The 144179-nt window shown below is 39.6% G+C and overlaps 1 protein-coding gene across 4 annotated transcripts; it reads right to left on the minus strand.

Annotated features, from left to right (window-relative positions):
* Positions 1 to 54642: 54642 nt before the first annotated feature.
* BASP1 (brain abundant membrane attached signal protein 1) lies at positions 54643 to 105364 on the minus strand. Of its 4 annotated transcripts, none has more exons than XM_058833342.1 (2): positions 105154 to 105364; positions 54643 to 56259 (listed from the first exon to the last, which is right to left on the minus strand). In XM_058833342.1, the coding sequence occupies exon 2, from the start codon at positions 56248 to 56250 to the stop codon at positions 55519 to 55521; it is 732 nt and encodes a 243-aa protein (XP_058689325.1). In that variant the 5' UTR covers positions 56251 to 56259; positions 105154 to 105364; the 3' UTR covers positions 54643 to 55518. The 4 variants fall into 4 exon arrangements, with proteins under 4 accessions (XP_058689325.1, XP_058689328.1, XP_058689329.1 ...); XM_058833345.1 differs by lacking the exon at positions 105154 to 105364 and adding an exon at positions 104889 to 104951; XM_058833346.1 differs by lacking the exon at positions 105154 to 105364 and adding an exon at positions 103995 to 104055.
* Between the last annotated feature and the right edge of the window lie 38815 nt (positions 105365 to 144179).

Raw genomic sequence — 144179 nt, forward strand, 5'->3', positions numbered from 1 at the left:
TCAGAACAGGCTTAGCTCTGAATGTACAGCAAATAAAGGGCATTGAACACTGAAGGCTAGTGATAAAGGAAAAAAAAAATATGGCCACTTCCTCCCCTCTCATGCATTGAGGCACAAGGAGCAAAATACCAAGTGATTAATAATTGAAAGATCTGCTACATCATATATGTGCGTGGGTAAATTCTCCACTGAATATAGACTATGTTCTTTAAATTATTTTCTGGGTTTTTTTCTTAAATTATCTTCCTTCCACAGTATATACATTTTGCAAATGTTGCTTCAAATGCAATGCAAATAATACTTGCCAAATATATTTTGCAAATTCAATTACTTACTAATGGCGTATGATATATTTCACCACCCTTACTGTCAACCAGTAGTCCAAAACTTGCAGACACCCTTTTGCAGGAAACTCTTACAAGTGCAAGATAGTCATATTCCATTTCCTACATTTGCACAGTTAAGGCTGAACAACCATTCAATAATTTCAATAAATATAGAAGTGCTCAATGAAGAAGAGAAACAGCAAGAAAATGCCAAGTGTCTGACTGAGAGATTAGGGGAGAACACTGCAGTAGGATGGGGGATACAAAGCAAGCAAACAAACCAGAAAGTCAGTTTTTTTCTTGTCTTCTGCCAGCTGCATGCCAGCTCTAATGAGAGCAGCAGCTGAGTAGTCCTGCCAGCGCTCCAGGTTGGAGACGGCTATGATGACAAGGAATGTGAGGAATGAAGCACTGCTGCTGCTGTTACATCTGTTTTAAAATCTGACATCAGCCTCCCTTCAAAGCTAACTAACCCAGAAATTTTTGCAGCTATTAATAGAACACACTTGGTATTATTGAACTCAAGGTGCAGGAAGAAGCAGACCAAAATCCATCCAGTCTCACAGCTGGATTGTTGCTGTTTTACCCTTTAAGATTTTGCTGTCCATACCTTTTTTGTTTGTTTGTTTGTTTTAAATTTAAGTCCAGATCATTAAAAAGGGTAGAAAACAACAGCTGTGAGCATGGTCTCCAAAACTGTCAGAAAATTTTAAAAATTTGGCCTCCGTAAAAAATATCAAAAAGTAAAAAGGATGAAGACAAAAAGTGGGAAATTAGTGGCTTCAACTGGGTTTCCCCAGCTCAGTATGCCTATCACTAGTAGTACATTATGCCATAACAAAAAAATCAGCAAACAGGAAATTCCTCCTGCTGTGCACAAATGAAGCCAGAAATTACTGTCCCTGCTGCCTATACAGAAAACATACAAGTACATTATACATAGTACACATGCAACTTCTGTGTGATGCTTCACAAGCTGGGTATGTTTGGGTATCTCTAGACAACAGAGAATGAGCAGTAATTTTCATGATTTAGACAGCACACTAAGGCACAAGGTAGTTTCATTTTCATTCTGATGCGGATCCTGTTAAAAGATCTTTTTGCAAGAACAGAGGATCTAAGATAGCCAAGGTGAAAATAATAACAATAATTTTTTGAAGTTCCAGACAGAAAAGGACGAATGCCACTCCCTGATTTAGTGCAAAATACAAAGGCAAATTACCATTTTTATAATACTCTCTTCCTCACCAGTTCGTGTTTTAGCCAGGGCTTTTCAGAGGCAGAATACTGCCTTTCTGGTCAGAAATTCTACAACTTCCTAATCTGTACATTTGTGTGAACAACTGTTATTGACATAACTGCAAAATATCACAGTCTCTTATGATGTAATTAGGCATTAAGCATGATAAGAGTATTATTAATGAAAATTTATTGCCTTCCAATGCAGTTCTTCCAATACATACAGAATGGCTGACTGTAGGAACAAATTGAGACATTGCCACCTTTTTTAAGCAAGTTAGAGAGAATTTCTTAAGTAAGGGACAACAGGAGAAGCTTAAACAGAGCAAACCAAAAAATAAACAGTTATAAATGATTAGGATTAAGATGATATTAACCCCAAAATTATAAGGAACTTGAGCAAACTGCTGGAAAACAAAATAACAGTTTGTAATCTTTCTTCTATTAGTCCTTTAATCGCAGGAGAGGTAGAAAACAGGATGTCAATTTTTTAAAAATTTTCATGGAGTTGCAGACTTCTAACTCTGGCCATAACTATGGTGGGAAAATTAGTAGAAATTAAAGTAGGTAACAAAATTAGTGAATAAAGATTATATATTTGGGGGGAAAATAGCAAGAGCTTTCACATGGTTTTGCCTAGCAAATTTATGGGAGTTCTTCACAGGGTCAACAAGTACATTCAGCCTATCTGTCTTTCTAAAGGTAAGCTTTTTAACAGTGTCCCTCCAGCACATTTTCAGAAAACTAGTTAGTTGGGGCATTGCATGGTGAATACCTCATTAAAAGTCAGAAAACATAAAACAGAATAAAAATAGAACAGAAGAAGATCATTAAAATTGAGAAAAATCTTATGTTGATGCTGCTCCATACAGTGATGATCGACCAGAAAGGATATGAGCAACAAGTTGAAAACATCTGCTGATGATATGGACTGATTCTGTACAAATGTACAAAGCACCCTGCATAATGAAAATACAGTTTTAATTCAGTAGAGATAAATGTAAAGGAGTGTAAAGAAGTGCACAAACTTGTATACAAAATCATGGGCTCTGAGCTGATTATTAAGAACAAAACTGAGAACAAAACATTCCACTGTAAGGAATCAATGTTCTCTACATATTAAGCTCTGTAATTCTGTCTCTGCATTTTAAAAAGGACACAGCAGAACCAGAAGAAATGATGAAAAAGCATGAAAAAGATAATTAGGAAGGTGGAAGGGCTTCAGTAGCGGTGATGACTAAGTAGAGTAAGACTCTCATCTGGCTCAGAGGGAATCCTGGGGAATTAAGGGTCTCTAAAACCATAGGCAGCAGGAAGAAGAAACATAAGGATCAACCATTCATATTTTCTTTTAACTTAAGTCATAAATGTCATTGAAAACATTGAAGGAGCACACTTCAAAAACAGAGGTAATGTTTCGCTTAGGTGTCGTTAACTATTGAACAGCTTGTGGACCCAGAGTATACCTGTCTTGAAGAAAATATTAGTCAAATTCATATGAGGGAAATCCCTCAAGAATTACCATCTGTCCAGAAACCACATCTAGCTCATGTCTTTTTCAGGTTATTCAAGGGGGAAAGTCCCTTTCCCCTGTCACCTGGTCAGATAACCTGGAAGTTTATAATAAACAGATTTGTCTGAAAAGTCTCTCCAGAGACCAGCACCAGCCAAAAAAAAAAAAAAAAAAAAGTCTTTGGAGAACAGCAGAAGAGTAGAAGGATTTTGAGATACATAATACTCTATGACTGAGGCCAGGATATTAGAAATCTGGGTTTATGACAGAATAAGATGAAAAAATTAATGTACTCTGGCAATACTAGAATTTTTTATGAAATCAAGGGAAAATCAGACAAGTCCCTGAAGAAACATCACTACATGCTTGTTCTGTCCTTATATGCTTAGCAGTAGATATCTATCAGTGGATATAACAAATGGAGCTAGACACAAGTTTGGTGTGACCTGCTAAAGGTGTTTTGTTTGATCTGGACTCTTTTTATGGCATCACGCAAGCAGGCAGTGACATGGCTTAAAGCACATCCCCCTACTCCTGCGGCTTTGACTGCTGGGCTCAGGGCCAGCTTAGAGAGAGCACAGCTGCTGACTTGGAAAGCTGCTGTGAAGAAAACTAGAAGAAGCTCCAGCAGACTCTGCCTCTCCTTCCCTTGGGAACTGCTTTTAGCTCTGTTGCCCTTTGCCTCTGCCTGAGCTACATTGCAGCTGCATCATGGCCACATCTGCACGTGGCCTTGTACCCCACTGACCAGAGTTCCTGCTCTTGGCCCACAGGCTGACTGCCCACTGCACCCCAGGACCTGCATTTTCACCGTGGCTTCACCTGGTGACCAGTGGCCCCCAGCTCTCCCAGCCCTTCTCCACTTGGCTTGCTGGGCATGGTGGATCTGCACCCAGTCAGGGATGGCACAGCCTCTGCAGCCTGGGGACACCTACCATGCCCTGCCCTGAGCCCAAGGCCCCTGCTGTGCCCCAACACAGAGCAGCAGTTTGATCAGCATCAATATCTTTTAATATCTACCCTGGATCAGAAGAACACATCAATAAAATATGAAAAATCTGAACAGCAGGAAAACTGCTACAGCATCTTTCATCCTTAAAAGAAGTATCTCCTTGCACACTGTCACAGTTCAGATGAGCTTCATTTATGTAAAGATATCTACTGTGAAATTCCATTGATTGCATAATACAACATCTCTTTTTGGAACTGGCAGCTAAAATATATAAAGTCCTTTATTGTAGGAGACTTGTGTCCAAAGTTAGTGTAGAGGAAAAGTGGAAAGAAGAATTACAGGCTGTTCTCTTTTTCTTTGCAGTGTTTTTAGAATAATGTTCCTCATTCCTGTGCACTTCTTCCTCCAGAAGTACTGCAAGAAATAATGAACTGCTTGCTCTAGTAGGATAGCAAAATTACAAAGCTCTGGCTCTGAACACAAGTGTAAAAGTACATTGAAAGCCAAGGAAAAAAGAGGGAAAGGGGAAAAAACCTTCAACTGACTTTTTCTTTTTTGCTTGGTTCATGGCAGTACATATTCCACTAACTAATATAATGCATTACATTTTAAAATACTACAATTTTCAAAATGTTGGATCCTTCCGTGTGGTTTGCATACCAGTGAAGTTCATTTATTTGATTTTTTCCTTACTTAGGAAAATTTGAATTTTCCTTTTTAGTTTTATCGTGGGGATCTTAACTCGTTTAGTCAGCTGATTCCAGGAACTGAGGTTTTAAAACTAGAACATTAAACATTGACCAATTAGCAAGAAAGCTCTAAAAGTTGGCAATAGTTACAATAGCAAGGACTTTTGGTTTTAGCTCTTAAAGTTCTACAGTTTGCAATCAGTACAGTTCTATCATCCATTGTATAATGGAAACAGTAGAAGGCTTTTGATATTGTCTCCCAAAACCTCTCATTTTCAAACTAGGATTCCTATAAAATGGTGCCAAAAAGTAAAACAAAAACTTTTATGCAAAATGCCTGTTACATACACATGTACTTTAATCCTGACCAGACATTTCACATTTCTTGCTTTCCCCACCCCTTTTGCTCATTTGTTTAATTGTCTGTTACCACTAGGTTTTTTCATGCCTTGGTAAAACATGTTGCTAGCATTCAGCCAGTGGATGCTGTTCAAGAAGAATTTTCCTGTACAGACAATTTAAAGCATCAATTCTGTGAAGTCAGGTCTGCACATATTATAAGGATTAGAAGTTAAAAATAGACATGAACAGTTTCCACTTCCTCAATTTATATTTTTTTTTTGTGTTCAAAAAAGAAAAAGAAAAAAAGGAAAAACAAAAAGTGACTATTTGGAAGAGAAAGAAAAAGGCAAAGTTCAGAATAGGCTTCATTTTAATACCTGGAATCACTAGAATTAATTCCACCGGAATCCTATCAAAACCAGAATGAGATTTCAGGTAAAGCTTTCTGAAATAAAGTTATGTATGTAATTATGAGAAATTACACAAAAGGAAAAACCAAGGTTTATATGAGTAAACCTTGCTCTCCTTCAGGCATTTCTGAAGATCAGAAGTAAGACATGTCTGGGCTCAGGAAAAGCTGCTGCTGCTAACTCACATGAGGAACACAGGTTCTTTTCCAGTTACATTTAGATGAGAGTTCACCTGTAGTAGCAACTTTCTGGTTTTGCCTTTTGTCCTCTGTTGCTAAGTGGTATTTGGCTCTTTCCTTCATCCTGCCTCTTGAGTTCAAATGAGAAAGGCTCAGCCTCTCATGAGCATAGCTGTGAAAAGTGTTTAGCAACTAAGGTTTCCTTGTCATTGCCCTGCAAGGAGAAATTCAGATACCTGATTTTCCATTTACAATGCCAAAACCTAAACATTATGCCCTCATATAGTCTCTCTCACTCACTATCTTTTAAACCATGTATTAACAAGACTAAAAGTTTATTTCCAAAAAGCCTTGGAGCATTTTGGCTGTCTCACATAGGGGCTGATTTCTTCACATGTAACAGAAATACCATAGTAATCAATCCACTAAGGGAGAAAAATTAAATATTCCCCCAGCTACTCAACTTCTAAAGGATTCCAGCAGTTTCTGAATTTAATTACTGACAAGTTTAGATATGCTAGGAGATTCCAGGGCTGATTTTGTGCACTTTCCCTTGAACCTCTCTTGTCAGACTTTCTCACAGTTCTTCATAAATGAAGGCCCCAATTGTTTAGAATAAATTGGAACACTATGTTTTTGTCCATACAACATAATACTAAACATAAACAAATTCACATGAAAATTCTTGGTATGAGAAAAGAAGATATATCTCCAGTGCAGCTGTTTTATCAAAGAGCACATAATTTATCTTAACATCCAGAAAACAATATTGCTATTTAAATCCAAACAAATTATACTGCAATGCAAAAGAATATACAGATTTATTCTCAGTAAAGCAATTGGGCACTGATTTTTTTTCCACCAAGTATTCAGACAAGTTACTGTGGTACAAATATGTTCAACACTAACCCAAACTTCAAGACCACTGCTGAGGTTCAATTGCACATAGCAAAGGCCATTGAGCAAATTTGAACAAAGTCAGCTATACCAGTGCATGTATTTTCCAAGCTGGGGGATGTTTGTGTGTACACAGGACCTTTGAATTTGAAATCAGAGTTCCCAGCTACACAGAGCTGGCAGCTCTTGGCTTATGACTGCTGTAGCCTGAAGTCAAATAAATTGTTCAAAGACAATGTAGCTGCACATTCATGCTCAGCTACAAAGGTCACATGCTTCATATGCGGAGATCCAAGAAAAAGAGTGAACAAGAGTTTGTGGTTGGAAGGAAAGTTCTTGAAAATATTTTGTCCTTACATTCATAACAGAATACTCTGAGTAGAGCCATTTTTTCCCTTTTATTGCTATTAAAAATACTTTGTAGTGAAACACTTCATGTTTCTTAAAATTAAAAAGTAAGATTACTAAAATATTCTCTTTACCAGAAAAAACTTACATTTCACTCTTTCCAATATCATTATAAAGCAGTCCTCTTTATTCTTTTTCTTGTACTTAAGTAAAATATGCTGAGCAGAGGAAGATCACAACTAAACAGATACTCAACTGTAAAAAACTACGAAAATCCAAGACTGATTTCCTGATCCCTTCTCCATTCATCCTTCCATTCTTACTAAAGCTGTGGTCCACACACCACCAGTAATTACATTCGTGGTCCACTGGTGTTTGAAACTTCAACAAGTGGCAATGACCTGGGAATCATAGAAAGGTTGGGGTTGAATGTGTTTGTCTTAGATACTTGTTAACCTGCTCTGTCTGGTTAATAAATTGCCAGCTATCACATTATTAGCAGTGAGTTACTGAAAATACTAGGAATAAGTGCAAAATTTTTTGTTGCTTAAACGCAGGAGGTTTAAAGGGTTTACCCTTTGCTAATGCCTATAGTGACATTTCCATTACCAAGGACAAGAGATCTAAATGGATGTCTCTCAATGTCACTTGTGACTTGAACCAAACCGTAATTAAACCAGCACTTTCCACTCTGAAGAATCAATGAAGCATGCAGACACAAGAGAGAAACCAAACTATGTCTGTATTTTGGGGTATTTTTACAAGATGCTGGACATACCTACTATGGGATTATTACAAGGAAACAACTGAACACAAAAGGATTTTTTTGCTGCAAGAGTAAAACTCAAATTCTTTGCACTTCCTACATTCCCATGCATGAGAACTCATAAATCATTGCTATACTTCCAAAGACCTACATTTTCAGCCTGTGTCTTGCCCTCAGTACACAAATACACCCATGAATCTATTTGGAGGCATTGGAAACACGCTTATGCATGTGTAAGCATGTTTCAGATTTAATGAGCAGTGAAATATTAAGTGCCAATGATAACACTTCAACACAGTTTATAAACTGGTATTCAGGAATGTACATGCACTGTAAAGGCAGTGTTGTACTATTAATTGAAACAAAAATAAACAGCTTCAGTATATACTTCCCCACACAAAAATACCTCATTGACAGCCTTACTTAATGTTGTGTAAGAGCACCATATTTAGAAAACAGCAAGCAGCAGAGAACTATTCTCCAGAGGCAGGTCCTCTCAGGAACTAAATGAGATGCTAAAGGAAATTATTTTAGCTAGATCTTACCTTGCACCAGAACTCATTCTCTGTTGATGGGAAACAAAGATTAAGTTTCAGTTTCTTTGTGAAGCTAAACTGCCTTCAGCATGAAGACCTGAGCAGGAGAGCTGACTCAAATTGGATGGAAAATCATGATTTCACCAGTAACTGCTAGCTAGCTGGATTCTCAGGCACATCCTAAGATAAGTTTAATTTTTCAACAGCATTAAAATTCAACCAGTACATGGCATGACCTTTCTTCACTGCGCTGTGCTAATGAGGCAAGAAAGAGTAGGAGCTTCTCCCCACAGACCCTCATCACACAGTTTCCTTGGCTTGGTTTGAGGCCACCAGGTGCCCTCTCATAAAACAGACTTTAAACAGGTGTTATCATCATGAGGATAGAGCCAGACTAGAAGATGAAGTAACTTAACTTGAAATACATTAATTTTGTATAAAGGAAGTGTAAAATTGAGAGAACCAGAGTTGATACAGGTCAGTGAGGTGAAAGTGGAAAAATACGGTAAGATAAAATAAATCCATTTGTTAAAGTTAAGAGCTGGTGAATGGAAGGAAAACATACTGTGCAGATGAAAAAAATCACAGTCAAATGAAAGAGTTAACAAAAGATTTGAAATAGGGAACTACAAAAGTATTTCCTACTGGCAATAGCTGGGGAGGATATTATTCTAATTAAGAGAAACATGATTATGTTATCTTCTTCCTTTTTTTTCAACCCAGCATAAAACAAACACTTTGCATTGTCCTTGTATGTAACTAGAGAAAACCCCAATGAAATATAAGGGAACCATCTAGTATATTCTTCAGGGGGATTCCAAATTACCAAGTTTAGGTGGTTCAGCATATATAGCAAAGAACAGGTAAGGTAGAATAGTTTCCTTAAACAAAGGGGTTTGGAACTCTGCAGGATCCCAGTTTTGAAGCTGTAACTAGGAAACATAATCTAGCATTTTAACTACACTCAGCAGCTATTTTCTTTAGTAGGTGGCTTCTCTTGGCCTGTGACACAGAGGGAACCAGATAAAAACTGAGCACAATACAGCTTAAGAGATAGCACATTGGGATTTTATTGTAAAACCTCTAAACCCAAGCTTACAGCAATAAAAGAAAATTATAAAGGTGTTGGATGAAAATGAGGTGGAACTCTCCAGTAGGCACGTACTACAGGAAGTACTACTACTTCATCTTGGCTGAAGAAATGGGAATGGGCATTTCCAAAACTACAGAAAGAGGTGTTTGTGCACACACCAACTAAGGTTTCCTTTTACAAAACAAAAGCAAGAAACAGAGACAGGAAGGAAATCACAGGGAATAGCTTGAGTAATAGCCAAAATGCATTTTCAGATCTGTATAAATGTCAAGGCAGACGAAAGAAAGCGGGGAGATCTCATAAGGGGGGCTAAAATATAAATTCTCCAATCAAAAAAATTATGTGAGAAAGAGGGGAAAAGAGTGAGAAAGGAACAACCACTTTGAATAAGAGCTTTTCTCCCAAAAATTTTTCTTACCACCTGTACAAATAAAACCCAGAATCCTAACAGTGCCAGTAGATATGAAAACATTAGCTGAAAGAGCAAAAGTGTAATATGATAACTAAAATACAAGGAACAGGAAGAAGAATACTCAGAGTAAAAAGCCATCAGATGGAGAAAACTTCCAGATTAAAATTTTGTAATCTTTTTATCTTTCAGTTCCCAGATAAAAAAAGTTGACCAAAACATTAGAACAAAGAAAGAGGAAGAAACACCGCTCTTCCTTCCATTTTCACTGAAAGTAATGAAGACTAAAGAAAATTAAATGACTGCCAAAGGCAGGAATTAATGCAAACAGGAGAATTATTTTTAAAGGAACATAAATAGTATTACAAAGAAGCACACAGTGTGAAGCCTCTCAGGTGTCAGAGACAGGGAGTGCAGTAGAATCATTAATTTCCTCTGTTCCTTTTATCTATGCTTATAAAACTCTATTTTAAAACTTCACTGGCTAACTTTTCCAATTCTGAACTTTTTTCATATAGAATTTGTCAGATGCCAGGAAAAAAAACTAGCCTTAAAAATCATAGCACCATCTCTCACAAGAAACTTTTATTTTCCCACAACCAGAAAAATGAAGCCTTACTGCAAGGTGAGAGAAAGAGAAATTGGAAATTATAAAGTGAATATGTATCACATGACTGTGGTGGCTCTGGTGCTACCTTCAGTAAAAAACAAGACACATGGAAACAGCTGTTTCTAAAACATCAGCCTACATATGTTGCACAGAAACATCATCCAGGGAAATTCTTGCAGAGTGCTGACATGGGAGTGCTGTGCTTAATGTATCTTTATGATTCTGCACCCTTGTCCAATATATAGCTCCTGGCATGCTGAGGAAAAATCTAAATATGGAAAAGAGTTAAAGAAGAAGTACTGGAAATAAGATGTAAAATGGAGGCAAAAGACCTGTGTACTAGATCTGCCTTTTAGACTTTCAGGGTTTAGCTTTCAGCACAGCTCAGAAGCTGAAGCACACTGGAAAATCCTTCTCAGGTTAACTCAAACTATAATCAACAAATATACTCATGAAGAATATGATGCCAATTTATGTTGCTTATCAGCAACCATGGCTGATATCAGAGCCAGACTACATAAATTGCTTTGAAGTCTAATTTGAGAAATAGATTTTTGACAATGAACTCTTTGGATTAACAGTGAATGTTTAGGTATTCACTCAGTATGCCTAAGGTTTTGTCATTCTTACGTAGGAGTATGTCGAATATAACCTTTTGTTCCCTTAATTGTCATTTCACTATGTGATCCAAATGGTTTCCTTGCAGTGATCCACTGGGTGATCCACTAGGTTTCCAAATGATACAGAAAGATTTAGAAAATGAGAGTGAGTTTTGACACTCCTTCAGAACTAAGAGGTTGACAACTTGAACATTTGGGCAAACTACACATTTGACCTAAATTAGGAGCTCTTTCTGACAGCTGGAAGAAAGTCTGTCAAGAAGCTGAAACCTTTTCATTTCAAAACATTTGAAATATAAGTAGGAAAGAAACCTATGTTTTCTTGAATAGAAATTTACATATGTATTCTTTTCTTTACAAGTATAGACTTAGAAATTGCCCAAGAACTAGAAACACAGGAGATATTTACAAGAAATTTCACAAGAAATTTCAAATTCCTGCTGTGAAGTTCAGATGGTACGCGGGCAGATTCACAAGCTTGTTTACTTACAGATTTCCTCAGTGAAGAAACCAGATTGAGGCCCACTATAGGTTTCCTAACATGATGCATTTCTGTGATTTGAGAAGGCTGACCCTGACACCACTGGAATGGCTGAATTGCAGAAACAAGCCATGCCCAATTAAAGGTCCAGGCCTGGCAATTTTTAAGGCAAAAGATAAAAGGATGCAATGCTTTCCTGGAAAAAAGGGGTACAAGCTCTTTTGTCAATTAATGCAAGGAACAATTGACCTTAAAAGCCTAAATATGAGTTATAGAGCCACTGACTGCCAAATTTAGTTACAGGTGGAACAAACATTATGTGGTGGGAAAGAGGAGTTTCCTTTTCTGTTGCCTCTCTTTACGTACATGCACCAATAAATGAAATCAGAATACGATGCACAGTTTTTTTACATTTGCTTTTTTGTCAGTAAAAAGCAAGATATTCATAGATCATGTAAGACAAACATAGGGTAGAGATTTTCCACTCTAAACAAAAAAAAACCCCAAAACTTAAATCTTTTGTAAGCATGTACAAAAGTTAAAATAAAGATACTCTGAGGGGTTCTTTTCCCAGGAAGGGCACACAGTGGTTACCGCTGCTACCATCCAGTGAAAGGCTGAATAGTGTCTCCCATGTGAAACTGCTCCTTGCACACTGCATCTCTTCCCCTGCTTCTCCTCAGCAAGAGAAAGAATGTATTACACTTTCTCAAACACCTCTGATGAAGTATGCTCATTTATGTGCAGGTGTCCCATCCTGATCTATTTACCTGACCTTGCTGTCCTAGCACGGGTTATTCCAATGCCTAAAACTGTAGCACCTTGGAAATTCTGGTGATGGCTGAAATGGGATATAATAAGGAAAGAAATTATCAATGAGTCATGTATGTCTGAGCATAATTTGATATTATACAGATAGGAAGATGAACATTTATGGTACTGTTTTGGCATTCATAACAATTGAGCATCCCCAGGAAAATGCAACCTACTATGGGAAAGTAAGGATCACAGGACTTCAGTTTCTTTTTCATCTCTGGCTGATGTGTTCCAAGTCATATGGCTTTATAAATTCTTACTGATCTCCATCAACACATCTCTTTGATGTTTAAAGTCTCAGCTGGAGTCACATTTGTAAGCCAATAGCTCCTTTCAAAATATTTGTGTCCTTTGACTCAAAGTTCAAAACAGGGCAAGATCCACTTTGCATAATCACTTTGAGCAAGCACAGTATTTATTTTACAACAGTTTGAGGGACAGGCAAGTTGTGTGTTTTAAGACACTATACCTCATGCAAATTTTGGCACTGGTGCCAGAGAACTGTAACTTTTTAGTGAAAGATAACAGTGTGCTCAGTTCTTTGCACAGTAAGCCAGTTTTGGCTACTGAAATCAGCTTCAGTGACATGTAAGTTTTCCCTGACAAGAATCAAACTATAACAACATTCTGAAAATGGTAATCATGTACATACTTCACTGTGGCTCCAATCTATACAAAAATTACCTATGAAAAAAATACAGTGTAAAGAGATGGTGATTAAGTCAATAGGTTCAATAGGCCTTAATCTCACAGAATTTAATAAATAGTGACATCCTTTCTCCAGAATTTTTTAAGCCATATGTACTTTCTCTAACAGGAAACAAAATGGTGGATTTCAGTTTATAGAGCTCTCTGCGGAATATAGATTTTCCGTATATCACCACAGGATTTGCTTTGCGAGACTTTTACATTTATGTTTCCAGTGCCCTTCTGCTTCCTAGGTATTCTTGGCAAGATGCTGAAGCCCCCAACAGGATGTCAGTACTTTGGCTAGATGATCCAGAGAGGGTGTGAGACAGATAGAGAGGAGGAGTAGTTCCTTCATTCCTCATCTATTTGCATAGCTCATTCTTTCTGGGCTGCAGGGCTCAAACCAGCTGCTACACAAGAGAAGGCAACTGCCACATGGAAAGACACACTCCATTCCATAACCCACATTCCAGATACCCCTGCTCTCAAAGCCAGAGTCAAATAGAGGATTATATTAAACATAGGTGTCAGTTTCAACCTCTTTGCAGCTGAGCCCGAGAGGTGCTGCTGTCTTCTCTCTCTCATTTGCATTCTCCCATCTGTTCTTGCTTCATTTCCTGACACCCTTCACAAATTATTACACTCCTTTCTCAGTCCTCCTCCATCTCCTTCCTTCTCCCATTACAGCCTCTCTCACTGCCTTCTTACTTGTCCTTGCCTTTCCAGACTGTCACAATCTTTCCTCCTTCCCCATCTTCAACCACCACAAACTCTGCCTTGCCTGTCCCCATCAGCAGCTGTGCCAGGCCCCAAAGCTTCCTGAACCTGCTGACTTCATGACTTTCTGACAAATATGTACTAATACAAATCTGTACAAATACAGCAAAAAAATGTGGTAGTCTATAAGCCTTTTGAGACAGTACATTGCAGTTTCATCTCTCACCAAGCATACATATAACATTGAAAATAGTGGTATAGATAAAAGATGTGTCATTTAAATGAGATGTATTTTTTTCTTTATATTTCAGTTATTTCACTGAAAAATGAGAGAAATATTTGGGTATTCTCCCAGCCCCAGAAATTTTGAAGAAAATTCTGGTGAATTTCTGGCTAGGCTATTTGAGGAATATGGGAAATTGCCAATTATCTTTCAATATTTTCAGTTTTTTTTAATCTGAGAACAGTCTGCCACGCACAAAAAAAATAATGGAACGTGGCTGCTTCATAAAAATAAATAATTCCACATTGCCCTTCCTATATGAAATCCATTAAAAGGCAAGCAGAAAATGCCTAGGCATTTTAGATGATCCAGCAGAGAATATCATGAACGCTGAGGTTCCAGAGAATGTCCAGATGTACTGCAAGGACTGCTTTACATTGAAACCATCAACTACTCTTACAAGGGGTTACCTTAGAAGACTTCCCAGGTTACTGAGGATTTACCCTGCCATACTACAAGACAGAGCTTTTAACCACAGGGAAAACTGACAGGGCAACTACAATGCTGTGGTTCTTACATCCTGTATACTTTCATCTAACTGCAGCAATCCACAAAGAAATCCACTTTTCAGGACCTGCTTCTGTTTCTTTCCTGTTGCATCCACATTCGTAATGTTCCTAAAGAAATGGAATGATACAAACCCACTGTGAAGCCAATGGGCAATTTTGTCCATAAGGCAATGTAGCAGAAGAGAATTTCATGAAGATGTACGAGATCTACTTGACCTACACATCTCTCTGTCATTCTCTAGCAAAGACACGTCAATTCTGTGAGGAAAATTAAAATTCAGAGGGAATTTTTGTCATGCAAATTGCCCCTGCTTTATTTCAGGAAGGTTTGTTTTTATCTTGTGAGTGATCATATGAGTAGAGCCAGTGGATTGATGCTCTGAGGAGCAGGTTGCAAAAATACACAAAAGAAATGTCTCTACTTAAGGAATTTCTTCCCTCTGTGATCTGAAGCATTATCCCTGGTCTGCAGGGGCCCAAATATTATTAAGAAAAGTTAATCAGCTTATGATATAGCGGTCTACCCATACCAGGATTTTTACTGCTCACTGAAGAAGGTTGAAGATCACTGCTCTGGATCCTTTACAAGCAGGTTTTGCCTGCATGGTTGATTCTTCCAGAACAGCTACATAAGAGGAATTAATTACATTTTAACAGCTTGTTTCTCTGTACTGCCCTATATCTATGTATAGTCACTATTCTTACTTAATTTTACCGCTAGCAAATCCTGGCTTCAGAGAGGGCCCAATGAGAGTGTGCAGAACCCACCCACACAGAACTCCAGAAAGTTTGCTGGGATTTCCCACACTGAATCAGGAACAGAAAATGTATGTGATGTGCACAGCTGGTTGTATTTATACTCCTCTGACCAGTCACACATTTGGGGATTTTGGTGGTGTTACAGAAGTTACTCAACTCTGTTTGCTTTATATTAGGTGTCAAGGAAGAAAGCTGTATTGCGTTGTAGAAATAAGATGGCATAAGCATCTGAACTAAAAGCACAAAAACAGATCCATTGTCATAGGGTGACCTTGAATTAGGCCTTTAAAATATAATTCTATTCTGACATCTTGAATTTCTGCTTTGATTCCAAGTGAGGAAAAGGGGACTAATATGCATGACGTAATTTGACTATGAATGCCCAAAAAATAATTTCTTCTGGCTATTTACTTTGCATGCAGTCTTGCATAGGTTTATTTTTATATCTGTGACATCTTTGTTTGCTGCTGCCTCTTCCTAAAAACAATAAGTCCTTCCTGTGCTTCTGCAAACCATTGTAAGTAAACAATTCTCCTTTTGGTTTTAAAATTATCTTTTGCACAAGAAACATTTGTCCTACATAGCAGCCAGTAAATTAAAGAGGATGTTGAGTGGGAGATACATCTGTGTACAATATACTACAGAAAAGTTTATGAGTTCCTACATAGGGACTTCTCAACCATTTTACTGTTCTGAGCCACAAGCCATTGAGATAGAGTGATTGAGAAGTCAGAAACTTCTCAAGTACCATATCGTTGAAGAAAATTACAGCATGCATCTGATGTTGTATGTAAATCTGGGCTTTCCCCACTTCCCAGTCTCTTCTTCCACATTGTTTTATGGACAGATTTTCAAAAGACCTCAAACGTGGTATTAGACCATCTTGAAGACCTCACCCAAAACCTATAAAAATCTTGGAAGCTTAAAAAACTAAACATCAGAAACCTGAAAATTCTGTCTGTATCTAGTACCTGAACTAATATTCTATGCTATCTCTGCTTTGGAAGTTTTCAAAATCACTTGCAAAATCTTGAAAGGAAAATGTTTCTGCACAAGTCTAACTATATGGAATCCTTATAATAGTTGGAGAAAATCAAATAGATTCAGCTAAATTTTTAACCAAAAAGCTGTTAATGAATTATTGCTCTTTAGAGTATTTGTCTGTCCTGCATGCCCACCACCACCCACCCAGTTTCATCGTTCTATTCTTCTACTTGCATCCTTTCTCATATAAACTACATACTGATCCCTCTCGTTTTCAACCCACATTTCAGTAAGTATAAGTCCTGTACTCATGTATTCTCTCAGATTTTAACAACTATCATTACAGTCTTTAATTTCCATCAGGCATGAAAGGGACAATTCTGCCTGGTTGAATAAGGTGAGAAAGAACGATTTGCTCTTCATCTTCCATTCTCCTTTCTGCCCATGTGGAAGTGGATAGACATCTCTGATCCATGCTTTGTGCTTGTTACAAATGCTGTCCCAGTTTTTCCAGTTTGAATACCTGCAGGTTTTCTGTGCAGGAAGAGACATGAAGGCAGCCCTGTGCTTAGAAGAGAGACAGAGGGTTATGAGACCACTGGAGATCAGTTTTGTTCTGAATTAGGAAAGCCTGATAGAGAGACAGCCTGTGAGCAGAGACAAGGAAAAGATAGGCTTAGAGAGCCAAGCAGGTTGTTGATCTACAGAAACAATTATCAGAATTACATTGTGAAGCACTTAGAGCAAACAGAACTTGCAGGACTGGGAACAGAGAAATCAGGCAGTGAGCCTGGATGAGAAGACAAGATGCTCTCTAGTGAATTCCACAGCTTGTGCTCAGGGGTTGTCAGTACAGATACAGACCAGAAATGACAACACAGATACTAGCCATGGAAACCTGACCTTCTAGTGCTGCTAACAAAATCACAGTGGGTTTTTGCTGACTACTGGAAAGTAGCTTCTGAAAGAACCATGCCTTCTCATGCCAGCCAGCCTGAACAGGGGATGAGTCCTGTCAACATATCAGGAATTCAAACTTTCTGTTTTATAACCATCTGTAACTTTTCAGCACAAAAATCCAGCTTAATATATCAGTCATGGCTTGTCACAACATACTCTGTGAAAACATACCAGCAGAAAAACAATAGTCAGCACTGGTATTTTATAAAGAACCTCTTTCAAACTTTTCTTAGGTGAGAAAAGGGAGAGGAGAGCTGCAAAAAACCTGATACATTTGAAAATTTTATTTTATTTTTGCTGTCCTGAAATACATTCATCAGTTTTCCAGTTTTGTCCTTAAGTGCAACTTCCCTGGTACAAGTTATCACACACTGTGGTATGGAGTCTTAAAGCTTTTGCAGAATTAGAAAAATTAGAATTTTTCAGAACAGAGCAAACACATGCAAGCCCAGAGCACACAAGTTAAAACTGGAGGGTTGCATGGGGAAAAGAAATGGAAAATGAAGAGATATGTAAGAAGGAAAGAACAGTAAGAACTGTTTAAACATAGTTTCTGAAGGTTTCTGAAGGTCCACCAAACTGCATGTGGTTTCCTGACATAAAAGTAGAACATCTACGTCCATGTCACAGCTTAAAGAAAATAATGGTCCAGCTTCAAGTCTGTTGAAGCCAACTCGATTTCTCCATAGAAGCCAACAGACTGACAAGAGGAACAAGCCCTTGCCCAGATCAGTTAGCTGATCTATTTAGACTTCTCCTATATAAGTAACTCAGACCAGAGCTTAGCCTCTGGCACTGAGATGGCAAGTGGCACAATGTGACTCACCTTCAAATGTCTAGTCTTTCCCTTCCCAACACACAGCTGAATACCCTCATCCATACTATTTGTCAGGAAAAGATCTCAGCATATTGTCCTCCCCAAACCATGCCATGGGTCAAACACGGACATGGACGCAGTTATGCATTACCAAAGGCCAGTGCCTGGTCTCAGCACTGTTTGGGGAACTGGTACTCCTTTTACAGAAGAGCAGCAGGAGCCCAGCTGAAATGTGACGCAAGGGAGGCAATACAAGAATTGGTAGAAACTGATTTGGCTCAAATTAAAAAAAAAATAAAAATCTGTGAGACCAGGGATGTTATTTCCATTATTTCTTCCTGTGACAGGCTGCTGTCCTCATCCTACCACATGTACCAAGTTTCCAAAATAGAAAAAAAACAAACCAGTCATAAATGCAAAAAGTGTCACATATAATGATGCAAAAATGCAGTGAGTGCATTTTTTCTATAAAAAGTATTTTTCCCAATTCAACAAACTTCTTTCCTCAAAGTGCTTCTGTTGCCTTTCCCCTGTCAAATACATTCAATGAAAGTAAAATGGAGCCAAATGGAAGAAAAGGGAAGAAACAAGCAAACAAAAAAATAATAAAAAACCCGTTCTGGTCATTTATCCTTCAGACTTCTACAAAGTGCAAAATAAAGTTTTTATTTATCATTGAATATCTGCATGCAGTAGGCCACTTACTTTCACATAGCATGGGGCTCTTACATGTTGAAAGAAACAATCCCCAAAACTTTCCCCATTAATTTCATCTGACAAAAAGGAGTTTGAAGTTGTGGATGTCCCATCTCTGGAAATATTCAAGACCACATTGAATGGGGCTCTGAGCAACCTGGTCTAGAGGAAGGCAACCCCGTCCATGGCAAGGAAGTGGAAACTACACAATCTTAAAAAGCCCCTTCCAATCCAAACCATTATTTCATTCTATTCTTTGACTGTACCAAATGGGCCCTACATCAAGGAGAGCAAACCACTCTGGGGTAAGTCTGGAATGAACTTGTAAAGCCTGCACACTAGTGTAAAATCTAGGTAATCTATATCATGATGTTATCTAAGAGATAATCTGTTTGCTTTAAACAGCTGAAGATTTCAAGGGCAACAGAACAGAGGGAGTGGTGTAGGGGACCAAGTTTCAAGATTTTTCCTGGTTTAGGCAGCACCTTTTTATCTGCAACTTCTCAGTCAGAGTCAATGCTCATATTCTCATGTTCATCAAAATGTTCTCATCTTCTCACTCCATTTCAAACACAGTGAACTTAGCTTCAATTTGTATTTTCTCATAGGTTTAGGCAGTAGCGTGACTAAACAAAAGAGTAATCTTTAAAAGTTCCATTTAGGAGCAGAAACTATGAAAGGACAAAGTAATGGCCTTTGTATCAGGAAAATGTGCTCTGCAAATTTGCATTTAAAATTGTGCTACAAGCCTTCTGGTGCTAGGAGAGCTATCCTATTTTCTATATGTATAGTAGAGGTTACCTAGGGCTCAACAAGTAAAACTATTGTTTCACTTTTTCCAGGTATAAAGCAACACCTTCTTTGCCACACCAACTTCATCATAGGTGCCAGATCCCAAGGAAGGAACAGGAATCGATCTGAGTCCTACACTAAAGAACAAAATATAAGTAGAACTGGCAAAAAGAGGTGCCAGGAAGATAAGCAAAAAGGTGGCTAAAAGCAGCAAACCTGGAAACCAGCAGAAAGACGTCCTAAGACACAGGTGATAGAGATTTGATAAGTGTGGGGCATGGAGCTGGTGGAGCAAAGATATCACAATACAAAGCAGTGAGAGATTCAGAACACAGCAGAGTTGGGGGACAAGGAGCAAGTTACTAGAGGCCAGACACAGAGTGAAGAGACGGAGAAGACAGAAAGGTGAGAGTAATATTGTGAGAACAATGTAGAGTTCTTCTTCAGGATAAAATGCTCAACTTTGTGAGAGTGTTGAAGGCCTCACACATGAAGGAAGGAAAAACAAAATGTGAATGTGGACCTGTTTTAACTATCTTTGCTTGTGCTTATGGACAATTACAGGAAATTCAAAGTCATCTTACAGACAACAGAAATAATAATAATAAGCTGATATAGTCCCTCATACACATAGATATTTAAAGAGAGAATACATAGAACTACTCACACAAAAAAGGAAAACAACAGGTTTTGTCATGACTCTAGAAAATAGGGAAAGGAAAAAAAAACCACAAGAGCAGACTGGTACAGTTGTTATGGGTGAAGGATGTCTTACACTTTGGTGACATCCCACTACATCAGCAGCAGGCAGGGATAAATCTTAATGCTCCTGAGCATTTTAATTCATTAAAAATTCCTGTCACATGAAAGACCCCTCTTTGCATAAATCAAGAAACATCAGTGCAGAACAGTGGGTCAGAGCTTTGGCAAACTACGCAAAGATGAGTGATTCATGCAATTACCAAACTGTACAGGCTGAACTAATTGGTGATAGAATAATGACAGGACAAAAATCCAGGCACTCAAATATGAATGCTTAGAGATCCCATTAACTCTAGAGAGAACCAGAGACATGCACAACTAGTGAATAAACTCACATCCAAAAAGAGAACACAAACAAAGCAGTCACAAAGGTATTTAAGAAGGCAGAGAAAGGAAAGTATAAAAACTTACTGAAAATTCAGCAAAGAAAAACATACAAATACAAAGCAGAAGAGATTAAGAAAATCTGAAGACCTATGGTTATTGAGGGGGGAAAAATAATCATGAAATTCTCTTTATGTAGGACCACATTCAAAAATTCTGAGAAGTCATTATGCGAAGGATGGCAGACAAAAAAATTCTCCCATAATGAGAAAGAAATCAGTGACTCAGAGATCTTTGCATGTATCTGACACCAGTGAAATGTGAAAGAGGAAAAAAATAAATGGACTGTGAAGTTCAGACTAACACCAGATGCAAGACAGGGCACCAGAACAGAGTAAGACAATGTGAATGAATAGTGAGCATCAATGTGTGTGAAAGGCACAAAGACCTCTTCAGAAAGTGTGTACATAAAGGGACAGAAAAATATCAGAACCAAATTTTTGACTCTCTGATAACAATCATGATACCATAAGACCAAGTAAATTAAGATAGAATATCAAATTAGAAGCAGATAAAGTGAAAGCTGATGCAGTACAGATGTTAAAAAGACATTTAGCAAAAATAAGAGAGTTATTACCCCTGCACATTATACTTATATTACAGATGATTCCTGTGAGACACACACCAATAAAGACCACATTCCAAATGGCCAACACCCTACTGCATCCATACAATGAAGGAGTGGACTTTTGAGGCAAGACTTTATCAAGTATCCACTCTTAAGTCAATTAAAATAGTTAATGTCTCTTTTTATTTGTTTCAATATTGCACATTAAAGAGCAAAATTTCAGAAAGCAGGGTATGATAGATATCAGAAAGCCAAACACTTATATTAAATATTAAAAGAAAGAAAATAAAAGAATAGTTGTTCAAAATTAAAGAATTTATGATATAGTAAAGCAAAACTCTTCATAATAAAATCAGTACAGGTTACCAAGTGAGAACAAGCATCTATTTTGCAATTGCCATCAAAGAAAATGACTAGTGCACATTCTAAAGTGTATAAATTTACTTGGAAGCTCAGGAACCATGCAGGAATGAGCAGGAGTCAGTGATGTACCACCAGGCAAAAAGATCATGCTAGAGCACAGAAGTCTGTCTCTGAGCATCCCAGTCTCTGAGAGCGAAGGAATGGAGCCAATGTGAGGAGAGTGTGGGGAGCACACAACCTCCAAACCTTGTGGTAGGGATACTTGGAGGGAAAAAGTGTGCTGAAAATAGGCAGAGATCAAAATAATTAATTTTTACTTATAACATGAAACAGTAAATCATGCCTTTTATCATTTTCTCCTACATGACAGTTATCTGTGATTACACACCCAGACAGCAGTCTTTGGATCCACATTTGCAGTGGAGGGACAAGGAAAAGGCATGGCCCAGGGAACAGCAGCAGCCAGCTTGAGAGCTGGCATCCCTGTCAGGGGTGCTGTGGCAGCCCCACCAGCAGTGGGAACTGAGAAGGGGCATGGTTCCTGTTATGACCTGTCCCTGAAGGCGAGGGTAACCCAGGTTCTTGTTAATAGATCCCTGGGGGAAGATTAGAGTGAAATGACACCAAATCATTGGTGTTTATAGACAAATATATATATGCATATACAGGGTTTACTTTGCCAACCTATGATCCATGACCCTGATGAGCCAGACCACCCTTGGGTTCATCCCAGTCTTCAGGGAGGTTCCCCAGTGTGCTCAAGCTTCCCCAGTGTCCTCAAATGCCCAATTCTTGTCTGGAGAGGTGGGACAGGCCCTGCCTGCTTCTCTGCTGTCACCAACCGGTGGAGCTGCTGACACTCCCAACACTCATTCCCAGAGCCACCACTGGTGATGTGCTTGGGCCAGAAGTCAGGCAGAAGAAAATCTTACAAGTTCTGCATCCAGGTACCCATCAGGCTTTCCATCCTGGCAAGATAAGGAGAGTGAGGACACAGCCTGGAGACCTCGCACACATTAGCCCAACTTTTGAGCTGCCATCCTCGACAGGCCCATTTATGAGGGGTGGCAATGGAACAGAAGGACAGATTTAACTATATGGAGGTGCACTGTTAGGCCTGTTTTATTTACCACTACCAGTGAAAGCACATTATGTGCTACTCAGGTGGGAAAAGTTCAAGCTGTGTGTTCAAGGAGAGGGAACTATTCAGGCAAAATTTAAATACCTGTGACTACCGATCATTTTAAGGACTGGTGCCTGTTACTCAATCTGCAATGTTAGGCATTTGATGCATGATACACAACACAGGTATGTGCTTTCCAAGGTATGCAAAGCAGCCCTACACCACAAAATAAATAGCAACTTAGTCAGAGCATGAGATCTTCTGCCAACTAGTACTCTTTCTGTCCTTCTATAACACAGAAATATAAAATGTAAGTCTAAGAGACTGTTCTACCACGCTGCCAGGGCAAGGGGATAGAAAGAGTCTAGTAACAAATCCTCCAGAGCAAACACATTCAGATTTGTTGTGTTGGACACTTGCAGAGCAACCTCACCTGTCTCTCCAAACAGCAGTCCTTCACACAAGCCAAATGTGTAGTATTTTTCTCCTATATTCTCATATCATAATATCCACACTAATGAAAACAGAAAATCTCCTTAGAGTTCAGAGCCTCTCTGAAAACAGGCAAGCGAGAAGGACCATACAGAATCCAACAGTAGAATTCATCTTCCCTAATTTTAGCCATGCAGAAGTTACACATGTCCTCTAAACTACCTGCTTACTCTGGTCTTAGAGTCTGGATGAGGTAACTGTCCTGGAAGCCCTTGTTTCTTCCAAGTGATTTCAGGGGGAAACTTGTAGCTAGTTTAGAATACAGACTAGCCTTTTTCAAAATAAAGAATCAGCAAAATCCAATTTTCCCAATGCCAGTCAGAAGAACAAGCCAATTAAAATGTATTATCTTCTTCCAAAAGAAAGGTGGAAAAGCAAAAATTTTACAAGATCAAAGAATAGCCAAGGTTGGAAGGGACCTCTGGAGGTGGTCTCATGCAGCCCCTTGCTCAAGCAGGTTGCCCAGGATTGTGGACCTGATCATGTTGTTTTGTAATATCTCCAAGAATGGAGACTCTACCTCCTCCCTGGGAAACCAGTGCCACTGCTTAGTCACCCTCATGGTAAAGAGGTGCTTCCTGACTTTCAGGTGAAAACATCATATGGATGATGTATTATCTGTCTTGTATCCCAGGAGATAATCATAAAAAACATGGGCCAACCCCTTTGTGACAAGCTCCCTGTAACAAATAATGGCCTTGATGAAACAGGGTAGTATTTGATCAAGCCTCATATTTTTTCTTCACTGCCTACTGCACCAATGTATCACAGCTGATTGTTTGAAATGCTTGAGGCAACTTTGTGGGGTTCATGGGGAGTTCATGCCATAGTAATTTATACGACTGATTATGGAAGAAATTTTGCACTAAGCAAAAAGAGGTTGAGTAAAACAGGACAAATGGCCTGATTAAAAACAACAAATAAAACCAGAGCAAAATCCCAGGGAAAAGAAAGAGACCACATTTACTGTACACTCTGTAAGAACAAATTTGATGGCAAGTGAAGGTAGATCACTTTAAAAGGAAAAGCAGTACATTTGTATTCACAAAATCCCCTATATGAGGTAATCCAGTATTTGCATTAAATTAGTATTTTCACTGGCAAATAAGACTGCAACATGACTGAGAAGAATAGTAGGAAAAGAGAATTGTTGCATTTAAGGTGTTTTTCTGAAATTCACCTTCATTTAGTCTTAGCAATTATAAGGAATGTCTTCAGAAATTCAAGGTTAAGAAAGGGATCCAGATCTGTGAACTTATGAAAAAACCCACAATACCATTGAAGCTGTCATCTCAGTAGGACTGCTGGCAAAAAACTTCTCAGAAAATATATTTCCAAACGAGTCACCAAGCTTCAAAGGCTTGATGGAATACTTTCTCTTAATCTTGTATAGAAATGACATATTTCTTAAAATAGGCTCGCAAATTCAAGATATGACTTTTTTCCTATTAGCAAACAACTTTTCTTTGAGGAGTGCACAGATACACTCCTGAAACACTTCTGCCTTACAGGTTCATCTTGACAACCTGTAAAGCAGGAGCACATGGCTTAGCATGTGGTTGTAATGGTCAGCTTGAGTGATATTCAGGTAGAGATCTCACCAGTATCGGCACTGCTCTTCTTTTGCTGTTTATGAAGTCCTTTGTCAAAAAGCAGCTGACAGTGGTTAGCTTAAAACTTTTTAAAAAAACCCAAATATTTAAGCACAAAAACTGGATACCAAAGAACTCTAACAACAGAAAATGGGCCCCACATTTTAAGGAGGACAACAAAGCTGGTGAAAGGGATGGAAAGAATGTCTCCTGAGAAGTCCAGGACTTTGAGTTTGCATAGTTTGAGTAAAAGGAGGCTGAGTGGTGAACTCATTGCTCTCTACAGCTTGCTGAAGAAGGGAATTAAAGGGGAAAATGCTGAGCTCTTCTCCCTGGTGTCGAGTGATAGGACATATGGGAAAAGTTCAAAGCTGTGCCAGAGGAAGCATATATATATATAGCATATTATACTGGACATAAGGAAGCCTTTTTTTTTTTACAGAGAGCAAAGTCAGCCACAGCAGCAGACTTCCCAGAGAGGTGGTTGATGCTCCAAGCAGTGTTGAAGAGGCTTTTGGGCAATGCCCTTAGTAATATGCTCTAACTGTTGATCAGCCCTGAAGTGGTCAAGCAGTCGGACATTATAGATCACTAACAACTTAAAATATTTTCTTATATTCTATTCTATTCTAATCTAAAAAAAACATTCTTCAGACAGTCCACTGGCCTAATGTGAATAGAACATGAGACAAAAAGCAATAGATGACAGAATAAATTTAACATGCCCCAGCACAAGATGAAGCAGGTACAAAACAGTAGCCAGTTCTCAAAAGAAAGACTTGATATGTTTGCAGCTTCTTGCTAAATAAACAAAGGCTTTGTTCCTGTTGTAATTCAGTTGAAATACCAAGACACAGAAAATATTAACTCCTACAAAAAAAAAACCAAACTATTAAACTGTCATGGTTTAGGAATGGGATTCCCCAATCTAGTGTTCTTCCCCAATTTAGTGTTCCCCTGAACAAGCCATGTGCTGCTCATTAACTCCCCCCTCCCCTCTCCCTCTGCAAAGGGCTGGAGAGGAGAATTGGAGGCACAAAAATTAAATATCACTTGTGGAGATAGGAGAAATTTACTAGAAACAATGAGATAAGAAATGAAGGGTAACAACAGCAATATTAATAACAGAGTGTACAAGAGAGGTGAACAATTCACACACAAGAGCTCAACGTGCAGAATCTGGCACTACCCTGACCAATCACCCTTGTGACTTGGGTTAATTGGTCCCAAGGTCAAGAAGAATGTTCCACTATGTATTCTGTGGAGGACACAAGGTTGATCTTAAATCTTAATCTAGTTGGACATGACAGTTTTGTAATAGAATTTTAATACAAAGAATCTTCACCTTTCAGCTCAACACTTCCTGAAATTTTCCCAAATGCTGAACCAAAACCAAAATAAAATAAATTATGCATGTAGTAGAACAGAAGATATCTGAAAATCTCATTCTTAGTTTAATGATAAAAGGGGAAGCAAAGCATGGAGATGCTGAAGATTTAGACTAGTTTAATGAGAAAACAGCTTTTAATAGAGACAAAATTGTAAATTAAAATGTTTACAGTCATAACATTTTGCTTTTCATTGCTGCATGACAATCCAATATTTTTTCAAATAGCAGGGATAAGCCAATTCCACAGCTTCAGAGAAGCACAAGTGAGCAAATTCAAATAATACCATAGAAACAACCCCATGATCACCTCAGTTAAAGAAAATTGGATACCCCTGAAGCACTACATGAACACTCATGGTATTGACACAGAAATCCTAAAACTGGCAGAACTGGGTTTAATTCATTACTCTATTTTTTTTTCCTGTTGTCATTATCTAATTAGAGATGGGATAAATGGGTTTCCCCACCTTTCTACACTGCACTTTCCCTTCATGCCAGAATTCCCAGTAATTGATACAAACCTGCTTCAGCTCTGAACTGTTATCAGTTACAGCCTGGTGCAATTCTGGTTTAAGTTCATAACAATCCGATATACTTTTGCAACACCAATCAACATCACTATTCAACATGAAGGGTAAAAAGGAAAATGCTAAGATTATTGTTTCTGGCAAAAACAGAAATATTTTCTCTGAAGATTAAATGAGCTCATATATGCTGGCAAGGAGGTGTGCAACATCAGAAATCCAGGGGTTCACAACTGGAGGCAATCTGCAGGGGTCAGCAAAGAGCAAATATCAGACAGTCACATTTAAACACGAGTAGACTACAGTCAACATTGTCATTTATGGAATTTGCCTTTCACCTGCATGCCTCGGTGATCACAGCACCATCCCCTTCCTCCTGTAAGAGCCATGATAAGATGAGGTAGCTCACTCCTGCTTAACTGAAGAGTCTGCCAAATAAAAGAGCTGACCAGGGCTGACACATGTAGCCAAAGTGCCATCTCAGAGCAGATGACTCAGCTGAACAGATGCTCGTGATTGATTGGGTGCTTCACATACCAAAGTCAAGAGAAGGCAAGATCAATGAGAAAATAAAACAGATCCTGAGATTAGCTAAAAGTTGTGTTTCATGACCAAAAACAGAAGTCTTGAGATGTGCATCCAGCCTGGTAAGAAAGCCTTTTGCTCCTTCAGCATAACCACTTAATTTTGAAATAGACTTAGTCTGATTTTCTGTGCCCACATCATGGTCCATAAATTTCTTGGCTTGAAATGGGTCTCCCTATTCTATATAGTTATTTCTTTATTAGTAGCACTATAAAGAGTGTGATTATTGTCTCTGCATTGCAAATCAAAGCCTCATGTTTACAGTGACATACTACAGTGACATAACTACAATGTTAAAATCTTTGACTCCTAAAACAGGTGTCTTTCATTCAAATTAATTAAAATTGGTGATTCTTTCTACTCAATAGGTCGAAAAAAGTCTTACTAAGAAAATTCAGACACTTGAAAAGGGATGCAGGTGTTCTCTAAATTAAATGACACTGATTTTATTTCTCGTCAAGACTACAGGAGTTTAAAAGTACTCTTAGAAGAAGAGTCCTAGGATTACTCCTTTTGTATAATTTTGTCTGCATTTACTGCATAGTTGTGGCTGCTACTAAGAAATATTCTTTCACCAAAAGATATTTTAACTTATGAGCAAGTCAAGAACTAAAAATATAGGTGTTTTGATAAAAGCCCAAATATTACACATATTAAACCCATTTTTTTATTCTTAGAAATTGAATATACATGAATTAGAAGCTTGGCATTTCAGTTTTATTTTATTTTCTTAGTATTTGTAAAACTGATACAGGAACATCAAAAAACCTACCAAAATCTATCAAGTAACTAATACAAATGCAGATGCTATTTGAAGACTTAGCCAGCAGTTATTAGAGTCCCCCCTCTAAAAAACAGTCTAATGTTTTAATGAATATTAGAATATCTTCAATGTAGAGATTTTTTCACTTTCAAAATTTAAGTGATCTTATGACTGCTACAGTATCACAGTACACAGTACACATTTCCAGTTCCAGTAGAAGGATAAAATCTAAGACAGCAGCATGATAACATCCAGGGATACAAGATTTTGTTCAGGCAGTTCCAAAGAAATATCACCTATTGCATGTTTTCCCTTTCTTTTGAGCAAGTTTTTAAAAGCTAAAAGAAATTAAGATAACATTTACAAGGAACAGTTACAGCCATTTACAAAACAAACAAAAATTACTACTGTTAAATTCAAAAGAGATTTCATGCTATAAACTTACATTTCTAAGGTATTGTAGGTATATTATGTATTTTGCAGGATTTGTCTTGATCCAGCTTTCATAATCATGTGGGCTGGGATCCTTATGATATCCTAGTATTTGCAGAATTCTCCTAACATATGCCCAAATGTAATCCACAGTTCCTAACATTTATTGCTTCCTCCCATATTAAATTATTTTACCTTAGCTGGTTTTTGATGGTCTGGTGGCCTTTTGAGAGAAGTTCCTGCAGAAAAAAATCCAACAAAACCACACATTTTAATATGAAGTACAGTAACAATGTACAAAACCTTTCTTACTTGGAAGAAGCAGAAGCAGTAGCAGAGAGGCAACATTTCACCTGAGATTCCAGCTGCTTGAAGAACTGTTAATGGTGAATGAGACTTTAATTTCTTACAGAACTGGACTCTCTTCTTTTACCCTCAGTCTTCCTAAGGTACCACCACAAACTTTTAAATTTTTCCTGTTTCTTCCAAGTGGGGACATGATAGAAACCAGAACATGAGGTTTGGAAAATATGGTTGATTACCAGCCTATCCACAACCAGCTGCCTTTGGTGTTTTGATTGTGCAAGCTCATGCTCTCAAAATATGAAATTCAAACTCTTTTCTACATTCTCATGATATCCTACCTTGAGTAGGTTAAAGAGTTTGTTTTCAACTCCTCTTTGTGTCCTGTGACAAAAATGTGTGGCTTAGACTAGTACAGTAATGTTTCTTCTGCTCAGAGAAATTAGTTCCATCTTTTCAGACCACTTATGTCATCTGGAAGCAAAGCCAGTGATTAAATACAGACTATTAGTAACCAAAATTTGTGTTTTGAAAGGAGCTGGTGGACCAAAACAGTCTTATAATGTTTGAGATTACAAAGAGATAGAAAGTGTAAGAAGTACTTTTTCCACCCAAATATTTCTATTATGTAGTAAAAAATCAAGACAAAACATTTTCCTAGGATCATTGTCTGAGTATTACTTCAGAACAAAGAAAGAATTTGAAAATGTCATTCATTTTCAGTATGAAGTGAGGTTCTGTTCCAGCTGGCTCACATGGTACATCTGCAAAGGTACTGGGAGAGAGAATAAATCAATAAAGTGCAATTCACCTTGTTACTTATTCATTTAAAAATCAAAGAAATACTGACTTACAGAAGGACAAAAAAAATAAATCTCTGCTAACAGAGCACAGAAAACTTCATCAGTCTGCTTGAGCAACTGAAGACCACTAGAAATATTTTTATTGTTTTTTTTAAAAAAATATTTTCCACTGGGAAAGATAACAGTTAATTACCTCCAAGATATTTGGAAAACAAAATTTGCACTGCAGTTTCACTTAACTTATTAAAACTTAACATAGGAAGTGTAATCCAACTGATGTAATTTTACAACAAGGACAAACATACAACATACAACATGCAACATGCAACATGCAACATACAACATACAACAAACAATGTTGGAAAACAAAACAAATTCTCAAATAAATTTTGGACTGAAATAGTGGTTTTACTTCACCCATTAGTTTCAAGACATCTGTATTTCTATCAATCAGTGTTTCTGAGGGCTCATCAGAAAAGACAGAAATACCTTCCAGAAGTTCTAATGGGAATCTGGCAGAAGTGAAAAGCTGTTGACCCATAAACACACTTGAAACAACCATGATTGGTCAGCACTAATACAAAAGTGGTTTTTACTTAATTTAAATCAAATTTGAGAGAGAAGATTGTCACTGTCAGACAGAAAATGATTCACACAGATGCAGCTCGAAGTGTAATGAAAGAAGAAGAATTTTTATTCTGTCCTTTCAGTATTTATAGGTTTTCGACCGTGACCAGGGATTGGATAGTCAGGTTAACACCTTCCCAACAGCACTGGTTGTGAGAGACGTCCATCAAAAGGCCTATCTTTAATGGAATGTATAAACACCTATGTTTATAGTTACTTTCCTGGGAAAGTGGCTAGAAATTATGAAAACAATATCAAAAGCTTGATTCTCAGGGTGGCAGAAGATTGTGGTTTTCATCTTGGAACACAGTACTTTGCACCAGGTGAAATTTTCTAGCTAAGGCTGAGTAGGAGATAAGATGACATAAGCTTTTAAACTGACAATAAATTCAAAGAGAGTTCTTTTAAATAACAGACAACCATGAAATTGAGGCCTACTTTGAATTCATGGGCAAACACTTCATCACGAAAAACTAGAAAATCTGACTATGTAGAACTGCATGAAATACCACAAACACAATTAAATTTCTTGTTCTGTTTATCAATGTCCCCTAAGGAAATAACAGCAACAACAGAACTGCTGCAGAGAGATGCAAAAAATCTTTGGAACTTTTCTTGGAACTGTTGCAGAGAGATGGAAAAAAAAAACCCAAGATAATTATTTGGACATTTTGGGTGTTTTTCCTCTCATTGTCAAAATCAAATAGTTAAGCACTTTTCAGGCTGATACAGTATTCTAATTTTACCAGCATAATTTTCCTATCAGATAATGAATATATGAGAGAATGAATGAAAATTGATGAGAATATTTAAAACACAAAATATTCATCATGTTCTAATGTCCATTTAGGAGTAAACATCTAAGCTAACTTCAAAGAAAGAGACTACTGCATATGACGGTGTTTTGGAAGTTGCTTCACATTGGAATGCTTGACTGTTGGCAGAGAAGGAGCCTCTTGAATACTATATTTGACTTTAATCTATTGCAAGAGATACACTAACTTCATTAAAAAGACTGCTGCCTATAGACATGTCTAATAAAAATGAGCTTACACCTGGCTTATACAAGGATGTTGAATGCAGAACCCTATCCCAGTTATACCTTGCGTGCATTGTACCCCGGTACAGATCTATTTACTTTTATATGAAATGCATCTCTTTACACTTAAACTGGGTGGCAGAAATTCCTCCCATTCTGTTTTCTTAACATGTGGCAAACATAAAAATAATACAGAGGAGAGGATAAAAGAATAAAAAAATAACATAACATAACATAACATAATATAACATATAAAATATTTAAGAAAAAAAACACTTATGGAAGTCTGAAAATATAAATATGTAGTAGTCTGGAGATTTTCCTCTCTGCAAAGCCAGGACTGAAGTATTTTTTCCATCCTTTCTACAATAAAGTTTTATAACAATTACTTACATGTCTTCCAACTTTTACCTATTTATATTGAAGCATTTCTCATGCTTGTTTTTCAGAAGTAGATAAGTGATTCCCTCAGAAATTAAACAATATAGTGGAACCACCATGGTAGAGCTTTTTAAGGATATTTTTTAGGGCTCCTCTGTTCTTTTGAACAGGAGCTTCACCTGAATCGCCTCCATCAATGTTTGTTTTTTTTTCTCTTCTGAATGTCCACTCAAACTAGTTCATAGTCCCTGAACATTTCCATTTGTATCTGCTCAGTGGTTTGATAGCAAAACCTATAAAATTCTACCCTCTCTGCTCAGATGTCTACAAAGCCTGAGGGACGAACAGGACTTTCCCTGGAATTGCATCTGCTGTGGCTTAGTACCTGCTTCAGTGGCAGAGCAGCTCGGTGGCTGCTCTAAAAAGACCCAGGAAACAGAGCAATGGAAAAAGAAGCAGACTATCTTAGAGCAAATAAGAAAACAGAAACTGAGATGCAAAACCAGAACAGATGATGGAGGTGTGTGAGAAGATGTGATAAGAAAGTAAACGAGCAGCAAGGAGTTGCAGAGCTGAGAGATAAAAGCAAGATTATCCCTCGGCACTGAATATTTTCTGTGACACTCAATATACCACTGAGCCCAACATTATTCCCACTACAGATGATCAATGCACAGAGTCTTTTAAATGTCTATTTGCAAGCTGATTTTCTCCACTCCCAGGTTCTGATCTGAAGAAGTGCAAAGTACTTTATTACTACTGAGGGCCATGAGAGCTCTGTTCTGAGCAGAGGAGCTGTTTTCAGGGAAGCAGTTGCCTAACTTCCACAACTTTGTTTGGGAAATGAGAATCTAAACATCCTTTTTTTGAGGGGCTGTTTGGTTGGGTTTTATTTGTTTTGTTGCTGTTGTTTCAAAAAAATAAGATATTCCCCCCCCCCAGTTCCATCTGTTAAATGGCCCAGACTTTATATCTAGGACTGATCTGCAGGTGTGCCGTATATTTTTTTCAATCTTTTTCACAAATCTTGTTAGTAAGTAATTTGTTCTTAGGGAGTGTTAAAATACAACCAGAAGGGAGAGATGAAGGTCTTGATCACACAAGGTTTTCTGAATCAGCAGTGAGATCCTTTGAATACATTATAAAGGCTACCCTGAAAGTCCTTACTCTTGGAATGTGTTGTTTTGCTGTTTCACACTATGGAAGGCACATTGTATGAAATTCACCAGCTGCTTAAATTTGAGAAATGTATGCTATAATCACAGTATCAGTTAACTCATTTTTATAACAATTTTCTTTTCCACATGCTTTAAATCTGATGTGACCAGATATGCTAGAAGAAAATATTCCTCCTCTACTTGTAAGCTTTGTTGTATCACTTCAGTTAAAAAAAAAAGAAAAAAAAAAAGAGGGGAACCTTGCTCTGACTTAGCACACAACTGCTGACCTTCATGTTATATATATTTTTTTAAAAACAACCACAAAAAAAAAAAAAAACACCCAAAGTGGAAATTTTCTCTGTGACTTCATCACATGCATAAAAAGTCCATAGAAGAACAATATGAAAGAATTAATTATGTATATAATTATCGTTTCATCGGCTGATACTGTAATCCTGGCAGGAGGGAAGAGGAAAAGAATAAATCACTGGATATCAGTGTTTCAGCTGGCAGCCTTTCCCTACAGAAGTGACACTCTATCTCCAGCTTCCACCACAGAACCTTTCCCAGAACCTAAGCCATACAAGTGAATGTGTTTGTCCTACACCATCCTCATTCTCTGGACCCCCAGAGTCAGATGTTTTGTAGTAAACAGCTGTTTGGAGAAGCAGAACTCCAGGCAGGTAGTTTATAAAAAGAACACTGACTTTAGCAAAATGCTTCAGCTAATGCAAAAAAAAACTTCATTTAATTGATTTTGGGGTTTGCTTTTATCTCTGTATAATAGAGACCTATCTAACTTCAATAAAGAGCTGTCTAATTATATCACTGCAGTCAGAAGAACACAATAAATCTAATATCAGGAAGCACTATAGCAAAAGCCTCTCAAAGCTTTCTCAACCCCTTCCTGAAACACTATTCAATCAACTAAAGCATTATTGTGACTTACCCTTCAAAGTAAAGACACTTCCTCTTTTACTCCCAGTGAGAAAATATGTGAGTTTCATTATGAAACAATTAGCAATTGAGTTAAAGATGGAAGCTGCTGGCTGAAAAAATGTACAAGGATTGCAGTGGGCTTTACTGAATAAAGTAACAGCTTTTGAGTGATGGTGTGAGATATTTGGAGGTTCTGATGCTGATATTGCATTTAATGACTATACACTTTCCTACAGATTGTCCTGATTTTAATCTGAACAGACTTGTATGCTCCCTAACTTTCCCCTTATCCTGAGCCATTTGCCTCTGACAAGGTGTTTGGCACCATCCAAATTCCTACTTCTCAGCCCTACATATTCCTACTGTTATATGTATAGTTTCAGATATCTAAATATTCCTCTCTTGTATATTAATCATCCAGCAGAAGTGGTCTAATTAATCCAGAATATCAAAGCTATCACTTCAGAGAGACACATCATAATGTAGAACTTTTTCATATGATAGTTCCTGGAGATAAAATGATTTGTTTAGAAGAATGTGAGATTGTGGGGGTGTTCCTCTCTATTTACAAAGTAATAGTCTACATGTAAAACTAATGTAGCTTTGTACCCACTTTTATACTTTTTCCTTATTATTATAATAGTGTTGATGCATGTTTCCATATGCTTGTCAAGATAAGAGGTTAGCTCTGATTATTTGAAGGCTTCACTTAATTGATTTTCTGATACATAGCTAAATTCTCTTCTGGCTTAAACTAGAACAGCAGCACTGCATTTGATACAGGCATTTAGAGGGTCAGCAGAGTTTATTGGTCAAATTCAGCTTTCAGTTGCCGTAAATTGAGAGAGACTTAATTGATTTCTGCTAATGTATTGTAGAGTTGCACTTGTACATTTGGGGGCCAAATTTAGGCCAAGGACAGTAAGGACTGCAGGCACAAAGTGATTGTGACAGAGAAGTAGACTTTAAATTCAGCAGTTTAGGGGCAGGTAATAAGCAGAACAAGTTACCAGGCTGGGTAACTGACCTGTCAAAAAAGCAACCACAGTTACCCTATAGTTGGGTTACTAGTAGGTTGACCCCAGCTCTAAGTTTCTAGCACTACCTAGTGTATTAAGCTGTTGGAGAGCATTTTGTGCTGTACCTGCAGCACAGGTATATCCCAGGTTATAAGATTATGAAAAAACCCCTGTTGATAGACCAGTCACCTACTGCTGATAACATTTTTTCAGATTAACTCCAAACAGTTTGCTGCCACAGTTCCATTTCTAAAAGAGAGCTTACCACTTTCCCATGGTGTCATTTACAAAACAGCATGAAAACAACAGCCTCCAGGTGCTGTGAATTTCAAGCTGTTCCTTGTGAGATAAGTGCCATCAAGATTCCTTCATTAAGTTTTGGCAATCCCATATTTAACCATACTGTTGAGTGTGCTGAAAGAAAAATCTTAAAGGGTTTTTCTCAGTTTTCATGTGAGTGTTGCTAGAGAGATTACAGAATGATTATTTTTCTATTTTCCTTTGAAGTACACTTGTTATTTGGTCTCTTTTCTTACACAAGAGCTTTATTGCATTTTAACCTCAGCTGAGAGCAGGGAAGGGCCTTCCAAAGCTGCGACCAAGTGTGTGCAGAATTTCTAAGACTGAGATACTTTGAAGCTGGTTTCAGATTTTAAAGGGTACTGCAGTATGGTCAAAACAAGGGAAGATAACCCCATGCTTGAAAAACATGCTCTAATGTAGTTTTATAGATATAGATCCTGTGTTTAATATGAAATGACATGTTTTAAATTTGCAATCATCTTTTGGGATCCCACTCTGCATTAATTTCTGTTTTCTTCTTGAATTAAAAAGATACAAGTATCAATGAGCCATGTAGAATCAAAATCTATGCTTTTCCATTCATAATTATAACAATAATCTTACCAAAATCTCAACACGATGCCCACTCAGTTTACTGGAGACTGATTATAATTGTTTAACTTTGGCTGGATTCCAGGTACCCACCAAAGCCACTCCATCACCTGCCTCTACAACTTAACAGGGGAAAGTAAATATAACAAAAGACTCAAGAGCTGGGATAAGGGGAAGGAGAGATCACTCACCAATTACTGTCACAGACGAACCAGACTTCACTTGGGGAAATTAATTTAATTTATTTCCAATCAAAATCAGGGCAGGATAACAAGAAGTATAATAAATTTGAAAAACACTTTTCCCCCAACCCGTCCCTTCTTTCCAGGCTCTGCCACCTCCACCCTAGCAGTACAAGGGAGACAGAGAATGGGAGTGAGGGTCAGTTCATCATAGGTTACTTCTGCTGCTGCTCTGGGAGGGAAGTCCTTCCTTCATTGCAATGTGGGCTCCCTCCCGTGGGAGACAGTTCTTCATGAGCTGCTTCAGCATGGGTCACTCTCCAAGGGTCTGCAGGTCCCTGCCAGGACCCTGCTCCAGCACGGGATTCCCAGAGGGTCACAGCCTCCTCTCAGGCATCCACCCGCTCAAGTATGGGTGCCCTCCATGGGCTGCGAGTGGATTTCTCTGCCTCTGTTGACCTCTAAGGGCTGCAGGGGCACAGCTGCCTCACCACAGGCTGCACCACAGGCTGCAGGGGAATCTCAGCTCCAGTGCCTGGAACACCTCCTCCCCTCCTCCTGCACTGACCTTTGTGCCTGCAGAGTTGTCCCTTTACATATTCTCACTCCTCTCTGGCTACAATTTCTTCTTCAAATAACTGGGTTTTCTTCATTCTTTAATATGCTATCACCAAGGTGCTACTGCTGTTGCTGATTGACAGCCCTGGCCAGGGGCAGGTCTGTCCTGGAGCCAGCTGGCACTCACTGTCAGACATGGAGGAACTTTCTGGCAGCTTCTCACTGAAACCCCTCCTGTAGCCCCTGCCACCAAAACCTGGCCATGCAAATCCAATACAGTGATGGAGAGTATCAGTGAGCACAGAGCGCTCTGTGAAGCCATCTGGCTTTGGGTCACTAAAAAGGGAGACTTTCTGGGAGCAGAGAATGGGGCATAAGCCAAGACCTAAGGTGATCCCATTACTGGCCATGGCCTTGATGAGGGGGAACCAGCCTGTGGCACCTCAGAAGGACTGGGCTAGGACAGAGAGGTCCCATTGATGGCCTAGTGATCACCCAATAAGTGCAGGTGGGTGACTTGAGACAAGTAAGAGATCATCCCATGATATCATAACAATTCAAAATAACCACCTGTGAAATAGCTCAGGAAAGAGCTTAAATGAGGTCCTGGGTTATTAGAATCATGGGAAAAGCCCCAAGACATGCTAAGCAGGGGCAGTTAGGGCTATCAGTGCCCTCAGATATCATACAGAAGCCAAAATGTCTTGGGCATTATGCTTATGCTATCATTTTTGTGTTTGGTTAAGTGTTACTTAAGCCAGATTTTAGTCTTCCATTTTGGGTCCAAATATTATTTTCGTGCACAAATCCTAAGTCCTAAAAGCTACCATTTACAGATATTTGAGAGAAGTGTTTGATATACAGATGGATTAAGTAAGAACAGATGCAGTTTAGTCCGTAAACTAAAAACACTTCAAAAGTATAGCCCTTTCTTTATACAGTATACACTGTTACAATCACCTGTAACAGTGGCATCTCTTGCACCTTAAACTTAGCATGTGAAATGAAAATTACTTGATCACAAAAAGTCTGCTTCTAGATGTTTCTGAGCCAGTGAAACTGGTGAAACCCAGTAAAAGCTCTCTCAGCTAAAAAGCTGCCATTGAGAGCTTCCTCATTCCTTCTTTATACGCTGTGCCCAGTTGAAGCATCATTTCCAAAAGTGTTTCAATTAGGAGGTTTGGTAAAGTTTCCAAGTCACATTTCTGTGGGATGAGGAAGTCTAGCATAATGACTCTCTGGAGCAGACACAGCACATCCATTGAGTTATGAATGTTGCTTCCTCTCCTGCTTTTCTTTGACCACTATTCATTTACTCAGTAAAGAAAACACTAGTAACTAGTATTAGTAACTTCTGTGCTTTTAGAATTTGCCACTCCATGGATCCAGAGATGAAAATCCCCTTTCTCCTTTCACACTGGGTATGAAACCTTCTGGTGTCCATCTCCAAATGGTGATTTGAGGTTTTTCTGTAAAGCCCAGATACATCTGAGATGTTCAGTGGCTTCAGTCACTGCACATTGAGATGGTGGTTGCCGTACTCTCTTGTTCATGAAGGACACAGAAGCAGCTGCCCTGCTTATGTCCAAACCATCATATATCACCCACATACATATGCAAATTATTTTGTTTTCTGTGAAAATATCCACATGTCACTTACCCTTGATCTGGTACAGAACTTCCACTGTGCATGGCTTTATGTGTATGACCAAATTATATTTATTATATACTTACTATTTATTGTATCAGTTATTTATTATTACTAATAGGTTGTTCTTGGGGGAACTATTGATATCCTTAGTTTTATTCAGCCTCTTTAAATAAATATAATTCAAATGTTTCTGAGCATCAAGCAGTGGTGATTCATCTGCAGCAATGTAAGCCACTGTGGTTCCCCAGAAAGAGAACAGCAGAGGAGTTATGCATCTACTCCTAGGATTTCCCAGTCTCATACTGCACACAAAAATTTCTAAAAAATTTAAAAGCACAGGACTGTGATTTAGAGTAACACAGTCATGCTTCCCTTGCTACCAGAAGCATGAGAAAAGGGCAAAGAGAGAAAGTATGGATGCGTGAAGCCAGTCATGTCTTAAGCTGCCATCATTAAGTTCACAAGTATGAACTAAGATCCAGTGTTCTTCCTAAATGAAGTCTGATTTAATCAACTTGATTAAAATTCCTGATTTGGAAATTGTTTGAGTTAAAAAAAAAAGCAAGGCAGTAAACCCAGCCTGAAGGAATGTCTCATCCTCAGAGTGGTCTGGCAGGTTGCTTCCTGGAGATAGAAGACATAAGCCAGAACTGCAATACAGGCTTGTGAAATGGAAAATGGAAAGGAGAAACTAGATATCTTCATAGAAAGTCTCAATCTTAAAATAGGGTTGTTTTAAGCAAGCAGTATCCTGCAGAGAGCAGAGATTGTGTGTGTGCTTATTTCTGCTTCTAAGACTTCTCTGCTGCCCGCCACAGGAGATCTGTATGAACATGATTGCTAAGGGCTGTAATTTAAAACCCAAAACAATGCATTAATAAATCTGACAAAGAACACAATGAGCATAAGTCAGACTTGGGAACTGCAGCAAATGCTGGAAAGCTGATGTGGCTACAAAAACTTTGTCTCATGACTGCCTGGATTGCTTTTACGTGAGTCACCCAACCTCAGAATGTGGTCCGGCAAGGGCTGAGCTTTCTGATTTCCCTTATTAGGGGTTTATTGTTTCTCAGGTTTCACACTGCAGGACTGTCATTCCAGAAAATGACAGTGGATCTGATGGAAGCATCCCCTGAGGGTGGCTAGTGATTCTTTTTGAGTGTTGTGATAAAATTGCATAAATATTTTGGTTACTAGATGAGCAGGATGCTAATGTGGTGACTACACTTACAGAGCCTTCTAATGTGGTATCATGAAAACCTATTATATATTTGTGATCATGTTTTCACTACATATTACACATGTATGCATCAGAACAGTAAAACAGGTCCACCGAATGAAATCACTGCAAAATGGCTAAACTAAAACCAGAAAAACAATATACTGACTTAAGAGTCAGTTTATTGAGGGAAATGAAAAGATCACACTTGCTAATAACTAACAAAAATTATCCCCTTGGAATATCAGCTCTACCACTGAATTCAAATCCTAACTTACCCAAGTGCTGTGTTGTCAAACTTCAGATTTCAGAGTATACCATGAGGTTTGAATTCTGAAGCCTGCCTAGATCCAGATCTGGGAATTCAATTCTAATTCATCTCGACTTATTACCAACTTCATACCTACTTTTCTCCCCACAGAGCCCAAGACTATATTTTCTTTATTGCCAGAAAATAAATGTTCTCTTTGAAAATTTCAATCTTATTTCAATAGCTTCTAGCTGCTGAAATCCACAAGACTGCATTTTAAGCTTCATTTTATTTTCAATAGGTATTTAAGCAGTTCTCCTACTCCTATTTTTAAAATAAAAACTATAATCGATTTTTCACTTGCAAATAGATCTACTGTAAGTGAAAGTGTAAGTGAAGCTTTGGCATGGAGTGACTACAATCCAGAGTCCAAAATATTTATTAAATGCTGTTCTGCATTTTTTTTTCCACTTCTGGAGGAGATACACTATGAATCAAATCTTTAATCTGAGTGATAGATACTCCAATTTATACCTTCTTTGCTTTCATCTTTCAGTCCTACCACAGAGCAAATTTGGCCTCATATTTAAAACTTGGAAAATCCCATGGTTATAACGTCTGCTTTTTCTCACTTCCCATTCTGAAATAGTTGACTTTTTTGTGGTTCCTTTGAGAAGTGTAGCCCAGAATCTCCCTTGAACTTTGTTTTCTCTGCATATTTAGACAACTAAAGACCACTGTTTCAAGATTTCTCTTATTATTACTTTGCACCAAATCACATGGTAGAGATCTTAATAAATTAAAAAAAAAATGAGCATGCATTCAAAAAAATTGCAAGTGTGCATGACTTTTAAGTACCAGATAAAGTCTTATTAAGCTCATGCCTGAAGTAAAATCCACCTAAGTATTTTGCTGAACAGAGCCCTTTTGGATCAGATCCAACACACATTGCAGTCAGTCAAAAATTCCCATTGACTTCAGTGGGCTCCCAGCCGATTCCTGGGAGGTATTGTGTGTGTGAAGTTCAGCACTTCTGCCAAACTTCAGTTCTTGCTCTGACATGTATTCTTTAGCTTTTTTACACTGTCTCCTCTCAGCAGAAAAATGTAAAAATGTTAAGGCCTCCTTGAAAGGTCAGAGGAGTTATTTCACCACCGTTTTAAATGCACTCTGGTCAAAACTGAGGCATTTAAAAAACATTCTTTTCATCCTATGGGAAAAATAAAAGTAAATTATTTCAGGTCTAATATGTCATTATAGGTCTGATAAATGTAATTGGAGCTTTATAAATTTGAGGTTACATTGGTATTTTTATACAAATATCCTAGATATTCATTACAAATACCATATACATGTATAAACATAGAATTCAAATTCACATTACTGTATAGAATCACAATCTTCTAATGGTTTTAATAGTAAACAAAAATATTTTTCTTTTTCAGAATTACAAGTTTCATAAGTTTATATTCTGTTGGAAATTTTAAAATAGAAACATTTTCAGATTAAAACCAAATTTCTAACTGTTCTATTTTCCACAGAGAAAAATTTGGTTTTTTCTCTTGACACCTTCTGGAGTATTTCAGATGCTATAGCCTTCTATACTTACTTCTCCCCACAGCCTTTTACTAGTAAACATGGAAATCCAGTGTTGAACATCCTCTACTTCTTCATAATGTATACAACCAGTACCAGAATACAAAACTCAACTTGCACAAATGAACCTCCCAAGTGTACAGTGCATCAGACATTAATCTTAAATGGGAGCTCACAGTTAATCATAGTGTAACTCAGACTTGGAGATCTGTACTGTGACTATTCTGTTAATTAGTGAGGATAAGTACACATGGCGCTTTCTCTTGGCTTGGCTATTTGAAGCAACTTAGAAACACTAATAAATTTCTTCTAAAATAGCTTTGCAGTTAAATAAATTTACTCTGTGTACAGTGTGACAAGCTAAGCTAAATTCAGCAGAGAAGAGCTCTAGTTTGTGGGAACTGTGTTAATTTTGAAGCAGCTTTATTAAATACAAAAATTGAGGCTAAAATATTAAGAAGTCTTAAGATCAATGAATGTATGAAGTCTACTAAGCTGTAGTGATCTAATGCAGCTGGAAAACCAGTCAGTTGAATATGAAATTGAATAACAAGTATCAAAGAGAGAGAAAGGAGGGAAGGGAGGGAGGGAGGCAGTCAGGCAGTCAGGCAGTCAGGCAGTCAGGAAGGCAGGAAGGCAGGCAGGAAGGCAGGCAGGAAGGCAGGCAGGCAGGCAGGAAGGAAGGCAGGAAGGAAGGAAGGAAGGAAGGAAGGAAGGAAGGAAGGAAGGAAGGAAGGAAGGAAGGAAGGAAGGAAGGAAGGAAGGAAGGAAGGAAGGAAGGAAGGAAGGAAGGAAGGAAGGAAGGAAGGAAGGAAGGAAGGAAGGAAGGAAGGAAGGAAGGAAGGAAGGAAGGAAGGAAGGAAGGAAGGAAGGAAGGAAGGAAGGAAGGAAGGAAGGAAGGAAGGAAGGAAGGAAGGAAGGAAGGAAGGAAGGAAGGAAGGAAGGAAGGAAGGAAGGAAGGAAGGAAGGAAGGAAGGAAGGAAGGAAGGAAGGAAGGAAGGAAGGAAGGAAGGAAGGAAGGAAGGAAGGAAGGAAGGAAGGAAGGAAGGAAGGAAGGAAGGAAGGAAGGAAGGAAGGAAGGAAGGAAGGAAGGAAGGAAGGAAGGAAGGAAGGAAGGAAGGAAGGAAGGAAGGAAGGAAGGAAGGAAGGAAGGAAGGAAGGAAGGAAGGAAGGAAGGAAGGAAGGAAGGAAGGAAGGAAGGAAGGAAGGAAGGAAGGAAGGAAGGAAGGAAGGAAGGAAGGAAGGAAGGAAGGAAGGAAGGAAGGAAGGAAGGAAGGAAGGAAGGAAGGAAGGAAGGAAGGAAGGAAGGAAGGAAGGAAGGAAGGAAGGAAGGAAGTCTGTTTTTACACAGTGAGCTGTAGGTGAAAGTTGAAAGGACTGAACTTTCTCCAGATGAATTAAATCATTGTCAGTCATCTCCTTAAAAATTTTCCTCCTCTGACTTCTCTGCCTGCCTGTTATTTATAGCAGTGACTCTTCGAAGCTGAAGAGAAAATCACAGAAAATGGTAATTTGAAAAATCAGCTGTTGATACAACTTTGAACTTGTCCTCTCCCACACTAAAATCAGAGATGGTGTAATTAATTCTTGCACAAGCCTTGTTCTGCAAGGACCTTGTTCTTCACTCATTACTAGTCAAAGCAAAGATTCCTTCACTTTCATTCTGAACAAGATTAGGAAATATATTCTCTTTTCTTTCTTTGCTTTTAACATGTGAAGCAGTGCTTGGTAGGATAAACGCAGATAAAGAACAAGCAAGTGCAGTGACTGCTTTTTCTCAACAACAAAACAACAGATTAATTGGGAACTTTGTTCCCCAAAGAGAAGGAGGTTATATTCTTTCTGTCAAGATTTCAAAGTAGTTAAAAACCAAATAAACGAACAAAAAAAACCAAAACAAAAACCAAAGTAAAATAAGAAAACCTTTAGAGCAAATAAATCAGATCACCACTGTAGACCCTGCAGCACAGGGAAATTTGGATGCCGGTATGTAAGAGGAAAAGTGTAGGTAAGTTTTTTTAGATCATACTTAGTGGATTCTTTGAAAGAAACAATGGTCAGGAGAGCTACAGAGTAAAGCAAAAGTCCACAACAGAGACTCTATACTTAAAATATGTCAGTAGTGTCCACCTGCAGAAGATTATAGAACTATTGCAAAGGGAGAAGTGCCAAAAACTGCTGAGTCTATAAGTAAAGAGAGAAAATGAATAGGAGAAAGCGAAGGAAGCCTCCACCCTTCATACTTTCCTGATCTCTTAAGTTTAGGTAGTGCTTTTAAATTCTCTCACTGACTGTTTCCCTGGTGCTTCTCTGGCAACTTACCCCTCTCACAGACTAGTTAAATTAACAGGCAGGGCAGTCATTTATGCTTCTATAATTCACATAATGAATCTTCATTGTCCCAGGATAATCCAAACCATTTTCTTTCTTAGTGGAGCATTAGCTTATGTTGTGCAGATATCTACATAAAGGCAGCTTACCAAAACACCCAGTTGGAACAGCATTGTACACAGAGGTTTAATAAATCTCTATACTTTTGGATAATTTAATAGAGTTGGTATTCTTAAAAATACATGAATACATAAGCCCTTAAACTTTGCATCTCACTAGCATTATTTCTCCCCCTATTTTAACAGCACCTATACCAGCGGTACAGCAGAGCAGCCACATCGCCTTTTTTCCCCTCAGATGACAGTGCCTAGTCAGAGCAGAATATTTGGCTGCAAGTCCCCTGGACTCTGAGAGGCAAGGGCAGTGAGAGGAAAAGTGGGATACATGAGTAACTAGAGCATGCCTGACTCCAGAACTGCAGTTAATAATGAAAAGCATAGGTGTCTTCTCCAGGACAAGGCTGTGTTCTTTTCAGTTTGATTTTCCAAAATCAAAGTGAGATAGGCTGTCATTCTGTAATGCACACTACTTCTTTACCTGCTCTATTACCGCTAGCAGCTGAAACCCAAATTAGGTGTGGCTGCTTTAGACTGATTTCAAGCTTGGTTTTAGTGAGACCATTTTTTAACCTTCTGCATTATTTTTCCCTTCATTAGAAGCAGACAATACATTTGAGAACATCTACAGAATGCTTCAGGCTATAAAATCTTAAAAGTAGAGCTTATCTCCTAAAAATAATATGTATTAGTAAAGCAGCTGCTAAGTGTTGAACAATAAGAAATCAATAATAATAAAAATATTTCTTCTCCCTAACTGGCCTGCTTCAAGCCTCCAGCACCTCCTGGGAGCTGTTCTGATTATATTTTTAGGCAGCTGCTTTAAAACTAAGCAAGGGGAGAAAGTTTTGAAAAATTGTTTTGTCTTTGTCCCAAGGTAGAAAAATATTTCATTAAACATAAAATCATGATAGAGTGGGGATATCTGTGATTACCTGGGTTACCAGCCATAGCATGTAGCTATACCTCACTGTACAAAATGACTGGGCCCACTGCAATAGCTGTATTTAATGGGTATGCACACACTGCTGTTTTTCTTCCATAGGAAAAACAAGATATAAAACATACCTTGTAATCCACGAGTGGAAGTGGCCAAAGTACATGTTCTATAATTCCATTCATTTAATGAATAGAAATTGCATTGCTTTTGAACAGTTAGTACAGATAATGAGAATTATGAGCCACTGCAATCATTGTGATACCAAATACTTTACACATAAGAGAAGTTTGGAATAATTCTCTGGAAGAAAATAATGAGAACTAGAAATATTTAAATTTTCCAGAGGGGAAAAAAATAATTAAACCACAGTGTTATTTCATCTCTTTTAGATCTTTGTTAACCACACCAGGAAGAGAAAAAGAAGCTGTCTTCTCTTCATTAACCATGTTTAGCTTTGACACAATGGCTCAAGGAACATGGTTCTCCTCTTAGTTATTCAGTAACTTCTCACAACGATTCCAATTGTACACTCTGTAAGAAACTCATGTTTCTTATTTGTAAAAGATAAAGCCGTTAAATAAAGATTAGGGACTTTGTGGGAGTATTATAAATAGGGACAGGCCAGTATGAAAGCACTTCACGCCTGCCTGTATCTGCAAAGTGATAAAACAGTAGAGAAAACCCACACGGTAACAGCGTAAGCCATCCACTGTTTCAGATACCAGGTGAGAGGAATCTTTGGGAACCACCCACGAATAAATAGTCCAGACCTTGTGGAAGGGCATGACTGATTGTTCGGCAATTCCATTTTTTTTCTTATGGAAAAGATGCATCTTGCCTACATGCAGGTGCACCTGTTGAAGAAATTTTTCCCTTTTTTTTTTTTTTCATTTTATTAGCTTTAATGATTATTTTAACAGCATAATTTTCCTGACAGGATAATTTTCCTGACTAAAATCATGGAAAGTTGAATATGTAGCCTGGTGCATAAGTTCACTGAAATTTGGAATAATTTTGACAAACTAAGACAGGAAGCATGGGGGACACATGAAATCTGTGGTGGTTTCCAAAAATCTTGATATAAAATCCAGAAGTTTCTGCAGATATTTTGCTCTGAAGCTTTGGTGTTGATAGATGTCAGAAGTCAAGACAAATTTCAGAGGGAGAAGAACCCATGGAGTTTTCAACTGGAAAGAGTTTGAAAGAATCCTCAAAATTGTTAGTTCCTGGGTTTAAATGGGCCTAAATTACTCTGACACATACAGCTGAGTCACTTATGAACAGCTTCTTGTGCCCAGATGTGGCTGCATGGGGATGCACAAGGACTCAAGAGAGTCTGACCTAGCTTCAGTTTCTAATCTTGCTGCTCTCTCCCCACAACAAAAATGAAAGGCTTAGAAAATAATTTTCTCTTCGGGATAAAAAGAGGGAATTTAAAATTTTGTGGTTTCCCCTGTGCCTATCCCAGCTCTGAATTAACTCAGTGCAAGAATATCTATGCACAAGCCAGCACAAAGGAAAAAGCACAGAACAGCAGTGATTGCTCAGCAGTCAGCACTGTATGTGAGGCAGGGATTTTCCAGGTCATTTTTATCCAGTTCATCACTACAATTTGCTGGTCCAATTCTGCCAAATCAGCAGAAGTGCTTCTTAAAGAAAGCCTCACCCAGTTCTGCACAGGCAGCAGTCTAAGACTTTGCAGGGTTACTAGCACTTTTCATCAGAGATCAGAGTTGTGAATTGAACTTTTAAATAAAGCACACAAATATTAGAAAATTGTCACTATTGCTGGACATATTCATATCCCCAAGGGGATTTATAAAGACTGATGATTTTGCCCAATTGAAATAGCAACATTGTCCTTGCCTATAGCAGGCTGAGACATGAAATGAAGAATGTGCAAGGAGACTTGTAACCAAAACACATGTTGTTGTTCCTCATTTGAGGAGTGATTGATGTACACAGAAAAAAAAGTAAACAGTTTTGCCTATTGATGGCCTGGTGGAGAAAAGAATGGCTGGAATGAAACCCTGTAAGAGGAGGGGGGGAAAGTGAAATAAAACTGAGAAATATTTCATTGCAGGCACTCAGACAACACTTAAAAAATCCGTGTAAGAGTACCTTGTACTGCCCTTAGACCTGCTGAAGGCAATGTAGAATGAACTATTATTCCATAAAAGTAGATACAGTCTAACTCTTATTCAGATGAAGTAAAACAGTACTTACTTTGACAACCTTTGGTAATCACAGAACCATAGAAAACTTGAAAGACTTTGCCTTTCAAAGTCTTTTAGGGCTCCCTGCCCTAAGGGAGAAGGAACCATATCCATGTAAATCCTGTCAAAGTGTTCTTCTTGCCATCCTTAAGCTTTCTCAAGGTGATTCCATGACCTCCCAGATAATTTACTGTCCTCCAAGCCAAGTCTCTTCAGCAGGAGACTGTGCAGCTGCATCCCAGGAGGAAGGACGAGCAGCTGGAGGGCAGACAGAGTCAGGGAGCCCTGGTGAGCTAAAGGTGGGCAGCACTTCTTACCCTCATGGTCAGTCCAGTCCTGACAGCACACAGGACTGCCAGAGAAGCTGCTCATAAAATGGCCTCACTGGGTTAATAGCACCATTATTTTTTAAGAAAATACTAAAACACTACACATCTACCTGTATCTTCATAGTGATAAAACAGGGGAGAAAATCTACATGGTAGCAGGGTAAAGCATGTAATGGTTTCAGGCACCAGGTGAGCTGGTACATTTCTGGTTTGTACATGGTTCAAAGGGCAAGGTTGTACATGAAGCCTTTTCAGAAGCACAGGAGCTCCCTGGAAGGATGTGATATGTATCATGTTCCTTTTAAATGGATGCTTTGGCCACTTTAGGAAAATCTGGCCTATTAACTAAAGCATGTACTGGGGAAAAGAGAGATCCTTGATGAAAGGTTTAGCTTGAAAGAGGAAGAAAATATCAATGTTGGAGAGCTGGACTGAAAGGAAAATTAAGAGGAGTGTGGCTTTCTCTGTGCCTTCTCATGCAGGAAAACACCTCTGCTTTCTTTTTGCATAGTGTGGCTAACCTGCAAGCCATGCTATCTGGACCAGATTGCCAGCTTGTGTATTGCCTCCACATTAATTTAAAGAGTTGCTCTGAAAATCATTATCCTTGTCTTTCACACTGATTGCAAACTTCTGCTGACATCCCCTGGTGACTGACTCCTTCCAAATGATTGTCTGACCTTGTAATGTCTTTCCAATCAGCTCTCTATCTACACATACCCTGTCACTGACTCGCCACAGATAGATTGATTCTTGCTTTCAATGTTATCAAACTAATTCTGGGATTTTGAAACTGGACAGCAAGGTATAAAATCAATGGAAACAGCCATTCACACAGGTTGCTCCCTTTAAAAATCAATATCTATGGTGAAACATTATGACTAGAATTCTCTGCAATTGGATCTGATTAATAGTACCATTGGGTCTGACAGTATCTCATAACACCATCGCTAAAACAGGAAATTGACTGAATATTAGCTCAGTGTGGAATTGTTGCCACAGCTTCCATCCCATCCTCTCGTCTTTATTGGAAGCACTGCATGTATTTAGGGTGCTAGAGAGGAACCTGAACTTCTCTGACATCACAGTCCATTTCTTTTTACACTCCTATATCCTGCTGTAGAAAGGTTTTGCTTATGATGCTGAGAAATTTTATGGAGTACACCAAAACATATCTTATTGCATTTGTCATCTAAAATCATTCTCAGGAATATAAACATCATACAAAAGATCTCTTTAAAGTCATTTCAAATATGATCTCTAAATATAATTGCAAGAGAGGAAATGCCAAACTAGATGCTACTCCAATCATTACCAGTTTATACTAGCTATCAGGCTTTCAAACTCTTCCATTCTCTGCTCATCTTGATCAAGGGACTGAATAGCTTTTTTTCCAAGTTTTCAAACTTTCAGCTGAGAGGAACTCCCTCTAGCTCAGCATGCTAGAATATATCAGCCACCTTTACTTTTGGGGCATTTGGAAGAGAGGGAAACAACACACACTAAAACCCTTTGAAATCTTATTTTTGGTATGGACATATCAAAGCCAGAGGTAATGAGCACAGATGGAACCCAGTAACACAGAGCTAGTCTGAATGTTAAAGGTTCACCTGATAATTTGGGATATCACCTGCTTAGATCTCTATTAATGTAGGCATCTTGGTCCTGGCAGATTAAACAATAAAAATTGATATAAAATTGGGTCAGGTATAGCTAGAAAAAGTGCCAATGCAGAGAAAAGTCTGATCCAACATGTGTGTGATACAGCTAAGCTAGAACACCAAGATACAGTGAAAGGCAAAATTCAGGCTCAAAATAAATGCAACATGACACACTAGTTTAAATTTAACACTTTCCAGGAAGTAAAAGCCACTTCTCCCCACTAGCATTATTTTTTATCTTCATGTAATTTTTACATGCATATGTAGAAATATGCTAATCCTTAAGTTGTCCCCTATGACTACCAGAAACATTCGGAATCATTCATAAAAACTGACTACTTAAAGTCTTAAATAAATCCTTTAAATGTGACATTTCAGAACTTGCATTACTTTCCTAATTAGCATTCATACACTCCTTCAATTCAAATCCAAACCTGTCTGTTATTAGCTTATCACTAAGGTTAACAGTTTAATTCACTCATATCTGACCATTCAGCACTACATAATATAATGTGACATTCTCCTGCTAATGCTTTTTTTCAGTCTGTATGGAATAACTGAAATAGAATGACTTTCATACAGTTCAGTGGACCTAAATCAATAATTTTGTCAGCTGATGATCTGCCCTCCCATGCTCCAGGTTTTCTTTACTTAGCCTGCAATGTGTGGCCAGACACCATTAGATTGTCCGTTTACCATCCATCAACAGTCATATTATAAAAGTATTATTTTATGAATATGTCCTTGAAAAATTTGCTATCGGAAAACAATCCAAAATTTATTCTACATAAAATGGTGGAATATATTTCTAGGTAGTTTCAGAGCTTCTTTTACTGGGAAATGTTAATCAAGTTTTAGTGAAATTGAAATTTTCTTTTGCAATGTAGTCATAATGAGATACTGTTTTTCACCTTTTGAAAAAAAAAATGCTAGCTTAGGAATGCTGCCTTTATTTAAAAATAAAAAAAAATTAAATGCAGCTGACAAAGTTCAGATGATTGGACAGAGCAGCAGAGCTTAAACCAACAATGTATTCAGCATACTGATATGTGATATCTTTTGAAATCTCCATAGGGTCTTTTAGCTTACAGTGAGCCATTGCAGAATCCTGGACTGTTGTAGAATAAAGGCTTTGGTCTTTCAGGCATGCACCTATTTCCAATAACATAATTATTTTTTCAGCTTCTCCTTTCCACCAGATCAATTAATATTCTACTTGGTAAACATAGAAGTTTTTGCTACCTCAGTATGGAATCATGCAAGTAATGCCAGAACTCTATAAAAAAATTCAACCCAGAAAAATGTGATTTGTGGAGCATCAGTAGGGTCTGTCATTACTGCACACTATTCTCATCAAGACATAATAAACCTATCACTTGTAGAAAGCCAATAAAGCAAGCATGGGGAAATGAGTGCTACATAAGAGCCACTGGATTAGATAGAACAAAAGACCAGCAGCTGTCCTGCCACGCTGTGCACCTCTAGTAGCCCTGCTTCTCAAGGCTGTGTGTACCCTGTGATTAAAACAACTGCTAGTCAAGGTTCAGGCTTAAAGTTCTAACTGTAAATTTTAAAGACCATTTTGTGGCCAGGAAGCTTGCAGTCTTGCTGCTATGAGATTTGCTCCATTCCCAAAGCAAAAAGACCAGCTTTAAGGGCAGACCTTGCTTCTGAACAGAATGGAACTGAATAAAGTAAAAAAAATGGATTGTATTACTCTTCTGTCTCCTAACGTGAACAGCTCTGCTTCTGCCTTTGAATTGAGCCCAATACAATTTCTTTGATTCTCAAGAGAGACTGAATGTCAAACTTTACCAAGTGTTAATCTAAAATTACTGGCCAGCTGAACCAGCAGTGATGTTTAGCAAGCTATGCACTTTGCAGCAACCTGATGACATTACAAAAAACAGACTGATAGGATTTGTAGGAAGATTTCACTCTAACCTCAGCAGGAATATTCTGTAAAGCCTTTGAATTTTTGCTTAGTAAGTGAAACAGACTTATAACTCCATCAAATCTGCATCTCACTTGACTTGAGCAGCAAAAAATCATCTTGATCAAGCCAAGACGTCAAAAAATTCAGTTACCCTCCTGATGCAACAGAAGTTTCAAAGTGATGTCAGACCTAAATTGTGGAAGGAAGACAAGCTAAAGGTAGAGACAATACATTTAAACAGCCATGAGAGTAAAAGCTGGAATTAATATTTATTGCCTAGACCAGCAAATATTCTAAAAGAGAGACAAGAATCCTGACAAGCTGAAAAGACTTGGTAGCCCTGCAGTGGCCAGCTAACATACAATAAAGTTGTCTCCAAGAAACAAAAGGATTGTGTCATGTGTTCTGTGTCCCAACACCTGTGGCCATGTTTCAAAACATCCACTCCTTTCCTTCCCCAACAAACAACAACAACAACAACAACAACAACAACAAAAAAAAAAAAAAAAAAAAAAAAAGAAAAGAAAACCTTCTGCTTACCTAAATTCATAGCCAGATCTTGACCCCACCATGATAAATGCAGCAAGCAAAGCTTTGCCAGTCCTGGAGAAGACACTTTCATAGCACTGATGAAAACCACGGGTACACTCCTGTTACTTTTGCTGGCTCTGTTTTTCCCATGTCTGAAGTGCCATGGTTTCTAAGTCTGACCGTTTAACAGCTGATATACATTCATGTTGCATGAAATATGATTGGGAGGTTAAATATAAAACAAGATGTAAAAATTTTATATCTATAAATAGTGAAATGAAAAAGAGGAAAGTCAACCAAATCGCAGTCTAGATAAAAAATAATTTAATGCAGAAAGAAAATATGTATTGCTGAATAAAATAGCAAACCACATGATTAGCATCTCAAAAATCTTGAAAAATAACCTTAAATATTATGAATTACGTGCAATGAGACAACAATGAAAGCATAGCAGAAGATGTACTAAAAAAACCTGTTGTAAGAAAGTGGTTTCTTGCAGTAGGGGAACAAAACTGAGGCATTTCTTCGAGACACTCCCCTATTTGGTTAAATAAGGATAAATTCACAGAAATGTGTTGTAGTGGTAAGAAGCTCCTGAAGGAAGACTGAACACTTGATGCACCCACTGATTGAGCATACTGGCACAGAGCTAGAGTTCAAGGTGATCTGCAAAAGGCAATGATCAGGTGAGACGGAGACCAGACATAACTCCTAGTTCAATGCTGGGACAAAGGAAGCGCCAGCAGAAATTCAGAGGTCACTGACTGTTTAGATACTGGCAGCCCCACAGATGTGCCTGGAAATGCTGTCACATAGGACACTAACACATCCTGTAATGTTTTGTTGTAGTTTCTTCAAGGAATGTCTATCCTGTACAGACACAGAAGTTAAGTGTACGGAACCAACTACAGAGCAAGTGGTAGGCATTGCTTCTAGGAAGTAATTTCATTATTAATAATTTAACATAACTGTAGGATTTTTTTGCATCCCCAAAATTCACTGTAAAAATAGTAGCAGGAACATTTCAACCACAGGAGAAAAGAAAAAAGGAAAAAGTAAAAAGAAAAAAGAAAAAAGAGAAAAAGAAAGAAAAAAAGAAAGAGAAAAAGAGAAAAAGTGAAAGAGAAAAAGAAAAGAAAAGAAAAAGAAGGAGAAAAAGAAAAATTAAGAGAAAAAGAGAAAATGAGAGAAAGAAGAGAAGAGGAGAAGAGAAGAGAAGAGAAGAGAAGAGAAGAGAAGAGAAGAGAAGAGAAGAGAAGAGAAGAGAAGAGAAGAGAAGAGAAGAGAAGAGAAGAGAAGAGAAGAGAAGAGAAGAGAAGAGAAGAGAAGAGAAGAGAAGAGAGAGAGAAGAGAAGAGAAGAGAAGAGAAGAGAAGAGAAGAGAAGAGAAGAGAAGAGAAGAGAAGAGAAGAGAAGAGAAGAGAAGAGAAGAGAAGAGAAGAGAAGAGAAGAGAAGAGATAAAAAAGTAAAGTTGCTGTACATTTAAAGGCATTTCAGCTTCTCTTTGCTGTGCAAGTGCAAGCAAAGTATGAGCAAAATCAATGGCACTGACCTTCCTATTGTTGAAGGGAAAGCAACAGATTCTTGACAGTTTCCAGGGGAAAACGAGGAAGCCCATGCAAACATGTCTCTGTGGGGGCTCTAAACAATAGCAAAAGTTCTTTCCCAGGATTGAATTTCTCTATTCCTTTGGCACATTTTCACAAAAGGGTTGGGTCCTTTGAGGTTATCTGCAATGTGCTTCTGCTCAGACCATTAACATGCCTGTTAGCTCTGTACCCTCAGCATACTTTTACTGTCATTAAAGAACAATTATAATGCAGAAAAAAAAAAAAATCTTGGAGATGAGAGACTGGACTGAAGAAAAGCAAGCCTCTAGGCTCTCACCTCTTCTCATGGCTCTTCAAGCAAACAACATGCATCACATTTCCATTAAACATACATGTTTAACATGTTTAGTTCATAAGCTCTTTGGACAGAGATTATTTCTTTCCTTGTGTATGTAGGTATAGAATAGCAGCATTTTGGAGCAGTGGCCTTGGCCAGAATGCCTTTAACCATCAGTTATACACTAAGAAATTTAACAACTATGAAAAAAACAATTTTGCAGACCTCTTTATTAATAGAATGTTTTAATTAATGTTTTAATATTTAAAACATCACATGGCAACGTTCCTCTTTTATTTTTTGAAACTACTGAAGACTTTCAAGTGCGCTGATCTTTGGCTTTGCTGGCTCTCCATTTCCCAAACACAAGTGCATATTTCTTTGATCATATGCTATTGATTTCCACACATGTGGGGCACAACATTTCTTTGCAGTAATGACACTGTTGGGATGAAACTGCCATCAGCAAGTAGATTGTGAGAACCTCAGCACATGTGTTAAGACTTTTCTATCCACAGCTGCAGAGGATTAAGTTTGCTAGGTTTGGATACAGCTGTGCAAGAACAGGGGTATTTTTAATTACCTCAAAGAATTAAAGACTACATTCAGCACCACATTAAGGATGCAAAACATTCATGGTGGTGCAAGATTCATGGAGGTGAATGACCTGATCTAAACTCAACTGAACTATTCCTGCCTGTTCCAGTAAGCTTCTCCCAGGTGCACAGCTGCATAAGAGTATGGCCAGCAGGGTATAGGAAGTTTGTTTGTATTTCTGAAAAAAATTAGGATTAGTATTATGCAAGTCTGTAGAGTGAATCATCCTCACTGCATGGAGAGAAAGTATTTGAAATAATTTATACCATTTTAAAACATAATTTTCCTTATTTACTAAATACAAGCCTGCTCATCCCTTTGGTATGTATACCAGCTGTGTTTCTATTTACCACTGCCCACTTCTTTCAGAACTTCTGCTCTGCCTAAAAGTTTACTAATAGGCAGGCCAAATATGCTGCTTTAACTGGTTTTGTGAATCCTGGGCTCTGCACTGAAATCATTGTCCGTATCCACCAATGGCACCACTCAGCAGAAAGTGCAATTACTCAGCTGTTCTGTTGAATAAAAATGAAGCAAATAGGCAAAAGTAGTGAAAAATATTTGTGCTGGGCTAAACTCCACTCAGCTACATAAGGTTATCCATATTTGAAATACACAGGACTGGCCTTTTGTGCCAACAGTGGTTTATCTCCTACCCAACAGTAATGGGGAAAAGAACAAAGTGTATCAGCACTAGAAATACTTTAATAGGACTAGGATTAAATTTAATTGCCTCATTTTAAAAGATCAGTTTATCAAGTCCTTGTCCCAATTAAAACTCAGTCAGCATGCCTGCAGCTCTTCAAAATAGCAAGAGAACATTTTTATTTCACATGTTAAGGCAAGCAGAAGCAACTTCTACTTTGATTGGGATAAAACATATATGAGATGTGCTGTTCATTGGCCACTTCTTCCAACCTCACCTAAAAACAGTTATGGCTGTTGGAGAGTGACTATTTATAGGAAAGTAAACAGCTCTACATGTAATACTTCTTAAGTGTCAGAACCTCCTTTGCCTAGTTCTTAAGGGGTGAAAGTGAAGATTTAATCAGTCTTTACACTTATATATTTTTTAAATTATTTAACTTTTATTACTGTTGCACCATTTATACAATTACATATAATTTCAATGCATCCATTGTACATTTTGTTTTTTCATTTGTTTTCCAATGAGTGTGTGTTGGTGTCTGTGACACAGAATGGAAGAGAAACTGGAACTGCAATGAACGCAGACTTTTTCATTTCCACTGACCAATAAACAGAACTACAGGTGCACCCAACCACGGACATGCATTAACTCGTCATGAGAAATCTAGGTAGGCTAAGTAGGATGAGAATGTTTTTTACTCCCAAAAAATATTTGGAGAGGAAGAATTGGAGGATTGGCATTGAGAAATATGTGGACAGCTAAGTGGGTATTGTCTGAAAGTTGGCATTCATCCACTGCATAAAAAAAATATCAAAATAAGAAAGGCTGTAAATAAAAAAAAAAAACACAGAAAATACTGCTTTCATAAAGATCTGATTGCCTTGGCACAAACGTAGTGGGCAGAATCAAACGCATCACTCCCAAACCCCATTACAGAAGAAAAAGAAGATTTTAATACACTGGTGGAGTGCATTTACAGCAGTTCAAATACAAAAGATGTGCTGTACTTTCAGACATCCATTTATTTATTTATTTATTTTAATCCAGGACTTGTGTCAAGTTGGCAGAAAGTATATTAGATATTTCCCCACAAAAATACTATTTGGATTCTCCCCCCTCCCTCCCTCCCAACTTGATGGGACATCCTTTTCATTTTTCTCTTTTTTTTTTTTTCTCCTTCTTTTCTGGGCAATACATATTTGTTATTTCAGATCTGAAACGAGTTAGTATAGCTGAAAAAATAAAAAAAAGACACAGGTTGTTTTAAGTGGTTGTTTCAACAGGCTGTCCAATTTAATCTTGCACTGCTATGGTTTGATCCGAATTAGTCGCTGGAACTTCAGAAGGTTTCGCTTCCTCTGGAGGGGCTGCAGGGTCCGAGGCCTTAGCAGTCGAACTAGGTGCTGCTGTTGCCGCGGGCTCCTTGGAAGAAGGTGCAGCCTCGTTGCTGCTAGGTTTTGAGTCTGAAGCTGGGGCCACTTCACTTTTAGTTTCTTGGGCTGCAGGCGTTGCGGGAGCCTCAGTCTTTTTGGCTTCCCCTTCCTCTTTGCTCTTGTCATCTGCTTTACTGGGAGCTGTGGCTTCTGAAGGCTGGGAAGCTTTTGCATCGGTGCTAGGCTCAGAGGGTTTGGGTGCTTCGCTACTGGCAGCAGGAGCAGAGGCAGCAGTCGGCTCCTCTTGCTTGGGTGCCTGTTCGGTATTCTTCTGTGGCTCTACTTTTGCATCAACAACAGCCTCTGACTTCTCAGGTTCTGTTTTCTGGGTTTCTTCCTGGGTCACTGTTTTCTCCTTCTCCCCTTCTTTTTCTTCTGTCTTATTGGCAGTGACCTGAGTATCCTTTTCTCCCTTCTCCTCCTTATTGTTCTCCTTCACTTCTGTGGTCTCTGTGGTTTTCTGGGCATCCTCAGCCTCCTTTGGAGTCTCCTCTTCCTCAGTTGCTGCTCCTTCAGCCTTCTTGTCTTTGTCTTTAGCTTTTTCATCATTGACACTGTATCCCTTCTTCTTCTTGCTCAGTTTGCCTCCCATGTTGGAGCTCTGCAACAGAAAAGAGAAAGGGTTGATTACCCAAAGCCCATGAGAGAATCAACAGAGTGCAAAGGGAAAATTGTTTCTGGAAAATCACATGAGGTTTGGGAAGGTGTTGTCAGCTGAATGTACCGATGCTGCAGAGCATCACTGCCACTGACCTCACGTTCTGCTCAGCCCTGCAGAATTTCAGTCAGAAAACACCCTTCTGCCACATTCCCCTACGAGCAGTCCTCCAAACACCTCTAACCCTGGTTACAGCACAGCAGGGAGAAAGGGGATGGAGTAACAAGAAGCAGCAAGATCATGGAGGACTAACATACAACCACAATCTTTTGTGGCCTGAGAAGAGAGGAAGTAGAAAAAAGACACATTTGTGTTCAGGCTGGGAATGAACTGGATTTCACTGTCCATCACGGCATCCACCCCTGGTTAACACAAAGTCCACCATCATTTTAGCAGAGGCTCTGAACCAGCTTTTCATTAAGGTTTGGAGAAATCAAAGGAAGCCTAGAGTCAGTGAGAAGTCTAACGCAGAAAACTGCATCGACTCCCTACACTTCCCAGCCTGTTACCCTAATGGACTGTTTCCCTTGGATATACAGCCTTCGTAGAGGGCTGATGGGACCAGGGACCAGAAGCATGTGCTTCCCTCACCCAGAGGGATGTGGGCACCCACATCCTGCTGCCCCAGGAGCAGGAACAGTTCCCACAGAGTGCCACCCAGCTTTGCAGCTTCCAGAGGGATTGCCCACCCAAAGTCTTGCATTCCCACACTCAGCAGGATGGGAGACACAGAGCCTGAAGCACAGCAAGACTGTGACTGTTGCCGCTGAAGATGAATAGATCACACGGACACGGGTCGAGGTGTGGTGAAAAGAAGAAAGAGTTTATTTTTCCCTCCAGGATTTATAGGCTTTTGACCACGGCCAGGTATTGGGTGGTCAGGATAACACTTTCTCACTGCACTGGCCATGAGAGATGCCCATCACAAGACGTGTAACAGAAAGAATGTACACATATCTATGTTTACAGTTACTGTGCTGGGAAAGTCCTTAGAAAACCATGTCAGCAAGCTCAGAAGCTGAGTTTTCAGGGCGACATGTGACCACTGCATAGGACAAAAGAAACAAATACAAGTACTTCTGACCACAAGCTTACACGTGGCACATGACATGATGCAATAAAAAATGGGAGAAAAGAGGGGCATATTTGTAGCCTCTGCTCCCAGTTTTCAAGCATGACAAGCAATCAGGTACACTGCTCAGTTATTTAAAATAAGTTGACCACGTGTGTAACCATATCAGTATTTATATAGCCTGTATGTGGGAGTCTTAACTAAGAATATATAAAATCTTTCACAGTATTTCAAAGCAAACTTTGTCTACGAAAACAGAAGGAGACACAAATATACTGGGACATTAATGAAAACTAAAACCTCCATGAATGGAGAAAAAAATGACATTTCTAGTATTAAAGGAAATAATTCATGATTAATGAAAGGTTAAGAAAAAATATTTCTGTATTTTCTACTCTTTGAAAATAAGTGACTTTTTTCAAAGAACTGTCAAACAAATGTTTAATTAAGAACTTCTCCAAGGGAAATGAATCATTCTAATTTTCTGTTTTCCACAGGTAGATATAATTATAGGCTGTATATTTTTCACACACTTGCTAAAACTATGAATACAAATCAGTAAAAATTCATAGGATTGCTCATAGCAGGCTGAATATAAAGTAATATTACATACAACTAAGAACTAGCTGCCTCTCAGTAGATTATCTGCTACCACAGATACAAGCCCCAAGCAGAGCCAAACAGCCAAATATCCACACATCTAGGGCAAAATTGGGATATTATGGGTTATAAGCAGATATCTTGGGATATAAGCAGAGACCTTTCTAACTTCAGCTTTCAAAAATAGTAAGAATTTGCAAATACTGTTGAAACATTATCACAGAGCCCTGCAAAATGGTAATGTGATGTTACTGAAACACTGCTTTGTTGTCTGAAATTTTATGGGAACAGCAATAAAAGGATTAACTTCTACAGAGTCACAACTGAGCAATCTAATCTCTGCCTTCATGACAGAGTTATCAGGTTTTTAGGTATTTAGGGCAGGCTGTGGACATTAGTTTGTTATCTGACAAATGTATAGCCTCCTTGATTACTCCCTAATTATTGCCCTGATTATTGTTTATGTGCAGTTACGACCAAATACTTCAAAAGGGTTTTTGGAAGTCAGTCAGATTGGAGATTTGAAGCCATGCTTCAAATGCTTTCAGACACCCATTTATTTATTTATTTATAATTTATAATTTTATGTATATAATATATACTATATAATAATAAAAATCATAAATAAATAAAAGTATATATATAATTATACCTATAATTAAATAAATATATCCCAGTTTGTAATCCTTAATTAAGCCTTTATTTGTTTTCCAGTAAAGCTCAGGTAAAGTGAGCCTAATTTCATTTGTTGTGTCTTCTGTACTTTTCAAGATTTTGCTATTTCATGAACAGTAGTAACACACCACAATTTATATTTCCTTCCTCAATAATCTTTTGACTTCAGATACAGTTGGATACAGAATGTCTATGCCAAAGGACCTTTAAAAAGTAGAGAAGCATGCATACAAGAAATGTGCTCCCAAACTAAGAAAAGAAACATGCACTGTCTTTGCTTCGAGGTACACTGTGAAATCTCTGTGTCTCAACCGGTATCACTGCCAGCTGGCTCCAGTATCTCAAGATACTGGAGCAGAAGATGGGGAAGAGCTTCAGAGACTACCATTACGATCTATTAGCAAATATTTACACTTACAAATGGACTGCCATCTCCCAGCATAGTTTCAACTACTTTAGAACAGAATAAGTTCACTCTTTGGGACACTGAATCTCATATTGCCCTGTTAAAAAGCTGCCTAGATCATCGTGATTACAGCTATGCCAGGCTATGATGCAAAAGCAGAGCAATCATTGGGGTCATCACCCAGGTAGCAATGCTACAATGTCCCTTTTTCCCTAGATCTGATTTACTAACATTCCTCCTGTCCCCAGCGTTCTGATAACACATCTGGGCTTCCCTGTAACCTTTTTCAGAAACAGCCCCACATGCTCCACTTCTTCAAATAGATGCTGGTCTCGTCCCTGTCCCAGCATAAAGCACAGTTCTGAACCATCCAATGCAGAGTCCAAAGGAGTGGCAGACACAAAGCAGGTCTTAAAAAGTGTTTTAAAGTTACAACCAGCTATACCTGCAAGAAGACCAGCATGTGGATCACTACACCTAAGCATCTCTGTGATTGTGCTGGATACTGTTGCAGGGATAATTCTGCCTGGTGCTAAATGAAAGTGAATGTAAGTGAAATGTCTCCCAAGTGAAGCAAAGTGCAAAAAGTCATTGAGATACAAATTCATACAGTGTTAAATCCACTCTGCGTTACTACCTACATGTTAACACTTGAAAGAGCACAGACATCTTTCTCACTCCGCACCAAAGGACTAGACTATGAAAAAAGAAAATAAAGGGGACGCACCCTCTGTCCCAGTGCGTCTGGGGTCCTGGCTTCACTGCTCAGCCTCTTCCACTCCCCCTGGCTCTCCCTAACCCCATAATCATTGCATTCACCTTCTGAATGACAGACCCAGGATCAAAGTTTGCCTACAACTATTGACCACTATTTACAGGCTGAACCCCAGCATGTCTTCAGTTATTTGCATTCCCACTAACAGGTACAGGCTTTGAGCTAGCTTGAGCAGCTGCCAGCTGAACATAATGCTCTTTGTAGCAAGCATGAAGCAGGTCCCAAATGAAGATTCTTGAAAATTTTGGTGCTGAACACCATTCCTATAACATGGCACAGCATTTGATGGCTGTGTCTTCTTACTGCTGGAAAGAAAATGGTCTAGAGATAGTCCAGAAGCTGATTTTATATTAAAAGTTGCAATATATCAGTAATTTTCAGGGAACATCGGTTAACAACTCTGCAGAGCAGTACTTCAGAAGAGTGAGGTAAAATATAACACTTGGAAGCTACATTAGACTTTGTCTGATTCCCAGGCTGTTCAGTATTCGTTGTATTGCTCTTCTTATGGAAAAAGAAACTAATCCAGAGATCACTCTGTCTGACTGTAAGAGAGCTAATCCTTGCAACAGGAGCAAGGATTTCTTCAGTTTCTAGAAGCTGTTGTAGATTTTGCACATCCTGGAGTTTCTCTTCTCCTGCAGGGAGAAGGAACAGAACGAGAAAGCCTTCATAGTTATCTTTCTTATTGTATAGTAGAAATAATCTCTGGAGTAGAATATTTAGATTAAAAAAATATCAGGTGTACAGGTTACTTGGAGAATGTTAAGCACTTTGAAACTTGTATATTTGTGATAATCAGGACTCAAAGAGTCAATGTCCATGAGACCATAATGCAAGAGGAAGAGAACTCATGGAACATTAAAAATTTTCCATCTGAAGACTCATTGGCATGAATCCCTGCGACATGGGCAGCACACATTTGTACAGTTTGTAAAAAGAATTATTATTTGGAAGTTTTATACTTCAGATTGTACTTCTATATTGAAAAGGTCCCTAGAATTAGACTCTTACTATCACTTTTGTCAATAAAGGTTTTTCTGCTCAATTAGTTTTATGTGCTTATAAACTTCTAAAAATTTCTTTTGGCATAGGCATCCATATACCACTGAAGAGTCTGATAATTACAACAACAGGCTTGCTATCACCCTCCCTCACAGTACTGCAGCAGGAAGGGACAAACACACAGATTGCACCTGATGTTACCTCAGTCTTATTGCCAAAGCAAAACTTCCAAAGCTCCTGTTCGACTGCATGCAAAGCATGGGGAGTTCAGTCCATCCCCAGAAAAACCAGTTCAGGAAGACAATAGGTACCTCCCGACATTCCACTGCCTCCGGCGCAGGGCAGGCACGTGCGGTGGGTCAGGCCAAAGTAGCCCTTGCACAAGCCTGTTCCCAGGCATGAGTTATCTCACACTGCCTGCAGACAAGTGCTGTAAAATGCACATCCCTCGCAAGGCAGAGTTTCAACACTCCAAATCAAATTAAATACTGATCCCAGAAACTCCCCCATGCCCCAGGTGCTGAAAAGAAATAGAAAGATCTTGAAGAATATATTACATCTCTGTACCTCCCTGATTCACCCTACACCTTTGTTAAAAAAAAAAAAAAGCACAAAGTTTTAATTAAGGGACACATATGGGAACTGAAGGAAACAAGGGGTATGCAAATACTGCTTTTGAAAGATTTTCTGAAATTTTTATGAAAGAAAAACACCCAAAACTTGCTATTTCTCAAAATATGCAATAGAATTTCATGCTCCCCATTACACGTACACACACACACTCAGAGACATTCCCATCCTTGCCAGGTCAATAAACTTTCCAGATTAACATTACAAAATGTCTGTTAGCATACACTTAGAATTAGACTTGCTAGCCTTGCCTTTTAGCAACAAAGCAATGTTTTTCTGTTCTTTCTCCATTATCTTCACTCATCTTCCTTTTCATCTGATTTTACTTGGAATTAATGGAACAGAAATGCTAGGTCTCATTCAGGTTCAAGCCTTTTCAAAACTCAGAATCAGTGACTTCTTTTCTCTTTTCTTTTCTTTTCTTTTCTTTTCTTTTCTTTTCTTTTCTTTTCTTTTCTTTTCTTTTCTTTTCTTTTCTTTTCTTTTCTTTTCTTTTCTTTTCTTTTCTTTTCTTTTCTTTTCTTTTCTTTTCTTTTCTTTTCTTTTCTTTTCTTTTCTTTTCTTTTCTTTTCCCCTTAATCCCTTCTTCCTCCTTAGCAGTTCCCTTCCCTTCCCTACCCTATCCTCTTGTTCTATGTTACTTATGCTTCAGAGCAGTGATGGGAACAAGCTCTTCTACAGTCTGGCAGGCTGGTGTGAGGGAGGCAAAAGGAAACAAACCCTTGGCCACTTCTCCCTTCTGAGGACATGCTGGGCTGGCACAAAGCTGTGCCAGGGGAGACTGAGCACATTTTGGAAATCTGTACCTGTAGGGCTGTGAGCATCACCTGCACACCTGCATGGACCCCGGAGCAGCAAAGTGCTCAGACACGAAGTGCACACAAAAAATATGACCTGGTTGTTCCTCAGCACCATACCATTTTTTGTGTTTCATGCTGTGAGACACAATAACAAACTAGGAACATCTCAGCTTAGCACTTGTACTGTTTCCTTCACAGTCCACAGATAATTTTTAATCCCTCCCTCAACATGTGGACAGACCTGTAACTACTGCATCTCCTTTCCTTCTTCCAAAGCCTTGTGAATCTCAAAATTTAGAAAAGGGGTATAAAGTAAAAGAAAGCAAATGCTTAAAAAATAGAAATTATGCTCACTTGATTTCCTAACCTTAATCTTAAAGGAAGCCAATTCCAATTTTGGGACCTACCTGTTTCCTTTTAAAATGCAGACAATAAAGGAATTCTAGGAAGTAATACTACCAAGTTTAAGTGGCTTTGTCAGACAGATTTCAGTTCTAATTTTCTCTAGTAAGCACTGGATTACATTTAATGCAAGTTTCTTTAAAAAACAACCAAAAAGCCCTTCAATTTTTATATTACTTTAAATTTCTCAGGTACATGTACACCACATAAAAAAACAATGCATGATTTTTAATATGAGCCATTTGTTATTAATGTATCTAAACTATTATTGTTGATTTTAGACTTCAATTATGAGAGCTATAATAATTTAAGCACACTGCAGGCTGATATAAAATTATCTCTATTGATATCTCTATCTTCATTTGAGAAGCATAACTGCTACTAATACACTAATTTATCAAAACAGTTAACAATTGCATGACAATTTTTTTGAGAGCAAAATAAAAAAATTTACCTGAGATATTGCTAAGATTTATGTGATTGTTGTCAGAGGTGTGTATTAATTAATCCATTAGGAACTAAATTTTCAAAGAACAGATGAAGGGTGATAGCAGCAGTTTTATAACAGGTAAAGGTTTTGCCACTACTTTCAATTGACAGAGCATCATCCTGAAACCACAAGTACTTCACACATGTTATCCACCATTGTACCCTGTGTGTAAAAAAGGCAGAATTCCTAAATAAAAGTAAAATTTGTCCATTATTTGATAAAAGAGTGATGAAGATTTTACGGGTTACTTTGAAAGCCACTGTTGGACACTCTGGATTTGCATGCTCCTGACTTGGAGAGCCCTACAGATGAAGAACCTGGATACCCAACAGTGACTGGAGATCCACTGCTCAGCCTGACTGTGGTCAGACCTCAGCACTCCCTTTGCTATAGGGAGCAAGTACACAGCAGCACAGCCTTATGCAGTCTGTGTGCTGTCACTCCATGGGAAAGCCACTTGAGTGAAGTACTGACCTGTGTGCTGCAGCCACTCTGTAGGAGCAGGTTCCCAAACACAATACACCTCATTTCCACAATGCACAAGTAGCCTCTCCAGATACAGAGCCATCTTACAGAAAACAGAAGCTGAAAACTTAGGCCATTCTTGTCTTCCTGAGTCAATGAGCAGCATGGAAGTAATGCTGTGCTGTGTGCAAACTCCCTTCTCCCCCCAGGCAAGGCTGTGCTTTGTAGGCAGAGATAATGTCCTTTATTAGACCACCTAATAGGGATAGAGATAACAGCACCCCTATTCTCCTCAGACAATTGTATACAACTGACACATTTTTGTGTTTTCTTCCTTGCTTTCCTATTGCTGGTTTCAGAGCAGAATTGCAGTGTTTTGCCACGTGTGGGCTTTTTTCACTGATCCAACACAACACTACTTTGCCCAGCAGTGCAGATACAACTTCCAGCACGTTCAGTTTCATCCCTGGCAGCAAATCCGAGGCTATTTTGCATTGTGTATAACAAAAACGAGTCATATTAAAAACCGAGCAAAACATAAGCAGCATAAAATATAGTATTTTTACAGTGCAGTGGATGTATTTAGCTTTGCACTCAGTTCATCTGATGCTCTGATTGCTTAAATTAAAAATGCTGCCATCAATTTCTATTTATTTGCCTCTTCTGCTCCATTCTGTCTACCAGTCTTCTTACAGACTCAAGAACCCATTCAAAGCATTTCTCCTGTATCCAGATTAACTGCATATGTTCTTTTTGCTGAATAATAAAAGCAGCTTGCAGACATGCTCATGCAGGCACACACATGCAGCCAAAAGTCAGCTTGCCCCAGAGTGAGAATTTAATCACACTATTGTTAGGCACATGGTTGAAAGAGAAAACTCTGCTGTAAACACCTGCTTTGCAGAGACTGAAATTAACCTTAAAAGAACACCTCTTGTAGAAACAGCTTGCAGGATTCAAATAAACTGAAAGAGTAAGCCAAGACATATAAGCATATGCCATCTATCTCCTTCTTCTTTCTAAATTGCCACATCATTTTGAGATTTGTGCATGTCTCATCAACAGCCAGTGAAAGAAATATTTTGTACCAGCCAGTTTTCTAACCTGCATCCTAGAATCAAGTTCCTAAGTGGGAAATGATGCAAACTTCAGAGGTGGTTATTACCCACATCTTTGAAGCTGTTTAGATCCCAGGACATGCAACACTGAGGGAGAGGTGAGATTCCACACATACTATTCCAATTACGGCCAGCCACTTTTTGCCTCCCTCAAATACCTAAGACACCACCACCATGTATAATTACAAAAACACACAAGGTGCTAAAAACCTAGATAACGGGATGGTTTTCCTTTTAAATCATATTTTGCTTGCATTCTGTCCCTCCAGCACAATCCCTACCGTGGATCTCAACACCACAAATATGCTTGGCTTGCAGACCCAGGAACAGTTCCTCCTTTGGGTGCCTCCAAAGGCTACATTAAAAATGTAACAGTCAAATGCTAACAAGCAATGAAAACATTATCCTCCTCCACACTACAGTCCTACTGAAGAGCAGTGGTGGGAAGACCTCATTCCTGGAGGGACTTCACACTGGAAAAGTGAAACGAGCGGCTTAACACCTATAGCTTATATTTTTGTAGCGTCTTCCTGAACAAAGAACAAACAGTTCAGGAAACACGAAGAGAGTTGAAACTCATGCTTTCTATACTAAAAAAAGAAACTATCATATGATCCTAATTTACATGTTTTCTTCAGTAGCAAAAGTTCTTGGTTACTGTTTGTATAAATAGTAAACTTACCTGTTATTTCTTAAAATAGTTATGGAGAGCCACATTCACATTCTGAATAAGGCATTGGGTATTTAACTAGGGAAGCTCTCACTGGAGAAAGTTAATTATGGGGATCTATATTTACATTTTATTTGTCTAACATTCCACACTCAAAAACACCTCTATTACTTTAATGCCCATTTAAATGGTCAAACTAGTTTTAATCAGACTTGAAAGAGTCCTTAGAATATAAATTACATGCATTGAAAACATGCATTAGCTTTGAAATCTAGGAACTACCAGTTATGATTTGAAAATGGATTCTCTGTGTCATTGCTAAATTCTTCCACATTTGTGTTCTTCATGTAAATTCATCTTTCTGTAAAAAACCATTCTTAAACCCTTGCTGTAAGAAAGCATCCTATACCTAGGAACAGAACTTTCAACAGACAGCTCAGACCTAAGATAAGTCATGGCAATCCTTAGACTATGTAATTTCCTTCTTCTGTTTGCATGACACCCTCACCACAAGGAATGAAACCCCATTTACAATTATAAACCAAATCCAGCTCTCAGTTTTGTTTTTCATTTTTAAAGATGAGGCACATGGACTGCTACACGCCATTTCTGACTGCAGCATGACTCCACAATTGCACCACTAAGAGGAGGAAAACAGGGAACCAAGACCAGCTGCCACTGAATTAACGCAGCACCTGCTGCTGCTGTGCATATTGTGGTGTTCATGAGAGCACTGCAAACTCTTCCTTCCAAAATGCACAGTATTTAGTTTACCCAGCAAAACAAAAAAGTAGCAATTTAAATAAAGTATTGACTCCTTTATTCCATAACATAACTATTTAAATATTTTAAGATTTAGTATCTAGCTAACATAGTCTGTCTGCTTCTATCTGTCTTAGCTCTGTACTAAGCAGCAGAAATAGCTTTTCTTTCTTTTTCCTCAAAAGGAAATGATTGCACATCCACTTGATGCTCCTGGATGTACTACATTTTTAGGTTTAGACATTAGAAGAGGTTGGCTGATTTTAAAAGAACACTGACAGCTCTTTTCTTCCAAAGAAAAAAGTCACTGATGATGTGCCCACCCTCTCAATAACCTCAGCCCTGAACACAGAAACAACATTCCTCACAAATTAAGGCACATGAAAGAATCACAGGATAAAACAAATTTTATCCTCCAGTTAATACACAATTGCTAATGACAGTTAAATTAGTAATTGAAACATTATTCCAAAAATACCTGTACGTCTAACATGGCATTAGAAAGCTGAGCATGCTTACGTCTTTAGGATAGTGTTACACATCATGCCTCTGATGGAATTTAACCTCCTGCAAGCAATGTGCAAGCAAAGTCTATTCACCACCTCAGCAGTATTTACAAGGTATTTTACACCAACTCCCTGAAGAGCTGCTGCATTTCTCCTTGGAATAAAAACTTCTGACTTTTAGTCCTGTGTACAAAGTTTTATTTTAAACAAAATATGTTGTACTGAAGTCAACATATTCGAGTCAAGTCATGCCTTGCGTAACATCAAAACTACCTATAATTAAACCTGTGAGACTTTGGGCTGAATTGCAAGTATTTCTCATGTTGCTAAGGAAAATTCTTCCTTGTGATCACAGTATCAGTGTCAGCAGCTTATCAGCTCTCAGCTTCTCACAGCTGTGTTGTAATAACGTCTTCTAGTAAAGACGTACTGTAAAGAAACCAGGAAAATGGAAGATTGAATTCTCAACACCTTGGAAAACTTTCTATATTTGTGCTCCCAAGCAGTCATTTGTGCCATATACATTTTCTACCAGACTGCAGCTTGGTCTATTATATTAAGTGGTTCACTTTGGTCTCTCTCACTTCCTGGTTCTCACACTAGCACAATATATGGGGCTTTTTAAAGCCAGAATACATTAAGACAAAAGGAAATCTCATATTCCAGACTTTCTTTTATGATCTTTCTTAGAATGCATGTTTAATACTGCATTTTTGACTTTTTTCTTTCCCCTGCTCCTTTTTAAAACAAAACATTACTTTCAAGCTGGCTTACCAGTTTCACTTTAGTCACTGAGGGAAGTTTATCAAAATAGCATGGAATGGGTACTCAAAAATCATTGAAAGAAAAGAGCATTAAGCAGCTAATTTTTGTGTCCTAACTCAAAACTAACTGTCACCACTCCTTTGCACTCTCTAATGGCTGTTTAAAACACCAAGACATCTTAGGCAATCTTTAATTAAGACTTGCAATAGTCTCCAAAACTTGAGAAATGAGAGCTGTATTTCCTGAAGCAGATGGAGAACCTTAGGTGTGCATCAATGAGCGCTGTCAGTGGAGCCTGTCACACTCCTTCAATTAACACATGATGGTAATAAGGCAAAGTGTATTCTGTGTGTGCCAGAGGGTTGAGAGGAAAGAACCACGGTTCACTTTTTGATTTCAGTGGTGCAAGATGACAGTGGGAACTGCAGAATAAGATCAACATCTGTTAGAGAATTTAATCTCCTGATCCAACAGGATAATGGTCAGCCTTAAAAAATTCACTTTAAAAACATAAAATGTTTCTAATGATCCCAAAGGAAGAGCCGTGACAGGCAGTAAGCTGTAACATGTCACATTTTTAAGCCATTAGACGTCAGCTTGGATTCAAGACTCCCAGGCCTAGACTGATTGCCTAAATTTCTTTCTGAAATCTTCACTGACTGTACTTTCTCTTTTCTGTTTGCTTGTTATATTGAGATGTCTGAACAGCTCTGCTAGAGGGAAGGTTACGTAAGTCTGGAGGCTAACAAGTCCATTTGGCAAGATATGAAGTGAGCAGTTAGTGCAATCCATGAATTGCACTAAGAGATTTATGTCCAAACCAGGAAAGGCAGAAATCCAATTTTATAATTACTCAGCCAGAACCATTCCAAGCTAGCAACTACCCAAAAAGAAGAGCAAACTTTTCAGCAGCAATGAAAACTAGAAATCAGAAAAGATGATCAGATGCATATCTCCTCTCAATAAAATAGCTTAGTTTACGTTTCCATTTAAGTATCAGTATGAAATCTGTCCATATTGGCTATTAAATTTAAACTCATTAAATGAAAGCAAAAATAACTTTGCAAGGATGGCTGTGGTGTTGGATACAGACCCTTTTCTACCCCCTCACCTGAGCACTAACTTGCATTTTATGTCAATGAATTTAGTTAATACCTAGTATGGCCACAATTCAATTTTAGCAGTTCAGAATCCACACCAATTGTCTTTGGTGATATAGCTGTTAGAAAGACTTGGATAAAGGCTGTTTGTAGTCCAGTTTGCAGTTTTGGTCACCTCATACCATACAACAGAAAAAAGCTTACTTTCCAACGCCCACATGATACTTATAGAGAATTCTTACAGTCATTCCTTCAGTTTAAGAAGATTTCAGCCTATGGTTATGTGAAAAATTATTTACCCTAACCAAAGAAGGTAAGCATTCATCAATATAAACTATAACTGAGCTATTTCAGGATTTAAATCAGAGACGTCTATCACAACAATGGAGACTTCAGAAATATGGAAAATTGGTTTTCATTTTTCAAGACAGAACCATAAATAAAAAGAAAAGTACCACTAGAAAGGTTCTGCTGGCTGTTTCAACAGTAATATATTTTAGTAGCAGTCCATGTTTCAAATCCGCACTGCAGTTCCATTTCTCTGTCCCCCATACCAGCAGATATGTGGAACCCATCTGTGCCCCAGGAAGCCCTTGTTGTAGGAGTAAGAGGATATAAATTCATTTTAATTCCATTGACAGAACACAGCTGCTACAACTCTCTACAGTAACTGGCTTTTCCAGAGGCTTTTTATAATCAATTCTCCCAGCTGGTGAGGTAGCAGTGTTCAGACTGGCCAACACTTCAATTTGGGGATTTTTCCCTTTCTGCTCTAGCAGGTCAGCTGTGGGACAGGGCTCCTGCATTCCCCTGTGAGATCTCACCAAGAAATGGGAGCTGAGTTAGTGCCTCTGCCCTGCTGCCTCAGCTCTGGCTCCCAGAGTTTGGCAATTCATTTGCTTGGGCATTGGAGAGAGGGAGCTGCACTTCATAAACTTAAAGATGTGGGCTGTCAGGAGCCAAGAAGCATTTAGCTCTGCAGAAATCATGTTCACAGTTCTGCTCACTGCAGTTGTCTGGGTAATTCCCCCCATATGCACAAGCTGAGCACTAAATTCACACATCCCAAACAAGGGGGCTGGGTTGAAATATGATTCAAGTGCATAAAAGTCTCTTATCCATATTTGGAAATATTACTTTTAAAGGTCTCATGCTATCTCAAAAAATGCTAAATGAGCCAGTTTCAAGAAATACATCACAAGAAACACCTAACTATTTTAAGAATATTTACAACCCCAAATACATTAATTTAAATCTCTTACCAACCACAATCTCTTTCTGTGTTTCTTTAATTTTTAATCACAGGTAACTGGTAAGCAATACCACACATAAGGTTATGCTATGATTTACATATAAACCAAAATAAAATCCTTTTTTTCCAGAAATAGCCAAACTCTCTGTCTACTTTCAGCTTAGCAATTCTTCACTTTAAGTGGAAAAATCTTCTATTCAAGTATTTGCAATGTGGTGATTAAAAAAATATTTTCTTTTCAAATTCTCCTCTGTGTCTAAATATGAGTCTAAAAAGTTTATATTCTTTTATGTTGTTTGCCAACGACTGCAAACTTTGCTCATGTCACAAACTTCTCACAGAATCTGACATGAACCACTTCATTCCAAAACAGAAATCAGATACAGAAGGAATTACTCTCCTTACTCAGGACAACATCAATAAATAATGCAAAATGACCACCACCCCATCACATTTTCCCTAAAATCACAACATGCTCTTTTACAGTAGGAGGCATCTGATTCTCAAGGTGAAATAGCCATCATAGAGCAGTGGGACAATACTTTTTGGTTTAAGCCTCTGGGATCTGTCATAGTACAAAAGTGTACCATGTAAAAATGGCAGATGAGATTTTCCTCTTCAAAGTAGACACATACCACTGCACTAAAACTGTAACACAGCACAAAGTCATAAGACTACCTATCTCCCTCTTTTCAGGGTTCCACAGCAGCCTGGGGTCAGAGGAGAGCAAGAACTCAAAACCTACTCAATCTTTCCCAGTTCCTCTTGCATTGAAGGCCATCTAATTTACAGTCCAACTTTCCCATTTGGAAAATCAGATAATATCCCTTTTCATCCTCAGAAAAGCTCTGCCTGATGCCAACAGATGCTGTAAGGTCTTGAAGATATTCTTCTTGTTTTAAAAAGCAAGCCCATCCCATATCTCTCTTTCACCCCAATTCTCTGTTAGAGAAGGCTGTTTTTTTTGCATATTGGCACAGTACTGAATTGCTCTTTCTGCAGCTTCCCACTGTACACCACATATGAGAGCAGCATAATAAACAAGTCACTCATGGTCATTTTACAGTAACTATGTCAATTCTGCAATAGGCAGCTGTAAAGCATCTCTGACCAATTTTAGGTATTGCTGAAAAATCCTTCTGGAACCAAGCTCCTTCATATTTATACCTCTAGGCTGAGAACATCTGTACACGGGCATTTTGATTTATAGTTCCAAATAAGCACATTTCACTGTTTCAGTTGACATACTGAGAAGGATTTTTTCTCAGGCTAAGAAAGCTCAGGTGTATCCAGCTGGATGAAGATGAAGCTACTGCTTGGCAGACATCTTAGTGCTTTATTGAAGACAGATTTGAGAAAGTAAAGTCTTTTTCTTAAACAGAAAATTTTGAATGCTTGAAAAACAACCATAAGCTCTTTTTATTCTGCTTTCATTAGGTTTCTGGGCATTGGACACATCCTGGTCACTGCTATATTTATTTTATGTTTATCAATTAGATGCATGTTTCTGTTAAAATGACATCTCTTTTATGAGTGATTATTCAAATTTGAACAGATACAAGAGGAAGTTCTAAATTGGTTCACTAACTTTCCAAGATAATTTTAAAGATTACACAAGTTTGAAAATTCTGAGTTATATTTGTCACATTCTGCAGAAGCTTCCTTTCCTACCCACAGATCTGAGCTGTAGAGATTACATTATTACAGTCATAGAAAGTAATGAAAATCGGAAGTGTGATTAAGCACCAAAGAGACACAGCAGCACGACACTGCTGGAGATGATATTCAACAGAGCAGGACATGAAAGGATCATCTGAAAGAAATGTCAGGATTTAGGGATTTGAAGGGTGAAAAATTTAGGTACATTCCCCTCTATCATTGCACTGAAACTAGTTCCTATTCTGGAATTTCAGAAATCTTGGTAAGTAAATCAAGATCAGCAGTACGAATTTGACCAGGTCAGTATGAAGGGAATGAAGAACAGCCCCACAGCTCTCAGTTCTTAGTACCTGCACCAAGGGATAGACAGCTACAAAGGACTGCAGGCCAGGCTCAGAGCCACAGACTGAATTTGTGAACCACTAACTTTGTACTTTTTTCATTATGGGTAGATTATGGTGACATTGAGGGACATGGTTTAGTGCTGAACTTTGCAGGGCTGGGTTAAGGGTTGGACTCAATGATCTTAGAGGTCTTTTCCAGCCTAAGTGTTTCTATGAGACTATGTTTCTACAGGTTATGTCAGAACATTTACATTACATAAACATAAGTCTTTTGAAAACATACTTTCCATGTAAAAAGTTCAAAAGTTACAAAGGAAGAAAGAAAAAAGTAAGAGGCTTTTTAATCCTTTAAAACGAAAAGAAAACTACTTTCATTATCATATTTTTCAGAGACCAGTCAGGAAAATACTCATATGTGCCAAAAAACATTAGATATTCTAGCCTGAGAAAGAAGAGATCCTAAAGTAAATATATAATACGGGATCATAACCAAATGACACTCTGCTTCAAATTTTCTCAGTTTCTATGAACTCTTGTATTTGTAAGTTGCCAGCTCATAATTTTGTCATACACTAAAAGAACTTGGATTTTTTTAAAGCATAAGCTCTAGTACTCATTACAAAAATAATCTAGATTTAATTTCTAATATTTGATTAAGTAAAAAAAGTCTTGAAGAGTCCTAAACCATAACATAATTTTTGTCTCATGATTTCTTACATCATTCATTTTAAATGTTTATGCCTGGGAATACTGCATGCTTGCAAGCAAGGTATGTGAAACATTAATTTTAAAAATGGATGTCAATTTATTTTAATCATACCTGTTAAGCTGGTATTCAGATAAGTTAAAGAAACACAAGAGTGCTTTAAATTTATCTTTCAATTGTGTGAACCTTCTTAGCATGCTTTGTTCTGGCAAGTTAACCATATGTACTCAGAAGCCAAGATATGCAGCACCATTTGAAACAAACCTAATAAAAGACTGCATAACAAGGCCATAGAGAAGACAGAAGAATTGGAGATGTAATGTAAATGTACTAGTAGAGAACTGAGTCTCTGGTGACTAGTATGTCAGGAGTATGGAGATAGGAATCTGTCAAAGTCAGCACAGGTAGAGAAAGAAGACATCTCCAGCATTTTTCCATTTCAAACCTACACATAAAATCCAAAATTGCCCTAAAAATATTAAATTAACTCTATAAAGTTGACAACAATTTTGTCATCTACAAGGTAGATATAGTGAATCACTGTAAGAAAATCTATGCCAGTAAATCCCCAGTTACTGAGCATTCTGACATAAATTCCCTTGTTCATCTGCACATAACTGGTATTTTTATCTTTGGAGCACTTGAGTGGTTTTCCAGCTCAAACACTATAACAATCATTGGATTTTATTTATTTTATTTATAGAACTCCATTAATCCACAAATGAAAACATGGGAATTTTATCTGGCTGCCTATTATGCCATTTCAACTGTTTTTCCTGGATATTTTTTAACATCTTTTTTGTATCTCCTTCTTATTTTCAGTAACTGGCAAATAACTATTTGCTATCAGACAAGATTAAAAGAGCAGTTCTAAAACTTGTTCGGAGGAATGTGGTAATTCAGATATAAATCAGCATGCAATTTCAGTATTGCTGAAGAAATGGGGGCTTCCTCACATCTTTTTAGGTTCCAGATTTTATTTGCATGAGTTACATTTTCAAAATTCAGTTGAGTGGTCTTGAGAGTTTTTCCTTATGATCTTTTCTTCAAAGATATATAGTTAACAGTGCAAAAGCAGGAACTCAAATGCCATCATCATTAATAATAATTTTACAGTTAGACTCAACTACAAAATGATGCTTAGAAATGCTAAACAAAAGTAATCTGCAATGAATGTCTGCAATTCAGTACTCAAACAAGTATTTAAAAACTAGGTTTTATATTTAGGAAGGTGGAATTTAACTTTGATCACATCTCCAGCATTTTTTTTACTAGCACGATTCTCTTTCAGTAAAGAAACAATAAGAGACAGAAAGATTCCAGCACTCTGCTTGCTCTATGAATGAAATTAGAAGCTGGAGCAAAGAGGCTCTGAACCAGAGGCTCTGAAGCCAGTTGGCTTTGTTGAACTTAATCTTTTTTCAAAAATCAAGTGTTTCATATGCAGCCCAACTGTATGACCTCTACAGTAATTCAAATGCAGTGCTCTGTTGCCAGAAATATGCTCATACTAGCAAGCAGCAGCTGGAAAACATTAGTTTCAATGGTAAACCTGTGTGAATATCAGTATCTGCAAGCTGATAGCCAGAGAAAAGAAATATTGCAGCTATATATGACCACCTGCCTATACAGATTGAAAGCAAATAAGTCGCTTCTCAACTGAGCGTCACTCTCCTCAGAACACATTAATGACTTTCAAACAGTAATTAGAAAGTTAGTGGAAGCAAATTTTTTACATTTGCAAGATACACCAACATTTCTCCACTGTAAATTGCTGAGATTTTCAGCCTCCCTTTGACTAGCACCTCAGCACGATGCTGAGTAGAAGAATGCACCACAGAGCCTAAGAAAGCTCAGCACATGGAATTAGGCACGTGGAACAAAAGACTCAATGCTCAGCTGCAAAAACATTCAACAATTAATTAAATATTTACTACAGAAGGATGAAATTAAAAGCCTGAGTTTCCATTAGCCGTCTGTAACTCTACCTTGGACTTATGTCTAAGAAAATATAAAGGTCTGTCGTTCCTCATGTGACATGATCAACCACTTTACAGCTCTGTTAATAAGTAGACAGGAAAAGAGAGCAACAAGAGAACAACTTTGTGCACGTACCCATTTTTTGTATTAAAATGAGAGACATTAGATTGAAATTGTTTGCCAAGAAACGAAGTCTAGAGTTTGTAGAAAGGCAATAAGACCCAAGAAAAGAGTGTTTTTCCCCCTTCCCTTGGTGCTGGAAAGGTCCAGGAAAAAAAGAAAAGAGAGTAAATGTTAAACGTTACTACTCTTCATTCCCATTCGGATGTGGGGACTCCATTGAGCTTGTCAGCCTGCACTTATTTTGAATCAGTGGTTACCCACAAAAAACAGGAATGCATCTCTGAAATGTTTATTTTCCCTTTAACACCTCGTATGGAACTCTTGCAGCTCTGAAAGGATCCATGCTCCATTGCTGATCTTGCTAAGGTTTGAGGGACCGCCAGCACTCCAAGACTCTGCATATTTATAAGCACTATAGGATGAATAAAGAATCACGACCTGAAACATGATGTCTACATGAAGACACTTCCATAGAATTATTGTATGAACACCTCCAAGCCATACTTTTTTTCTTGGAGCATGGTATTGCTGGGAGGTTTCTGTAGCACTAAGGAGAAACATTTCTTTCAGACATTAGCATAAATTTGGAAGTATAGGTTCACGGAGGTTAATATTCCTGTTCACCTAAATCCTCCTAAATTTTCAACTCTATTTTAAATGTTAAAAGAAAATAAAATACACACTATCCTACCATATTATTTCTCCCTGAGAAGACACAGGACTTTGCATCTCATCTGGATTTGGTATCATGAGGTCACATTGCACGGGAGACCTGGAAGCCTGAACAACCTGTACTTGGTTAATGCATTCCATGGAAATGGGATATAACATTTGTTAAATAGTTCTTACATTCCAGGCTAGGTTTGAACTCTTTTCTACAGCAGTGTTTTAGATCTCAAAATTATTAAGGCATAAGGGCACTAATCTGGACATTAAAAGGAAAACTCTTATGTAGAATCTGCAAGTTAAAGTTACAGAGGAAAGTTAAACCATAAGACTACTAGTCAGAACATAAGGTACTGAAGCATGAGTTATGATTGTAATTCAGAAAACTAAGTTACTCTATGATATTGTTCATAGTGAGCATAATCTAATAGGAAATGTTTATCAAACAATGCCAGGAAAAGGTTACTAAACTGGTCCTGGTGCTTTTCTGATAATTTAAATATTGTGTAAGTATTTGACAAATGGCAGCCATCTCTGCAGCTGGAATTGCCAGAAGTAAATGCACACTTTTACTCCAGGATGGAGGGGAGGAGAGGGACAAAAGAGAGAATAAAAAGCTGGGCAAAAGGATATATAAGAAATCTATCCTTCATGTGTTCAAAAAAACCAAGAAAATGCTAACACAAGAAGAGCCTTCACCTGTTTTTGCATGGGATCTTTGCAAATAAAAAATTCTCCCCACCCATAAGTGGAAGTTGCATACACTAACTGTTGTACACAGGTGTAAGATGATGCCCTGGACTAGATAAGAAAGGTACAGAATTAGCAAAACACCAAAACAAAACAGCAAACCAGCAAAGAACAAAAGCTCTCTCAGACCAGTAGTAGCAATTCTGGCAATGGAGCTCTGCATCTGTTTGGACACAAGGCTTGCCCAAGTGCCTGGTGTCATCAGGGAAGTGGCACAGTTTGAATGCACAAGCCAAGCCAAGCTAAGATGAGCAGGCATCAAGTGAAATGTAAGAAAAGTGCACAGAGAAAGGTGCTCTATGTAACCCATTCTTGGTAAATGGCTGCTCAGTGCACTTGGGGATGTAGGACTGACCCAGGAAACTGAGCAATCTACATTCATCAGAAAAGGGGTATGAAATTTTTAAGTAGTTTGACAAAATCTGCACTTCCAGTTTAATCTAGAGCAGATAGAAAATAGTAGAGTCACTTAGCAATGTATTTTTTTTCTCCTTTTATTTTAAGAGATAGATGAAATTAGAGGCAATAATCTACATCTCTAAAACTACTTTTATAATTTTTCATATTGCTATAGTTGCATAAACTTCATTTATATGTTGGAAGTGATTTCTGTGCTTGTTTTCTGTGACAAGCAGGAATAACAACAGTCTTCTTCTCTCTCGCATTATGCTGTATGTCACATTTTGGTCTGTACAGTACCTTTCATAATTTACCCTCCCCTCTTACTCCCCTTCACTTTTATAAAACACAGCTATCAAGATCTTCAGTATCAAAGAAATTCCCAAATTCTTTCACTCTCAAGGATCTTACTGTCTATTACACTGCTTACAATGTCAGAGTGGTATTCTGTGGAACAAGGCTGCTTTAAGAATATAGCTGCCACTATCTATTGACACAGGACACTTTAAAACGAAAATGTAGTAAGAGACAGAGTTCAGGAATTGTGCACCCAGTCCAGCTGGAGAACATACAAACATCTTACAACTGTCTCATTAAATGAGTTCAGGGAAAGGGCATTGCTAAAAATGAAGAACAAATGTCTTGATTTACAGATCTACAGAGCATTTGCTACAGTACATTAAACAGCAACAGAAGTTGTTTTTAATTCAGGCTCTTTCTCTGAGAAGCACAAAAATCACTGCAGCTAAGGACGAGCCCAGAAACAACATGTACAGTGTAAGTCATTTGTGCTACCTTTTACTTAAAGCCCATAGCAGTAGAAGGTGATGATGGCAGAATGATTATGTACAAAATATTGCTGCAGTTACTAAAATCAGGACTTTTAATCCTTACCCTTCCCTTTTTGACCACTGCCTGTCCAGCAGCCAGGAGATGTTCTCAATGACCACCAAGTTGCTCAACGTCCTGAGCAATGGTATTTCACCAGATTTAAAGGACTCAAATTCATGCATATAAGCAGTAGGATGGAAGATCAGAGATTGCACAATCATATCTTCACAGTAGGGACATTCAAATCAGAATACTGATTTACCATTTACCAGCTGGTCAATACCATTCATACTGGTTGTTGAATAAAGACAGTTTGTTGTCTGCAGTGTGCACATACCTCTGTGAAAGAGTTCTGTGTTGGGGCAATTGCTTCTGAACTGCTACTCCACTCTTCCCAAAGATGCCCAAGCAACTTCCCACACATTTTATTTCTCTCTTACTGCAAAAGGCCATGCAGCACAGGGCACATAGCCCAGATCCCACTTGGATGGATGTGAAGCATTGTCAAATGCATCTGTCATGGTGAAACCAGGTCAATATGTTCATGGCTAATTTAAAAATGAGCTGCTTGGATTTGTGATTTTGGGAGAGGGGCAGCAGCTCATTTCTTTTAGGCACAGAATTAGTTAACGTTCTGCAGCTAAGCAGACTATCAGAAAAAGACTCACAGGATTATAAGGATCATGTATCCATGGTGATTTTAATAAGAAATCTTACTTGCAGTAGAATAGATAGAAGCAAGAAACAGAATCAGGCTTCATATATGATTTATTTTAGTTCGCCTCCTAGGAAGTAGAATGTTACTGGTTTGATTTGAAGCCAAAAATTGTAAGCTTGGATCAAGTTCCTGAATTTCAAACTCAACTATATTCCACTCTCAAAAACCAGGATACTGTGGCTGTCTTTATCTTGAACATACCAGTTCTCTTTGGTAAATTGCTTATAATGTACTAAGCCAAGTTTTGACAGAGTCATGCTGTGAACATTAATTTCATCAACATAAGTATCTTGCTTTGACTGCCCTGTTTCTTTTCCTGTAGCTTTCTGACAGAGCAGTATTTATGGTACTTCTGTTCCTTCCCAAGGCCACCAACATTTAAGAGCGCTCAGGTAAAGTAGCCTAATATAGATACACCTAATTTTGTTAATTCTTCAGCCAGGAAAGAGCAGGAGTCCTGGATACGTCAGGATGCTGTGTAGGGGGAAAAAAAGCACTAAACAGTTACAACTTTCATTTGTATTTATATTTAAATTGCAGTATTATAACTCCTTGCAGCTGATTGCAACATTTTCTGAAAAATTTCATTGTTACTGTTTATTTTGACAAGCTTGTCTATCAAGCATTTTTAAAATGCTCACTTCCACCATATTCCCCAAGATCCAGCAGCACCAGAACATTTGGACTTGCAATACCCATGGGATTCTGTGACTTAACTGTCCAACTGCAGGTGTGTCCTGAGCAGTGAAGCTATTTGTGACACTATACCATGTCTATTTGGTTTCCCCTGTGGCCTACAGCTATATTTTATTCAGTGTCCTTGCTCAGTCAGAAAAGTAGAATTTGATAGAAAGACTTGTAAGAATACAGAGAAAAGAGACCTGTTTGCATTGAGACTGACTCTGTAAGAGGGAGATATCATGGTTAGAATTTCCGGCTTGACTGAGCTAAGACTGGAATAGAAATTATGTTAAGACTTCTGAGAAAAGGACTCTGACAAATGGCAAACCAGCAATGAAATGTTTGCATTCCTTTTGCAAGGTCCAATAGCTCTGTTCCCATAGCTACTGTATGTTGAGATGGATGATGTAGCTACAGCAACAGAGCCAACATCCATGTTCAGTGTAAATTCCTAAGTCATTACTTAATCCTTCTTTTACCTCCCTGCAAACTTCTAAAAGAGGAAAAAAATAGGATTATCTTGTTTTTTGAATGAATTAAAACTTTGCTAAAAATACTAGAATTAAAAGATCCACATCAGACAACTGGTGCTAGAACATGCCTCCCTGACACAAGTTGCCTCATCCAATGATTCTCCTCTCCACACTGACTGAAAACCATTGCTTTTTTGCTAAAAGAAAGCTGTCTTTGCCCATCTCAATCGGTGATGTTTGGCAGTCTGCAGGTCCTCCAGGTCCCACTATCTTCAAGTGCAGCACACAACCACTTATGAGCCAATTCTTCCATTTGGTATATTTGGTTGTTTCTTATCCCCCACCAACCACGATAATTTTGAAGATAAAATTCTACTCAGAAATTATGCACTTTTTCATAGCAATTATTTGCTTCTATTTAACAGTGCTAGTTCCCAACATAAAAGGGAAATATTTCATCAAGCACAGAAAGTTTTGTTTAAAGCATAGTCTTTTAATCTTCAGCATGTTATTTGCCATGTGATTGCCAACTGGATAACATTTGGAGAGCCAAGGGCATGGTTTTTTATATGTATGTACAACTAAAAAGAAAATACTTTTAAGTTTAACCCAGTATGATTTCTGCTTTATTGCTTCAATTCAAGCCCACCAAAAAAAAGGAGCCTCATCTAGGGGGATTTATATTGGGTCCTTAAGAGGAATAGACAGCACAAGCCTTGATTTCCTAAGGATCTAGCACAAATATATGCCCTACCATTGCAAAATGCCAGTGTGAATATACCAGCAAAAACCAGCACCCTGAGCTCTACCTAATTTTGTTTCAATGTCCTATTTAAAACCAGGGTTTTTACTAAGCTACATAATCTTAGTCAAGTGGTCAGTCTTTGCTAGAACTCTAAAAAGATTAAGCAACACTTAAGCCCTGATTTAGCATAAATTAATCTGTAACTGTTGATTAGAAGAGCACTAAAGCAGTTTTATGTTAAAGTCAACCTTAGAATATTCTCAATTAGAAAAAAAAATCCCCACTGTTTAGAAATAATCTCACAAAAGTCCATAAGGCAGCAGATTCTCAGTGTAAATATTTAAACTTTTAATAACAAAATGTTTAGGCAAGCTCATAAATCCATGTGTGGTATGACTACCCAACATCTACACTGACGTTGCTAATTTTGGTTTGTGTGGACAGAAGAAGGGCTCAAGTAAATACTGCAGAGCATTTTTTTCCATACCTTGTCTTTCTGTCAGGTCAGAATTGCTAAAGTCTTTCAGAGACATTCAGTTAATACCAGAATAAAGTTTTTTCTGTCTGAAAAGGTGCAGCACAACAGCATGTAAGCAAAGTGTTATTCAACAGATTTCCATAAAAAAAATAAGTGAAAAAAAAATACAAACACAGCCCAATTTCAGCATTTTCAGGGGAGAAGATGACCATGCAGGTTCTGAGAAATTACCATTTTGTAGATGAGGTTGGTGTGCCTCCTCCCTGGTCCCCAGCATTACAACATATCTTTCCCACACCCCAGGGCACAGCTTCTGAAAGAGGAAAGTTTCACAACAGGCGCCAGCATACCACACACCGGCCTGGGACAGCAGAAGTGGTGCAGGAAGTGAAACTACCGTAAGTTCACAAGTTTTCTAATATACAGCTGAATATAGACACCATCTAGCTGGAAGGAAAGAAAAAAACTAGAGTTGATTGGGTTCATGCCATGCTCAGAGCAAAGAATTTAATGGGGTTTTAAATCACCTCACAGGTAGCCAAACTGCTTGATATTCAGCATGTATTATGTTTTGCAAAGAGAATTTACAAGTAATATCTCTCTTATTTTTGTTTTCTTGACAAACTGTATGAGCTTTGGGCAATCTAACAAAATGAGAACCTTGTAGGTCACCAGGTCATCACTAACCTTGGTGTCGTAATACCTTTGAAGTACTGCAGCAAAACTCATTTAAACATCTAAGGCCAGCTATCAGGTTGCACAGGCAGAGTTCTCAATATCTACAAATTTAGGATGATTGTAGACTCTGAACTAATTAACAGCAGAACTGAAGATAGGCTGCTCCATACAGAATCTGCATACACACAGGCATTCAGGCATGATTGGAATTTCAATCAGAACCAGGAAAGGCTTCCTAAGGCACAGAAGCCTTTGCCACCACCCTGAAAGTAATAGTTCTGAGGCCAAAAGGAAAGAGAAGGAGATCATCAACATTTTTTTTTCAATATTTGAGATTCTACCTGCATACTATGATAATGCAAAACATGTCTGGTACAAGCCTAAACAAAGAGAAAAGAGGATTCAGAGGGCATTCTGCTGCTTCCAGACCTAAACACAAACAGGTTTTCACCTCAATTTTAACATCAGATTCTCTGAGAATCAATGATCTGGATGACCAGGATGTCATCAAGTTCTGTCTATTCTATGAAACCAACAACTACACATTATAAGGAACTGGGTCTACCTCATCTGGATTTGGCTTGCTTTATTGACTTAAAAATAATTTGACAAAAAGAATCTACATAGGACAGAAGGCAAGGCACAGTTGCAGAGAATGCTAAGGTTTGACCTGCACACTGGCCACTGCAAGGGGATAGACAGGAACTCCAAATGAATATAACCTTTTCATTATAGTGACAAACCCTGTAAAAGTGAAGTGCAAAACTGCAAAAATAATTTGCTGTGGGATTGCCCTGGACATGCTAAAAGAAAGGAATATCACTTCTTTCTGAAGGAGAGATGGAAATAACAGCAATAAAATTGGATTTTAATGCCAGAATATCAGAATAGCGATTAACAATAAGGAATAAATTGTAAACTGTCAGTATCCTCAAAACACTACCAAGATAATTATTTTTGTGCAATATAAAATAAATCTAGAAAAAGAAAACCTCCAAATTCAAGAGAACTTAAAGTGGTACTCTCATAGAGGCACCAGTCTTATTATTAAAAGCAGTTGTGGTACTTATTCCACTGTACACAATAAAAATGCCAGACCCAGGATAACATTTCTTTTGTTCTTCATTCATTTATTCCTTAAATTTTACACACTGATTCCTGGCATGGTTCGAAGGTGTCCCCGCCTATCTGAATTACACATTCTGGTGTGTTCAGCATTAAGCAGGGCTTTCTCACAGGACTGCAGTGGGCTTTTATTGCAGCAACAGAGACTCAGCACAATGATCTGAATGAAAAAGAAAGTAACACCTCACAGACACAGTCAACCCTATGACTTCAATCCTGCATTTATTTTAAGAAATGCATTAACTTACTCTAGTCCACCTGTGGCAGGAAAAAGGTGTTTTTCACACAAGAGTATCAGAGCCACAGCATTATTTGATAAATATTGTCACAGCTTCTCAAGCAAGCAACTGTCATCCTCTGATCAGTGTGTCAAAAATAAAGCTTACATAGATAGAAATGAAAATTCAAGTATAAACAGCAGGTGATCTGCACCCATCCAGCAAAACTAGCAAGAGAATTAATAGTATTCTGGTAAGGAATCTGCGTGTGAGAGATGCAGTATGGAGATCATTCCAGAGGTCATTCTAGTAGTCATGACATAGTTCTAATAAAGTTTGCAATTTTTAGTGATTCAGCCTTCTTGTGTCTTCAATAAAGAAAAGTAAAATTTTAAAGATAAAATAGTGATGTGGACAATATTTAATCAGTATTATTTTAAAAGAATCAGCCATGTTGTCATGGAAAAAAAAACAACTTTATTCAGACATCTCCATTTTATATATATATTTTGTGTGTGTGTGCACCAACAGATTAGAATAGAGAGTCTTTAAAGAGTCAAATGGATGCAAATAGAAGCTGTTTACAGTGAACAGTTTGAAGTGACTGCAGGAAAACTCATCATTACTCAGTGTTGACACTGGTAGCCATGAGGTGTTCCAGGAATGGAAAGGAAAAGAATTGAGCTGCTGATATGGGTGAAGTCATTTATGTGTAAGAATATATTCCAAAAGGCAAGATGCAAAAATAATAGCTGAAATTGTTCATTAGAGAGTGAAAAACATCCTAAGAAATGACATGGTAAAAGATCATAACAGATCTAGAAAGCTATCAAGAGATGACTGGTCTGATACACTTTCTATGTTTACTCAGTATTTGCAAGGTAAAAACTAGAGAGCTTTATGCAGCAGAACAGGGCTGAGCAAATTCAGGTCTCCCCACAGGTCTGTGAGACTGTGTTATGTAAGTTCTTTCCATTCTACATACCCCAATTACTCATTACTTCCAACATACCAAGCACACAGGAATTTTTCTCTGTATCCAAATGAATGTAGTTGCCAGCTAAAAGTAATTATTTTCTCCAGCAAAGGAAGTAATCCAGAGATAGAGACTTCTGCTTTGAGGTACTCATTTGCACTTCCCACTCGTTGGGGGAGGTTGTGGGGGAATAAACTATCACAGAGATTTTCTTAACCCATGAGAGGACTTCAACTCAGTGCAGCTGAAGACGTGGCTGATGGTCAAGGAACAAAAGGAGCTGCTTGCTGAGGAATATGCTGCACTTGTGCACTCAGTGTGTGCCTCCTGGGCTCCACCCATTCCTATAGCCCACAGCGGAAAAGCTCATCCCATAAAATTTAAGACATGTAAGAGAGGATTTAAAATAAACTTAAAGTAAGGAAGGAGCAGTATTTTTTTGAGATGCTGCAAATACACAAAAGAATCACTGCCAGCTGGCAGGCTGGTGACCATACAGACTGCCAGAGTAAACTATCCTGTGCCCTGGCGCAAGATTTTGGCAAGCCTTGCGATGTCTATTGGAAGTATATTTCCCGTGAGCCTTGGCAGCACCAGGCAGTCTCTCACCTAATCTGCATCCAGGCAGGAGTGAACACAGGGAGAGGGGATAAAGAAGAACAGATGAGCACAAAGGGAAACCCATGGTCAATCAGGTGTCTGGGACTACCTTGCATCGTGTGGGTGGAAAGGAAGTAGAACTTAGATGGGAACTGACTGAAAGAAGAAAAGCCCTAAGATCCAAAGACATGCAGGATTTGGGAGAAGGTTGAGGAAAAGGCACAAGAGGGGTACTTAATGGCAGAGATGCCTGTGCCAATAGCACACTAGGGAGGGTTCAGCACAATAAAGCAATGTATTTGAAAGAAGCAGTTGCTGTGATAAGGAATAGGACAATTGTAACAAATTGTAAGGGCAATGTCCACAGAGCAGGAACACAGAAGCCCCAGACAGGGGAAAATCACACTTTTAAGGGACAAGAAGTGATGAAGTTCTAGCCTGAGAGCTAGGGTGAGTACAATCTTACCTACCTTCTTTTGGTTTGAAAATTGGGAGGAGGGCCTCAAGGGGAAAGAAGACAAAAGAGGAAGCAAACTGTTCAAGGTAGAAAGACAATCCTTGATTCATACAAACAAATTTTGGTCTGTGTTCCAAACTCCACAGAGAATAAGAATATGTGCTTGTGCCTGCTTGCTGCCTTGCAAAGATTCACGAGGTCCTGGAAACAGATAGATTGGGTCTGGTACTGAACAGGAGTTAAAACCATGGAGTTTTGTACAATCAAAGTTCTCTCTACCGAGCCTTTCTCGTCTGTGTTTTTTTCTTTCCCATTGTCTGAGCTAATGAAGAATTATTGTCCATTATGCTGGTCCAGTCACAAAGGAGCTGCCCAAGAGGAACAGAGGTGAAACAATCTCCAGTACTGCAAAAAACCACACATATTGGCAGAGAGCAATGGATTAAATATAAGCACAGGGTTCATCTGTTTTTCCATTCACTGTAGTATTTAATTCCATTAAGGTTATTTTAAATAAAAACCTCTCACTTACTACTGTAGGGGGATATTTTTTGAAGTAATTCCAGGATATTTTCACTATGCTGTTTTTTTTCTTCTTTTTCCCCTCTAATGGGAAATTCACACACACACACACACACACACACACACACACACACACACACACACAAACACGCACGCACACACATGCCTCAATTTTAAGAAAACATGAAAATTCTTTTATGTCCTCAAGGACTTGGCAAACAGGAAGATTTTTCAAGCAGAGGAATGGCCAGGCAGCAGCTTTTAGGTTTATGGACACAAAGGCCAGTGACATAAGGCACATACACTCTGTATCACAACTGCCTGCTACTGAGTTTTCACAGTGGGTCAGTGACTTGATTATATAAATAGTGGAAATAAGAGATCAAACAGTTCCAAACACAGCCAATCTATTAATAAAATGAAGTCTTGTTGTGTATGAAAAATCAGGAACTGAGAAAAGATAATCTAGGAAGGTTCTGGACTTAAAAGACAGCACAAATCCAAATTTAAAGTTACTGGCTCCAGTAAAGTTGGCTTAAATCAATTTTCATTAACTTTTTGAAATATGCTCAGCTTCACTGAACACCTGGTACTTAGGATTCTGGCTAAACAAAAAGGAAAGGCAGTAACTTAGAGAACTTGCCTCTAACTCACACTTCTCATCTTTACTTTGCTTCAAAGAGAAACTCAGATCATTTTCATTGCTGTCATATCTGTGTTACGATAAACATGTCCAAAAATGGTCAGCTAATTATCTTCAGTGGGTAATTAGGAGTACCGACGAACGTGACTTTCTCCACCAATGGGAGATGTCAAGGCTTCTCATTTAGGCATTTAAGTTTGCTTCTTAAGATACTTGGCAAGAACTGGAACACTACATTTTGAATTTTTGTAAAACCTACAGAACAGAGGAAAATCTTTTACATAGCAATGATGTGTTTCAGAGCACTAGGCCTTTTCTGCAAGGACCTTCACTGATGATGAGTCAAGGCTTCAAAATACCATCTAACCAGGCATGTCACTGTAACTGAATTCAAATACCTGCAACCACAGCTAAGTTACAATCCCCTACTGAGAGCAAGGTCACACTGAAGGGATAAAAAGAAGCAACAAAAAGATAGGAGTTAAAGCATCTTCTATAACATTTAGTTGAATATCTTAACCAGGTGGTTTGTAATGATTTATTGCTTGGCCTAGGCAATTCAACAAAAGTGTCATGGTTTCATTTGCAGTCTAGGAAATGAAATTTCAGGGGTCAATATGTAGCTATCTGCCGATGTAATAACATGACACACTTTCCCTAGAAGCATGGTAAGGGAACTGTAAATTGCCACCAGTTTGTCAGAGGGAATCCTTAAATAGCACCTGCAAGATACGCTGTGCAGTCTTGAAGTACTCCACAAACCTTGAGGTAGCATCCAGTTGAAAAACAAAACATACTCTCATCTTTGCTTTATTCTTGATGTACATGATATCCTTCTTTAGGTTCCTTTATGTGTTGTTATGTGCAAAAAATTGGGCTATTTGTCTGAAATAGAAATTCTCTGTAGAGTGAAAAGATGTTTTCATTTTTATTTTTCTTTGAAGATGATGTGAGGAAATTATCACTGAAGCAGTACAAGTTACATGTACGGTTGAAATGGAAAATAGAAACATTGTTCCAAGAGAAAGAGGAAACGGCCTCAGAATACTTAATGAATTTTCCATCCATTGCTTCATCTGACCAGTTGCATTACTCACACATACAACATGCACTGCACCTTCTCACCTCCAAAAACTGCACATATTTTAGGCAACAAAGAAGATCACCCATGTCAAGTTAAGAAATTGCAAGCCCCTGAAAACAGGTGATTAACGAGTCTTATCAATCACACTCATAGCAGTGCTAAATTTGGAGAAGATCTTGCTCTTAGCTTAAACAGATGTTAGTGAGGGATTTGTCTTTGACATTCAGCATTATTTTTTTTATTTCTCTGCTGGAGTACTTCATAGGAGAAATATCTGTACAAAAATTGTACTTGTTAGCTAGGACAAGGCACACAAGCCAGTTGTTGAGGCCAACAATACCCCTGAAGCAATGCTTCAGTGCTAGACTGCGGAAATAGCAGAGCAACCCAAATGAACCCAGAATTTCAAGGGAGAGCTCTTTATATCCCTCTAATTGGGTGGACACATCAATCCTTGTTAGAGCACCTCAGTGATTCATTTGTTGTTTACTGAGGCATGTGCTGGAAGAGTCCACTGGCATGCCTTTAAGGGTCACAGAGAAGACTCTCCCATTGAAATTAAAAATCTAGTTGTCTTTAGCAGCTTTTTAATAAACAGGATTTCCATTTGACCCACATTAAAAGCTTGCTTTGTTGAGATTTAGAAAGAAATGTTTGTCCTCACAAAAGAGCAGAGGGAGCTGTTAATATTCAGATTGGATTTTTGCAGTGGTTAAGTATTATTAGCACTTGAGTCTCAGATCAAAATTCATATAGCTTCTTCCTTGTCTCAAGAAGTTCTTCTCAAAAAGTCACCTTTCTTCCTCTCAGAGGCAACAGTTTTTATACCTGCTGGAGTCTTTTTAACAGACAGCATTTCAATTAGACATGCTAATGCAGGTAAGGAGCTGGAGCGCTCCAAAGCCTCATCAGGCACAGGCTCGCACAAGACCACCTGCAGCGCCAAGGCATACTGCCTGCCTTTAACACCAGCTACACCAGGTGGTGGTGGTGGTCATGTGGCTACCCAAAGCACAGCCTGGGCTAGCTTTTTGTGTGTTTGTGGTGCTGCTTGCATGGTTCCTGCAGATTGCTAAGCCCTGTGCTGCCATGCAGCTCTAGCATGTACTTTGAGCGAACTCAAAACCACTGGTACATCACAGAGTCATCCCAGCAGCACCAACAGTGTAGATGTGCAAAAAAATGCACGAGCAGAAGGAGAAGGAAGCAGGTTTTGATGCAGCAGCACAGCTATGCAGCTTGCCCAGCGGGACCATTGGGTAAGCTCTCAGGCACTGCTCCTCACACCCTCCATGCTGGGAAGCTTCCCCACCAGGAAGTCACTCAGGCATCGCTCAGGGGTGGTCAGGTCAGAAAGCTTTGTGAGAACACAACTTCAAAACAGAAACTATTTTTTTTTTTTTCAGTCTGTTCTCCTTGACTGCTTTTAATATTTACATCAGGGATGATATGCTAGCCATACACTTGTGGTCTAAGTTACATCACAGTTTATAGAAGCTTCATTCTTTTACTCAATATGAGCTTGCTTTACAGAAGCAAAACCTCTAGAAAACAGGGGTTAGTGTCCTACTCCCTTTAACAGAGGGAACACTGGTGTGCTTTAACCTGTGCTCATGCTGACTATCTGTGCTGAAAGAAAGATACTGGACCCATTAACACTTGTAGGATACAGTCTCTGTAGTGCCATTCATATGTAAAAATGTGCAAATGTAAGGCAGCAGAATCTCCATCATTACTGACACTTCTCATGTTGCCAATTGGTAATTACTCAGCTTTTTAAGACTGAAGAGGGTCCATTAGACTTTACAAGCATTTCTGAAAAGCTGCGTGTGCAAGTTTTATAATGAAAGATAAAACTGATATACTTACCACCAATTTTTTATATGTTACTTTTATTCAATTTAATCCAACTGAAAAGAATGGAACAAGGACACTTTCTCCAGGCAAAGCAGTACTGAAACTGGTACTGCAACATGCAGCTGGAAGGCAGAACTACAGGGCATAGAGAAGAATAACATACTGTTAATGGAAGCAGTAGGGCAAAATCCATGTGAAATTCTACAGGAGGTGGTTAAAATTCTCAGAAGATTAAAATTAGCTCCCATAGAGCTTCCTCATGAATGTGGCTATGGTGCTGCTGTGAACACACCCAACTCCTGCACTTCTAAAGTAACCAAACGCATGATGGACTGGCTCCCATTTTTATGCCTGCAATATAAACAAGCAGAAAGCTGTACATCTAATGGATGAGGCTGGTCCAACTATTCTCCACTTCCAGATAAAATCAGAAAATGCATTTACTTGCAGTTGGTTTCTCAAAAATCCCATCAATAGGCCTTTCTTTTTACTGCATTGCCTCAGGACATGGTAGAAAAGACTTCTCCAGGAGTTTCAGTAGGCAGGAAGTGTCCAATGAGTTACTGCATGAAAAGACAATATGATTGCTGGGCTCACCTCATAAAACACAGCTTTACACAAGAATAGCACACTTACCTTACCATCCTGACAAACTGTCTCATTTTTGGCTAACAGTGCTAACTTTCCCTCCCCTGAGCAAGTGGTACTGTATTCCTGCAGCCAAATGGCTGACACAGTAGACATAAAAACAAAACCCCTGTACAAAACGAAGTGCAGATTTACAGCTGTTTCATAAATACACTAAGTGAGAAATCATAAATTATGCTGAACAGCTTTCCACAGGATAAGACATTTCAGAGAATATACTAAGTTCCTGTTTACGATAAAAAGGATTTCTTAAACCAGCACTGGTGTAGCAATTTGTTATCTGCAACATGTTTTGATTACTGCTTTACTGAACTAACTCTATCAAGGAGTACAGCCTGTAGTCTGAACAACCTGTTTTGTAGTGGGAATCAAGAATTACAGATGAAACATCGAGCTAAAATACGCTTTAACTTTTGAAGCAAACTCTATGTGACTCTAAACAACCGAAACAAAAAACCCACAGCTCCTTTGAAGAGATCATAAATATGTATTTGTAATTAAAATATAGGCCCCTTGATTAAAAATTATGGAAATCCCCCCAAACTCCCTCCAACCAGCATTAAGCAAACACTAAGAAACTTGAAAGTATGAGCCCAAGTTTCCAGTTCAACATAACAGTTTTATAATAACAACCTACTCACTATTTTAATCATTCAAATCTAAAGGCAACATAAAATAATAATTTAATGAGCCTTCTGCTCACTAAATTATTGCTTCTATTGCAATGCCAGGATCACAATATTCCTTGAACGGTCTTCCTCCTGGCCAAGACACCAAAGTGTCAGAGGCATCCATTTACTCACCATACCAGTTTACTCACACCTGAGTTTTATACACCAAACTCCACTCAGATGTAAATAAAAGGAGTTCATGATAAAACATAAGGGTTATTGCTTGCTTTACCAGGATACTACTTTAAAAGACCAAAAGACTCAAGATTTGAGTCAGTCTTCATTTACACAAAATAATGGATGTAAGAGACGCAGAAAGTCATTAAAAGTCATAGTCTAACTCAGTTCTGATTTCCCACACTGGAACTCCCTTGCAAGACATACAATGGTCTTTGGCCATATTTAGCCCTTCATGACTGAAGTAATTCCCTTACTAAATTTTAAAACAAATGCATTTTACTAGAAGACTTCACAATTGGGTTTAAAGCACAATTATTTTTTAAATTTCATAATTTGATGTTTCCGTGTTCTAGTCATAAGATGAATCATCTTACAAATGTGGGTTTAAATGAAAAGCATGCTTAGCTGAACATTAAAATCTTTACAGTCTTGGAATGAAGGAGTATTTAGGTGATACAGCTAAGCCAAATGAAATAGTTTGCTGTCAAGTGGGACAGCCACTGCCAGCTCCTCTTCCCTTGCAGCTGGTCTGGCTCTTAGCTGAGCCTTGTGTGAGGTGATTCAGTTCACCAAGCTGTGAGGAAAGGAGCCCAGCCAGAAGAAAAACAGAACAAACAGGGGAGAGCATGAAGCCAGCCCACCCCATGGAGCTGCTGGTTCAGGTCAGCTGTCATACTTGCACCCTTGGGGTGGAAGTATCTAACACCATAGATGGGATTTGTTCTCAGACATTGTAATGTATTTGTAATGTAAATTTTAAATTTTCACCCTATGATTTTGTCTTTAATGTAAAGTAATGGGACCAGCCCTGTGGGTAAGGTTCATTCCAGGCATTTAATTGGCAGTTGGGGACTTGAACATCTTCCCAGTAACTCCTACAAATAAAACACTGTGAAGCAGCATAAGGAGTACATATTTAATTATGAATTCAAACAACGACATTTTCTTTATACTAGAACTACATGGTAAAAACCTGTTACAGTCCCCCAAAAGGTTGCTATTCATGGCATTTTTATATAAGCTTTCACAGCTGAACAGGTGAAAATTTAGCTGCCCTTTGCTTAAAGAGGGTCACTTTTTCTGGGAAACAGCATGTTTCAATTCTCCCCTGCTGATTTTAGACCTGAACCTGAGCCTTCAACACCTCAGTGAGGGCTCAGACCAGAGACATTCTCTTGCTAGTTGGTACTTTGAATAGCACAGAGTAGACAGCTCTATCAGTAGAGGCTGAGCCTGACCCAACCAAAACAAGATAATAGTCTGCTGAATGTGTTTCATAGGAGACAAGACTGAATTCAGCAAGAGAAAGGGTTTGCATCCTGACTGTCCATGTTATAGATGTCTTTCTTTAACTAACACTAATTAGTCCATAGGCTTTGTGTCATATTGCATGGTTTAGGTCTTAAACCTAGAAACTCTTAATTGTACTCTTTATTAAGTGGCTTGTTACCTTACAGTAGAAAATGGAAATGTTTTTACTATCACAGAATGGTTTGAGTCAGAAGAGACCTTAAAGATGATCTAGTTCCAAATCCCCTGCCATGGGCAAGGACACCTTCTACTAGACCAAGGGCTGGGGCATCCACAGCTTCTCTGGGCAACCTGTTCCAGCACCTCACCTCCCTCAGAGCAAATAATTTCTTCCTAATATCTAATCTTAATCTACCCTTTTAAAGCCATTCCCCCTTGTCCTATCCCTACATGTCCTTGTAAAAGCCCCTCTCCTGCATTCTTATAGGCCACTTCAAGTACAGAAAGGCTGCTCTAAGGTCTCCCTGTAGCCTTCTCTTCTCCAGCCTGAACAACCCCAATTTTCTCAGCTTGTCCTCATAGCAAAGGATGTTGCAGATAATAGTCTCAAAAACATCCTCTAGTCCTGAAATACAAACTTGAGTATTGATTTTAAAATTCATGTTTATTTTTCTTGGCCTGTCTGTTTAGAGGAAAAGGTTTCTGTAAAAGTGACTAATTGTGTCAGCCATATCTGGTTAATACCTGTGTCTCTATGACAAATCAGACCAGCTCTGAGTTTAAGCATCAGCATGCACATAATACCTGAAGACAAAAACTGTTTTCTAGGATTTATCAACTTGTAAATGAAGTTCCAATATGTCATTTTCAGTCCTTCACCTTGTTTACCTGTTGCCTGCCCTGCAGAGCTCCATAAGGCAGCTGATGAAATAGGCTTGGTTGGATTACTTGTGAACAGTTTTAACAAAACCAGATTCACCACCAAAACACAGCTGAGAGCAGCCCTGACGCAGGATGCTGACTCAAACCCAGGACAAGCAGTGAAATCCAACCACTCTAACCCACAGCCCTCATTCAGTAGCTCCCACGCAGAGATGTCCTGCAAAGAAGAGGGCACTGCCTGTGTATAGACTACTACACGCTCCCTACCTACCACAGCACATGCTACATGCTATAGTAGTACACACTTGTGGAACCCGGTTTGTTTAGGGCACACTCCTTTTCCTCACTGCCATAATTACTGTATGTAGGTGTGCTCTTTCTCATGCACAGGCCCATGAGCTGGAAAAAAAGCCATTCCATTTTGCAGTACTTTGTGTCAGTTTATATGAGCTTATTAATAAAACCTAGTGCCAGGGATTTTGTTTCCAACCAAAATAATTCTAATCTAAGGCATATTGTTTTCTAACCTATCTTCTCAACATGAAAACTGTACCGCTGCACACACTTACCTTGCATAGATTAAAAAGATAATGCTTCTTCCCCTTCAGGCAGTAGAAAACTTGCCTTCAACATTGATACTATTCAAATTAACTACCACTGGTGTCTCAAAGAAAGCAAGGAGAAAGACAGGCAGAAAAGCAGACAGATGACAGAACACTGGAATTTAATGTTCTGGTAAATGCTTTTGTATTATAATTGCAAATACAAGCAAGTGTTTTATACATATATATATGAACACCAATCGCAATCAGTGCTGCCTACTCAGCCATCCAAATTACACTGAAATTCTAGTGGCTCACAGCTCTGACTTTATTAGTGCAACTCAATTACTTTTAAATCAGATACTCACTGATCAACATGAATAAAGCCAGAATCAAGCCCACCACTCTAGATCTGCTCCTAAACATGCCTCCATCTTGGAACTTCAAAAATGCCAACACACTGCTGTGCATGACTTGACATCCCTACATTAAATAAATAATTTAACAATTAGCAGCTAAACGAAGGCGAGCATTCCCCTATCTCTAATAATACCGAGACATGGCAACTAGCCAAGAATCCGATACATTAAACAGAAAAACACAGGTAAAATCTGCAAGTGCTTCTTGAGAGCACACTATTTCCAGTAAGGACATATGGAAACTAAATACCTCTTAGGTTGCCCTCAGGTCGGAAAATGATTGATTGATTGATTGATTGATTGCATGCACACAGTCCAAAGTAGCATAGATAGTTCCTGGTATTGAACCAGAAACTTCAATGGCAGCTGCCCACCTGCACGCAAAAGATAAATTGCACAAAGATATTTGTTGAGATAAATATTATGTTTATTCAAAAGCATTTATGAATATACCAAGAATTTATTTAGAAATTTCATCACTTTCCAAGCTATTTTTATTACACCATTAAATTTCAGTCATCATGTGTTGAAAACATGTGAATAGCCTTCTCCACTCATCTCCAGAACAGCACAGAAAACATTTCTGCAGCCTATAGATTAAGTAACAAAAGACATCCTAGTGTCATATCAATCAGAAGTATGCAACTGTCCTCAGATTGCAGTCACAAAATTTCATACTGGGCTTGAAGAGTAAAATTTTCAAATATTCACACATGATTACTTATCACTGTCTTGAAATAAAACTTAGGAACCGAAAAGCATCAATCATTTCTGTAAGCTTTACTCCCCTTCTTGCACATCAGCCCCCATGTGAAGAATAGCCTCAAACTTACAGCCCATTTAAAGAATTCTGTAAAAGCGCTATGAGAAATCTCCATTTAACAACCTATGCTGTTCAGCATCAATAAACTAAATAGCCTTTTGCAAGCTCTAGAAAAGCCTTATTTGTGTATTTATTTCTAATATATACCATGCCCATAAAGCATCTTAGCAGAGGGTTCATCTTTGGATCTCAATATTAACAGAGCTCAGACACACTGACCATAAATCAGTACACTTGGGAAGGGTTTTGTTTCAACTGAACTAATTTCTCTGCACTCCAGAACTAGCTCACTCCAAAGGTTCCCCATGTCTGTGATCACACAAACCACAAGACTGAAAGATACCTCAAGAGAAGTCAAGATATTTCCTCTCCTTGCCCCAAGGCAGAATGATTCATATTTAAATAATCTCTCAATGGTTATTTCTTACCTAGTCTAAAAGCAATCATTCGCTTCTTTACACTGCACAAAACCAATGCGTTAATTTCTCCCTTTCATAGGTCCTGTTTGATAACTCTTACCGTTTATATGTGCATCCACTTGAACAGTAGCTCTCTTTTATGTGGCATATGACCCATGCACGTTAATATCTTTAAATGTTCAAAGCACGATATAAAAAAGAAAATTGTTCAATGTCCATTTTAGTATAGTTAAAAGGCAATTTATTCTATTCCGGTTCTAAACATTTAACACAACTAAGGAATGGACCTCTATTACCCTTGTTTTCCCTTCTCATCAACAAAATCTTTTTTATGGTAATTTTGACCACATATTCCCAACAACTACCACATACTGTCTTTATTAGAAATAATTCCACAGACAAGGAATTTTTACTATGATTTATTAATTTAAAAATATTTAAATAATTTTAACTCAGCTTACTGGTCGTCTGTCATCTGTTACAGAGCAAAGAGAAACTATTTTCCTCATGCAGTCCAAAGTTGCCTACATGAACATTGGAAATTCCATTTCTTGTGTACATCTCAGTTACGTGCTAGTCCTTAGTGACAGAACACAGAAAGATGACTCCTTGTTTCCATGAAAGGCTTTAATGTGATTGTAAGCTGTGAGGTGTATTGCTAAGATTAAAAAATATTCCACCTTGTTAGTTAAGATGAACTCTCTGTATTTTTTATTTTATATGAAGGTATTCCTGGCTGTGACTCTGTAGCTTTGAAATACAGTCTCTTAGGAACCATGAGCAGATTTAACCACAAATAGCTAAATGCGCCTAGATACATGAAGTTATATTTAACTATCTCCCTAGCTAATTAGAACAGGGGACCAGGATCATATGGCTAGATTAAGTAAGAAAAAACAGGGCATTTGTAATAATTAAGTCACCTCTTTGGTCTTTCTTCCAGAGCAGGGAGTCAATGAACATCACTAGTGCAGAAGCCAATGACTGGCACTTCCTACCACGGATGCAGTCTCACCAAAGCTGCTGTTTTTGCAGGAGAGCCCAGAAGGCTCCCTTGGACAGTCTGATTTTATTTCTTTGCTTTAAGAAGGCCAGAGGAGCTCCTTCCCAGGTGGAATCCCTAAGGCTGCTCAGAGATGAAGTTTCTAAAGACAGCAGGGTGAGACAGGCCAGAGATTCAAGCCAGGAACTAGAAACTTAGAAAAAAACCTTAAAATGCTGAGGACCAGGTAGCAGAACCACAGTCAAATTCCAAGGGTTTTGAAAAGGAAGTTCAGGACTAGGGAAGGCTCTGGTTTTTCATTTCAATGCACAAAACTTCTGCATACTTGCAACAAGCATTAGTATCAAATGGGCTTGTGGGCAGACATCAGGCTGTGAATAAAACTTATCTATTATTTTGGCTCTATCAACACTAAATTTTCTCTGTGTGTGGAGTCAATTAACTGAGATGACTAGCTGTAATTCTAATGAAAATAATGTCCTTTGAAGGGGTTTTTGGGAGCACAATGTACAGCAGATGATCTAAATCAATACGCTTCAATTCCCTGGCCCCCTACTTGGGGACCCTCCACAGAGACCAAAGGCTATTTTGTGTCTTCACTCTGTTGCTACAAACTTGTCCTTCAGAATAAGAGACACATACATCTGTCATCATGACCTCCCTTGGCCTGAACACTGTCCTCACCTTGATGGCATCATATGCAACGTCCAAAGCAATCACATTGTCACCTCCATCATTTATAGATGCCATGCTTTATTTAGACACAATTAAAATCTAGAGCAATTAGAAGTGGATCCAAAGAATGGTTCTCCATAAAAGAAGCCCAGGACAGTATGACTGTGGCAGCTACTGGCATTTATGCAATATGCAACCCAGCACAGCCACAGCTTGACAGACAAGCTTTGTCTTTTGTAATAGCAAATGTTTCCCCCCAAAACTGTGTTCTGAAAGGTTTTTCAACTCACTAATGCAGTCTAATTATGAGCTTACAGCAATTTAATTTTCTACAGGAATCAAACAAATCTAGCTCTTTTTGAAAATAAGACTGACAATTCAAGCTACCACAGAAGGGTGGGGTTTGCTGGTGGATTTTTTTTTTTTTTTCATTTAGTCAAGAGCCACTTTTGTTTAAAACTAAAACTATGTGTAAAAAGGAAAAATTTGCTCCCCTTTCATCCAGCAGAGGAAATCACATTAATATTTCTTCAACTGGTAAGAAGTTTAAAACTGTTGAATGCTTTCAGCTGGCAGAGCTCCAAGTTTTCCATATTGTTACAGGATTTGCATGAAACTTTGTTTGAGACCAAGTTCTCATGTTGATATGATCTCACTTTCATGAACATCTAGATTTGGGAGCCATATGCATGCAAACTGTTGGGGCCTAGTAGCATGAGTTACAGAACTTAAAATTAAAGTTTTACAAGACGTGGTTCTGGACTCATACCTCCACTCATTACATATGAATGACAGCACACAATTAAGCTGATGACATGGATCTTCCCATGTTCTGCATGGCTCCTAATGCACACACAGCATATTACTGTGTGATTATCAAGGTGTTCCCTGAAATAGGCTGATTTAGTTCATGGCTGAAAATATGGACTTCTAGAAAGGATAAGCAAGGAAAATGGCTACATACCCACCATAGTAATTTAATTTAAATGCAGATAAGTGAGCTACAGTAACATTACAAGGAAGGGCACAGAGCCAAAGCTAGATGAAAAATTAGTGAAGACAACAAAATTTTTTTTAATGGGATACATTTACAAATATGGGAAGAAAAAATATGGTATATCCCAACAGGTTAAAGTTTCCATCAAGAAGCATTTACAATAGCTTCTGCAGTCAGGAGAAATTAGTTTATATTTTAAGTAGAAAGTAAATAAAAGCTTCTGAGATAAATATTTCTATTCTCAGCCTGTAAATTTACTGTCATTGATCCACGGAAAACTCCTGGACAGAATTTTTTTTTCTGAACCACAAATCTGTCAGAGCAGAATTTCTCTATCATCCCTGTGTTTCAGATGGTGAGGCACTCAGATGTTTCTCACAGGGTCAATGGCTGTGGGAGAGCATGCAACACCAGCTCATTTCCCTCAACACCATACTCCACATTTCAACTCCAACTCAGAACACACATGGCAAGTATTTAAAGATACAATATTTATCCTGCTTCAAGCATTTGTCATCTGTTAACTGACATGTTTGCTCTTCTCCATAATGTCTTGGTAACAGTGACGTTCCAAGAGATGTTTGTGAAAACACCTGTAGGTGATTTGCAGTCCAGTTTGAACCCTTAGCAACAGAAGGTACCTCAGCACTGAAGGCCACTTCCAATACATTGTGGCCTAGGGGATTGTCAGTACAGTGTGCTGTTCAGTCAGGAAATGAGACACCAGAAGGAGTGCCACATTCCTATTGCTAGTAGCACCAATAATTTCTTCATGAATCTGTCAGTCACTGACTCATCCACAGAAGAGGATGACAGCTGAACTTTCAGTAACCTAATAATCATTCTAGTTCTTATTAAAAAAATAATGCAATATTAGCTTTCTTCAGCTCTGTTGAGGCTTCTACTCACTACTACAAGAACAGGAAAAGAGTGCACTCCGGTGAACCATCATATTTCAGTGCACATGGCAGCTCTTACTTATCTTGGCTCTAAAAGTATTATTCATTAAGGTAATGAATCTGTTCAAGGCAACTGAATGGAAAGGATGGGACACTATGCAGAAAGCTGAATGTTCCTCTAGATATCACTAGGGAAACTAGCACTGAATAAATCATTAAAATATGCAATAGGGGTGGAACATCAGATGGCTACAAGCAGCTTAAAAAGCTTCTGCTGGTACCTCTTCACTGAAGGATTTTTTTTTTCCAGATGAAAATCTCCAAGGGTAGGAAATGAGAAAAGGGAACAGCATACAGAAGCAGAGAATGGATAAATTCCTCTTACTAAAATTCTGGCCTGTGAGTAATACCAGATCCTCCAGAAAAAAAGAAATCTTCAAGGACAACTTGTCACTCTCCTTGAACTCTCACATCCTACATGCAGCATTCTAGAGCTATCAGAAAGCTCTTAGCTATGATTGCTGGACTTACATAGAGCATGTGTGGACTGCAAACAAGGAAAGGGCTTCCACGTTTCCACATTTGCTTCATTCTGCTAATTTAAGCATTTGAATTACAGACTCAGGGGCTATCCTGAACACTCAGGTACCCTATAGAAGCCTCACATGCTCCTAGTGAAAGCTCTGAGTGAAAAAAGTTACAAACCAACAGTGCCCTCCTACATCTAAAGCAAAGTGTGGAATGGAAGAGCTTGGAAAATCAGGCCTAATTTTTAATTTTTCCCTCTGGATAACTTCGGTCTCCCTTGCTTTGTAAAGCCTGTAGATCTGAAAAGAAAACAACAGGCAAAACACATCTTTCACCCTCTCTTCAGCGACACCAGCTATTCCCAGTGTGGACTATACATTCACTGGTGCAGGATTTACATGCAGGGCTGAGTGATACTGCTGGAGGAAAATGATCCCCACTCTCTCAGCACATCTAGTTAGGAAGCGTTGGTTAGAGCAGCTAGCACATCTTCCCCATTTGCTTCAGTTTTTCTGATGACAGCAAGAAACCTGTAAGAACTGTTTACACCACCTCAGATCTCACTGAATTTGCCTCCTCCCACCAGATATGCACAATTAGCAGCAAAGTCAATGATGCACTTACCAGCACTGGCCAAAATACAGCAACTTTGCGTTACTGGAAACTGTGTGCTGAAGGGAAACGCAGAAAAAATCTGAACACCTCATCCAGTGGTGACAAGTTTCACTCTGTCCTTTTTAGGCTCTTAATTTTATACATCCTCTATCCTGTTTTTGTTTTTGTTTTTGTTTTCATTCTCTGCTAACGACGCGCTTCACTGCCTTGAGGAAGGATGATTACAGGAAGCTGATGTAGTAATTCTCTGGCTCCCGTCTATCTCAGACAAGAACATACCAAAGCATTTCTCATGGTGTAACTCTTCCATGTTGACTATATTTGTTATTGGGTTTTCACTGTTTTCTACATCCGAATTTGTGCACATTTGGCGTGTGTTTTTCTAAGATAGTAAGATGAGAGAAACTTGCATCAGTTCTATCATTGTTGATCCATTCTTTGTTTTGTCTAACTTTGCTTCATTTCTTCTCCATAGTTCAGCAATCATCTTAAATTTGTCTATCAGATGCACATCTACAGGATCCTGCTATGTGACCCTCTACGTCATCCTAAAATAGTTAATCACATCAAGAGGTAATTTTGATTATGAGCCCCTCCATCACCAACCAACCACACAAGAAAAACAGTAATATTAGAAAATAAGTTCAAAAACTATAACCAGGCTCTCTCTCCTCCTTCTGCAGGGGTTATGTTCTGCATCCCATTGAGTATTTAAAGACTATTAAAATAGGAGATAGCCAGCAGCCCCCTGATTTCACTACTCATACAGAACTAGCTTCTATTTGTCAAGCAAAGTCATGATGGCATAGATTTCTGTCATTAAAATTAATCCTTGGGAAACTTTGTCATAATAGCTGCTAGGCTTTTGCCCGAAGGAAAAGGTTACCCTTCAACAGTGCATTCATATCCTCTTCATGCCAAGGCACCAATAGTATTACAATCACCATCATGACATCATCCATCAAGATTGGTAGCTAAGGCTCAGTCTTATTATACATTCAGTGTTGTGTCCTTTGTAAGGATAGTAAGTCTCTAATCAAAAGGAAGATCCTGCCGTCAGTCCCACGGTTTACATGAAGTACCAGGTCATGCTGCTCTGAACAACTGCTAAGGAAGTGTACACAAAACAAATTTTTTTGAAAAGATGTTCAAATTCCTAAAGGTTAAAAAGAAATCCCTGGATCAGCAGATCATAATCATATGTAGCACCACTTACCGGGCTAGAATCTAAACTATGCAACATGTGACTAAAAAGCATGTGGCTTTCCCAATGCTATTGCACTGGTGGGGTACTTGGCAGTATATACCAAACAAGTCAGGCAACTATACAGACTACTTCATTCCTACTCTGCAGAAGACCGTACCAAATACATCAAAAGAGATCAGTCTTTAACTTATATCCTAAGACAGAAGGTTTTTATTAATAAAACTCTTTCCTCGGAGTTAAATTCCATTAACCGTACTTAAGATGGAATTACTACACATCTTGCTTCCAGGCAAAACCTGACCATTCCACATGTGTTACAAATCAGTATCTCTTTACATTTATTGGTGTGCATAAGAAAGTCAAAGGATTTATTTTCAGATTCTGGCAAGTCAGGAATTTTCATGTTTGAGGAATTACATTGCTATCAATCTATTTCTATTTTAAACTTATGAATTTTCTTACCGAATAACCAAGAGATACATTTTTATATTAATCTCATTTCTCCATCTTGAAGTAAGAAGCTTATGTGGCATCATTTTTAGGGAAGAGAACTGTGATATACAAGATATTGTAAGGAAGAGTTTAAAGTCTTTTCCATTCTGCACCCCTTCTTCCCCCTGCATATTTTTTTAATCTTGAAAGCATTTCCTACTAATGCATGAAACCGCCATTATGCTGCATATGGTTTCTATTATCAAGTTTATAATGCTTTCAGGAATTTCTTTGATTTCTCTGGTTGTTACCTCATTCTTTTCATTCCTGATTGACACAGAAGCAGCAATTCAAGTTATTCCTAAGTATCTTTCTTTCATTATAAATCAATCTCCATATTTCTGTAGCATACCTCAAAATGGCCTGCCTTTACCACCCTTGTATGAATGAAGGCCTTGAATATTGGTTGATTATTATACTCTTCATTATATATTTGAAGATTATCTAGTTTTCTTAATTGAAGAACTAGATTTTACCCATTTAATTTACACATTGCACCCATGGATACTACACTTTTGCACCCATGGACACTAGACTTACACCTACACACCTAAATCAAGACCTGGGATTAGTGAGCAAATGTGTATAAAAAAATTGCAGAATGCTCTTCATACAGATGGGACAAAAAAATAATAAAATAAAAAGAAATAGGAAAAAAAAATCTAAAATTTTTGTTTTCAAAATTAGTGCAAGATGATCAGCTTTCGATGGCAGATTTCCAAATAATTACTAGGTCAATGGTAGCTGAATGTCTGACAATGTGACCACACAGAACTCTCCCAAGATTTCATGGGTAGGCCTGTTTCTACCCTGCAACAAGGTTTTTTTTCCCTACCATGCTCAGTGTGTGCCACTAGGCCATGGGTGGGTGCTGGCACAAGGGAAGGATTTACCATTGTTCAGATGGAAGCCATCATGTCCGCAGGAGGTTCTGCTGAAGGACTTCATGGTTCACTGCATGGGGCAAAGCTACCAGTGGAACACAGCACAAACAGAAGAAGCTTCACTTGGAAAATACAATTTATTCCACAGACTTGATTTTGAAAGATCAAAAAACAAATACTTAAGGACTGGAGACCGCTGTAGACATGGTTCAGAAATTATGGAGGTTGCATACTCTGTAGTCTTAGGGTAAGGGTATACGACAAAGGTATTCCACTTTCTGAAATAAATCAACCTTGTATCACCATGTTGCTTCAGAAGGTGCTGCATTTCAAATGCAAAGATGTATGGAAGAGGGTGGGGGGGAGAGAAAAAAATTTCACCTGATCATTTCTTCAGGCAATAACTTGAACAGTGATTTTACTGTTTTTACCCTTTAAATGTTGATTTTAACTGGATATGATATACTCAAATGTTCAAATCAACAGAAAAAAGCCATGCATGATTGCATTCTGGCAACTACATACAATTTCCCTGTATTACACAATCAGCTATTTCATACATGAAGCATACAAGAATAGACAAAGCCACCATGAATTTCCCAACGTTTTGTGTTTATTCTGTCCACAGATCAGTTGGTGCTCCCTGGCTAAACTGAAAGAACCAGACAAAAAGAAAATACCCACTGCATACAATTCAGGAAAGGAGATCACAAAGCAAAGCTTCTCCCCCACATGAAGTTCTGTGAGACAGTGAGCAGACAGCGAGTACAAAAACCTTTGGCCACGTCCTTGCTTCTTCTTTTTCTTCCCTCACTCCTAAAGATTGTCCAGAATTCTCAGAAACACCCAGAATACAAAAGGATTCTGTGGGACAAGGTATCTCCCCTGGACAGAGCAGTAGCAGCAGATGCTGTGTCTTCCTTCAGTATGGCACTCCCACTCCAGACTCTCCCTGCTTAATAGGGAACATCTACACAAGGAAAAAAAAACCTCAGTGTTTGCAGCCTGGCCACCAGTTTAGGAGGTGCCTGGCAAGCATCTGGCAGGCAGAGAGAGGACATTTAGACATATTTTATGGCTCTGATGGCTTCTTCAGAAGAGATCTTAATTGGAAACAATGGAAATATCAAGTAATTGCTATGCAAGGGGCCTTGGGATGTATGTTTTCTAGTGAATGTTCATCACCCTCGAGGGGAAGCAATAAAATCCACTGCCATCGCCTGTTTAGCAGCCCACTGGCAATATTCTTTTGTCAGCTTTAACTCCAGCCTGACTAACACACCAGTAGTCTTCTGTTCAGAAACTGTCATTAGCTTACAAAATGATCCATTTCAAACAGGTTTAAAGCCTGCTCTAAAGAGAGATACATATCCGAATTTTTGACAAGAGTTGAGAAAGAAGAGTGGTGAAGAAGGAACAGGCACCATCGAGACGCAACAATTCGAACAAAAGAGATCTCAAGATGTCGCACTAACACGCACGCACACAATCTTCCCCTTGATAGATTGCTTCCCCTCGGCAGAGGGAGATGCTTCAGGAGCCCGGGCACGCAGAGCACGCGTGTCTCCGAGACGGAGCCCGGCAGGGAGCACGTCCCTGCGGCGTGCCCGCTCCGCGGGGCTTCCTACTGCGGCACGTCCCGGCACCCGCCTCGCCCTCTTTGCTCAAAGGGACCCACCAAGGACCCCCTGCCCCCGTCCCCTGCCCGCCAAGGCCGCTGAGGAGCGGGGGCGGGTGTTGGAGCTCTGGGGCACCCCCGGGCGCTCGCCGGCCGCCGACCGAAACCCGCTGCGGGCGGGGAGGGGGCGGGCAGCACGGCCGGCCCTTTCCCCTTCCTAAATGCCAAATTTTGTGTCGGTGAGGTGAGGGGAGGACACGGGCGTGGGGGCACGGCTCCGCTCCGTCATCGCTCACAGTACCAGACGCCAAAGCTAAGCCAGGCGCAGCGCGGGGTAGGAAGGGCGCCGGGGTGCCGCTGGGTCAGCCCGATGAAGGAGGCTGGGTCTGGCGGAGGGCGGGTGAGGGGAAGCGCCCGGGGGTCGCGGCGCAGCGCGGAGCCTTTGTTCCGCCGCCGGCCCATCCGCGCCGCCGCCTCCGCGCATGCGTCGGCCACAGACAAAGGCGCGGGCAGGGCGGCGGGGGCTTTCCGCATCCCCCTCCGCCCGCATCCCCCTCCGCCCTCATCTCCCTCCGTCCGCATCCCCCTCCGCCCTCATCCCCCCTCCGCCCTCTTCTCCCTCCGTCCGCATCCCCCTCCGTTCCGCATCCCCCTCCGTTCCGCATCCCCCCGTCGCTCCGCATCCCCCCTCCGCTCCGCATCCCCCGCGCGGCGCCCACCCGGCGTGGCAGGAGGGTGGGGTGTCCCGGGGGTGTGCGTGTGTCCGCCTCCCTTTCCCCGGCGTGAGCCGCCACGCCCAGCTGAGGCGCGGGGAAAGCGCCCTGCGGGAGCCGCGTTTGAAAGACACGCGTGTGCGTGGGGGAGAGGCGACACGGCGGGTCGGGAGGGGAAAGAAAAGAAAGGTCGAGGGGAGTCGTAGCTTTCTTTGGTGGGGGGAAAACGGAAAGCCAGATGGGGACCTGTGGGAAGCGGGGGGCAGCAGTCGGTGAATATTCATAGAATAGGCACATCGGGGCGTAGCGCGGCGGGCGGCAGCGGCGGTTCCTGTCGTGTCTGACGGCGGGTCCGTGGCCCCTGCTCAGGCAGCCGAGCCCCCGAGCCCCGGCGTGTGCTGCTCCGCAGGGAGCGGCGCTTCAAACCCGCCGGCGCGTCCACGCGCACGCGTGACCGCGGAGGCAGCGCCGCTTCCTCGCCGCCTCGCCGGGGACAGTCGCGTTGTCGCCGGCCACAATGGGCAAGCGCCGCTTCCCCGCTCCTCGGCCTCCCCGACGGCCTCCGCACCCCGCGGAGTCCCCCACCAGCCGCCCGACCCCCCGCGATCCCCCTGCAGCACCGCTGTCCCCCGCCCAGCCGCCCTGCCATCTTCCTGGCGCCGTGCGTGCTCTTCTCCCAGCGCTTCCTTTCATGGAGAGCTTGGGGCATCTTCCTTTCTTTATTTTTTCTTTTTCCTCTTTTTTCCCCCTTAAATTACTATTATTAACTAAGCAGACTGCCTTTGGAAACAGGCTAAAAGCACCGAAAAGAAATTGGGCATAAACCACTATTATTCCCACCACACCCACCGCTACCCCCACCCTTCCCCAAGAGAGCCTTCCCGGGCATTTAAATCTCACGGAATCGCCTTCGGTCCGTTGTGTGCCTCGATCCCGCTCCCAGGTGGTCCCCTCTCGAGGAATCGAGCTCCTCGCAGGGATATTCCTAAAATGTGCCCGGCCAGGCGCCTCCCGGGCTGCTCCGCTTTCTCTGCTCTAACCGATTCACACGCACATCTCCTCTCCCCACAGTCGAGACACAGGGGAAGGGGGGAAAATGGTAAAAATGGCAAAGCTCTCGCGGGCTGCTGTGTAAATGGCGTAAGTGAGACACACGGCGTCTTACCTTTATGTGTTTTTCCTCTGTCCCTGTCGGTGTGTTTGTGAGCTGGGGTGTCACAAAGAGAGTCCCAGGTAGCCCAGAGCCCCCTCGCCTCGCTCGGAGCGCTGTGGCTCTCGCCCGCTCGCTCGCCGGGACTGGAGTGCCTAGTGCCTGCTGGAGCACTGCCGCCGCTACCGCGGCTGCTGCCTCTGCATTTCTCACTCTCTCCCCCTCCCTCTTTCCCTCCCTCCCCCCTTCCCTGTGACAGTCTGTGGGCAGTTCAAAAGCCACACGCTTTATTTATTTATTTTCCGGGCTGACGGGCGGGGGATGCGCTGCGCGGCGCTCGCGCTTAGGGGGCGCACGGACCCCAGGTTTAAATATCAGCCGCGCAGGATGCGGCGGGGGGGGCTGGATCGCGGGTCCGCGAACGCACCTTGCAGCATTACCCCCCCCCACACCCCTCAAAAAAAGGGAAGGAAGCGGCCAGCCTCCCTGCCCCGAGGAGAGCGGGCGCGGCGCGGGGCCGCACGCCGAGGTGCGGGAGCTCCGCGACCCTCCGCACCCGAAGCGCGGAGGGGGCGCCTGTGCACCATGGGGCGGAGGGTCCTTCCCCGGCAGAGCTGGGATGCTGCGCGGAGGACGGAGCGGGCAAGCCGGGCCGCCTGCCTACACCTGCAGCCCTCTCGGGGAGCGGGAAAGCCGCTTGCACGGCGGAGAGGGGCGGCAAGAGACTAAAAATTCCCGGGCCTGGATGAACTTGGCACGCTTAAGGAGAAGGTCTGCCGGTTAAACACAAAAGGCAGCAAAATAGAGGAGAGCAACACATTTCTCAGGAGAATGGATCTCTCCCGGGCGCTCCCGCAGTTGAAGAGCTGGCCTGAACGTCGCTGGGGCTTCAGGACTGGTATCGCTCCAGCTCTCCCCCTGTTTCAAAGCATCCCTGAAGCCGCCACAGCACAACCGAGGGTGCTGCCCGCACTTTCCCACCTCCCTCTTTTTCCTGCCTGGCTGTGGCGGGGGCCGGGTGCGCCCTGCTCCTTGCTCCGCGCCCGCTCCAGGCTGAGGGAGCCCGGCGGCGGCGGGTGATGCACGGGGCTGGGGCGCCCTCTGCTCCCCGAGCGGTGGCCGGGCCGGGCCGGGCGGCGGCTCCGCCGGGCGACCGGCCCCGGGATCCGCAGCCCGGGAAGGCCGGTGGAGCGGACCGTGGTGACGGCACGTCTTGGGGAAACCTCTGGCTCAAGGGGCGCGATCCGGCTGCGCTGGGGCTTCAAAGCCAGCAGCACCATCTTTCAGCAAGAACAATGGAAGCTATTTCCCATTTATCTGGGAACAAGGATCGAGTGAGACACGCGTAGTAGGCTCGTGATAAGGTCAAGTCCGGTTTGCGTTTTCGATGGGTAGGGAGCGAAAGGGGATCAGGGCGTGTGGAGAGGGAAGGCGCGGCGGCCAGGGCGTTCTTCTGAGGGCCGTGTTGTGCTGTGCGATGTGCGGTGAGAGGAGTCACGCACCACATTCCCATGAAGGGAAACTACCGGGCAATAAAATGCGTCTGAGTTTGTGTTTCACACCCCGCACCCTGCAACCTGTAGCTGTGCCGAGCATCCACCCAGCCGCTGCCGGGGCGGGAGGTCAGTCCGAAACGCCAGAGGAGAGGCTCAGGGACGACCTGGCAGTGCGGCGGGAGCCCCCGTTGTCCGCCCGCGGCCACACAAAAGCCCCGGGCTTGAAGGGAGGAAGGGAGGAAAGGAGGAGCACGCACACGGGGAGTTCACCGGGCAGGGACAATTCCTTATATTTTCGTGAGAGCGTTCGCAAGCCAGTCTTTTCCTCATAGTTTTATTTTATGGGGTTTTATTTCCCTAGCCCTCCTTCGTATCTCCGCGTTTTCCTGGTGGTTTAACCCTCGCTCTGCAGCCGACGAGGCGCAGAGCTCTCCATGCCACACCTGCCCGATGCATCATCCCACCCTCCCGCGGCGCGGTGCGGGCTGGCAGCGCCCTGCCGCAGCTGGGGGAGGGCAGGCGGGACCCCTTCCCCCCGCAACCCCGGCCGCGATACCTCTGCGCTCACGATAACGGGCTCGGGGGGCGGCTGCACCGCATGGGTGAGGCATGCAGCAGTCAGCGTTAAATTGTGTAATCGAGGAAAAAGAAGAAAGGGAGGGGGACACGCCCTGGCACGTCCTCGGCCGTCGGAGAAGGAGGTAGCTGCTCCCCACGGAGGCGAGTCGCGTCCCGACCCCGCGCTGCCTCCGCGTAGCCCGGGGGAGCAGGGGTCCGCCCGCCCGCTGTCCCCGGAGCATCCCTGCAGACGCATCAGTAACGCCGGCGCCTGCTCGGCGGTGGCGTGCTGCAAGGTCAAGGGAGAAAATCCCTCTCCTCAGTTTTATTTCTGAGCCAGGAGTATTTGGAGGCAGGGCTGGTGAGAAGTGAGAGGCAAGATGGGTCCAAAATTTAGCTATGGAGTAAAGCAGAGGCGGGCAGAACACAGCAACATGTCCACAGAATGGCTCAGTGAGGGGCTGAGAGCCTGAGCTGAGCTGAAATCAGTCCTGGACCATGGGTAGGACTCAGAGGGAGCCCCAGGTTAGGCTGGGCTGGGACGATCAAGGCTAACAGCGCCCATGAGGCCATGACATTCAGACTGTCGAGACTGTTGTGAAATTGCCCAACCACCACACAATTAGTGTGAAGCAATATTAGAGGGAAAGAAAGAGGCTGCTATTTAAGCTTGTGTTTAAATGTGGGCTTAGGCAATGAATGCTCACCTGCATGAAATCGAGCACTATCAGACTTTGTAATTGAATTACAAGTTACACAGAGTTCACAATATATCTCAGAAATAAAAGTGTGGTCTGAGTCATTTGCTTGGAAAAGCCTGTAAAGCTAAAAATGGCACAGAAATAGTCATTGCTACTATCAGTTTGTGAGGGGTTTTGATCCTTTTACTGTTTTCAGCAGCTAGAGGGTCGAGATGGTAACCATAGTTTACCAGCTATTATTCTTTTAAATACACACCTACATGCTAAATTATGTATTTTATAAAAGCTAAATTCAAATTTGGTTAAATGCTCATTTCAGTTACTCAGCAGCATCAAGGTAAGATATGTATCTTAATGTCTTGTTTAATAAAAGTAATACTTTTAGGCAAATGGGTATTCTAAACAGCCTTTGAATATCTTTGTCTTAACTAAGGGTGTGTAAGGTATTTTTTTTCTTCTGAAATGAAAAAAAAAAATGGTATCTGGAAGAAGAAAAAGTGCCAAACAGAGACACCTGCAAAAAGATGAATAACCAGGTCTGTTGTGGAAACAGGCAAGTCTTGGCCCTTTTGTGTAATTAACAGCCACTTTCCTGAAATCCACACTGTTACTCTGCTTTGACAAACACCCAAGCTACCTCCATCTTCTTAGCCAGCTCTTCCTGTTACTTCTTGTCACTTATTGTATCTCAGTGTTCTTCCCTCTAGCTTCAACATTTTAGGCCCAGCCTTGTTCAGCCCTGTCTCTCTTACAGGTGTCACCTGCTGTCGTATTTCCATCTTTTCCAGAAGGAAACAAATCCAATCGTAAATACTCTTTAATCTCTAACTTTCATTGTTTGTTCTTCTGATTAATAATCAAGTCTTTGTTCTGTAATTATATTAGGTCTGACAAGAACCACAAGCCACAAATCTCTTAGCCCAGCATTTCCACAACACAAGTCCACAAGCCCACCTCCCATCTCCTTCCACCCCTCTGCCTCTATCCCTGCTACCCACAATTCCGTTTTTTTGTCTGATCACTCTTTGGACTTTTTCCTCAGAAGAAGCTAGGATCAGTAAGGAGTACCTGTGCTGGGGTAGCAGGGGAGCTTTCCATTTTGCTCCATAGAAAGAAAGAGATGACCAGCAAAAAAGAAAAAAAAAAAAAAAAAAGAAAAAAAAAAAAAAAGAAGAAGAAAAAAAAAAACAACAAAAAAAACAACAAAACCCATCAGGTTAAAAACCTCACCTGTGCCCCTCTTTGAGCTTTGCAAATGAAACTTCCTCGCACTTAAAATCACAATAAAACAGAAGCAAATCCAGGCTTCTTGCAGCTCAGAGGGCTTTCCAAACCTTCCAGCTCCGGCTGCAGGAAAAGCCGCCTCCACCCCGCGCCCCTTCCTCCAGCTGCTGCCCTGTGCTCTCCTATTCCCGGGTTTACACCACAAGAGGGAGCATTTTGTTCAGTTTACTGGCAGGACCTGGTTTTCCCGGTATCCAGGCGAAGAGAACAACCGCAGATTCCCGTATGTGGCAATTTTTCCCAAGCCCGTTTACCCCATAAGCGTGTTCGTAATGATGGGGTTTCACCATGCTATGCAAATTTTAGCTATTTCTTAATATTATTATTAATGTAAAGTAAATTTTATAATGAATATCTAAACTCTAATTACAGTTTAATTCCCTGTTGATTCTCTTGGTTATATAGTCATTCTTTTCTGGGGCAAATGCAAGAAGCTAATGTAAGACATATCTAAAATTTTCTATTTTCAGTGGATATTATTGTCCTCTCCTATATAACTACTAGCTACATAAATTTCAAAAATTGACTGCAATGGCATAGGCAGACACAAGGTATTATTTCATAAATTTGCAGGCAAAGCACATAAAATGAAGAGCTTTGATCAAACCCCAAAATAACAACTTTGATAAGTCACTACTGAAACACCTCAATCCAAATTTAAATCCTGACGTAAAGACAGATGCAAGGCCCTGATAACATTTTAATCTGAACAACCTAAAGTCCTATGGTGGTTGGCGTATGTGAGTCTGGTTTTACTAGACTGGTTCTGTTCATACCATAAGAAGCGGTGCTTCATGCCTACAGCCAGGTAGGGATATGTGGATTGTGAACCCTCCTTTACCCCAACATTTCTGGCTTCAGCTCAACTTATAACACAAACCATATGTGCCTCCCAGGAGGTCCTGCACTAGCCATCGATTTTAAAAGGTTTCTCTGCTCCACTGAAGTCTGCATGCAAGGTTTTCCAAAGATGGATATATTTGCTGTTCTGACAGTACAATTATGTGGGTTATTTCTGTCTCTTACCCCAGTTATCCTAAAGAGTTAGAGTTACTTTTGTGCAAAAGAAGCAAATGTGTTCAGCTATCATAATCTTCCCTTACAATTCATTCATGACAGGCTTCTCCATTACTGCCTATAGGTTCAATCTCGGATTATTTGCTCCATTTGCACTGGCACCGAAGAAATAGCTGAATAAGGTATTCACTGTTTGGCTTCTATGGCCACAAAAATGTTTTTCAGTTAACAGCTGGAGCGATCATATCAATGTCTTGATAGTAATCAGAATTGGCTTCTGCTGTTTTATTCTGTGTTCTCATTCAGCTACAAGAATGTCAGTAATGCAGGAGCAAATGCACACCTGACTGAATGATCTAACTGATGTGGCAGCTACCTACAATGTACCTGCTAAAAGGCAGGAGAAGTGAGTGCACAGAAAAGAGTATTAAATACCCTCAGAGAAGAAAAACGTAATTCTTTGCTCCAGTACTTGGTGGTCTTATCTCTGTGATGAAGGATGCTTGCACACTTACTGAACTAAAACATTATTCTGTTTGAAACACAAGTTTTTTGATTCCTACCTTGAGAGAGAACTCCTGGTTGTGAACCCCAGCACCATGGTTCCAAAGACACTGTCAGCCCTGACAGTCCCTGCCAAGCCTCCCCTGGGACTTTGGCCACGCCTGCCCATGACCCAGTACCCTATTCCAGCTCAGCCCAAGCCATCAGTCCCTATCCCAGCTACACCACTCTTGTCCTTGATCCCATCCCTGTCTCTGACCCTATCTTCTTCTGACTGAAGCTTCTGGATGGACCCTGGGTCTGGTTTATCTCCTTGTCTTGCCCCTCTCTCAGCTCCTGGCTTCTCCTCCCTTGTGGATTAGCCCTGTGCTTGTTGCTCAGTGTGGAATTTTGGTGAATCTAAACTACTACACTCTGCAATATCTCACTTGTCACAGGGGCCTGCTGGCACCTCAATTAGCTGTGTAAAGGCAGCACAACATGCAGTTTTCTTGAGCTAACTCCAGCTTAAGCCATTTAGTTTACCTGACATACTGCTCCTTGGTGAAGGTACTTGTGACATTGGTACCACAGCTCAGCTTTTGGATTCAAGCTGGGTCACATGGGGCCACTTGAGCATCACCTACATCTGTACTCTTGCAAACACAGTCTTATAAGTAAAACTCCTAACAGTGTCAGTATTACCCTTGAGTCAAAGCAGAGAAATGAAAAGATGGACAAATTTTTCTGTCAGGGGCAAATATTCCTGAGAGCCAGCTGTTGTTGCCACTGTTGACATCACTCCCATCCTGGAAGCTGACTGTGGGAAACCCTGGGGGCTCATTGTAGGAGATAAATTTATAGGATCCTTTGGTTTTCTTTCTATTGTTTTCCTACTGCTTATAAACTTATTTTGCATACCTTACCTGTCCTTTCCCACCCTCTCACAATGAAGGGTATCTCTAGATTAGTAACTGACTGAATTGAGGTGTTCTGGGAATCTATAGTGACTGAAGTGGGCATGGAAAAGAGTTTAAACCTTCATAAATGACAGCAGCTCTAGTCCTATACCTATACAGACACCTTTCTCAATCCCCTTTATTCTAGTGCCTCTCCCAGCTTGGAGGCACTAGATTTAAAGCTGTTTCTTTATTGTGCTATTTGTGCCAACAGCAAGCTGCAAATGGCTTGTGGAGAGTCAAACAACTACAGCTGAGGAAGCTAAAGCTAATAATATTTGTAAATACTGAGATTGAAGTGGCTCCCCCAGAAAAATGGTCAGATTGTACTTATGCCTCTAACCCATTATTCCTCTACTAACAGCATGTCCATAGAGTTGATGAGGACAGTCCTGTGTGCAAAAACACTCCTCTGCTTCCAGTCAAGAGCCAGTTGTGGAGATTTCTCTGAAATCAGAATGTTAGCAGTAGATGGTCACAAAAAGGATCTGGTGCTTCAGACTACCAAAAGCAAGTGTGAGCAGCTATGTCGTAAGTTATGCACCTCACACCTAGTGGACCTGTCTTTTCACACCAGACATGGGTACATTCTCAGAGCATGGGCCATACATTCAGCCACAGGATTCTCCATGTTGGAGCAAGACAGGCTGTCTGCTTCCTGAATGCTTCTTTGAAATGCTACACTACACTGATATTTTTATTTTCACATTTTTACATGCCAAGTTTAGTTATAAGAGAGGATGGGTGAAAGTAGTTGAGCTTTAAATAAGCCTCATAATGTGCACTACCAGCTGTTTGTAGCTGAATGACAGAGAGCCTGTAGCCAGGCTATACCTTTGCCTTTATTGGGTGAATCTAGTGGATGCTACAAATGAAAGAACATATGGGGATTCCTGACATATGGTAGGATCAAGGTTGTCACAGTACATAAATCTAACACTAAAACACACAAAATAATTCAAGATTTACTGAAAAACTTCTGAGGGAAAAATTTGAAAGCCAGTGGGATCTGTGGAGATGCAGAAGCTGATAACTGACAGAGCACAGAAGTATCAGACATTGCCTGCTTTATCAGCCTCAGTTCATTGACCAGTGTAACTGGACAACTTCAGGTAGTAGAAGCAGATGCTGCTTTTGCTTGCCCAGCAGCTCCTATTTGTTTAGGGAGTGGTAGCAGCCTTGGTGACAGGCAGGGCTGCTGTTGCCACCACACTGTCATTCTGTCCTTCACTGAAGATCAGGTAATTTTGGTAACAGCCACTCAGACCATGCAAACAGCACCTCCAGCTTCTATTCAGTGAGTTAAAAAGCTGATAACTTTCCAATGGGACAAGGATGGTATTATCTTTTTTCATCAAAATCACTAAAAGAGGCATCACTGCTGGTAGGTCTGACACAAAACTCAGAGGACAAGCCACTTGTTGGAATGGAAAGTTTGAATTTTCTGCAAATATTTTCCAAGTGTTCTTTCTGGAACACCATCATTTCCAAGATGGTGAAAGTCCTGAGCACCCTCCAAAAGAGCTGTGACCAGCAGTTCATGGCATGACCTTACAGTCTAGACTTCCTCAGCATGGGATTTTTGTGAAAAGGAATATGGTTTTACTTCTGGTCAGTCAAGTTCACAGATTCCAGCTTGTATTAACCCCATCTGCTCTTTGGTCTTAAGCAAACTTGTGTGTTTTAATTCATCAGTCAGGATAACAAGGCTAATACCACACCTGGAGGTAAGTGCCAGTTCAGTAGATGTGTCTTGGGTTCCATGAGCTGCATAATCTTGAGGCCGAGCTGTTAACAAACAAAATCTTTTTTGGTTACTACTCAAATCATTAAAGGGTTTTTGCTGCAAGTATGGTTGCCACTGCATTAGCAGGAGGGCTTTCAGGCAGCTATTTATTTGAACTGGGAAAATGAACTGGGAAATGAGAGCACAAAACAGTGGCCAGTGAACTATGAATTATTAGAGTTTAAGAGATGTTTTAGCTCTTGTTTTTACTCTCCCTCTCCACTCTCTCCCCTTCCTACCCTTACAAATCAATACTTTGGCTCCTTGGCAGAGGTAGGTAGAGATGGTAGTTTATACCGTCTTTCACCAATGCAAAGGGAATGTAAGGGATCTGCAGGAATTCATAATGTGAGTAAAATCGAGTCAAAATTCACTGAAAATCAAGTCACAGTCATCTTGCTTTTCAGTCTTCCATCTGCACAGTCTGTCCTGTTGCAGTGTGGGGCCAGTTTTCCCAGTCATACACACCCGTGTGCTGTAGGTCCTATCCAAGGCAAGCAGAGCAGTAAGGCTGTGGTGCTGGCTAGGCTGCTCTACAGTGTGAGGATCATAAACAGCATAAGCATGGGTGATCCCCCTGCAGTGGGAATAACAGAGCCTAAGAGACAACAAGGCCAGGTTTAGTGGGGGCTGTATCCCTCTGTTGCATTGGTAGCTAATGGCTGTGATCTTGGTTCAGTCACCTCCTGCTGCTTGTCCCAAAGTAGCCAAATGACCAAAATTATGCACCAGGGATGAAATACACTGCCAGAACTGCATCTAGAGCAGATTTCATCCTTGCAGAAGAGAAGAAGGGTATTGGAGGGGGCTATCATATCAGCTCAGGAGGAAGCTAACCTATACACGATTTTTGGCATGGAAGTTGCCAATACTAAGAATAGAAATCCTTACTGTTGCACATAGAAGAAAAAGCTGACCATGGTATTTTGGGCTAGTCATATTCTGAGAGAACATTGGTTTTCCAGAACAGATGCAATAGGCATACTTTTGAGGATTTCATGGTGAATTTGCAGTGATGTGCAATGAATGCATAGACATGTGCATGTTCTGAAGCTCCAATCTTGTTCAGTCTAAAATTTACATCTGGTTTTCTTGTTCTGCCACTTCTACTCAATGTCTGATTGTTTTGTGTGCTGAAGTTGGTCATGTCACAAAGTAAATCCTCTTACCTTCTTTCTTTGCATATTGTTTTTTAAAAGCCTGTTTTTTAAGAAAAAGTATATCCTGGTCTAACTAATTAGGCCTATGAGCAAAGATGAAATTCAATAGTAGAGGACAAAATATAAGCTTTCCCATGTTGCTTTCGCAACTGCTTTCTTCTATCTGTAGAAGCAAATACTTGCTAGCCTTTTCCATAGAACTTTGGAAATTTTGAAATTATTTGCAAAAATTACCAGTTACAGAGTTGGCATTTCTCATGGAGGAAAAAGCCTGTAGCCAGAAATTTTTAACAGTCATAAAGCAGTTTAGTCACAAAAGCCACAAGATGCCCCAATCAGACAAAGAAATAGGAAGCTTGAAGGAAGACTGGCTTCTCCACCTGTTCCCTGTAACCATTGACATTTTTAAAGCTGCTTTCAGCACAAAATGCATAGGCACTTGAAGCTGGTACAGCTCATTCCCAATACAATGCAATGAATGACAGATGCTGAAGTTTTGCCTCTCCTTCCAGCCTTCTGCTGAGGATAGAACAAAATTTAACGCAGTAAATAGCAGGAATGTTGAGCTCACTACAAGGTCATTGGCCTGTAAGGAATCATAGGAAGAATATACTTCAAGCTCCTGCACTGTTATGGTACAAAGGCTGAACCAGACTCTTTTTATCACGGTATACTGAAGTTGATGTTGTAAACAAAAATTACATGTCAGCAGTTTGACTACAGGTTGCTTTCCATTTGATTGCTTAATTACCAGTTTCTGGATTTATGTGCAATCAAATTTTATTGATTACTGAGACCTTTCAAAATAAAGTGTTTGAATATAATATTTCCTCTTCTCTCTCCAAACAACTCTAAAAAATCTACTTTGAGACAAAAGGGGGAAAAAAGGCCGTAAATTGAAATTATTTCCTTACCAAGAAGTTTTTCTTGACAATCTGAATTGTATATCTTTCCCTGATACTCAGTCCAGTAGCAAAATTGACTCCTTGAAATGCCAGATTTCAAGACTAGAGACACATCACAGCATATTACAAGACCTGCTTTGAGGAGTTACATAGTCCCATTTTCTGCTTAAATCAGGGCAATCATTAATGCTTTATTAGGCCTGCCATGGCTTCATCTGCAGATGTCTTGAAAATCTCTAAATTTCAAGACTACAGCATCTTTCATAGCTTCTTCTGGTGCTGCATTACCATCTTGGTGAATAATGTTTTCCTGATGTCTTATTTGAACCTCCTAAGTCACAAAATGTGTCCCTTTCTCTTGTCTGCTTTGTGCTTGCTACTGGAAGAAGAAATCTGTGTCATCTTTATAACTTTGCTTCATGTTATAGGCTGTTCAATCTCTCTTTTGTCTCCTCCTTACAAATTTAAACAAGCCCACCTCCCTAAATTTTACTTCACAGTTATGTGTTCTGTGTCCCTTGCCACCTTGGTAACCTTTCTACAAGACCATCTCCCTCGTGAAGTGTCCCAGAGCCAGACATGTTAGTCCAGCTGTGGTCTCCCAGGCAGCAGATTAAAGCAAGGAGTAACTTGCCTTGATCTGCTGGTCATGCACCCCTTAACCATTTGATTTATTCATCGTGGGAGCAACACAGTTGTCACATGTTCAGCCTGGCGTCCACGGTCATACCAAATAACGCCTGTAATCCCAGATCTTTATCAGTGAGACTGCTGTTCTTCCAGGCAGTTCCCTGCTAGTAATGATACATTGGGTTATTCTGCCCCAGGTGTACTTGTCCTTACTGAGTCCAATTTTCTCAGGCCACTGCGAACCTGTGAAGAACTGTGAAGTTCTGCCATTTGAGGTGTCAGTAGCTGCCTCTACAAATTTGTGGAGGGTGTGTGCATCATTAAGACTGTGGATGAAACATTGGATAATACGGATTTTAGTGCTACCCTCTGAAGAGCTGCACTAGTTAACAGTCAGACCTCAAGCCATTGAATTTTATCCTTTGAGCCCAAATTTCTACTCTATTCAAGTCCAAACTTCCTGAGCTGATAGGTTAGGTTTGGGTTAGTAGGAGGTGATGTCAAATTCTTTACTAAATTCAGATACATTATACTCATCAGTCTCCCCTTGCCCTCAGTCAGTCATTTTGTCAGAAAAGGTAACTGGCTGGCAAAGGAGGATTAACCCTTTGGAACCGTTGACTAGCCCTCATTGCCTTCTTGTCCTTGGCTTTGAAAATGTCCATAAGACACAGTCCTCAGCTACCTCTCCTGATTGTTATTATTTTCTATGGCTGGAGGCACCAGAATCACATCAGCCATCTCTGTCAGCATCCACCTCTTCCCACAAACTGAATATTTCCTCTAATGTGTTGTGCCCCCCTACTCACCACCTCTTTCCAAATATATGCTAGTACACACAGGGCTCTGGGAAGAGGTTTTGTCTGTGAAGTAAAAAAGATTTATTATTTCAGCCCTTCAGTCATTTCCATGTTTATTACAAGACCCTCTCCTCATTCATCTATTGACCCACCTTTTCTCTGAGCTTCCTTTTCCAGCTAACATTCCTCCAACATCTCATATTGCCCTTTCTGACTGTGGCCAGTTTTAGCTCCAGACCCACCATCTGTTTTGACCATCCTGATTTTTTCTCTGTAACATTTGTCCTAATGCATTGCTCAGCAATATTGTTACACACTTATTTCATTGTCTTTGTTCCACCTTTTTTTGCACTAGTTTTTTGTGTGTTTTAGTTCATTGAGAAATTCCTGACTTAGCCAAACAGGCCTTCTGCCAGAATTTCCAGTCTTCCTGTCCAACAGGATGGTTTCTTCCTGAGCTCTCAAGAAGTTTTCTTTAAAAATTAGCCAGCTTTCCTAGGCATTTTTCCCCTTCATGGCTGCTTCCCAGGGCACCCTGCCTAGCAATTCCCTAAAAATAAGCCAAAGTCTGCTCTTCTGAAATACAAAATCCCAACCCTGCTGCTTTCCTTCCCAGCCCTCCTTCAGATCCTGAGCTCAATCATCCTGTGGCTATTGCAGCCCAAGCTGCCAACCATGACTGCATTTTCCACTAGCTCTTCACAGTTCGTGAGCAGCAGGTCTGGTAGAGCTCAACCTGTGGTTGAGCCTCTAATATTTGTATTGTGAAATTATGCCCAAGTTTAGTGGTTTCCTGGACTGTTGCCGCATTGTTGACGTCTAGAGGGTTGAAAAGCACAAGAATGAGAGCATATAACCAAGAAACATTTGCTAATCATTTTAGAAAGCCTCATCTTTTCTGTCTTCTTGGTCAGGTAGTTCTTACAGACTCAGTGTACCCTCCTCCTGGGCTCTTGACAGGGACACGCTCAGTGAGCATGTCCTCCAGCTTTATGCAGAAATACTGGACAGTCTGACTCTTAATAAACCTCCCTTCTCTTCTTCCTTGCTTGTACCCTCTTTTCCCCTGCTCATCCTTCCTATAATGCATGCCTTTACTCCTCTCTGATCATGGCCTTTTAGTTACTGTTAAGCAGGGATTCATGCCATACAAAGGGGTATACACTATCTGCATTCAAGATGTCCAACCTTGAAGCCTGCTCCTAGCTAGCTACCTGTTCACTTTCACAAGTTATGCAAAACCTGATCTGTTAAATGCTTCATATTTTGGAGTGAATAAAATTCTAGGACCTGTCCCTCTTACCCTTCTGCACTCAGGGGTAGATGTAGTTGAGAGCTGAAAGGGAACAACACAGTTCTTCCCTGTGACATGTCTCACAAGCACAGACAAGGTGTGAAATTAGTTACCAGACAAGCCCCAGCATTCTGATTCAGTTTTCTACCCACACCTGCACTTGCCTACACTGTGATACTACACATAGTGGATGTCCGTATGTATATGCAGTATGTATATGCAGCAGTGGATGCTGCACATACGGACATTCAGACTGAGGAAGAGAACTTGCTCTCAACTTCAAAGTAGTCAGCACATTCTTTTAACTCAGGAAACTCTCATAAAATTGTAAATATATCCTATTTCCTATTGTGTTCAATAGTGCCTATATACATACAGCGATACAGTTCACAACAATCTTTCATGGAGCTCCAGCCAAGCTAAATGCTTTTGAAATGCTAATGAACACAATGAAGCAATTCTTCATAACCCAAACCACTGCCATGCACTCAATGAAAGGAAAGCATCTTTAGGAAAGGCTGTCTGTCCCGCTTCACATGGGAAACACTACATGTTTGGTCTGCAGAACTTCTGAGTGAGAATCCAGACCCACCTTCAAGTACTCACATGGATTTCATGATATGCCTGATTATTTATAATGCAGCTATTTTAAAATGTGTTTCAGCTACAAATCAGGAAAATTATACTTACAGTCCATGTAATAAGCTAAAAGTAAGACTGTACATGGCTTGTGTATGCCTTTTGAATTTCTGATGCCAAACAAATTTCCTTTCCAATGTACTTAGGAATGCAGAATCTTAATGTAAAAGGTAAAAATATATGTGTTATATAGCAGATACCCCCTGAAATATTAAGACTCACTAATGTCAATGAAAAAGCACTTTAGATTACTTTGGATTTGTTGTCTACATCTTAGGGCGAATACCAGTTGTGGAGAATTAATGTTTTCTGCATTTGCTATTTGCTGATGAGACAAAGAGCTTTCTGGATTCCAGGTTACAGGACAGGATTGACAGTGCCACTGTTGATGTTCTACATGAAGGAAGATATGGAAAATAAAATGCTTGCAAACATAAATGCAAAATCTAAACTTTCCACCATTCTCTTCACAGCTTTGAACCTATCGGGCCGTTTTATCCAACAGTGACAACAGAAATCTTGCATGAAAAGCTAACATGTGTTCATTTCTGGAGGGACTTCAGTTTTGCTCCACTTTAAGGAAAGGTTTTATTGTCAACTTGCACCTGAAGAAAATCAGAAAGTATTGATATGAGCATCCTAAATGACTTGGGTTTACGATAATGTTTGGGCACATCTTTAGACAGACAATTGAGTCAAGAGGTAAAAAGTTATTAAAGGCACATTAAAAACGTTTCTCTTAAGGCACATGTACATAGCAAGTCAGCATGTCACATAAATGAGACCAGATGTGCTGTGCAGATGTTGGATGGCCTGATTTTACTGCACACGTGCTTTGCAGTTGCTGTGTGCACATGCAGCACACGTGTGTGTGTGTGGTAGACACTGGACATCAGCCACAGAGATCTGGAAAACAAACTTCCACTTGTTACAGTAACTTCAATTGCTCAGAATTCCTTGTTTCCTTGCACAAAGATGTTTTTGATACTTCAAATCTAGCAAGGCCAGTAGGAGGATCACTTCCTTCAAACTCTGTGAAGCTCAGTAGTGCATAATTCCCATAGTTTCCCAATTGGATCCTGCCTTTTAGAAGAGATCACAGAGCACTACAAACTTGTGCACTACAAATATCACCCATTGCTGTCAAAGGAGTTCAAGGCAATGTAGTTTTTGAGTCCAGGATGGTGGGTGGTCTTCCTAGACTCTTGGCTTTCTGAAGTGTGCAAATCCTCTCCAGTAGTGTCTTAAGTAAAACAAATGATTTGTGATGTGTCTGGTCCCTGCTTTGAAAAATCAGGCATAGCTTTCAGACTGCCTCCCTTCGGAATAAGCCGAGCAGCACTGTTTGCTGCACTAGTGTGTCCTGCTCCTTTAGAAACTGAGGATCTACCCAGTTGATTTAATGCTGGTGACAAATACCCTTGGAGGCAGTAGATCCATTCCATGCAACATTTCTATTGCTAGAAATGGCATTATTAGAAAGCTTCATGTTACTGCACATTTACCAATCCAAAAATCAAGCAGGATCCCCTTAGGGATGGTTTTGTTCAGAAGGGAAAGACTCGTTCAACTATTCACAATTTGAATGAACTTCTGAAGGAGTAGAATGTTCAATTTATCCTTCAGTTCTACAGAAATAGCAGATTTAATAAGAATCAGACTCTCCGAGCATGAAAAGGGCTAATTTTTAACAATTAAAATTATTTAGTCTTTCCTAAAATGATTTCTGGCATTGCTATTGGACATGCATTTTATGCTACAGGAACATGGTGTTTACAGTCAGCTCCTAAACATCTTTATAATTTCAAACCAGCTAACAACCACCAGAACTAAACAAGATCTGAGCAAGGTCATAATAGTAGTTTCATTAATAGTACATGGGTCTATTTGGGAAGTGTAAAATAGCTGAGATTTCTCAATTGTATTTAAAAATTGGAACATAGAGTGTTATTTTTGTTGACATTTGTTGGGCTTCTAGTGAGCAAATGGGCTAGAAGGATACTAACAGGAAATTCTGTTCACAAGATAAGCAGCTGCTAGTCCCCAAAGCTTCAAAAGTTCATAAGGGCCAAAAAAATTTCTTTCTGTCCCTGATTTAATGAATAGTCAGCATTCCACACCAGCCAAAGGAAATGCTTTGGGGACAGTTTTTACAGAGGCAATCAAATCTTGTGTTTGTGTGAAGAAGGACAGAGCTTGCCATTTGTTTGTGAAATAACAGTTTCAAAGGTTATGCTTTCACCACAAAAATCTTGAACTGTTGTCATTACAAAATGTTTGAGAGCCAGCCTATTTTGTAACTTACTGTTTAGTTTCTGGAAAGAGTCTTATTCCAGAACATGCCATTGTTTTTGCTTTGGAAACCCTCATGATTTTAAAGCAGTTTTCTTGAAAAGTGTTCTGGTCTGGCTTATGATCATTTAAATGCAGCTAACAGATAACTGCTTCAGTCTTTTGGGGTTTTTTTAGGTGGTTGTTTGTTTGGGGTTTTTTTTGTGGCCCAGATATGCTAAAGCCTTCAAGTAAACCCAAAAAAGAAAGAATAAAAAAAGCACATCAGTAGTAGACTGCAAGATCCATTAGAGAGGTCTTAAAATGTGTGTGTCTTCAGCAAATTTCTCAGGGCTGTGTGGTAAAACATCTTCAGTTGATGTAGATGACATAACCTCATTTATTACTTCTCTGCTTATTTACATCAGTCAAAGCTTCAGACCTTGTGAGTCACTGTTAACTCTGGATATTCTATGTTTCTTTGGAAATATTTTCTCTTGGAAAAGTGGTGGTTTTTACACATAAAACATGTTCCAGGACTGTCATTGATAGCAGTGATAAATTTAACTTTAGACACTATAACTTCATATGAAATTGTGAAATAAAGATGAAATGCAACAAGTTAATGCAGATCCTGCATGAACTATTTGTAGATGGGTGGTGACATTTTAGAGCCCTGAATTCCTTCCAATGGAAAAAATATTCTGTAAGGAGCTTGGCATTCATGAAATCTTAATCCAAAAGGTAATAAGCCATGCTCATTGCAGGGAGACTGACATAATACCTTCAAACCTTTCACAAGCCCAATGACAGAAAACATAGTAGGCCTTCATTCAAATTGCTCTTCAGTTCTTTTCAACATATAAGAGAAATTATAAAATTAATGTTCTGCTAAAGTTTGGTAATCTGACAATGGGATCTGACAGTCTAGACAATAAAAAATATGTACATAATGCATCATTAATTGTTTTCACTAATGCTATCATTAATAAAACGAGGATTTTCTCAAGTCTTATGTAATGAGGGAACAGAGGACCACACAGCTGCTCTGAGCATGTTGCATTCAAACTGCTTCTGGGCCATAGCCATTCCAAATTGACATGGACTTGAGTATTCAGCTGGCTTGGACCACAATGGATCCAGAGGTCCAACCATTTTCTCTGATTTCTTTATCAGTAATGCAGCCCCAGAAGGTGCAGGAGTAACTCATTTTGGAAATGACACTGTGAGAAGGGAATAAAACATTTTTCAGGAATACCTTGGTTTCAACATGACAAATTATACTTTTTTTTTTCTCTATACATAGCAAGTTGTTTTCTTAATAATACCCAAAGTGCACAGAAGTAGAAACAAGTTGTGTCATTCAAAAACACAGATTCCTGTTTGCACATTTGAAAATATATATTCTCTGGAAAAAGTTGAATACTTTGATTTTCTTCTTCTCTGTTGCTTTTTTTTCTTTTTTTTTAATAGAAAATTATTTTTTTATTTTAACAGAAAATATTCTGTTTCTTTTCAGAACAGAAATAGATGTTACAGTTTTGTTTGAGTTTGAAAGCTTGAATTTTATTAGAAGAGAGAATGTTCTTTGAATTTTGTTGTGTTTATCTGCATGTGCATTTCATTATTGTGTATTTATATAGAAAAGTTGTATAAAATGTCACTAATTAAATTTCACTGCATTGTTTAAGAAATTTATTTAAATTTCTAGTCTACAGGAAGTCTGAATTTCACCTGGATCACATTTTAAGTTAGTCATTTATATTTTTGAATGAGCACACTTCAAGATTGAATCACTGCACTAGATCATACCTCACTGAGCTTGGACAGAAGTATCACCTTTTACTACATGCCTTTTTTCCTGACCTGGGCTTTTGTGCTGCTTTCACTGTTTTCCTCAGAGTCACTACTTGGGTAAGCTGAAGTTCCTGCCTTCCCGTTGCTAAAAGGAGCCCTCTGGGTTGAGCTGGATGCTAGCACATGGCATCTTCTTACAGTGCTCTCACTGGATTAAGTCAGTAGGTTCTTGTGCTTTTATTTATAGTATCATTCACATTTGTGTCACTACATAAAAAGTGTTGAGGGCCTTTGTCTGTATTAGCGGAAAAGATGAATTTCCCAAAGGCTCCCGTGGAAGTGGTAAGACTCCCAGTTTGCTAAACGGGAAAATCAAATCTGGCCTGTCTCTGGGACTCAAACACTAAACTGAGCATATCACACTTAGCTAAGGTGCTGTCTGAAGCTTCCTGTCACAGCTGTTCCAGGAAATGCTCAAATTCAGCTTTCCAAGCTGTCCTTCAAATTCATCCAAACAGCTGCCAAGGAGCTTTTTAAAGCAATGGCAAGTCTGAGATTTGCTGAGACAGAAGGTGAAGGCAGCTGGTTTTAGTCATCAGAGATCATTTGAATGTGACCATGTTTTCCCTGCTAGGGGCAGAGACATGACTTTTACAGAGACATTAGTGCTTGCTTTGCTGTCACTGGGCACAGTTACCTGAGTTCATGCCATCTTTCTTCACACAGGGAATCCAGAATATTTTGAAGTGGCATGCTTCAGCCTACCCTGACGTACTCAGAGACAACTCAGCTTTCCCTCCCACTCCGATATTCCTTCTCAAAAATCAATCTGGCATTTTTTAGGGTAAATTTTCAGTATGACATCATCTGTGTCACTACTCCATGGATAGTCACTGAGCTAACCCATGCTGTGCCACATCCTCATACCCCGTTTCTCAGCCAACCTTGGTAAATACAGTGATCTAGAGGATGCCACTTGCTCCAGCTCATGAATAAACTTTCTGCATCCACTTGTTAAGTCAACCACATCAAACCCACATTTCTTTCTCTCCTTCTTTACTCCTAAGTGATTGGTTACACACAAGCAAACACTGCCTGATGTTTTGATGTTTGCAGACCACTTTCACTTGCAACTTTGAAATTCCTTCTTGTACATACAAATATGTGGTCCATTCATGTGGAATTAGAATAGGAAAGCAGTTTTAGCTGTGAGGCTCTTTGTGATGTAGTTAGAAATCCAGCTGCTTTCCTGATTCCATAACCCTTTTCCCATTGATCATAATTCAAATTCCTTTTGGCTTCAATTTTCCACACTCAACTCAGCCCAAAAGTGATTACATTGGACATCTGAGTAAAATCTGTTGAGCCATTTTTGAATTATTCAAGTATGAAAAACCTCTGCAAAATGGTCTGACCATATATAAATAGAGGAAAAATTTAGAGCATTTTTATTTTTTAAAATAATTTCTAGAGGTCACTAAAGAAGGTTTCTCAAGTCTTTTCAGAAGGGGAAGTTTAGAATGGGAAATTTTATCACCTTGTGTACAGCAGCATCTTCCTAACCCAGCCTCATATCTCCTACTACACACTGACATTTTACCCATAAGTGCATATGGGCACACAAGTAAAGGGCTTCATTTCATCTGTGCTGTCTGTGCTGACAGCAGCATAATTTAGGTTTCCTCTCTGCTTGATGGAAGTTTACCATTGTGCTAAAAAGGGAAACCCAAAGCAACACACTACTTTCTGTTCCAACTGAACTTTGTTCATTTAAACAAAGTGTCTGAAGGGAAGACAGGGCAAGGAAGGATACTACCTGGCAAAGCCTCTCTCTCAAGGACTATCTAGAGCTGTACCCCTGGAGATCAAGAGGAGATGCTTGATGGGTAAAGCAGTTCAACCCATATGTATCTTAAAAACAAGAAATGCCAAAAGGTCAGCACAGAGAACTGCAGACTAATCTGTCCCACTTTGCTGGTTTCTGGGGGGTAATTAAGCATGGATTTTCAGAGTGTGAATTAGGCCTAACCCACCTGACTGCCTGCTCTGATCAGGATCTCTATTTCTGGACAAAGGCAGAACACAGCATGTCATTTATTGTGACTTCACCAAGGCTTTCAGCATAGTCTCACATAACATCCTGGTATCCAGGTTAGAATGTTATGGTTTGGATGAATGGGCAACTATCCATCTAAAAACTTATTTATGAGGCTCACAAGGGTAGGGGTTAGTGGGTCATATTTAATCTGTATCTGGAAGCACAGATGGAGTACTCTGGGTCTTTTCCTGCAACCTGTCCTGCTTCACAGCTTTAGCAATGGCCTGACTGCACTTTCATCCACCTGGGAAATAACACCAAATTTGGGGGAAATTTTTGATATATTCAGGGTGTAATAATTTAGGGGTGTGATTCATGGGGATTTAGACAGATTGGAGGAATGGGACAGGAGGAACCAGCTGAATTCATCAAGGATTAATACCAAGTGCTGCCCCTGGACTGGAAAGACAACCTGGTGCAAGGACACAGGGTGATAATGCCTGCCTGACTGGGAGCAGCTCTGCAAGAAAGGACCTGGAGCTTTGGCTGGCACAAGCTGGGTGGACAGCCAGCTGCACCCTCAGCTGTGTCAGGACATCAAGAGGAGGGTTTATCTTTCTCTTCTCAGCATGTCTTAAAGCACATCTCAAATACTGCACCCACTTTTGGCTTCCCAATACGAGCATTAATAAGCTGGAGCAAGTTCAATGGAGGACACCAAGCTGCCCAGGGCCTTGCCTTGTGGGGGAAACTGAGGGTCCAGGGGTTGTTCAGCCTGGAGAAGAGATGGCTTTGAGGGGATCTAACAGTAGCCTGCCTGTACCTGCAACAAGGGAATCAAGCAAATGGATCCAGTCTCTTCAAAGTAGAGTGTGAAATGACATGTGCAATGAGCATAATGTGAAACAAGAGATGTTCAGGATGGAAAGTGGAAAAAAAGACTGGAAAAATGACCAAAATATTTTTTTTTTATAACTGTAAAGACAGTTAAGCGCTGAAATAGATTGCCCAGAGAAGATATAGTGTCTCTCTCCATCCTTGGAGAATTTCAGGACCACACTGAATAAAGCCTTATAAAATTTGGTTTGATCTCACAGATGACCCTGCTTGTAATGGAAGATGGAAATAGAGATCTCCTGAGATCCTCCCAGCCTGAATTATCCTATGATCCTGTGTTGTATTAAAGAGTAAATGTAATCTGTTCTCCTAAGTCTGATGATACAAATCTGTTCTGCAGCCTGAGGGTACCAGTACTGTGGCCAATATTGTGTCAGAAGGCAGAGAAAGAAACCCCAAGAATACATTGTCTGCAGAGTGGTGTGTGCTCAGCACTTGCCTTTGCCTTTAGTCCTTTCTACATTCCCACATGAAGGATATGGAGCATTTTTCCATTTTATGTCTGAAAAACATTACAGAAAATTATTTTGTAATCTGCTAACAAGCCCTGCTAATTCCATGTGTAAGAGTAAGGTCCAGCTACTTGGAACTTGGGGTATACATACTGATATTTTTTTTCAAGAAGAATAATTTAAGCCAGTCTATTATTTCTAAATCATCTCCCCCTCAAGATAAGAAGACCTAAAGCAGTTTCAGTCAAATTCAGTGATACAGCTCTCTCTTTTTTCCCTAAATTCAGCAGATAACCATTTTAGTCTAAGAATCAAAATGGGACTTCTAGGATATGAAACACTAATTGTCATAAAACATGAGGGCCAACATTATTCTTATTTGAATATAAAAAAAATTGATATGTGAACAAATGATCATTTTCCAGACTAATTCAGAAGCTGAGTTAAGTAATTGGGTTTTCCCATCCACTGCCAGCTGGCATTGAATCAGATTAAATATGTAGTAGTGGAAGTAAGGTAGGTATAAGTCATATTTCAGTCATGACAATAGATCAGCTTGTATTAGAGAAACAGTGGACAGGGTTGTAAAGAAGGTTAATTTCAAGGCATATAAAGTGGAAATGGATAATGAAAGACAGTAATAATGAAGAGTTGCAAGAGAGTAAAAGGAAACCAAAGCTGCTGGATGAATGAGTGGATGTCATATCAAAGATAGCTGGAACTTAATGTGGATGAATATCTGGAAACAACAATGTAAGGAAAAGCTATGATCAAAAGATAGCAGGACAAAACCTTTTCCAAAAGCTTGAGTCCCAAACTGGAGACTAAGTAAAATTTTAGGTGGCTTACCAGGAAGACTAAACACGTAAGAATTTAAGAATAGTGTTGGATCAATGATCTAATCTTCCAAATGAGGTCTGCAAAAGATTATTTCAGCAAGAGCTATATTTGCATGTAGAAGTAACAAAACACATTTAGCAGAAAGCCATATACAGCATGCAGTAAGTTTTACCAGTTTCATAAAGTCCAAAACATTATTGACTCATAGCAGTGGTATTTGATGTAATGATTAAGTGGTATTAGTCTTACCTACTTTTCCATAACCCAAGCACATAACAGGACAATTAATAGGGTGAAAAAAATCTCTCTAGCTATTATAGCAATTTATTTTCTCTTAGTTCCTTTTGAGTTATCCTGTATTTAATCATAAAACTTTAAAAAAAAAAAAAAGCAAACCAAGAAAAGTGAAAAAAACCAAATTCTCTGAATGCACCAGCAAGTGAAATATATTATTTATATTTGCATCTGACTATTAAAAGAGGCTTACCCTTAAATAAAGTTCCTTTGTCCTATAGGTCATCGTCATTATCAGTAAAGCCGTGGTGTAGTAACAGTGAACACAAAGATACTACAAAATAATTCAGCTGGTAGAACAAAACCCTAACAAGTTTTTATATTGCTTTGGAGCGTGTTCTTGCCAGACCTGTTTAAATACTTCTTTAAAAGGAATTTTGACTTGGAAAGTGACACCTACATGCATGATTTGAAGTCTGAAAACCATGGCTAGGAATGAGAAGAGTAGAGTCAGTCTATTTAGTGAATTTAAGGCTACAGAACTTAATCACTGTCCTGTGAAATATAAATGAACTCCAGTGTAACAGGACTTGTAAACAAAGTTGCAAGAGTAATTGGATATATTTTGCTTAGTGTCAGAATGCATACTGATCATTTTCTGATGTTGCTCCTGACCCTGGTTTTGTTATGTTTTCTTCAGTTTTATAGCACTGGAATGAGGCTGAGCTAGGAACAGCTCAACAGAAAATCAGTTTCACCTGAAATAATCAAAAACAGTCACTCTACTTGTCAATATATATGGTTTGAGGTACCCCAAGAGGGAACAAGAAGGGAATGAATACTGCAGAGCTTCTGTCCTTTATTGCTTAGCTTCATTTAAAGAATTTACTTATCACTCATGTAAATGTGATATTGAAAGAAAAATGTTTCCTCCTGGGCATAAAGCCTTAAGGCATCGTATTGGCAAGAAAGCTAGAGCTAAGCTTAGATTTTTTTAAAGGAAAATGGCAAGCATTTTGGAAAAAAAAAAAAAAAAAAAAAAAGAAAGAAAGAAAGAAAGAAAGAAAGAAAGAAAGAAAGAAAGAAAGAAAGAAAGAAAGAAAGAAAGAAAGAAAGAAAGAAAGAAAGAAAGAAAGAAAGAAAGAAAGAAAGAAAGAAAGAAAGAAAGAAAGAAAGAAAGAAAGAAAGAAAGAAAGAAAGAAAGAAAGAAAGAAAGAAAGAAAGAAAGAAAGAAAGAAAGAAAGAAAGAAAGAAAGAAAGAAAGAAAGAAAGAAAGAAAGAAAGAAAGAAAGAAAGAAAGAAAGAAAGAAAGAAAGAAAGAAAGAAAGAAAGAAAGAAAGAAAGAAAGAAAGAAAGAAAGAAAGAAAGAAAGAAAGAAAGAAAGAAAGAAAGAAAGAAAGAAAGAAAGAAAGAAAGAAAGAAAGAAAGAAAGAAAGAAAGAAAGAAAGAAAGAAAGAAAGAAAGAAAGAAAGAAAGACTTTATGGACATTACTGGAAGGCATGACACTCTATCCAGTTTATGTTAAGGCTAATAGAGTAGGTATTGATAGACCCAGTGCATAAAAAGGTATGGCCGACGAACAGAATTCCTTGTACAAATACTGTAAGAGGCAGGATGACAGTTCATGTCCTCTGGATGGATGCAGCATCCCCCAAAAGCTGAAATACTCCTCTTTAAATTGCTTATATCCCTTTGCTCTCCCTACTATTTTCTACATGAAAAGTAGTGAAGTTAGCTTTGCCCCTAATACAGAAGGCTGAACTGCCTTGTTCACCAGGAAGGAAAAGTAGCTCACAGTTCTGACTGGGATAGGTGGCCTACAGTACATTCTGTGCAGAAAGTGGCTTCAGATCAGAATTTCGGCTTTCAGTTGCCCACAGGTTCTTCTGTTAAATGATCTTCCAGTGAGAGCCACAGTGAACTAAGTGCATGATTGGAGTTGGTGGGATTAATCTCATCCTATTCCTGTGCTCTTCACATCCTCTTACACCAATTTGTTTTCAGATGCAGAGATAGAAGCAAAAAGATGCTCAGCCAGGTAAATGTGGAGTTGTCTCAAGGCTAAAGCCTTTTTTGGTGTGATGGAATACTTATCTATGTCCTTATTCACATGTTGATTTACACAAGCAGTTTCTTTCAGTAAAGAAAAAAATAATGTAAACTTTACTGCAAGTGGGTATATCATTTTGAAGGCCATCAAATTAAAGGACAATTTATACTGAATAAGTGTTTTCTTAGAAAATAAGTTTACTTGTCTAGAAGTGTTGTGGGTGCCAAAATCTCATTTTTAAAAGACAAATGACTCTGCAGGAAAGCGGAAGGACTGTGCAGGCCATGCACTTCCCTTAAGCTATTACAATGATTGACTCAAATGTCTTGTTAGTTTAAGAGTCTTCTAGCAGGAACTGGAGCATGCTGTATACTGTTTATGTTTTAAGAAAACAGGGCTATGTTGATTTACAGCTCTCTAGGTTTCTCCTTTAAGCAAAAAATACAGACTCCAGATGAATTCCATAGAAGGAAAAGAAAAAAAAAAAAAAAGAGAAGTGCAAAATAAATGAACGCACACAAAATTTGTAATTCTACAGTTAGAGGAGAGAATACTCAGGCAAGTAGCAGCATTCAGTTTCCTAGTTTCACCATCTGCTTTTCAACTCCACTCCCTATGTGCTAAGCTAAAAGTTTTAGAAGGGCAGAGGGTCACCATTACTTCAAATAATTGGTATTTTAAATATGTCAGAAATACCATGAGTGCTGGCAGGAAGCCATTAGCTACAGACAAGGAAGCAAAATTTGTCTTCTCAGATTTATAATGAAAAGTCCATGCATTAGACTAAATGTCCACAAAGGAAGAATATTTAAAGATCAGTTAAGTTCCTCAGAGTTTCAAATTTTCATCTGAGTATTCCTCTGCCTTGTGTATTTTAAATATCTGCTTGTGCAGGAGAATTCATAAACTAGAGAAACAGAGCTCACACTGCATGAACTGTCTGGTTTCACACTTTTGAGAACAAGCATGCACTTAGATCTCTACTTTCAAATGGCATTTGCACTATGTTTTCATATTGGTTTGTTTCTTTCTTCAGTTCTGTTAATCTTGTCATTCTCCCAGTTAGTAGCACAAAATTTTTCTTCAGGTTCATGAGGAAAAAGGCTTCAATTTTGTCTGATTGTTAAGATGCAACCTTAAAACCTTTAGCCACTGCATCACAGAGTGCGACTAAGCCTCTGAAGTCAAACATGCCACACCAAGATACTTTTCCACAAAGAGCTTAGAATTCCAAGGGAAATCAAGCTAAGCCTTTCAAAATGCAGTGCAGCCCAAGTGAATCCAGTTAAGGAGAGACATGTACAAGTGACCCAACAGCAGGTCTTGGTTAACAAAGATATTTATTCACTCAGGCATTTTGTGTGGCATCTAATATACCTTGACTGAAGGAATTAGAAACTCCTGCACCCCTTTAGTCTGAAGTGAAATTTCTGCAAACATGAATGAGAGTCGTACCCTTGCCACCAAGTCACATCTATTCTGTTTTACTCTGGGGCGATCCCATCAAGTCCAGCTGAAGGGAGGGAGAGAATTTAGCAGCAAGAACTTTTTAAAATTCCACATAACTTCTACCATTTTTAATTCACTGCTTCTTTTGCAGAAATGGTACTTATTAGGTAAAAATTTCATTTACCCCATACAATTAATTTGAACTAATAATGCTTAGACAGTTCTTAGAAATATGATATTAGTGTTGGCAGAGTTTCCTCTATTGTCTGCCATGTTCTCTAAAATTATGCCAAGCCACAAGCTAGGTCATCACTGCTTATATAGAGTCAAGTAAAGCTAGCTAGCTATGCTTTTTTCAATTTTGGAGTTGCTATTTTAAAGCTCCTTTGCCTGGAGCTATCTAGTCTCAAGGGTTACAAAAGGAATCCTAGACTTTCCAATATAGCATCCCAGAAAAGGATGTATCCTGACTTTTCAGTAATTGAGAATAGCCATAGGATTAGACCACCATTTGATACTGTGTTTGGATAAGACCCTCAATTTAGATGTTATTCATATCAGATGTTTATTTTAAAGTGAGGCATATTTAGGGTTTTAGTAGCTCAAGCCAGATTCCATGTCAACTTTCTCCATGCTATACATAGCCACCATCTGGCACAAGTGCCCCAGCACAACCCCCCCAGGTTCCAAAGGGTGTTTCTCTGTGACACCAGCAGAGCTTAGCACAGCTCCAAGCAGGTGCAAGTTCAACTGGAGCTGCAGCTCAGCTTCTGCAGGACTAACACTAGAGCAGATCACAGGTACCTGACATGTGACATTGAGGCTTGCATTAGATGGAGTTCAGATATTTGTTCTCTGTTCACCTGCATTTGTCTAAATTATGGACTGAAAATCTTCAAATGGGCTGCCATCTTATTTAAATAAGCCTACTGGGCCTGTTTTGTAACATCACAGTGAGCTGAGTCAGCTCACTCATGAGCAGGGGCTTGCCCATCAGGTCTCTAGAGATGCAGCCTCTAGGTGCATGAGAACTGTGTTAATAGAATCCAGATACAGAGAACAAACCTCAGGTAGATGAAAATATTTCATAGGGGGCAACTTAGTCAGTATTGATTTTTTTCATTGTTGATGTTTCAGATTGATAGATTATTGGCTGAACCCTTTAGGTGAGGTTGTTTATACTCAAAAGCTCAGACCTTCAGCTCTTATTATGATCTTTAGAGCACTCTTAAATACATCCAGCTGCAGCTCTGACATTAACAAATATTTTTTGCAGCCATTAAAGGTTAACTGTATACACAGAATACACAGCACAGCAGTCTGCACAAATATCTATCTATTATTATATTTCTTTGCAAAAGCCACGATGGACTGCCCTTAAAAAAGTATATATATAAACTATTTCTATTTCACACAGGGCAGCAACTTCCAGCCAGACCCCACAGAACAATGACTTAATTGGGCTATGAGGTAGTCAGCCCACATGACCATATTTACCACATTTTCTTACTCTGTTTGCAAGGATAACTAATTAGAAGCATCTCATCCAAACATATTAGGAAAGAGCTGAACACAACCTGCTGTGCATAGTTTGTGTGCTGCACACATAAACAGTGCTGAATTGCATGCTGGAGAAAGTCAACATGTGGCTAATGAGTGACTGCAGCTGCAAAGCAGCAAAGATTTTGGCATTTCATATATACTGAGGAAAGTGAAGGTTAACAGTTTTCAGATTATTTATTTTATGCTAAAAGCATAAAGCAATAGCTTTCTTTTTGATTTGTGTACCGCTTTACATTGTGATACAAAACTGAAACAAAGGAATCAGAGGGATAAACTTCCGTGATATCCTTAGACAAACACTTGTAAGAGGCCTGGCTTCTGTAACAGTTCTGCATGGTTATACCAGTGGTACGGTGAGACTAACAGCTAATATCTGGGAGAGAGTGCAGCAGTGCACTCGTGTTGGGATACATTTCCGGAATACTTTTCCATCCTTTAACAATTTGCAGTTTATCAGCTTCCAGAGGCAGATGTTGCAGGCTTTGTATGCAATGACCTTCGATGGATACTCTTCCAGGAATGCTTGAATGCTTTTTGAATGCGTGTACACCTGCAGTGCCCACACCTCTCCTTGGCAAGTGATTTCTTGCAACCATATAGCTTTACATAGCATGAGGAGACACTTCCTTTTCCTTTTATTTGAAGCTTCCCTACTTTCTAATCTGACATGCTGACCAATTCTTTTGGGGGGACAGTCAAACCAATACAACATCACCGTCTCCAGGGTGTTGTATTTTAAGGACTCAGTCCCTCTCCAGTTATCCCTTTCCCAAACTGAAGAGTCCTGGTCTTAGTGAGGAAGATCTTCCACACCTTGATAGCTTTCACCAGACCTCTTCTAATTTTGTTTCATCCTTATTGAGTTGAAGATGCAGAGCTGCACACCACATCCGAAGTGGGGGTGTGCCATGGAAGTATTCAGGGACACACTGATGTAATGTCTTCTGCATCTTTGCTTTTAACTTTCAACACCATCCTTGCTTTCTGAAAGCTACTGATGTATCCACACATTAATGAGTAAATTCTGGCTTGTGAGTTATAGTAGTTTGTTCAGAATCCATCAGCTAATATTTAAATTGGGAGTGTGTATTTTCAAGAACAACACCTAATACTGAGCTAAAATTGAATTTCAAATGTCCTTTGGAATTTCAGTCACTCAATCCAATTGCTACATGCAATTCATTCTTCCTATCTTCTAGAAACTGGTATAATTGGAGGATTTTGTCACCTTGGTGTTTGTGCCCTTCCAATTTCTTTATGACTGTGCTGAACAGCCCATCTCATCACATCAGCCTTACCACACATTTCACCATAATATTCTGCTCATGTCCCTCTCCATAACTAAAACCAACCTTTTTCTCCTATCCTTGTATATTAACTATTTAGTTATCTATGGGGTTCTCTTCCTTAGTATGCAAAGGCCGCTTCCTTTCCTTAAGAGCTTTCTGGAAATCCAGGAAGACTACGTCAGACTGCACCTTCAAAAGTTACAAGAGATTTCTGAGACATGACTTCCTTTACAAAAATATTGATCTTCTGAAGTGTGTCATTTATCCACATGTTGGTTATATAAAGTAGCTCTGCAGCAACAGCCAACTCACTGATCAAATTTCCTGAACCTCCCCTGGAATTTCTTTTTGTGAAAGCACCAAGGAAGTTTATCCAGATAATTTTAACCTCTTAGGAAGAATCTGCATGCTAGCCCAAACATGAAGATATTTATAGGTTTCTTGTTGAAAAATTAATTCAGAGCAGTGTTAAGCAGAAAGGAAGAATTAAGAAAAAGCTGATAGAAAGGGGATAAAAGACCCTCAGAGCCCAAGCTCAGGTTCAAAGCAGCCTGTCTTTGTCTATAGCAATGATTACAGACACATATGTAATGTAGATATGTATATTCCTCAAGATCAATATTTTCTTCAGCTGGAGATGATGACTCCTATTTTATCTCACTTTCTTACTGTGAGAAAAAAAAATCATTTATGCTTGAGCCACATGGGTATCCTGTGATGCCCCAAGAGGGGATGAAAGACACCAGAAACTAGTAACTGAGTGATAAAGCAGATATGTTTTATCTCATATTACAAGTTTAATATTAGAAAACAAAGTATTGAGGATGTATTTTCAGAGGTCACAAGGCCCTACCACTTCTGATCAGGTGGTATTCCAGATGCTTCAATACCCTGTGAACTGGGCTTTGTGAACATTAGCAAAAATGCTGACCAAAGACTATAAGGTCTTTCCTGGGCATGATGTTTTTGAAAACAGAATTATTGTGTGTCTACACTTTTCATAAGCACAGTGATTTGGAAATCCTCCTTATTACTTAAATATTTCAATTAGAGCATTAATTGCTGTCACTGACAACTGGAAATACCACAATATAAAATGACACTTCATGTTATCTCAGACTCACTGTAAACCCGTAAGTGTGATTACAATCTGAAAAGAGAGCCATACATTTTGAAATTTGCATTAATCAGAATATTGCTGCAAGAAATGAATTTCAGGTGACTTCAGTGCTGCAGAGGCAGTTGATCAATGGGGCGTAACGACATAAACCGTGGTGTGTAGCTAATGCATAACTAACTTTCACCTTTCAGTAGGGATTACAGTGGGCAGTGGAAGCTTTAATATTGTTAAGGTCTTTACTGTACTCCTCTGGAATGCTGGAACAGTGAATATCTGTCATGGTTGTTCTGGGAATTAATAAGGTTAGGGACAAACTGCCAAATGTAAAAAAAAATTCCAGGCAATCTAAATGTATCACCTCATTGTTACCCGCTGGTTTCTTAAGTTCCTGACTGAAACAAAGCTGTGCATATTCATCTTGCAAATTTCAGTGAAAATGTCAGAAACAAGAAGAAAAATAATTCTTTAATAGCGGTGATTTTCTAAAACAGGTTTAAAATCCTCCTGAAAAATCTGAAAGCATCTATGGAGTTACTGCCAAAGAGAACTGGATGATATATACACAGGGTTTACACTACAAAAGCTTCTTGTACTTTGTGTTTGGCCACAGTTTGACTAATTCTGATAAGACATCTCTTTGAACAAGCGAATGAAAAAAAAATCCATCAAATTCTATTAAGTAAAAAGACATATCTTCCTTCTCTGTGAGTCTCAGCCACAAGATGGTAGTGGCTGGGAGAGCATTTAGAAGATGTGTTATTTCATAATGGCCCCACTCTTGTATTTCTCCTACATCTTCTGTGGGTTATTACTTTTCCCATAATCACTGTAAAAAGTGTCCCCCCGAATACAAGGGAGTGTAGAGAAACACTGAAAGGGAGAGGTAGAGGCAGCAAGCTGACGAAAAACCCAAGTGAACCTACAGAAGATAAGTCTTAAAATAATGGGGTGAAGGATTAAAGAATCCAAAATGCAAAGTAGCCAGAGGAGGTGCTTAGCTGGGACCTCCAACAATGCCCAATGCTCCACAAAATGTATGAGGAAGCAGTGGATTCTGACAGGGTACTCAAAGACACAACAGAAAAAGATAACAGAAACAGGATCTAATGTTGCTGAGGTGTCCCCTTGTCATGCTGCTTTTTATGACTGCAGTGGGTGGTCAGTTCAGTTTGGACAAGGAGAACATGAATAAGGATGTCAGGTAGAACAATTAAGTGGACAATTGCAGCCAGAACCTCGGCAACAGGGTTTAGATTCAAAGGAAAGGCTACAGCCTGGGGCATTTTATACATTCAGTATACTCCCCTTTCCCATTAATTGGAAGCACAGCCATGCCAATCACTCTACAGCAGAGTTTTCAACTCCTCTGATCCATAGGAAAACATCAAACTTAAGTCATATTCTAACCCCAAATCACAAATCCAAGGTTATAACCTTGAAAAAATGTAATGTTCTCTACAATATAGTGGGGTTTTCAGGCACAGAAAAGAGAAGGAAGCTGTTCTGAAAGCTTGGTTACAGCACATTAAGAAATGCAGAGGGTATATAACTGGTGTGTAAGATGTGGCATTTGAGATATTTGTGCCAGGTGTGAAGCTAACTGAAAGTCTCTGTGTCTGTTCACCCAGTTAAAATTATTTAAATTTAAATTCTTCCTGTAATGGTCTGTGTTCCATGTGTCTCTCAGGAGTGGTGACAGTTGTTTAATTATTATTTTTAGAGCACATCTAGATATCTGGACCAAAAAATTGAAATGGTAGGTACTATTCTATTGCTATTGAATGTGACTATAATACCACAAGATCTAAATACTTTTTACTGTAGTATAGAGCTTTCTCTTTCTTATTTGAAAGTGGCAATACTACCACACTTTTAGAAATTATTTTTAGAAATAAGACTGCATTTGTTTAAGTTTTGTCTGCATAGTCTCCTTTGTTCTGACAACATTGTCTCCACAATTCTTCCAGTTTTGGTAAGGATGTGTCTGCATTTACATGGCAACACTATAAAAAACAATAAAAAGTTGCATCTTGGGAATTCTGCCATATATGGATGACATTTTAGCTGTGCCCTTGGATGCACATGGTAGAATTAACTACTTCTTCAGTATCTTGGTGAGAAAAGCTTTCATCTGGTTGGTGGCTGAAGTTCAGCCTTAACTTAGGCCACTACATTTAAATTTAACATAACTTTTCTGATAGGCTGGAAAGAACAGCTAAAATAATATTGCCTCTCCAGCATTACCAATGGTGTAATTTTCAGGAAATGACATAAAATGGAGAGGAATTAAAATTAAAACTGAGTAGATACAAACATTTCAGGTGTTGGGAGCTCAGAATCCAAATTCAGCATCATCTGTTACCTCTGACCTTGAATGTATGAGTTAGGATAAATCCACTGGAGAACCACATCAATCTGGAGATCAACTCTCATATTTCTCCTTTTGCCAAACCAAGACCTAGTGCCCATTCCCTCTGCCTTCAAATGTGAATCCTGGTGTACATGTTAACACAGCTGTGGTGTGTTTCTCACTTGGAAGCCTGGCCCCTGTGTTCCCTATATCCAGGGTGCAGAGGAGCAGATGTGTGAGATGGGAGCTGTACAGGCATTAGACCATATGATCATTCCAGGCTAGTGGCTCATATGATCTCACTTTCCTTCTCCATGTGAATAAAGAGTGCTTTGTTTGTACTGCAGAATCAAAGACTACATGCAGGCAGTTCCCATGGTATAGTGGGACTGCAGAAACTTGGCAGGAGGAGAAGCCAGTTCCAAATAAGCTGTGTGGCTCCAATCAGCCTGCACCCTGGTTTGCATCACACAACCACCCACTGCTGCAGACCAGGAAGACTAGAGAGAATTTTCTTTCAAAGCAGAAGACCATGGAATGGAGCCCAAATGTACCTGTCTGCTCTGTGGGGACCTAATCAGAAGGAAAAAAAAACAAAAACCAACTGGAAAAGAGCCCAACATCCACAGACAGCCTTCCTCCTCCAGGCTCTGCCATCCTGCTGCTTTTCTCTGCCAGCCACATTGCCCTGCCTTCACAACTATCTTTTGTAGCCTAGGCTCACCTCCATTTCTCTTTGCTAAGACAGGGAATTAAAATCTCCCTTTCTGGCCAGTGTCTGACACGTGCTGCTGTTGCCAAGAGAGAGAAGCCCTTTTCAAACACTGGTCCTTCTTTTCTCTGTGCAAACACAGCGCTTAATTGATTTTGTAAACAGTTCAGTCTGCTTTTCCAAGGGTTATAGCAAACTGTGAAGTTTGCACTTTGCACTAAAACTTAGTGGGGAAAAAAAAAATAAATAGATCATTCTCAGGCCTTGAAGAGTTTCCACACTGAATGGCAAGAGCTGCCTGTACTGACAGGAGCAAGCATTGCCAACTGCATGTGTTGAATGGTGAGGAGATGTCCCATGCCAAAGAGCAGGGAGTGCTTCTCTTCCCAAGGATGCACTTGTGTGTTAGCAAGTAGCAGCTTCTGTTAAAAGTAAATATATTACCAAAGTACATGATCCTAGCTGGAATTAGGGACTGTTACCAATCATCCCTAAGTGTAAATACCTTGCAAAGTATTTGATATGAGCTGCCACATGTGGGTAGGACAAGACTGTACAGTCTGAAGTCATTTTAAGGCAGAAGCTTGGGAATTTTGCGAGTAAATTTTTTATAGCAATCCTTTGACAGAGGATTTGGAGGCTGACTTTCTAAAGATGGAGACAGTGTCAGTCATTTTTCACTACAGAAATTAAAGTCAGGGTACACATTCGTTTGAGAGCAGCTTGGATATCCTAAACCAAACCTCTGGTTCATTTTTCCTGTTTTTCAGTTCCAAGTGCAGTTGCATTTTGCCACTGACTTCTACTGCATGGCTGCATGATGATTCCACCCAGATTTGGATCCTCTGAGAAGAAGTATCTAGCACATGTCTTTAAATGAGAAATTTATAGAAAGCTTCTGTTGCACAGAGTTTGCATGGGCTATCTTAATCAAGTAAATTCTAAGTTTATAAGCCTTAAGAAGAATTAGAGAATCCTTTATACATATGTTTTATTCCTTTTTAGTGAATGTCTTGATACTGTGGATTGCAGATAGGTATTTCAGTTCTTCTTGGGGATTATTTAATTAAAACTGAGTGAACAGAGAAGAACAGATGATAGCAAGTTTTGAGAACAAAAAGGCACTGAAAAAATGACAAACTCTTTCCCTTTGATGAAAGCTTTAACAAGTAACTGAACTTTAAGGATGTAAGTGTTGCCCTGAAAACTCATCTTCTGTTTTGTTTTTTTTTAATTTTCAGGGCAACAATGTAAGAGGCATTAGTGTTTGCATTATATTTTTTTTCTTTCTAAAATTGTTCCTAATTGGGAATATTAACTGATGATACATTGAAGTGAAAACAAGCTTGGTTTACAGGAGGTCTGTCCTTGTCTCTCATAACATGTCTTCTTCTTCATACACTTCTGGTATATTTACAAATTATATAGTTTTAACAATAAGGTAAACCTTTGTCCAGAAGGTTTATAGTGGCGCCAGGTTCTCCATCCTTTCCTCTTTGTTTCAAATCTGTATTTCCTTGTGTATTTGTTTAGACACAACAGGATACCGCATCGTTACCTTCCCTAAGGCAGCTTCCTTTACTTTTCTGAAACAGCCATATTACTACCTCTCAGTATACTGCTGCAACCAGCTCCTAATTGCCTTTCTTTAATAATAAATATAACATATGATGGCTTTTTAGCTTTTACATTTGGCGTAGCCAGTGGACTTAACATCACATTATGTGTGAAGTTACAAAAATATGATTTGGAAGACTCTACCTTTTTGTCTAAACTAGCGATGTATCATGCCTGTTTTATGAATGGCAAAAAATGGACATTAACACTTGTTGCCGCTGAAGATGAACAGATCACACGGACACAGCTCGAGGTGTGGTGAAAGGAAGAGAGAGTTTATTTTTCCTCCCAGGATTTATAGGCTTCTGACCACAGCCAGGGATTGGATGGTCAGGATAACACTTTCCCACTGCACTGGCCATGAGAGATGCCCATCACAAGACGTGTAACAGAAAGAATGTACACATATCTATGTTTACAGTTACTGTCCTGGGAAAGTCTTTAGAAAACCATGTCAGCAAGTTCAGAAGCTGAGTTTTCAGGGCGACAAACACTGATGACACTGGTGTGCTCTTTCCAGCATGGTGCACATTCTGTTCCTGGCTCCTGGAGGTCCCATCACAAATGTTCCTGTACTGCAGCAGTGATAGATCCCTACTTCCTCCAAACTTTGTATCTTCACATATGTGAAAAAGAAAAGACACATTATAGAATATTTTCTTATAATATATGTATAGGGAATAATTTCTTGACAACAATTCCCAGTAGGACTAATTATATTCCCCAAAAGTTAAGGCCAAAATCAATTATTAATTATATAAAGATCAAAATGTAGAATTTTTTTAAATTTAATTCTACTCGAGTATATTGTAGCATCTACCTATTTTATAATGCCTTCTTACTGAGGATGTAATAATTAGTATTCAACTTGTCATTTTTTAAAGTTGGAAGTCCATGATAGTGTGTGAGAATTACAATAAACTAATTAAAATTACATCAAATTGTCTACTGTAACTGTATTCACTGTGTATTCAAAGAAGTAAGAGTTTTCTGTCATGCCTGGGGCTGAAAGTTCAGTGGATACTCTTAGGACAAGCAGTGACTAAAGACGCATTTGGGATAGGCACAAGTCCCTGCTGGTGTACACATGGGTTTGGCTTGGTCAGACAGATCTAATTTGCAGAAATGTGCTACAACTGAAAAGCCTTAAAATTGGGCCTTCTGTTATTCATGTTTGAAACAGGGAATGAATAACTTTTCCCTGTATGGTTAGAATTTACAGCGTGAGTGAGTCTAGATCAGTTTATTGAAGTACAGAAGAGTCAAAGCTGTAATTCCCCCTCCCCTCCACTACTTGGCACAGCTGAGCACTAACAGTTCTGTCACAGCTAGTATGTCACTTTTGCAGGGGATTTTCCTCTTCCATTCTTAAATCCCAGAGGTCAGGAGAAGCACCGCCAAGAAACTCCTCCTGCAGGAAGAGAATTGTTGGAGAATTACTACTGAGCATGGCTGAAGAGCAGCGTATAATATACAGCTTAGCAAGAGGGTAAGTCACGCAAAAACTTACAAGAAGAGTTACTGGGGTGCCCAGAGGCAGTAGTTTTTCTGAATGTGTATTTGGATATTTCTGGTTTTCATTGTGGCTCTTTGCTCAGTAAGGCTGTGTTTGTGTCCATGTCTGACATACCTTCCCAAAGGGCCAGCTGTCTGAGAGCTGGCAACTGAGTGCTCAGCAGGAACCTCTGGAAATTAAGTCTGGTTTCTCTTACTCCTGTGCAGAGCAAGGAATGTCCCTTTTTCCTCTGGGGTGCAAGGAAAGAACATCTAAGTTAATTTTGTTTGATTGCTTTTTAGTTTATAGTGCTGCATAGAATCACAGAATTGCAGAATATGCTGAGTTGGAAGGGACCCTCAGGATCACTGAGTCCAACTCTTGACCTCATGCAAGGGTCAAAAGTTGTCCAACCAAGAATCACAGCATCAGCCTGAAAGTGTTGTCCAAACATATCCTGGACTCAGACAGGCTTGATGCTATGAACACTTCCCCAGTGAGCCTGTTCCAGTGCCCAAACACCCTCTGGGTAAAAAGTTTTTTCCTGATAGCCATCCTAAACCTCCCCTGACTCAGCTTCATGCTTTTCCCTGAGTCCTGTCATTGGTCATCACAGAGATAAGTCCCTGCCCCTCTTCTTCCCCTCATGAGGAAGTTGCAGACTGAAATGAGCTCTCCTCCCCTTAGTCTCCTCTTCCCTGTGCTGAACACAGACCAAGTGACCTCAGCCACTCCTCACATGGCTTCCCCTCAATGCCCCTCACCATCCTCGTTGTCCTCCTTCGGATGCTGTCTAATAGCTTAATTTTTTTATTTATTTTTTTTTTTTATATTGTGGCACCCAAAACTGCCCCCAGCACTGGAGGTGAGGCTGTCCCAGCTCAGAGCAGATCAGGACAATCCCCTTCCTTGCCCAGCTGGCCATGCTGTGCCTGATGCCCCCCAGGACAGGGTTATTCTTCCTGGCTGCAGGGCACTGCTGGCTCGTGTTCAACTTGCCTCAGACCAGGACTCCCAGGACCCTTTCCACAGTGCTGCTGTCCAGCATCTCATCCCCCAGTCTGTACACACAACAAGGCTTGCCACATGCTGGTTGCAGAATCCATCATTTTTCCCTCTTTAATTTCATATTGTTGGTGGTTGCCAGCCCTCTGATTTGTCAAGGTCTCTCTGCAGGGCCTCTCTGCCCCTGAGGTAGTTGATAGCTCCTCCCTATTTATTGTCATTGGCAAACTTAGTGTTCCTCCAAGTCCTGTTTCTGAGTTGTGGAAAATGTCGAAGAGAACTGAGCCAAGAATGGAGCCCTGCGAAACCCCACTTTCCATCACATCCTCTGTGAGACCAGATGCCAGCTGATGTCACCCCATTCACTATAACCCTTTGTACCTGTCCCATGGGCCTGTTGCTCACCCATCACATGTTGTGGTGTTTATCGAGCTGGGTGCTCGGTATTTGGTCCAGAAGGATACTGAGAGAGACGCTATCAAAAGCTTTGCTGAGATCCAAAAGATTGCATCTAGTGGTTTCCCTTGATCAGCTAGGTGGGTTACCCTGTCATAGAAGGAAATTTTCCCCCAACGGAGGCTTCTGTACTCTTAGTCATCAGTAATCCACTTTCCTGAAGCTATAGCACACAGGTAATTGAGGGAAAAGAGCCCAAAGAGATGTAAATATTTAACATAAATGACGTGTGAATTCTTAAAATTAAAACATTCCCTTTTCAAGTTCAACAAAATATTTTCTTCAATCTGAAATCTCTCTTTTGGAGGAATTCTTGCAACTTCCAGATCTGTCAAAATTGTTGTCCCTGAGCACCACAATAAAAATCCACTGCTCAGAGCAAGGTTAGGTAGATGCACTGAACCACTGTGATGACAAACTGAAGTGTCTTGTCTCTCTTCTACCCCAGGAAGTATTAATATCACAAATTAGGAATTCCTCTGAAATAATGGGGGAAATGATTAAACTGACTTTGAATTTGACAGGATACCTGCATGCAAAGCAGAACAGATGCTAAAATAGCTATAGATGGCTCTGGTTTACATTTTCTTACTTTGCTTCTATGTACTTATATTTTGGTCTGACTGCACCAGCAAGCACATGAAATGAGTTCCTAGCCACTGTAATGGAAGCTAACACCAATGTTCATCACTGCTCATCCACACAGAGAGGAGATGAATATTTTCCTAGAGAATGAAATAAAGTAATAAAGCAGAGAAAATCCCAGGAGCACAGCGTCACTTGCCGCATACACAGATGATCCTGTTGTTCCAGGTGTAAAGACTCTGCTTGACATTGTAGAAAGAAAACTGATTTTGGGTGCACCAAAATGAGCAAAGTGAGATGGAGTAATGGATTTCTTCTCATTTTGTTAACAAGTTCCCTATCTGCCTTGCTGCTTCCAGGTCAGGAGAGATTTCTCATCCTTTTCCCGCTGGTTCAGCTGCTGCAGGGGAGCCTGCAGTGCTGTCCTGTAGCCTGTCTTTCTCCTGTGGTGCTGCAGGGAATGAGAGGACACAGGAGAGTAGAAGGCAACAACAGTTCCTATGGCACAAGTTCTTCAAGCAATCCTTACCTCACCAAACGCAGCAATTTTAGTTTATTTCTGCCATTTATCTGTCACCCAACAGCACAAGGAATGTATCATATTTTTCTTGACAAACAAAACTGACAATAAGGCAGGTGAGCAGGCTTTACAAAAGACCCTCAGGTAAGCTCAGCTCTTTAGAGAATTGAACTAATAATGCAAAGGCTCTGGGTTCAATCCCTATTCACTTGAGGGTTGGACTTGATGATCCTTACGGGTCCCTTCCAACTCAAAATATTCTGTGATTTTATGACATCAGAGTAGGTAGGATTTATCTTAATACAGACTGTGAAAATAGTTACTAACCATAAATGCAATAATGGAGATTAAAGAATGGATAAACTGTTTAGTCTGAAAATGTGTGATCTGGAGACTTCCAAGGTCTCTGAGGATGCAACTGTCAGGAAAAAGTTGCCAAACAACTGAAGTTCAAAGTTAGAGTAACTTCTGCTTAACAGGATGACTCCTTACTGAGCCTCAGGGGAGGCAGGGCTGCCTCCCTTTGTACATCCCTGGGAGATGAGATGTTACACTCTGGAGTGCTGTGTGCAGCACCTGCACACAGCT

The sequence above is a fragment of the Poecile atricapillus genome, chromosome 2, assembly GCF_030490865.1.
Source record: "Poecile atricapillus isolate bPoeAtr1 chromosome 2, bPoeAtr1.hap1, whole genome shotgun sequence".
Lineage (NCBI taxonomy): Eukaryota > Metazoa > Chordata > Aves > Passeriformes > Paridae > Poecile > Poecile atricapillus.

Bases quoted from the DNA above. Each gene is read 5' to 3' on its own strand.
- BASP1 (XM_058833342.1), bottom strand. From the start codon at position 56,250: ATGGGAGGCAAACTGAGCAAGAAGAAGAAGGGATACAGTGTCAATGAT.